General features: G+C 38.4%; 4 protein-coding genes across 8 annotated transcripts in view; 3 read left to right on the top strand and 1 right to left on the bottom strand.

Moving 5' to 3' along the window:
• LOC139124884 (carbohydrate sulfotransferase 11-like) overlaps window positions 1–10,567 on the bottom strand; it is an 11,703-nt gene extending 1,136 nt beyond the window's left edge. Inside the window, exons 1-5 of one of the 4 annotated variants that reach the window (XM_070690988.1) lie at window positions 10,415–10,565; window positions 6,605–6,716; window positions 5,983–6,143; window positions 1,665–1,840; window positions 1–381 (exon numbers count right to left, since the gene is read on the bottom strand). The exon at window positions 1–381 is cut by the window's left edge and continues 1,136 nt beyond it. In XM_070690988.1, the coding sequence (XP_070547089.1) occupies window positions 1–381; window positions 1,665–1,840; window positions 5,983–6,082 (657 nt within the window). In that variant the 5' untranslated portion in view covers window positions 6,083–6,143; window positions 6,605–6,716; window positions 10,415–10,565. Of the gene's footprint in view, window positions 382–1,664; window positions 1,841–5,982; window positions 6,144–6,604; window positions 6,717–8,917; window positions 9,083–10,414 lie in introns of those variants that run through there. The other 3 variants (XM_070690986.1, XM_070690987.1, XM_070690989.1) reach the window with 3 other exon arrangements.
• A 2,977-nt stretch (window positions 10,568–13,544) lies between these two features.
• LOC139125022 (peptide methionine sulfoxide reductase MsrB-like) lies at window positions 13,545–28,494 on the top strand. The gene is made up of 5 exons (XM_070691135.1): window positions 13,545–13,726; window positions 20,873–20,973; window positions 24,786–24,862; window positions 25,244–25,391; window positions 27,269–28,494. The coding sequence occupies exons 1-5, from the start codon at window positions 13,585–13,587 to the stop codon at window positions 27,374–27,376; spliced, it is 576 nt and encodes a 191-aa protein (XP_070547236.1). The 5' UTR covers window positions 13,545–13,584; the 3' UTR covers window positions 27,377–28,494.
• A 16,357-nt stretch (window positions 28,495–44,851) lies between these two features.
• On the top strand, window positions 44,852–47,305 carry LOC139124387 (tripartite motif-containing protein 2-like). The gene has a single exon (XM_070690519.1). It carries the CDS (start codon window positions 44,852–44,854, stop codon window positions 47,303–47,305), a length of 2,454 nt encoding a protein of 817 aa, XP_070546620.1.
• A 15,807-nt stretch (window positions 47,306–63,112) lies between these two features.
• LOC139124553 (tripartite motif-containing protein 3-like) lies at window positions 63,113–118,285 on the top strand. Of its 2 annotated transcripts, none has more exons than XM_070690688.1 (4): window positions 63,113–63,256; window positions 104,326–104,648; window positions 105,516–105,608; window positions 112,976–118,285. In XM_070690688.1, exons 2-4 carry the CDS (start codon window positions 104,342–104,344, stop codon window positions 113,830–113,832), a joined length of 1,257 nt encoding a protein of 418 aa, XP_070546789.1. In that variant the 5' UTR covers window positions 63,113–63,256; window positions 104,326–104,341; the 3' UTR covers window positions 113,833–118,285. The 2 variants fall into 2 exon arrangements, with proteins under 2 accessions (XP_070546789.1, XP_070546788.1); XM_070690687.1 differs by lacking the exon at window positions 63,113–63,256 and adding an exon at window positions 94,505–94,595.
• The last annotated feature ends 1,118 nt before the right edge of the window (window positions 118,286–119,403 follow it).

Genomic DNA, 119,403 nt, shown 5'->3' with positions numbered 1-119,403 from the left:
GGGGTCGTGATCTACTTTGTCGGCGAAACATGACACAAGGCGGGAGAACGGATGGCGTACAAACATGAATCGCGTTGTGTAATCTCTCACCATGGCAGCCCTTTCTCCTGGTTTGCTCCACATGCTCGAGCTCAAATGTTTGTAATAGCTATCGATGCGTTTCCTAAAGTTAGGTGTTACATCAGCGACAAATCCAAGAAACGTTCTCATCCAATTTGAACTGCCAACTTTAAAAATTTCGCAGAATAAAGTTTTGTGGGCTTCATCAACTATTGTACGTCCATAGGCATGCCAAAAACATCGCTGGCTGGTTGTGTATAGCTTGCACTGCTCTGACAACAAGTCGGTCCGCTTCTTAAATATTTTCTCTCTCGGCACATTCTGAAAAGACATTGAGATTGGAAAACACAAGAATCAAATCAGCCTACTGAACAACAAACAATTGATATTTAAACCAATTTTACAACTTGGTATATCGAAGTTGCGGAAAAAAGAAAGTCGACTGTTTTCAAATCATGGGTGGACTTACCTCTTCTTGAGAAAGAGCACTTGTTCTCAAATTCACCCTAAGTTCTCATTGCAATGCAGAAAAGCCCCCAATCCGCATTGGAATATCTCTGCAAATTTCTGTACACACGGGGGTTGGGGCGACTGAAAGATCCGTCGCTTGAGGGCGCTCTAAAGAGCGCCCCCGAGCGACTGATCATTCAGTAAGGGTTGGCGGAATAGTTAATGTTAATTAACCTTTGAGCGAAAGCGTGAGTTGTACTCGATCAAACGCAGTAGTCTACGTACACTTTTGCCGAGAAGGGACTGTGATGTAGTGGACTAGCTTGGACGATGGGGTGAATGCTCTGACCAACGTAGTCTCGAGAAAACAAACAAACAAATAAACAAACAAAAACAAGCGAGCGGAAAGCCAGTCTGTATGCAGCCCGCGTTTGTTAAGGGACAACAGCATACTTAAGAAAAACATAGACTGGTGAAGTCTGTTTCCTTGAGTATGCGGGCATATTATTGTCAAGACAGTCCATTACCTATTATATTTGTCATTTTTGATAGTGATATAAGCCATTGTCAAGATGACTATCAGTTGTCCTCAACGACGTTCGTAGGTTACACACATACAGGTTGGGATAAAAATTGTTTTACAGCCAGTAAAAAAAAACACCGGTAGAAACACTAAACGCCATCACCAATTAAAAACGTACAGAAGCAAGTGCTAGGTGCTACTAACAATGCCATGTACGGACAGCTGTATCATACCAGTGTATTGATGGCTCAAATGCATCGATCTGATTGGTCGGGACGTGAAAATAACCGTGCTATATTGGCGATATTGGCACGATTGGAACATGTACAAGCTCCCAGCTTGAGAAACTTTCGTTTTCTTGTTTCACTCCAGAATTTCAAGATACTCATATGTTTTAATCGCAATAAATCAACTTCAGCACGCGATATACCACTCGGTTTTGACGAGTTCACTTCGCATATGCACTCGCCTTCGCTTGTGCATTTTTGTGTGAACTGGTCAAAATCTTATCATTACGTGACTAGGTGTAGCTTATTGCTAGATACATAATAATAATAATAATAATAATCAAAGACTAGAAGTGAAAATAAAATGGTAATATATTAATAAATATGCATAAGATTCAGCTTACGTGACTTTCATGGTGTTTCGTTACTTGATCATTCTTTTCATGGTTCGTGTTTTTGCTTCGTATATGAGCGATTGTAACTGACAATCTGTGTCTTGAATCATCTTGAACACCCGGGATATTTTCTATTGACAGTCGTTTGTTCTTGAGATCGGCAATTTGTTGTGGAAAAGGTGCATCTGAAATGTATAGAATAAGCCATGTGTTTGTAATGCCTGCTATAACTTAATGTGGTTCCTACGTTAAGGTAATATGCCCCTCGAACGTGAAAGTTTTTTCATCAAGTAATCTTAAAGTTTCAACCATACTCGTTCAAGATCAAAAATAAAATTGGGGGTCACAGTGCAAATGTTGGTACTACAGAAACAAATTACTCACGATTTACCAATATTTGAAATCCACAATGGCCGCCATTCCTGTGTTAGCTCTATGGAGAACTGTGAAATTTTCGATTTTCGAAAAACTGAGGCGGTGAAAATTTTTCTTAAACCAAGAGCTTCAAAATGAACCCCAACAAGTGGTAGATCCGAAAAAAATTGTAAAAGTTTGAGCATCCAAATATCTGTCCCCGAGGCGTACCCCACCTTAAACTTTATCAACCTGATTGTTCGATCAGATCAGTGTGTGACACCGGTAATATAGTGACCAATTTTTTTTCTTGAATTGGTATGAAACAGCATTCATCCATCGATATTATCACAGACGGTTTATGACTTAATGAGTGTTGTTTTTACGAGAAATGAGCAAAACGCTTATATTCAAACCAATTACAACAAAACTTGTACTTACTAATCGTTAATCAGTTATTCGTGTCATGAGTGTTGTGCGTATAACACCAAACGGAAGATAGCTGTCACGATGTGCTATTAAGGTAGCACGCTGCTAAAATTTTGTAAACGGTAAACTTTTGCTCAAACTTTCCTCGGAGAATTTTTCGACCATTGTCTTTCGAAATCAAGAATACAGATCGAGGACTCAGCGTGCCACCTTACCGATATCTCAAAAACATTGCGAAACGTTGATAGTGGGAATATCTGTCCCCGGGCACTTCTACTTTTATTCTATCCCTCCTAACAAAGCTGTTATGCTATTCTGCTTGCACAAACGACCATCCAATGCTCGCAGCACTGTTTTTTTGTTCCCACTGGAAATCAATAATGCATTTACAAAATGTTTTTGTTTCAAACCTTGACGATGGATTCTTCTATTATTCACAGGTTTTATGGACTAACAAAGCGATAGCTAATTGTACGTTGTTTGCCATGTTGAACCATTTAAGCACTGTAAACCCCCCCCCCCCGAAAAAAATACCAGGGCAACATTTTATCAATTTTTCTTAATTTTTCTGTATTTTTTTCCCATGATTTTGGACCGAATATACATAAATTTTTATGGGCTGCACTTTTTGACAAAATTTTTGGAAAAATCTGAAAAAAATGTTTAGATCTGAAAGAAATTGTTGGCATTGTATAGCATAAACGCAACAAAAATCGACTTTGACACTTAGAGGATTAAATAGCAAGGTCGGGCGCACAATAGGCAACGTCGTAGTGACGTTGGTTGTTGACAAACACTGGGCGGGATGGTTAAACACTTGCTTAGTCGTAAGCTATAAACTACTGTATCTGTTACATTAGGAGCTTCCGATTATCACCTTTTCCTGAATATTACGGAAGATTGCAGGGTTCACACGATTCTAGCCAAGCTCATAACCCAGGGGATACTTGTCAGAGAAGTGGTAGGGCTGTGCGGCCGCAGGTATAAAACCCAGGGCCCGTTTTAGACCTAAAATCTCGTTATTTTACAGATGCAGCCAACGGACAATGCACTTTAAAAGGGGTCCTTACAATGATAAGATATATTGTACATGAAAGTAATGTGAACTGACTAATTTTAAGTCAAGCGGGTAATTAATTAGCTGTTCATAATTTGCCCTCACACTGAAAATTTTTCGACTTACCCTGCCGCACTCAAACTTCATTTTTACCGCTCCCCACATATTTTTGCCTGTTTCTCCTCCCCACTGTGAATGTCTGAAGCTCCACTGCCCTGTGACGAAAAAAACTTGCCGATTTCCCCTGCCGTGGAAAAAATTTCCCTCAAAATTTTGTCATTCCATTTTCCCTGCAGACATGAAGCTACCCTACCCTGTGATGAAAAAACTGCAAGTTTCCCCTGCCCCGAGAAAACATTTCCCCTGAAATTAACATTCCCATGCAAACACATACTGCAGTGACCTTGTATTTGGTTTCCATCTCGCAGTACATAGAGTGAGATGTGAGGTCAATCGATAGGCTAAGTAGTCTGGGTAACCTTTAAAAGGTATAAGTACTTGCACTGTGTCCCCATCCCCGGAAACACCATGGCTGAAATTCCCCTGTCCCCGTTTTAAAAATAGCTTCTCCTCTCCTCGTTTTTCGCCAAGCCCTGTCCCCAGGACAATCAATCAATGTCTGCCCTGCCCGACAAAAAACCCTAAAATTTGCTCCCCTGCCACCTAAAAATATGTCCCCTGCCCTAGCAAAATTAAAATTTCCCCTGCCCTCAAAAATTGCTTCTGGAATAGCTTTTTCGATGAATAGCTCCGTTAGCTGCACCTGATTTTAGGACCCCACTTTAGACCTTTATGACCTTTGACCGAGGTCAAAAGTCATACCGTCAAAATGTTTAAAACGGAAAAAGCAAGCATTTGCCCAGGCAAAGCCTACCACTGTACTGTGTTTGTTGTTGCTGGCCAAGCTATGAATCCGAAAAAACATGATCAGGAAATACTAAAAAAAATTGGTGAAAGAAAATATCTTTCACCCTCACCAATTTTTGGTCCAACTTCTGCAAATTATTAGTTATCTGCAGTTACAGTCTGACTGGTTTTTTTTTTGTTTTTTTTGTTTTTTTAAATTCCAATTCACAACCACTGACCTCGCTGTTCGTCTGTAAAGCAATACTACTTCATATGGCAATGGTCGACCTGTCTGTCATGAATAATACTAGGAGCAGTAGAGCCACTTTGTTTGGGTATTTTCTATTGGGCAAAAATCTGCAATATATAGAGTTCTGACAAACCAATGACAATGTTTTAAAAAAAGATATCAATGCTTATAGAGTGCAACTGTAGCTCATAACCCTGCTAACGAGATTTGTTCTCTTGTGCGGCAATCAAGAATCAACCCCATTTTAGACCTTGGTTTACAGTGGAATTGATACCCCCATTTTAGACCAAGTTGCTGAAATATCACCCCCACCCCCATTGGGCGGCACATATACATATTGGCAAGTAATGGAAGTGATCCTCCCCCGGGGGGGCTCATAACCAGGGTTTGTTGACTGGCCGGCAGGTTGTGGTCTGGCCGACAGATTTTCTCGACTGTGATGTCTTCGCTAGGTGACTGGGTGCCGTACGTTTCGTTGTGAGTTCGAATCCCATCGAAAATTTACTGAATTCAAACCACAGTCGTTTGTGGTTCGATAGCACTACTAGGCCAGGTTTTCCAAGCGATTGAAAGCGTTTCATTTTAGTAATTTGAGTTACTGACGGGTGATTCAGGGAGAAACTCCCCTGTATAGCGTTTACTGCATGCCCTCATCACGTTAACCCCACTCAAACATTTACAAATCACAGACTTGAAACACGTCTATTGAACTGGTTGCGTCATGGTCAAACTGGGTGTGAACAAATACTGCTTTTCAGTTGAGGGGTATGCCGGGGATGGTGGTAGCGAAGGCGTGATTTCATAGCGATGTAATTCCCGATTGCAGGTATGCTGACACAAAATGCGGCTTGCTTGGATGTTCGCACTTTCAAACTTTCGATTAGAAGATGGGGGGGGGGGGTTGAGGCCAAATGCGATTAGTTGCGTTTACCGTACGCATGTTTTAATTGACGGTCCCTTAAAACATGCATCTCATTTAAAGGGCCAGTAATGCCAACTTTTGATGACTTTTCCTTTATTTTTATTTTGTATGCCAAATGCAAGTTCGCATTCTTCCCAAAAGAATGTTGAAATGTCCAATATTAAGCTTGTCAACATAGCGTCTATATGTTTAAAATGCATTGTTATTCTTCAAACTTTACATTCGAATTAACTAGTCCAGACATGAATTCACTTGCCAACAATAACAATGCAGTTTACACATGTACAGGCTGAGTTTACAAGCTGGATACTCTGTATATCAACATACTTTGGTGAGTTAAACAAGAATTTATGGTTGACATTCAAAACAAAAATAGCGAGAAAAAAATTAAAAGCTAGCGTTACTGAAATGGGGCTTCAAGAAAGCGGCGACTTTGAACGTCACTGTTTGTTTCAATGCTGAATCTTACCTTGAGCAGAGTCCTTGATTATGAACAGGGCTATCAAGACAGATTGTACAGACACGATGAATATAAGAAATGTGATGCGTTTCTGCGTTCGACATCGCATGACGTCATCGACTGGCCTCTATACTAGAAGTAGAAAATCAGCTGCTGGATATACTGTACACCTAAAAAGTGGGAAAATGGATTTTACAATTACGTAAATTTCGATTTTCATCAAGATCAGAAACATACAATACGGTACCACTGCGCCATATTATCAGCTAATTATGGCCACTTGTCTTCAGTTCCTGGTTTTCGTATTATTGACCATTTATGCGATTTCAGTCTTTTTCTTGCCCCGGGCCCCGTGTACAGTTAGGCCGCGTTCAAAAAAAATGGTGAGGGGGGGGGGCTGGAGGAATCGCGATTGAAATCTTATTTTTTTTCAGATCTCCCCCCTCAATACCCTCAAAAATTTTCAAGTCCCCCCCTCAATACCCTCAAAAATTTTCAAGTCCCCCCCCCCATTACCATATAGCCGCATATTTATTAGGAATTCACGCAGAGTAAAAAAAACATGTAATGTGTCGTTCTGCACGCAAATGTTCAACACTACCTCTTATCAGCAGGTTGTAGAGCCATATACCTAGGGCAAGTTCTTAAATTGATTCATTTTTAAATGCATCAGTACACTTTTTGGATTTCTCAGTGTAAGCCGACTTGAGTTTATCCACCTCTGGCCAGTTCAATGGCACCAGCTGAAAAGCACACAAAATGACAATCATGAGAGAGTATGAAAATTGTGTATTCCTAGCTACATTTAACCAAATTGTGAAAAAATGAGCACAGTGATCTACCAATTTTTTTTTTTCAAAAGTACAAGACATATACAACTTAGATGCCACTTATAAAATGTTTTACAAAATTGACAATACTGGAAGGTTAAAATATTCCATGAAATTAATGTTTTAATCTCAGAAATTTTGGGTGTAATAATGGCAAATTTGATAAAAAAATAAAAGATTCCATTTAGTCACACATTTTTCCATTTAAATTAGAGTCTTTACTATTCAAAGTTTTACTTTTGTGTTATTGGTACAATGAGATATGAAAATTTCATTCACTGCATGAACTTGAAATGAATGGTTTTATATATTGATTTTAAGTGATTTTAGAAAAACTGACTTTTCATCGTATATTTGTATAAGATCAATTATGGTGACCCCATCTTTTTTCTCTAATATTTGATTGTTCTCATATGCCAGAATTCAAAAATCCATGGTAACTGTTAGTCCCCTAGTCTTCTATGTGTACAAGTAGATGTATGTTTCACTGTCAATTGAGTGTCCTATGACCGAAACTCTTCTTAAACTACATCAGAGTCAGAGCCACATGTATCACTGTCACTGCCAGTATGTAGTAGCAGGGCAGTAGTTGTATTAACTTTTTATTTTGGCAATATTTTTGTTCAGTTTATACAATTGTGTTCTTGTTCTATTCCCTACAGAATGTTGAGCTATCCAGTATTCATCTTGCCAACACAGCCTACGTGTACCGTGCATTTGCATCATTCAATTATCACCAATATTTAGACAAACGGGCTTTGTTGACAAACTGAATATTGTGTTTTTCAGCATGCTGTAGAGAGACACCGAGAAACTGTGTTTGATACATTGCATAGAAATATTGAAAAAATATCAACAGTTGAAGCTCCTGCCCCATTTTAAGGCCAACTTGTTCTACGAAAATTTAATGGCATTCATATATTTTTAGGCTTGACATAAAACATAACAAACGATCCTAGATTTTGTTTAATTATTACTAACATTAGAACCATTGGACGACATCAAAATGTTGGGAGTCAAATATTTCAGGTCCCCCCCATAGGCAGAGCAAAACTTTCAAGTCTCCCCCCTCGACTACCCCAAAAATTTTCGAATCCCCCCTGAATTCCTCCAGCCCCCCTCACCACTTTTTTGAACGCGGCCTTAGACAGTTTTCTCAGAGACAATTGAAGGCCTCAAAATCTGCCTCTTTGTGCCTATTGTCCACAGCAGATCATTACATAATAATGCATGTCCGTAGTAATTCCACGACAACTCGCCTTGAGTAAGTAAGTTAAATAACACGCCACTTCAACTTTTGATCAAAGTTTCTTCAATGGAGCATGGAGCAAGAAATGGATCCGTTTCCAGCTCCATGAATGTAGAGATTGTGTTTACACCATTTGATTCACCGTCTTTTGAAATCAAGAATAAATGTCAGGGGTGATTAATTTTGGTACTGGCAACTTATCGGTGGTACTAGAGAGAAAAAAATGACGATACTAATGCGTATACCGACACTTGAAATTCAAAATGGCCGCCATCCTCAGTCAACTCTTTTGGAATACGATTTTCACAAAAGTAAACCGGTGGAGAATCGAAAACTATTCCGTTAGCTTTAGAATGAGCCCTCACAAGCAAAAGTTTGGGAGCAGAAATATCTGTCCCCCAGACGCTATAGTTCCATATAATATATTGTACTGTCAAAGAAGGCAACTGAGCGGACATAATTATCATGACCTAGCTTGTACGTCTGTTTTTGACTTAATGAGTTTGTATTTCCTGTTTTCGGTTGAAATAAAGTCCCTCCAGCACCGGTATTTCTTGTGACAGTACTTGGTATGGGTACCTAAAATTTGACACGTGAATGCTTTACATCTTCAATTACAACATGTTCATGTTGTACATGCTGTCGGTATGAAATATGGCAAAAACTGTGGGCCGTTTTACCACCGACAGACTTCAAACTGTGAAAGGTTCTCAAATGTTGTGTACAATACATACTCGTCTGCAATGCACTAACTGTTTGGATTACACGTAACCAGAATAATGGGTAACAAATAACTGCATGTTAATAGAAAGGCAATGCGAGTGTTCACAGCTATCTCCTATTCAAAGCTGACATTTGTACTCACTACGTTAAAGAAGACTTCATATTAGAGATTTTCAAAACTATGAATCGCCAATTTATCCCAGGTTAGCACTTTTTCGACGTCAAGTATTCGAGACCTTGTCCTAGCGGAAGGGGAGGGATTCACACATGGACTGTCCATGGGTGTGTCCTGGGACTGTGGTTGAAACAATAACAGTGTATTCCAGTCCATTTTCCATGGTTGAAACCAAGGGACCGAGCACAATTAACGGCAGGGGGCGGAAGAAAAAATAGGGGCAGGGGGGGGGCACGAAAAAAATGAGTGTTCTTGGAGTGGGCCATGAAAATTCCAGGGAAGAAGGTAAGGGGTGGGCCACCAAAATTTTTTACACCATGACAGACAGATAATTTTTTCAGCATTTTTGTTCCTTGTTGAAGCTGGAGTTCCTTGTTCCTTGTAGCATGATGAAATATCAAGTCTTAAACCTCACAATGCAGTTGTTATATGTAAAATGAGCAATATTATTATTGAAAATTGACTTGACCTTTTTAGACTAACTTGGAGATGTGCAGTGAACACTGTCATCATTAAAAATAATTCATGTCTAAATCAATGCTTCAACTATATATATACATATATATATATATATATATATATATATATATATATATATATATATATATATATTTGTTTATTATTTATTTCAAGAATGCAAGAATGTTGTTTTCACTAAAGCATATATTTCAAGTTATAAGGATTATATATGTGTGTACAACTTTGTACCTATGTAATCTTCTTTTTTGGCGAGGGGGGCCTCAAAAATTTTGTTGCAGGTGATGGGGGGCACTAAAATTTTTGCTGGTATTAAGGAGGGCTGTAAAAAATATATGCACCAAATATTTTCTCTTCCAGCCCCCCCCCCCCCCCCCCGCCGTTAATTGTGCTCGTTCCCTAATCTTTTCCCTTTAGCATTGCGGCCACTTCTTTTGTATTAGCTCAATATCGTCACAGCCTGGTCTTTTAAAACGACAAGTCGTGTACCAGTTAACGTAGAATGAGTCTTGACAGATAGTATTACGTCACTGTTACGTCATAGTATCGAGTAAATTTCCAGCTTTTTCTACTTTTCACGAAACTTGATGATGAACGAAAAGTCCCCTTTTCCGTGATTCTTTTCATAGGAACCTCTGGGCACAGCTCTGTTTGGAACACTATTCAAACTTTCTTGTCTGAATTGACAAGACGGAAATACTGCGACTCACACACAAGGAGAAAAGAGCAAGCACGATTGCTTGTGGTCCGATACACGGATCTTGACAAGTATACGGCCACGGAAGTATCCGGCCCAGTGGAGTAATCCCGGGCAGCATACTTGACAATTAAGATCCCAATACACAGCGATGGCCGCTGTGTGGTAAGTACCAGAAAAGTTGGTCTTTGTAATGCGTACCACAGCGGCTATTGACGTTTTATCGAACCGCAAGCGAATGTGGTTTTGAGGAGCTGAGATGGAACGGAATCTTTGAGTCCCACACATACCTGATCTCTCGTAGGCCCACAAATGTTGTTTTGATACCGTAGCGAAACTTGTATACGCCAAGCCAAAGACTCGCGCTGAATGCCCCAGACATGTACTGTTTAGCATCACTGTTGGTCTCAGTTTTAATAGTTTGAATTGTCGAGTTACATAACGTGGACAATACAAAACACAATGTAACGCAAATACAGGGGACACGTCCTCCCACGGTCACTCAAAACCGAGTGACCGTGGTTTTACATTGTGCCGAAATCGTGAATTAGCATAACAATGTCTTGTTTGCTATCAAATGAGTGATAAATCATATATTTTCAAAAAGCAACAGTGAGAACCTTTTTTCACTGCTTTCTGATATTGCCCTCGAGTAAATTCCTATCATTCAGCCAGAAACGGATGGTCCTATTTTAGCTTGAAACGGATGGTCCTATACATACACAGCGACCAAGTCGTCAAAAACCATGACGTTATGGTAGAGTCACATTTTCAGGTCGACACATGCCCTAATTAATTAAAGTGAGCTGTAGAGGGCCTTTGTGTTTGGTCCATGGCGCGGCAGTACTTATGACGTCAGCAGTGCCCTTACCACTTTAGTCAATCGATATTGTATTCGACACATACTACAGACGGTTTATGGTAAGATATATCAAGATACGTTATAGATATTTAAGTGAACAATACAGATGGAGAAAAACAATAATAAACAATATCTCACGTGATACAAAGGAAAAATGCTAAGGCCAGTATTGATTGGTTGAAGCACAGCCTGATTGTGTGGAGGAACTGTGGTTGAAGCTAGTAGAAGTCTCAGGCCGGCATAAACCCTGAAAATGAGAGAGAGTTTTCGATAATGCCACTTCCTAAGGTAGAACACGCCTCGGGGATAGACAGCCGTACTCTCAAATTTCTATCCCTTTTTTATCTACGACCACTTGTGTGGGCTCATTTCAAAGCTCTTGGAGAAAGAAAAACTTTCACCGTCTTAGTTTTTTTTCTAAAATCCAAAATTTAATGTTCCCTTCTAGAGTTAACACAGGATTGGCGGTCATTTTGAATTTTAAGTATCGCAAAATGTTGGGTAATTTGTTTTGCTAGTTCCAAACTTTGAACGGTGACCCCTGACTTTCATTGTTGACTTGGTATGATAATAGTTGAAAGTTTCATTTAGGAAAGTTTGAGTAAAAAGATTTCAGTCTTTTACATTAGAGGCGCATACTACCTTAAGTTAATATACTTCTTTCAGAATTATATTCTTACAATATAAGAAAATAATAAAACGTAGCTCATCATACATAAAAGTTGTAACCGTGGCAATTTCAACACTAAGCTTTTCACCCGGTGAAAGATTTCTAGCAATGTTCTTCCTAAAATATTGAGTTAAAATAAACATTGGTCGATGTCATGGAACTCATTGGCAAAATTGGGGCGACGCACAAAGGTCCCCGGATGTTATCAACAGTTTGACGCACAGATGTAAGCACAAAGAATTTACCATCCCAAGTCTATAAATGTCGACATAAGTGCCCCGGATGTGATCAATCAACGTTGTGAACATTTGGTTCACAGAATTCCTGCTGCAATTACTGAATCTTTTCCAAGAGTGCTTAGGTGACATAGCTTCCCACTATTTATCGTTAAAGAATTGAAACTGTCAAATGTTTCTATCGAAATAACACATTGTCCCATATGATACACACACACACACACACACACACACACACACACACACACACACACACATATATATATATATATATATATATATATATATATATAATATATATATATATATATATATATATATATATATATATATATATACAAAAGTATACAGATGTCCTGGTAGGAAATTATATATATATATATATATATATATATATATTATATAGGTACAGTAGTTTTGACACAGCAACCTTTTGATAATCAGCGCGCTGTCCTTTATGCATCGTCGATAAATTATGTAACTTCTACACATAAGACTAAAACGACATCTACTCTGTTGATCTGTCCCGGCGACCACTCGCATGGTGCTTCCCCGAACACACAGAGCTGTAATAGTAAACGCATGCGTAATAGTTCGCACCAAAAAAATGCAGCGAGTGCAGAATTTACAATCAGAAAAAAATGGCAGTCATGCATTTGTTGTTGATGACCGTGACGTCGACTGTTTTTGTGGTTTTAATCCTTTGTTCTCCTATGCAAAATTGTGCACAGTCAGTCAATTTGTTAAGAACCAGATATTATATAAATCAAGCTGATAAGAAACCTTCCCCTTTAAAAATCAACACTTCACATAGAAATAAGAAAATCATTAACCCCTCCACCCCCCAAAAAAACAAACAAACAAACCAAAAAAAACAAAAAAAAACCCAGAAAACAAAAATCAACAACACTACTACCACTCGGGAAAAAAACTATGGCAGAAAACATGAAAAGTGAATTTGAATTTTGCCGAACGGATTTGACTGTGCAATAAAAGTTAACAGTGACGACACCAGATATAAGTTGGCATCAACTGGAACACTGAATGTGTCCAAATGTAACTGAGGCAATTCTATTGCAATTCCTCTCTGGCTCTCACAACCAACTAAAGTCGACGTCTTGCACAGGGCATATCGACGTCTGTCGGGCCAATTAACACTTTTTTTAGTTCTGTAATTTTTCGCACGAAAATTTCAGCGCAACATTTTACCAATATTTATTAATTGTTCTACAATTTTTTTGATAATTTTTGATCAAATGGACATCACATTTCATTAGCTTCAGTCTTTTTAGCAAAATTTGGCAGAAATCTGAAAAATTGATTGGGCACATTTTATAAAGAAGACAAAAATTGACTTTGGCGCTCAAAGGGTTAAATGAATAATATTTCAACGTTCCCTCTCACCTTACAGTACAGCCCACAACTTTCCCGCCAAATTTGTCGGAAGAGCAAGTACATTTAACTTCTACGGAGTACACGCAAAGCTAAGGGTAACTATATATCTATGTTAGGTCTTTCCTTGTGTTAGATTATTTTTTTTTTCGATTATAATCGTCTGGTACCTATAGCCCCTTTTTCTCGAGCATCTGTGGACGAACGTCCTCATTCAGCTGATTGATAACATTAAAGTAGCTAGGGAGTTTCGAATTTTATTCCGGACTTAAAGGGCCTTCACAGGTCACAACATCAACAATGCTTCGTCTTGCATCAAGAGCTGGTCGAATATTGCTGCAAATAACGCGGCCGCTGACGAACCCATCACAGAAAATTCATTCCAGAAGGCTTCCAGCATGTTGCTGTAGGCAGGGATGGCGGTCTTTGTACACACCAACGGGTAAGTTGAAGAAAAACTTTGCGAGCCCGATGGTCGCCGGTCCGGCGCGGCGGCGGTCGGACGCTGAGACAAACCATGGAGGTAGTACCTCCATGCTGAGACAAACCATGGATGTAAAAAATATGAATATCCTTGGAGAAACTAACAACTTTGCCTAAATGCGCAGCGTGAGGACGTCAAAAGTGACAGGCATGCTGCACTCACTACCTCGCCGACAGTTGCTGGGACATTTGTGGATACGATAAAGTAAGGACAGGTTATACCGTGGACCACCGATAATACAAACCGAAAAAGAAATTGCGGTCATTCACACCTCAAGTGTAGTGGGAGGTGTACCGTGTACATCCATGCCACACAGGGCGTATTAATAGCCGCCGACATGGAAGTTTCTCAGAGAAGGCACACCCAATTCACCTTACAGGGGTTTAAAGTTCTGGTAATGTAATTAGTTTTTAGGGTAAAGCTTTACTCAAAAACATCATAATATATCCTAGGTCAAAGGTTGCCGGCGGGGGTGGGGGGTGGGGGGGGGTGTTCTGTGAAAACCTTTCAACAATGAAATATTGATTTTCTAACCGTTGTCAGATACTCTTCTTACTAGCAGTAAGTCTTTCGAAATGTTTGTTTTCGTCGGATATCTGTCAATGCTTCCTTCATTGGGGCGTTATTGTGTTGTATGCTAATGAGAATAACTATAGCCTGCAGTCTTGTGAAGGGATTTGAATTTTGATACCGGTATCATACAATTGTGTTTCTGAAACATGAAATATAAACTAGTTCAAATATTTTATTTGTCCTCTACAGCTATACATGATTGGAAACTTCACATGATACATGTATAGCTCATAATAGGTATTTCAGCTGTGTTTAGACACGGTCCCTCCACAAAAGATGCGTGTATATACAAAAATTGTGTACATCCATGATAGATGTAAAAAAAGAGATCTTTTCTTACATCAACTGTATTAACAACACAGACCTACATATGCATGACATCTAAAACTCTACATTCAGGGTTAGCGGTAGGATTTTCAAGTTAGTAGCCACACTTACTCAGTGTGGCTAATTTGGTCCTAATTTTATTAGCCACACGCAACTTTCATTAGCCACACATACTAAATGCTGGTAGAAACATGCTTCAGTCTTCAAGTTTTTGATGTGATACATTCATAAATGCATACACATATACATATACATATATATATACATATATCTATATATATATATTTTATATATATATATATATATATATATATATATATATATATATATAAATGTATACAAATATATATATATATATATATATATATATATATATATATATATATATATATATATATATATATATATATATATGAGATACATGAGATTATACATTTATTTTTTCACTGCAAAGGCTACACAGACAGCAGACATGATGTTTAACCCTTTCACCACCATGGTTTGTCCAAAATCCATTGTTTTCTATGGTAAAGTTGGACCTGTATACAGGGAACTGGGGGTGAAAGGGTTAAGTAAACTAAACATTTGTAAAAACACATTCAGAGACACACAAGACCTTATAAACATTTTTCAAGAACAGACAAATCATCATTATGTGATTTGGGAAAATTGTTTGAACTCAGACCAAAATAAAAATGAAAAAGAGTAAAATATTGATGAACATGTTACATCCTCATCTAGATATATTCTTTTGTTGTTGATTTTGCAAAACCTGTATTGCACTTTATGATCAAGATCCCCAATTGGGATAGGATTTCAATAAAGGCTTACTTCACTTTACTTTACATGCCTACCCTAGTTAAACCCAGATACAGAAAGGTGATGTTAGTAAAATTACTTTTCCGATCAGAAAAACTATTAAAAAGGTGTTACAACAATGGGACATTGAAGTTCCCGCGACAGCATCGTTAGGAAAATGGCACGTTTGCCAGTACCTTCATGAATCTGTGTCCCTCCGTACCCCTGTTACCTAAATAGAATAGTCCCACTCCGCACATCCGCCATTGTTATTCTCACTCAAGGCCACGATGTGACGTTGGTTTTCCTTCTCTAAATATGCAATTTCATTTGTGTGACGCTATTATCCTTTCATCAGTGAAGAGTTTTTACCGGTGACTATTACAACTTTCACTGCTATGTCGTTGTTTTCACAAGATGTAGACCGTTTGATATTGCAATGTCGACTTGCTTTTATGTGCAGTCAATGCACATGCCAGTTAGTTTACGGTCACAGGCGCTCCTTAGCTGGGTAGTATGCTAAGTAGATTGATTTTCGGATCGATCTATTGATCCCGTAGTCGATATTTAGGTTGCAGTGGCGGGCATATCGACTACGGGATCAATAGATCGATCCAAAAATTGATCTACTTAGCAGACTACCCAGCTAAGGAGCACCTGTGTTTACGGTTCACACTATGCTGTTGATCGACAGCATACACACGTCTTTGTTCACGTTTACTTTTTTCAAGTTATGATTATGTGGAAATTTCACTAAAATGTCACTGATCCAGGGATTGTGTAATCAGTTTGATTTGATACTGCGATATGAAATACTGTGTCAAAAAGCTCGGAATCGTCGCTGAGTTTTAATGCTTTTGGCTATGTTGTCTATCTCAGTATCAACGTGATCGGAATGCCAGTTCATGATCGAGATCGCGAGAATGTAATTGTAACTGTTTTCTGTATTTTGTCTTCCTTTACAATTTCAAGTAAGTGCTTTAAATAAAGAGTTTTTTATGTTGTCTTTAGCATATCAGTGGAAAAGCATTAAGATTTGGACTGTTTAGTTTATCAATTTCACTATAGAAATCAGCTGTCGCCACGCTTTTGGATCGTGGCGATTTCCGATGGGTTTTTGTTCGCCACAAACAAGTTTTAGTCGCATTTTGCGACTGTGGCGACCTCTACCGCGAACCCTGACATTGAGGAAGCACTCAAAGTGTTGTTTCTTCCATGCTACATAGAAATTGTGAACGAATTTTGAGCTGTGTAAGACGTCTCTTAGGTCTGTAGAGAAACAAGAATTATGTGCGAGGAAAGGCCATGATTGTGTTTCTCTGTCCTAGGTGTTTGGGATCTGTGAGATCCCTTGTCTGCTATCTACTATTGGACTGTTTTCAGTTTATTTACAGAGGTTGTGGTGACTTGTGATATTGTGTCAATGCTTTATACTTCACCCACTACACTGCAAAATATATGCTGATTATATATATATATATATATATATATATATATATATATATATATAAAGAGAGAGAGAGAGAGAGAGAGAGAGAGAGAGAGAGAGAGAAAATATTTTCTCTTTTGTCATGCAGGGAGTGGACCCAATGAAGAAGAAGGGCACAGTCCCTTCGAAATATCTGGGATTTACAAGCTCAGAGTGGAACATAGATTTAATATATATATATATATATATATATATATATATATATATATATATATATATATATATATATATATATATATATATATATATATATATATATTATATATACACAGATTTTCCATATGGTATATAGTTCTGGTTAATAGATAATAGATAACTACTGCATCTCACTATATATATATATATATATATATTATATATATATATATATATATATATATATATATATATATATATATATATATATATATATATATACAGATTTTCCAGATTTTCCATATGGTATATAGTTCTGGTTAATAGATAATAGATAACTACTGCATCTCACCTCAGAAACAATTTGTTTTGGTCTTGGAAGATAAGTATGGTACAAAGCGTACTAGGGCAATTGAAAGCATACAGTGGCCATTACTCTTTAATTTTGGTAAAACAAAAGAAATTCCTTAACGTAACAGTTGTATATCTATGCAAATGAGATGCATTGCTATCAGAAATTGCTAGGGAGAAGATTGGTGCAAAACATCGGTGACATTTATCGTGTCTCATTTTGATTTTGGTATCTTAAAAGGTGGAGTAACTTTAACTTTCAATGAATTTTTTCACATTTTATGTTTTAAGGTAATATGCACCTCGAAAGTGAAAGACTTAAACTTTTGCTCTAACTTTCCTCAAATAATCTTTCAATCATTCTCTTTCAAATTCAAGAATAAAAATAGGGGGTCACCGTGCAAATTTTGGTAGTTGAGAAACAAATAACCCAAGATTTACTGATATTAGAAATTCGAAATGGCCGCCATCCCTGTGTTAACTCTATGGCGAAAAATAAAAATTTTCGAATTTCAAAAAACTAAGCCGGTAAAAAGTTTTCTTTCACCAAGAGCTTTAAAATGAACCCCCACATGTGGTATATCAGAAGAGAACTGTAAAAGTTTGAGAGTCCGAATGTCTGTCCCCGAGGTGCGTTCTACCTTAAATGCCAACATTGTCCCACTCCCCAAAAACATGGTGAGATAAACAGTATTCAGCCTGTCAACTCAATCTGTACATTGTAGACTGCATTGTTATTGTGGATGAGTAAATTCCTGCTAGGACTCTAATTCAAATGTGAACGATAACTTGCATTTTACCTGTATCGATGCTGTATTGAAATCAAATAACGGATGTTTCAATATGCTGTTAGCAGTAGAGTAATATCTCATAAATGAAATTTAAAAATGAAAAAAATCTTTGAACTTTTGGAGGATTGCAAGGCATGTTTCCATGTTACAGCAGGGTACTGCATTGGTTGAAAATATACACAGTTGAACAATTTTACTAGAAATTCAAATCTGTTTGAATTACCCATTACAGTAACACTGGAAATTTTAACAATTTTGCATCGGTTATGGTTGTGAAAGGATGACACTGAACATATTTCATCTCGTGGACAACAATTTTTACAAGCTCCCAAAAATGTGCTGATTGCACCCCAGAACTTTTGTTCTGTGGTTTCCCTACACTTTCTGCATTGAATCCCTAAACTGTAATTTAATGCCAAGTATTTAGCATATCAACACAACCTATTTGAGTATAATATCCATTGTTATTGTTGAAAATTGTATTCAAGTCCAGACTAGAATTCATTTGTAAACTATAAACGGTGATCACTACACACATACAAGCTGTGTTGACAAAAAGAATACTCAAAATTTCAGCATGACAAACGGATTAGGGTCAGACACGGTAGTCGATATACGGAAACTGAATATTGAAAAACTTGCCACAAGTTAGGGACCGTCTCAGATTGTCGCAGAAGTTCAGGAAACGAAATTCCTTCGTTTAGATCAAAACCCCCTCCCCCTAAACGAAACTTCAAAAGTGCGAAATGTTCATGTCTGCCAGAGAGTACAATGTTGCATTTTGCTATGGCTACTTAGCTACTAAAGACGTATTCTCCTTGCCACATTTCAAAAAAAGTAATCGATCATATTTGAGTACTAACAGGGCATTTTACCGCATAAAGTTTCATTTCATTTTACTTTCCCTTTTTGCATCTCTTGTGCTGTTCTTTGTCTTTGTGAACGCGCAATTTGTACTTGGTAGGGGCGGTAAATAAGCAAGAAACTTTGACAAGGGGGGCCAAGGCATGTTCAATCATATTACTGTAAAACGACTATGACCAGGTGCATAACAAGTGAGAATAAAGACATCTAGTGGTTAGAGCAGACGCTTACAAATAGCACATTTAAAAATGATACTATTTGTCTTTGTATAATCTGATGAATGAAAGGTTTTATATATTATTGCCTGAATACATGGGTTTAGGTGCCCGAGAGCAGGTGACAATTTGCCTGACGCCAGGAGGGCAAATTGTCTCCTGCTGCGAGGGCACGTAAACCCATGTATTCAGGCAATAATAATTTTTTATTACATGCCTCTTCACAGTTGAGCTATAAATATGACATTTAGGGTAGGGCATTCTCAAGCAATTTTACCATTACCGACCAGCATCAAATGGATTTTAACGAAAGTCAAAATAGCGGTGCGCGCATGGATATTTTACATCTAGCGTAAAGCGTGTACCTTGACGTCGAAAACGTCAAAGAGCTTCACTGGACCAGGTAACCATGGAAACCGGTCAATACATCGTTCACCGGCTCGCTAACTCCCTGGATGTTCCTATTCAAATCAATGCACAATTTTGCACTCACATCGAGGCATGTAATAAAGGATACAATGTTACTATCGGTAAATTGTGTTTAGGGCACGAACGAGATGGAAACAGTTACAAATTTGTGCAGTTTTTCTTTAATTTAAAATAAACCCACGAAGCTTGTGATCACAAAATAAAAGTGCGAAAGTGAAGTTCACTAATTGAATGAAGGTCAAACCCCCTCCCCCCCTAAACGAATGAATTTCGCTTTTTGAACTTCTGCGACAATCTGAGACGGTCCCTTACAGCTTTATGTCCCTTTAAAGGCCAGGGACTTGATCCCCAGGATCAAGTTTGTTTGAGTCTATAATAAGATTATGGAGTGTCATAGCTTTTGTTTTCCATTGAAATTGTAATCTAATAAGTAGAATCACCTGGTGGACAATCTGACGCTGACACAGGCCTTTAATTGAAATGACACTGATTGCAAATGGCTTTGTTATGTCTGCTCCTAGTACATGTATGTTACAGTACATGTAAATGATCTTACTTTTAGAAACACGTTACATCAACGTTCTGATCAGTAATTAGTCTCAAATATCCTTAAAACTGGTGCATTTGACCCATTTACAACCCCAGACTTAGGGTAGTAAGCAGCCTATAAGTGAAATTCTTAAACATTTGCTCAAACATTCCTCAATGAAAATTTCAACCATAATCTGACCAAATCAAGAATAAAAAATCAGGGGTCACCATACAAAGTTCAGTACTAAAGAAACAAGATATTTACGGGTATTGAAGTTAAAAATGGCCACCATCACTGTGTTAACTGAATATTAAAAAAACTTAAAAGACTGTTAAAATCCTTCTTACACCAAGAGTTTTAAAATGAACCCTCATAAGTGGTATGCCAGAAAAGTACTGAAATAGATAGAGAGCCTAGCTGTCCCCAAGGCACATAATGAGAGATGATAACTAGTGAATCGTTTCTTCTGTGTGTCTTTGGGATCCTAAAAGTGCAAGTCTGAGCTGACTCGCGTCTTTGTCAGCTTTCTCTCAACTTGTAATCTGGAAATGAAACTATTTTCACAGACAGATCTAAAATTTTCATTAATTTATTTTTTAGGGGTTTTAAGTAGTCCATACAATGATGTGCCCAATTCTGAATGGGAAAAGAAGCTTACCCCAGAGCAATACTACGTATGCCGGGAAAAGGGTACAGAAGAGGTGAGTGTATGTCTTCATTTGTGGAAAATTCTATGGTTTGTTTGGTGGTTGATACAGCTGCCATGCTGCACCCTCTTTTGCAAGGCAAAAAAGTTGTTTTGTGAGTCAAAAAGAAATTTGAACTTTTTTCTAGTCACATCCTTGCATGGCGGAAAGCACCATGCGGCACTTTAAAATTTGGGGGTTCAGAAGAAAATTTTTCATCGCGAGATCGCTTGAGATCCAGTTTGATAATGTTTGGATTGGAAAAGAATTCCCATGACGCAAAGAACCAACATGTAGAATAACTGTGTACTGTATTTGTTACACAGTCAAGAAGACTGCAGTATACACAGAGAATGAATGATGGTGAACTAGCTCTGAAAAATATTATTTCACATTGATATAATGTACTTCATGTACATGTTATCTGATGCACTGTACTGGTACAATGGCAGTTCAGCCCGCTATAAACTTATATGCAGTTCTGTAAGTCTGTCGTCAGTGCTCAATGTTGTCAAGTCATTACTTCATTATAACAGGCCAGGCAGCCATATTGCCTGTTGTAGGTATAGCACCATCTATCATTGCATGCCTTTCTTTTCAATGTGCACGTAGGATATGCCAGCGGTGCTGTAGCATACCGATAGAGCTGGGGTCAGGGTCATCTGTGAGGGGTGCAAGGATATAATCAAAACAACGGATGCTATGTACTGACAGATAAATTGAACAACGAGACAAGCTTGTCGTCAGCGTGAACACTTTGCCTGTAATGCTGACTTTTGACAATTTTTTCTAAATTTTTGTTTTGAATGTCAACTGTAATTCCCTGTCCTACTGCCCAAAACATGTCAATACACACAGTGTTCAGCTTGTCAACTCAGCCCATAGGTGTGCAAACGGCATTGTTATCAATGACTTCTGGTCCGAAATAGAATTCAAATACAAACAATAACAGTGCATTTTACACATATAGACCCTAAATTAACAAACTAAATAGTGTTTCAACATTCTTTGAGGAGTAAAATTAGAAGCTGCAATCGATGTACAAAGAAAATAATGAAAAACCATCAAAAGTTAGCATTACTGGCCCTTTAACAATGGCATATTCATTTATTTTTTTGATCAGAAACTCATTGAAAATATTTTCAATGTTGATTATGAATCCACAGAACATTTGTTCGTTTTCAGATGTTTTACCGCTGCGTCTGCTGTAATTTTCATGCAGCATTGCCTTGCTGCACGCTGCATCACTGGTCTACAGGCACACTGCTGAATTTTTTTTTAAAAGACTGATTAAGTTTGAGTTTTGATGATCATTTTGATATTTTTGTTCTTGAAAACCAATACATTTTGTTTCTTCCAAGTCTGTATTGTAAGTCAAATTGTTATCATACATCTACCATCAAGAACGATAGAACTTCCATACGGAAGCACCCTGTGTGCAATACATTCTGCAGCAGTCTCACAACATTCATTGTTGAGCAGTTTAAGGGACTCTACTCTAATGTTAAGTTACTCTCTGAGGAAATATTAAATTTTCGATTTTCAAAAAAGTAAGATTATGAACAGATTTTGCACTCAAAACCTCCCATATGGTGTAGACAAGATAAGAATAAGTAAAAATTTGAAAGTCTGAATACCTGTGCCTAAGGTATATTCTACCTGAAGTCTTTCATGTTGCCAATCATAATTTTTCCACTGTCAAGTTTGACCTCCTGTAAGAGTTGAGATGGACGGATGAAATATTAATTTTCCCTAATCTTGAATACCGCTATACATGTGTTCTCCAGCCTTTATGAAAAAGTAAATCACATGTCAGTGCCTTTCATTTGTGCAACCAGCATTGAATGAGATTGAGAGTTATAGTATCTTTAATCTTCCACTTCTGGTGCTATGTGGCCCCTTAAGACGTACATGTACCGGTACGTAAGCTGTCGAGTTTGACTGAGAGAGAGTTCTGATCATCGCCCTACCTGCATGTCCCCAAAGGCAAATCATTATAGCTATCAAAGTACTGGCATAAATTTTGCACAGATTTTCGGGCAAATCTTGGAAAACAACCCTGAATTTTGTAAACTTCATCTCTCTCCATGTTTTTTGAGGTTGGTGTTGTACAAAATTCACGGTGAGGGAGTCAAACTTAATTCAGATTTCAAACCCAGTGGATAAAATACCAAGTCAGACATCAAAAGTTAAGACTTTAGGAATGCTGCATGAATAGAAATCTATTTGCAGCGGTATGCCTAGAATGTGGCTGCCACAGTAGTGGGTTCATGTACCGTACAAAGACAGTGATGTGGCCCTTGATAAACAGTGCAAATACATATGTACTACAGTTTACTTGCACTGTACATGAGTTACAGGATAGACTAAAGATGTTCACACCACAGTGCAAATACGGAAAACCCTTATGCCATAATCTTATATTAAGGTGGCTGGAAAGGCTATTTTTGCACCAATTCTTTTCTCAGAGTTAATGTCAAGTTTCAAGTGTTAGAATCAAGATATTTAGTTCAAATTTTCAGTATAACTCCCTTAGTTAATATTTTCTCCAAAGAATATAAAAATTGTATATTTGCAGCCATGATTTTGAAATATGACACCAGTAAATATTAAAATTTAATTTTTCATATTTTTTTTACATATTTGAATTTAATAATAATTGGATAGTATTAATATTACCAAATTAGTTATAAATATGTTGACACTATTTATTGTAAGATTTGTACGGCAGGATTTGTAAATAAATTTGTTTTTATGATTTTACATGGGTTATATATCAAAAAATTATAAAAAATTCATTCAAATTTCAAAATGTGATTTTTCAAAAAGTACTTCAAATACAGGAAAATTGTGTCGTACAAATCTTATCTGTAACCTTGTTAATAGGCTGTAAAAATTCCATGTCCATATCTCATTTCAAAGTTGGATTAAATTGGTATACAATTATGTAGGAAAACTGTTATTCTGTCAAAAATGTTGAAAACAAGCCATATTTGCACCCCTCTTTTGAAGTCGTAGAGCAGTTTTTTTGGTTAATCTCACTTTTGACACCTGACACTCAAAGAATCTAAAAATGCATTTACAATAGCAGTCACTCACTCTGAATGCCAGCACCGCCTTGTCAAACTTTCCTGAAAAACAGCAAATAATGACTTTCCCTTTTCAAACATTTTATTAAAAGCTAGGGGACCTCTACCATAGTTAATACACTAAGGACTCCCCAACTTCTTATTTGGTCAGTTTTTCAGAAGTTTTAACAGGCTATAACTCTGCAATGCCTTTGTGCCCAAATGTCTAGTTTTTTTTATTCCACAGAGAATGTTGACTTCTTTTATATTTTAATAGTTTTGTTGAAATTTATAACTGAAACTCTAGCCTTTCCAACCACCGTAATGTGCACAGGTAACCAGGACTATTTTCGTTTGTTAGCAAAATTTGTCCCGTGAATAATAACTTTTTTGGCATGGAAGGTAACACAGATGACAGCTATGACAAAGTGTACTATTTCATGAGATTTTCATGAAAGCATAAGTTGTTTTGTGGTATTCGTTCCCATGGTGATTTCTGTGAAAGGCTAGAATGAGACTGTTTTGCCTGTATGCTAGCCTTGACCGGTAAACAAGTAAACAGCACATACATTGTACACTGCCAATTCAGAACAGTGTACGACTCACTTGTACTGTCTTGGCCATGGGCTTCTGTCATAATTACTTTCAGATGCAAGACATACATGATAAATCAACATGTATAGGAAAATACAGTTGTGTGCATTCTTCAAATTCATGAATACCTGACTGTACACTGCTGACCTTTGACCTTTCTTTCAGCCTTTCAGTGGAGAATACTACAGCAATGATGAAGAAGGTATTTACAAGTGTGTTTGCTGTGGCACTGAGTTATTCAGGTGAGAGTTTAGTAGGGACAAAGTTGCTTTTTGGAGCTTTTTCAGGCATGTTATTTGATTTGAAAAGTGGTTAGTGTTGTTTGACTTTTTGAAACATGCTGAAATACTTGTCAACTGCGTTCATCCTCATCTCTGCTTGCAGCCAGACAAGATTAAACATTCTGTAGCATTTACTGTTAATAACTGAACAAAAGAATATTTAAAACAAAGGCGTATGCATATTAGATATTGTTATGTAAATTTTATACCCCTGCAAGGCTGTGCGGAACACTGGACAACTGGTATGTGTTGTGTATAAAAGTGTACTTATTGTTATCGTATGAAATGTGCCCTATAGAAAAGTGTGAGAATTTAATGTATGAATATTTCAACTCTTTGCAGCTCAGAGACCAAGTATGATTCCGGATGCGGTTGGCCTTCCTTCTATTCAGCCATTGGTTCCAAAGGCTTAGATGAATCAGACTCTAACATCATGAGGCGATCGGACAACTCACACGGAATGAGGAGAACAGAAGTCCTCTGTAAACATGTAAATATCCATTTATGTCAATAGAGGGCAGTCTTTCAACTCCCTCACCTCAACTGTTTGGCCCAAAGGCCATTCTTATCAATTGTGTTTGTGGACCTGCACATAAACACCCTCACATAATATGTACAGCTTGTATCCTCAAACCATAGTCCCTCCACAAAACTGATCTGATAAAAATGTACGCACACCCATAATAACACACACTGTATTGAAAAGAGTATCAAAAGAAGATGCCAAAGGCCAGTGGCTGTAACTTTTGACAATTTTATCGTCTTGGTTCATGAGTCAATTGCAGTTTCTTGCTGTTTCTGCTAAGCTTGTCAACACAGTGTCTTTTTGTTTACCATGCACTGTTATTCACAGTACCGGTACATTTGAATTCTAGTCCAGACCAGAATTCAATTGTCAACAGTAAACATGCAGTCTGTACATGGTACAGGCTGAGTTGACAAAGAGAATTGTGTGTATATCAACATGTATGGGGAACAGAACAGAAAGCAAGTATGGGTGACATTAAAAACAAGTGTAGCAAAAATAGATCTTCAAAAGTTAAAGCTATTGGTCCTTGAATGTTACATCAAGCACTAGTATTCATGATTGTACAGGGAATTTCTTTCTGTGCTGTCAATCACCTAGTTAGAATTGTGACTTAGTTTCTTGTTTAATTACTTTCATTTGGAATAGTCCACTCCTTAGTTCAATTCGGTGCAACTTGACGCAGGAAAAACCTACATGATGCACTGAAATTACAAGTAATCTGACGTGTCACTGACGCAGCTGTATAAAGTCTGCCAATGACTAAAAATGCTCAGCAGATCCATAATATACACAGATAACATGTTTCCCTGTAGATTTTTGGCAAAAAAATATCTGAATATGTCATTCTATAAGTCTCTGCATTGATACTGTGTGCCGATAGTACACATATCTTGCCGATCAATCGATGGGGAAGGAGGCAGCCATAGTCGCTTTCATTGTCTTCGCACTGACTCACACAAGAGTACTAGAAACCAAGAAAGACACACTACCATAGAGGGCGCTATACTTACAACTGCTGACTTTAAGGTATAACCATTTTCGTGCATGCGGTGACGCACAGCAAGTCAAGTGTTCTTCAGTTTGACTCGAAAATTTTTTTTTCACCTTCGCTTAGAGGGCACACTGGTTCAGCATATTATTGTACGCATGATATCACTGGATCAGCTTTTGATGAATGCTGTATATATTGTGTGAAAGTGTTACATACAGCATTTTTGTGTTTGTTAAACTGTTCATTCCTATTTCCACTGGTCTGTCCCAAATCACCACTGGTAACAGTGGCTTTTGGCCAAACCATTTGGTGAATTCAAAGATTGCTCTTTATCTTTAGGAATATACAGGCCGACAAGGGTTTGAATCTACAACCCAAGCAGGAAGCAGTTATCAAATACCATCAATTGCATAGTCAAGCGTGAGGACATTGAGTTAGCGGGGTTCTATTTGTGGAGTCGTGGATTTTGGACATTAAGTTAGGGGATCTATTTTGTGGAGTCATGCATTAGGGACATTAAGTGAGGGGGTCTATTTGTGGAAACATGGATTTTGGACATTAAGTTAGGGGATGTATTTGTGGAGTCATGGATTAGGGACATTAATAGTTAGGGGGTTCTATTTGTGAAGTTATGGATTAGGGACGTTAAGTTAAGGGGTCTATTTGTGGAGTCGTGGATTAGGATGATTTAGCCATAAGAAAAAATCTTAAGAATTTTTATATTTTCCTTGTGCATCTGTCATTCTGAAGGAGTATGAGAATGCGAGCATTTGATTCTGAAGGCAAAAGTAATTAATTTTTTTCATGTTTGTTACCAATAATGGTCTATTTTACATTCCACTTTCAGTGTGACTCTCATCTCGGTCACGTTTTTAATGACGGCCCGCCGCCAACTGGTCTCCGTTTCTGCATAAACAGTGTGAGTTTGACCTTTGACGCCAAAGAACCTGAATGACAAGTTCTCCCCACTGCTTCGACAGCTTCTGCACCAGGAGGTCAAGCACACCAGGAGGTTATCAGAGCTAGTGACTGATATCATGTTATGATCTTTTTCCTGTCATGCAGTCTGACGATCAGCATTGCCTTTTACGGCGCACAGGTTTTACTTGTTATCTCAAGTTCAATATGAAAACATCTTACAAGAATTGTAAATATCTGTTGTTCAATAATATCCATTGTAAATATGCGTTGTTCAACAATCAATTGTTCAAAGTTTATCTTAGAGTTATCTTCAATGAATACCACTTCAAAATGTCCAATAATGACATACCGGGTGTGACAGAGAGCAACCAGCATTGCGTCTCACACCATGGCAAGGTGGAGGATGCCCCCCCTGCATGATCGTTCATTCCTTCATTCATATGTATTTTGTGTCACTCCCCCACAGTGCATTTGAAAAAACTATACAGTTCTTCCAAAGTTACAGGAGAAACTGTTTATATAGAGAAGGATTCCATGTTTTGATATCAAGTACAGATTGAAATGCTTTCATAAGTCTGACAAACAATGAATTCAGATATGATGTGAGATAAATTAGATATCAGGTATTACAGAAGTTGCAGCAAATTGCTGTTAGATCGGCAAAAGATTCTAAAATGAACTTTACATTTCTGCCATTTCACCTGGGACTGCTACAATCATCAGAGAGCTTTAGTTTGGCCCCAAACTGAACTTGAGTAAAAGATCAAAATGTTTTCTCATTCTTTCCTCAATGAAACTTTCACCCATCAAAAACATGGGTCACTGTGCAAATTTTGATACTAGAGAAATAAATTACCCAAGATTATCCAATATTTGTAATCCAAAATGGCAATAATCCCTGTGTAATATGTGTCTCCGAGATGCATTCTACATTTATTGACAAAATAATGTGCACAAAATTTGTTTTTCCTGCACCACTATCAGAATTAAAGTTTTCTTAAACTGGTGCTATCTATCAAGTTTATTATCTGATACCAATAATGGATTAATGTTGCTGCAATGTTTACATATTTTTGAAAAAGAAAATATTGCCTTGTTGTTTTTCTCGAGATGTTTGTATTTTTGAATTAAAGAGGGAGAGCTCTTTTTGAATTATTGGTGTTGTCTACATTGTGTGAAGTAAACATGTGAGTGTGTGCGTGTACATGGATTATTGATTATAGAAATAAAGGGCGACGCGCTGACCATGAACGTTTATTTATGGGCAAGGGCGAGAGGAAAGCCAAAAATTAACGGGCGAGGCTTGCCGAGCCTGTTAATTTGGCTTTCCTCTCACCCACGCCCATAAATAAACATGAATGGTCAGCGCGGAGTCTGTTATTTCAATTATATTATCAAAGAACCCCCCCAGAAACGTCAAAATTTACGAAAATTTCCTGTTTGAATGACAACGGGGCCCCAGAACCTGTCAGTGAGTAGTGCGTGTGCTGCAAAAATTTTGCAAATCCGGAGATTTTTTTGAAAAAAGCGTCTAAACTTGGCCAACAAACGCTCCATTTTATTTTGTGGTTGATTATTATCTTTGTACAAATCACAATATTCGTTTTAACCGTAAAGTTACAATGTTTATGATATTATTCATATTCACAGGCATGAAAACAAATCATAACTGTGTATCTGTGGGTTGTCGCGTGGTTCAGCTCGACCAATTAAAACGATATGGACAGGGCATGGTAATATAATGTCGATTAAAGCCCCATTAGGCCAAATAAAACATTTATTACATGCCTCAATGTGAATGCAAATCAGTGCATTGATTTGAATAGGAACATCCGGGGAGTTAGTGGGCTGGTGAATGATGTACTGACTGGTTTCCATGGTCCAGTGAAGCCCTTAGACGTTTTCGATGTCAAAGTAGACGCTTAATGCTTGATGTAAAATATCTATGCGCACACTGCTATTTTGACTTTCGTTAAAGTCTGTTTGATGCTGGTCAATAATGGTAAAATTGTTTGAAAATGCCCTGCATGTAACTAAATGTTATATAGCATTAACTGTGAAGAGGCATGTAGTAAAGATATTATTGCCTGAATACATGGGTTTATGTGCCCTCGCAGCAGGAGACAATTTGCCCTCCTTGCATCGGGCAAATTATCACCTGCTCTTGGGCACATTAACCCATGTATTCAGGCAATAATATATAGTATGTCTTTCCTGTATCCCGATAACCCAACTTTTTGGCAGCATTTTCTAAAATCACGCTTGACTTTCGAAATGATGCTCATTTTTGATTGGTCTCACAGAAAAATAAAAAGTTATCAGACCTACCGGAATCACAGTATTTTTCTAGGCCTTGCTGTATCTTCTTGCATTTCTAGATAACATAGTTTTAAAAATAAATGCAACTTACATTATATGTGTGACCACAGAATGTTTTTAAAACATTGGCCATGTACACACAACGTAGATTTGAACAACTAAATGTTTGAGTTGCAACTCGGATATGGCAACTCCAATATGGCCGTTGCAAATAAACATGAAAGTTACAGCATTCTATCACTGAATCCATCACCAAGGATTGACGTAGTGACATAAAGGCAATATGGTTTAATAACAGAAATCCAAAACATCTGTCCAAAGATTTGATGGAATTTTTCCGGTGAGAACAATGCAGAATTGTACATGTAGAATTGTACATGGTTCAACATCATTTCTCAGGCAAAGTGTTCCGGCAGAGATGTACTCATCCAGCAGTCACAGCCGCCATCGATGTATGGAAATCATCGCCGTTATAACTTATCCATTCCACCCCCCCCCCCCCCAATCAAAATAATGTGCAGCAAATTCACAAAAGCTACTGATAGTCTAACATATAGAATTCCCTTTATTGACAAAACAGCCCACACCTATTAGCTTAATTGTCTTAACTTTCACAATGGAGCTACATTGGCTGGTAAGTTGCTCATTTTGTCTAATTTCACATTCCACAATTTGGCATTTGTTTAGATATTTACACACTTGTAATTTGGCCACCTTTCCAGTGATATTTTTTTTCAAAATTAGTACAGCTGCCATCTATAAGACTGACGATTTTAAGCATCCGACCAAATGTTATCGACAGGTTAATGTGTTGATTTCAGACGTCGCAGACAGAACATATATTAGTACATGAATTACATTTGGACAGTTCACAGCTATTGAAATGATATACTATCACGTGTCAGTAAATACTGGGTGGAACTTGTATTTCAAATTGGTTATCACAAAAAGGCACTCATGTCATTCTTTTTACAATTCACTCTCTCCGAAAAATGATATTCTTGACAATCATGACCTGTTTTACAAAGTCTCAACACAAAATATTGTCCTTCTCCTGAACCAAACTGTTGTAAAATAGTTAACGTGTATATGTTAGATAGCAATGAATCTGCATTCCAGTGAGATTAGGCAAATATGATGGCGTACATCAAGGTGAGCATTGTTCAACCAGATATGAACTGAAAATGCTCACACACGTGTTTCATTATATATTGCATTTATGTGCAAGTTTGAACCTTTGCTACATGCTTTGCTACATTTAAAGTGTTATGATCAACACAATGAATTTCACCACAGATCAATTCTAAAGGTCATTAAGTATTCAAATATGTAATTAGCTGAAATAAAAAAATAATTTCTTTGAGTACTGTCATTGTATCACAATATAGCATGTGTAATTACCTTTGGTCAAGTCCTTCAAGCTCTATATGCCAACCGTGAAAGCTTGTTAGCTATTTATGCAAATTATGAATTAGCTGACATGAAAATGCAAAATGACTTTCAATACTGTTATAACCTGGTATAATGATCAATGTACACAGCATGTTTCGCCAAATTTTATCAAGTAAATGCCAGTATATATCCCTAATTTGGAAGGTTCATTAAATATGCGTATTGGGAATTGGCTGAAAAAAATGTCAAATGACTTTCAATAATCTTGTATCATAGTATCTTTAATGTACATAGCAAGTTTTGCCAACTTTGGTCAAGTCAAAACAGATAAATATCGCTAATAAATGCGGGATATCGGACCGCAGGCGGGCGAAGATTGCATTATAAGCGCGCCAACCCAAACTCACTGCATGGACATCACATTTACGAAATCGAAGTCCAAAGTCAACTACGTCATTGTTAGAATAAGAGAGGTTTTCCATCACACGGGAGCATACCACCACAAATTTGCACAGATGGCGTTGCACTGGCATTGAAAAAGGGTGCATGGGAGCATGGGAACGCGGGCAGTTTCCCTCGCTATGGGTAGGAAATGCATTGAGCAAGACACACTTCCGGGTTCGCAAAAAAACGAGGATCCCATTTACGGGGCGCTCAATATAACTATTTGCTGTGATACATAGCAGAGGCGTATATGTTTGTGATGCTGAGAATAACATCAGTAAATAATTGACGGGTTTTAAAAGTTGACGTTTTTTGCGATGAAACAGACTTCTGAAGGTAGCTCGCTTGGGGAACACGTCATCCCGGCCGCTGTCCGCTTTGACCCCAGTAATTCACACTGGTTTTGGTCGGCCCAGGTACAGTGGAATTTGATTGAGTGTCCGGTTTGTACGGTGGCCCCTACACGCCACGGAACTCTATTACTTTTGAATATAAACTCTAATTTTTCTTGACAATATCTTTAATATTTGTAAGAGATTTTATTTCTCCAACGCAAACTTTTAATTTTGTATGGACAACTTTATCTTAACATTATCTTAACTTTAACTTCTCGAAAGTAGTTTTAGTTTTAACAATAAAGAAAATATGTTTCTCAAAAGTATTTTTTATTTTGTAAAACAAAAGTAAAAATTTTTCAAGATAAACTCCCCTACACGTCATGGAAATTTATTACTTTGAACATAAACTCATATTTCTTGACAATATATTTAATATTTGTAAGAAATTTTATTTCTCCACAGCAAACTTTTATTTCTGAACGGGGAAACTTTATTTTTGGGGTAAACTGTTTTTTAAAACTTTTAACAAAAAAAACTTTAACTTTTAAAAAATAACTAACTTTCAACAAAAATTTGTTTCTCAAAAACGTTTTTTATTCGAAAAGAAGTAAAAATTGTTCACAGCAAGTTAAGATTTTTGCTAAGCGCGAACTGAGTTACTTAAATGACATAACCTTATGTTTTTAGAGCAGAAAACTTAAATTCTTAAAGAAAAGTTTTATTTTTCCAAGAGTAAAATTAATTTCTTTATGGAAAAAAGATTTTCTCAGAGCAGCAAATTGAAATACAGCGAATAAAACTTTTTTCTCAATGGCGAGAAATTATTTTCTGAAGACAACAAAACTAATTATTTCAAGATATATTTTCTACATATGAGTGTGGTTTAAGAATCTGGTAAAACTGAACTGAGAAAGAATGAAAAAGGAAGGATGAAAAAGTCAAACTTACTTTTCTTCAGAGCGAAATTTGTTTCTGAGAGGAGAAATATTTCATGTGAGGGCGCAATTACCTAAAGTGCATAGCAAACTCTTTCTAGCGAGAGTAAACATATCTTGGGGAAGAGTAAAACATTTTTCCGACGAGCAAAACTTTATTTTAACGGCGGCGGAAGTTAAAGTATCCCACCATGCAACACCCAAGTTTGATGACCCAGAGTCTCCGAGACAACCATTAACCATGACTGACTTCATCGGCGATACAGGCACGCTAGCCCGGCCCTAGCTGCAGTACAGTACCTCGAGGTTTTACCTGGGTATTTGGGTCGGACGGTTTGCCGTACTGTACTGCAGCTAGCCCGGCCCTACCCTGCCTGCGTACGATGCTGTGTGTTGGGGCCATATAACGCCGAGAACACACAGCATCGTACGCAGGGCTATGGGCACGGCACGCAAACGAGTCAGTTTAACAGTTGCCACTTGTCTGAGTCCCTTAAGAAAGGTTTTGTGTTTGAGTGATTCGTCCTGACTGCAGACGTTGTGCGACGGGATGGACCGCATTGGGTTCCTTCATTAGCTCTGCATGGGCTGTGTGTTACCTCCTCCCACCACATAACGCCGGTAACACACAGCCCTGCCATGCAGAGCTATTCCTTCATCAGTTGCTGTGTTGTTAATGTTATGTTGTGTGATAGTCATCTTTTTCTATCAGCCTGATTCGTAATTGATAGAGTCTTCGACTGAAACTGAACCTGGCCCGCCAGATTTGACCACAGTCGAGTGTGGTTCAATACAGTAGTTGTGGGTCCACAGCTGTGGTGTTTTCGGACGGGATATGCCTTTTACGGGCTGGTTGACTTTCACGTTTTTGACCCCGCAAACCACACGTGAAAGTCAAAACCAGTCCGCGACTGTGGTCAAATCTGGCGGGCTCGGTTCAGTTTCAGTTTCTATAAATTACGAATCTGGCTTCTCCTCTTAGAAAAGATGAATATCACTCACATTGGCTGTGTGTTACCGGTGTTACGTGGTGGGAGACTGTATAACGCCGGTAACACAGCCCTGCCATGCATAGCCCTGCGTACAGGTCTGTGTGTTCCCGGCGTATTAAACGCCGGGACGAACACACAGACCTGTACGCAGGGCTATGCCATGCAGAGCTAAATGAAGAACCCCAATGCGGTCCCGTCGCATACCGTCTGCCGTCAGGATGAATTACTCAAACATAAAACCGTTCTTCGGGGACTCAGACAAGTGGCAACTGACCCGCGTGCCCGTAGCCCTGTGTACGATATGTTGTGAGTTCCCGGCGTTATACGGCCCCAACACACAGCATCGTACGCAGGCTGGGTAGGGCCGGGCTGGCGTGCCCGTGTCGCCGATGAAGTCAGTCATGGTTGTCTCGGAGAGCAGATCGTCCATGTAGCCGACACGATACCGGCTACCAACTCGGAGACTCTTGGTCATCAAACTTGGGTGTTGCATGGTGGGATACTTTAACTTCCGCCGCCGTTAAAATAGTTTTGCTCGTCGGAAAAATGTTTTACTCTTCCCAAAATATGTTTACTCTCGCTAGAAAGAGTTTGCTATGCATTATAGGTAATTGCGCCCTCACATGAAATATTTCTCCTCTCAGAAATAAATTTCGCTCTGAAGAAAAGTAAGTTTTACTTTTTCATCCTTCCTTTTTCATTCTTTCTCAGTTCAGTTTTACCAAATTCTTAAACCACACTCATATGTAGAAAATATATCTTGAAGGAATTAGTTTTGTTGTCTTCAGAAAATAATTTCTCTCCATTGAGAAAAAAGTTTTATTCTCTGTATTTCAATTTGCTGCTCTGAGAAAATCTTTTTTTCCATAAAGAAATTAATTTTACTCTTGAAAAATAAAACTTTTCTTTAAGAATTTAAGTTTTCTGCTCTAAAAACATAAGGTTATGTCATTTAAGTAACTCAGTTCGCGCTCAGCAAAAATCTTAAACTCTTGCTGTGAACAATTTTTACTTCTTTTCGAAATAAAAACGTTTTTGAGAAACAAATATTTTGTTCAAAGTTAAAGTTATTTTTTAAAAGGTAAAGTGTTTTTGTTAAAAGTTTTTAAAAATAGTTTACCCCAAAAATAAAGTTTCACCGTTAAGAAATAAAGTTTGCTGTGGAGAAATAAAATTTCTTACAAATATTAAATATATTGCCAAGAAATATGAGTTAATGTTCAAAAGTAATAAATTTCCATGACGTGTAGGGGAGTTTGTTATCTTGAAAAAATTTTACGTTTGTTTTACAAATAAAAAAATACTTTTGAGAAACATATTTTCTTTATTGTTAAAACTAAAACTACTTTCGAGAAGTTAAAGTTAAGATAATGTTAAGATAAAGTTGTCCGTACAAAATTAAAGTTTGCGGTGGAGAAGTAAAATCTCTGACAAATATTATAGATATTGTCAAGAAAAATTAGAGTTTATATTCAAAAGTAATAGAGTTCCGTGACGTGTAGGGGCCACCGTAGGTTTTCCTTGCAGAGCTCGACGAGTCTACATGTTGCTTATCATTAGAAAAGTAAACATTTGCAACAAATTGAGTCTTCGTCTTTGGTTGGTGTTAGATTACAGCGCGCGGCAAACGTTTCCCATACACTGTCTCGTCACGATCACTGCAGTCATTTCAGCATGTCACTCAGAACAAGCATAGCACTGCACTACATGCACATCACCAGTTTTCTTTTAGGTGTTTACTTTTAAATTGGGAACTTTATGAAGAAACAAGTAAATTCTTTTTTTTTTAAAAAAAAAACTTTTCATCTCCTCTCGATGTCAGCAATCACGGCAACAGTTCCTTCAGCATGTAGTCTGTAGCATTGCCAGTGCAGTCTACTCTATCGACAAGTTTGACACGATACAACACTGAATATTGTCAACCAGAAAATGCTAAACACTCCTAAATGAAACTTAAATCCCGCTTTCTCTTTTGTCTCAGCTAAATGAAACTTTCTCAATTGACACTTCTCTGAGCTACAAAATAGACTTGAAGAAAAGTGTTGATTTTGCACATGCAAGTGCAATTCAATCAACACGGTGCATTTTGTGCCCTTGAATAACACACCCAGTGTTTCTGAAATAATTCACCGTATTTTGGCACTTAATTTCCCGGATGGCATCATACACGGCAACGGGTTAGTCCCGGGGGTTAGTATGGAGGGGACGATGATATCTCTCTGCCTTCAAAATATTCTTTACCTTGCTGAAAAAATACAATGTTTCACTGTAATAAAACGCTTAGAGTCAGTCCGGTTGATGTTGAGAACTTTCCTCGAGATATAGATCCGACACTCGAAAAATAGGCCAGTGAGTTTTGTCTGAGTTGTATTTCCCAAATCAAAGTACACAAATAGCTGAAAGAAAACTTTGATGATGTGCTATAGCTATAGTGCGGTGTCAAGCTTGTTGTGCATGAGTGGCATGCTGAAACGACTGTCATGATTGTAGACGAGACAGTGTCTGGGAAACGTTCGCCGCGTGCGCTGTAATCTAACACCAAATACTCAACTTGTTGCAAATGTTTACTTTTTTAATGATAAGGAACATGTAGACTTGTCGAGCTCTGCAAGGCAAAACGGACACTCGATCAAATTCCACTGTACCCAAGTCACTTCGACCCCGTCACACTTTTGCCTACATGTCCACGGAGACGATTCAACATGTTCCACAACAAAGCCAAGACAAAAATTGAAAATATCAATAAAATGGCTTCACAAAGGCTGAAATACACGATACTCTATGGCGCGTAATGCATGCCAAAATTAACATCCGTTTTCTTACACCACTGACCGAATTTTTCCACTAGTCATCCACATTCGGCTTGCCGATTTCTGAACCCACTCACTGAATTATTCAAGTGGTTAGCGATTTCTGAACCCACTTACTGCATCCTTCACGTGGTCAGCGATTTCTGAACCCACTCACTTACATTCAAGTGGTTAGCGATTTCTGAACCCACTCGCTGAATTCTTCATGTGGTCAGCGATTTCTGAACCCACTCACTGAATTCTTCATGTGGTCAGCGTTTTCTGAACCCACTCACTGAATTCTTCATGTGGTCAGCGTTTTCTGAACCCACTCACTGAATCCTTCAACTGGTTAGCGATTTCTGAACCCACTCACTGACATTCAAGTGGTTAGCGATTTCTGAACCCACTCGCTGAATTCTTCATGTGGTCAGCGATTTCTGAACCCACTCACTGAATCCTTCAACTAGTTAGCGATTTCTGAACCCACTCACTGAATCCTTCAACTAGTCAGCGATTTCTGAACCCACTCACTGAATCCTTCAACTAGTCAGCGATTTCTTAACCCACTCACTGAATCCTCCAAGTGGTTAGCGATTTCTGAACCCACTCGCTGAATTCTTCATGTGGTCAGCGATTTCTGAACCCACTCACTGAATCCTTCAAGTGGTTAGCGATTTCTGAACCAAGTCACTGAATTCTTCAAGTACTGAACTCCCTAAGCTCAACTTCATTAGTTTCTACTTATGACACGAAACAAGACCCCTACGTCACACAGCGTCATGCCTACGTCAAATGTCGTCACAAAAATTGTGGTGTCAATTTTTATTAGAATGCTAAGGGGTCGAAATTTACTTTGACCTCTGAGTTTTACGTCGACAACAAGTGCGTTTACGTCAACTAACACACTCTGTCAGTGGATTATTTTTATTTTATTTTTCTTCCAGGCCTTAAGCCCCTTTATTTTTTAACCTTTAACCTTTTTTGTTCGAAATTACATGTTATTCCCTTTCATCCATCTTGAAATGTTGTTCAGTGAAGAAATAAGCCAAATTTGTGCTTCTGTATATAGTGACATACAAACGCTAAATACTGCCCGATCGAGTTAGATTGCCGCGCGGGTTTGTTGACAACGCACATGTATACGTCTTGCAGCATGCCTTGCACGAGTGATCGCTCGCATGGAAGTACAGCTCTCGTCATCGTACGACTTCAGAAAAACGACAATATGGTAATTGAATATCGTAATTTAACTGCCTGTAGCTAGATTTAACTTTACCAAAGGCGATTGAAACCTCTACATTCAGTGTTGATAACTGACTTTGAAATCTTAAATTTCAGCTTCGAATGATCGTGATGACAATAACCTTAACACAGAAGTGATATTTGCAATCAATACCGTTATTTCACGGTGACCTGTAATTGATTTTGAGACGTACAGTCGTGCAAAATTAATTCAGTCCGGTGATTCTTTTAAAGTGTTTTTACTCTGTACTTGATGGTGAAATAAATTTCTTCTGGTATAATGTCTCGCATTTGTTTTTTTTAACTCGTCGCCACGTGACTTTCTTTTGTTGAAAAAGTGTCCATTTCACAAGTTCTTTTGTTTAAAAGTGTCCGATTTACTAGTAAACCGGACAGTTTTTAACAAAAGAACTGTCCGATTTACTAGTAAATCGGACACTTTTTAAACAAAAGAAAGCCAGGTGGTATACAGTAAAATATTCGGTTATGGAAATAAGAGAGCATGGTTAGAACAATGGGCACGAGGCGGAGAGTGGTATAACTAAGTTAAAACAAGGAACATTCCTAGGAAACGATAAAAGGAAATGTTCTTAACGTATTTTAAGACCTTAGAATAGTTAAGTGTCGTATAATAAGAGGCTCTCATCAGCCAACAGTCCCAAAAAATTCCTGGGGCCATGCCGCGCCCTGCCCGGGCAAATGTCCACGGTCGCTGGCTGAATGACCTGCGAATGATTTTATTTTGTTCTCCTCTGTTTAAAAACGTACTGTTACTGTGTTTCAGAGGATACAGAACTTTGGGCAAGTAAATTTACTTTAATGTGTATCCGCGCACTTGTCTTCCTTATAGCTAAAGGCATGATACTTTGTAAATTTAAAGTTCTGAATCTCCATCAAAGATCAGCGGACATTGTCAATATGCAATGATTGTAACGAGAAAAGAGAACAAATCGGAAAAAGAGGGTGAGAGAAGAGAAAAATTACAAAATAACGGAAAGAATGAAAGAGAAAAAAGAAAAAAATTGTTCATCCTGAGTGGGATTCGAACACACTTGCTGGGGGGGGGGAAGCATTAATCCACACACCTCATGTTGTTGTATGTTTGAAGCTGCAATTTTGTTTGTATATGTTCTCGAATTCATTTTAGGGGGGCAGTTTGAGTCTCGAAAACGTGAAAATTGAGATCGCGAACACGATTTCATTGGTTGTTTATTATGAAACAGCGATAGGATTTTAGCAAGCGATGTCAGCAATTCAATTGTCAATTGAACACGTGGGTCTAAGGCTAATTATTGAGAACACACTTTTTGTCACACGAGGAAACTCTTTCAACACGAAAGCCATACATTTGAGACCATCTGATACAGCAAAATGGTGACATGAGTGTACATTTTGCATTTAATGGCAAGTTATCATGATTGTGTCGATAAGGTGCTTTTTCTTGCTTACCAACACGATCATCGTGTCGATAGCCAGAACGTTATTTGGGGCCTGCCTTACGCATGGACCGAATATTAGGCTACGTCCATGCTTAGCGGTACGCCATAGCTCACTCCGAACGTCTCTAGACTACAGCCTAAGCAAATTGTGCAGATATATGTGTCATGAATTCTTTAAAAAATAAGTAAACAACAGAATCAAACCAAGAGGTTAGTTTTCTGTTGGGCCGGGTGTGCACGGGACGACTTTGCAGTGAGGCCGGCCGGGATCTCTCTTGTGTTCGAACTTCTAACATGCCTGGGGCGCCATTAATGTTGTGCTCGCATCTAGCCGGTTATTGTACTACGGTAGTCCTTATGAGGATTAGATACCCGTTACGTTTGATATTATTTGGAAATACTTTTAAATTTACTAAGTAAGACTTTTATACTGTATTCAAGATATAATTTGTTCCTTTCTATGCATTTTCAATTACGGCAACGATATGCGAAGTTGATGGGCTGTACATGTATTGCCTATCCTGTACATACAGCGTAGCCCGCCGGCCGTACACCAAACTTCGTTTGAGTAGACAGAGCAGAAGCAGTCCCGTCATTTATTTTCAACGACATTTTCATAATACTGCATAATGGAAGAAACGACTAGTTCAATGATTACGATGGTGAAATATTGAATTTTTATTTATATATGTTTTTCTCTCTCAATTCATTCAGCAAACTTGATCTCCGTACCGTCGGGTCACAACGTGCAATGCCTTGCATGAAGCTTACAATCGACTGCCTCCATCCATCGTTACTTTAGCTGTTCAAGACGTTTGTTTGCACGGCTCATTATAGTCGGAAAATCTGTAAACACCTACATATTTATATCTTTCCAGTATTTCGCCGAACTTTTGCGCGTCTTTGGCTGAGTCTCCAGTTTCGATTGACCAGACCTTTTCGAAGAGCATAGGTTTCTATGGACGCCACAGTAAAACAAAACTTGCGTCACAGTCCCTCTATCCATAGAGGGACTGTGCTTGCGTAGATTGACGGTGGTGTCATTACGTTTCGTCTTGTGTGTCAGAAAGCCTGACTTCTGGTCCGGACAAGAAGTCATTTTTCACTCCTTTTACTGTTCATTGTACACGTTTTGTGAGGCGGGCTGGGCATGCGAACCATGCGATTCAGTATCTATTAGATTCATTTCCGGGTCACATCTTACAAGCTTTGATAAAGACCCCCTAGCGTAATGGTCAGCCACCTAAGAATCCGTGAGTGAATTTGACGGGTCTCTTTTTGAGTGACCGGATTATGATAGAAAAAAAAATCAAGTCTGCTGAGGTGCCTAGCGGAATGTAGGCAAGTAGTCAACGGATTCGGTGAGTTGGTTCAGCAATCGCTGACCACTTGAAGGATTCGGTCAGTGGGTTCAGAAATCGCTAACTAGTTAAAGGATTCAGCGAGTGGGTTCAGAAATCGCTAACCACTTGAATGTCAGTGAGTGGGTTCAGAAATCGCTAACCAGTTGAAGGATTCAGTGAGTGGGTTCAGAAAACGCTGACCACATGAAGAATTCAGTGAGTGGGTTCAGAAAACGCTGACCACATGAAGAATTCAGTGAGTGGGTTCAGAAAACGCTGACCACATGAAGAATTCAGCGAGTGGGTTCAGAAATCGCTAACCACTTGAATGTAAGTGAGTGGGTTCAGAAAACGCTGACCACATGAAGAATTCAGTGAGTGGGTTCAGAAATCGCTGACCACATGAAGAATTCAGCGAGTGGGTTCAGAAATCGCTAACCACTTGAATGTCAGTGAGTGGGTTCAGAAATCGCTAACCAGTTGAAGGATTCAGTGAGTGGGTTCAGAAAACGCTGACCACATGAAGAATTCAGTGAGTGGGTTCAGAAAACGCTGACCACATGAAGAATTCAGTGAGTGGGTTCAGAAATCGCTGACCACATGAAGAATTCAGCGAGTGGGTTCAGAATCGCTAACCACTTGAATGTAAGTGAGTGGGTTCAGAAATCGCTGACCACGTGAAGGATGCAGTAAGTGGGTTCAGAAATCGCTAACCACTTGAATAATTCAGTGAGTGGGTTCAGAAATCGGCAAGCCGAATGTGGATGACTAGTGGAAAAATTCGGTCAGTGGTGTAAGAAAACGGATGTTAATTTTGGCATGCATTACGCGCCATAGGATACTCGATGAAGTATGAAGTTTATGAAATGAAATCAAAATTGACAACACAAGTGTTTGTCTCGGGTAATACCACTTGAAGTTGAACTATTCTACAGACTGTATTCCATACAGTGCAGTATTTGTCAGTGACAAATTAATCTTTGCAATACATTTTTTTGCGATGAGCTGGAAATTTGATTAATATCGAGTTAATGTACATAAATATTCCGTTATTTACTGGGACACGTTTATTTTCTCGATCCGCTATCTGCGGACTACGTGCTGAAGTACATTGACTGTTCATGTCAACGATCGTTTCTCCCTCTGCAGAGTTTCTGTATCCCGTTCAACAACGCTAGTACCTCGATCACACGATAGTGACGCTATGTAGCTGTGCAGTATTGAAACTTATCATAAAATGGCCACCTCGTCTAACAGTAACACGTATTGTCGGGATTATCGTACGGAAAAAAGACTGCAAAAGTAAGACTTATGAATCTTCATCAGAATTGAACACATCATGATTGTACACGAGTATCAACCGTGAATGCACGTTGAGCTCGGCAGTTACACAAGCATGGTACGCTACATGCATAGCCCTACGAGTATGGCGACAGTGTCCGGCTTTGGCTACGCCGGGGGCTACGCCGCCTACCGGAGGTGGGAGGCGGCGTAGCCAAAGCCGGACACTCTCGCCATACTCGTAGGGCTAGCTACATGCACTGCCGCGATGCCGATCGTATGCATTCCAAGGCCTATCCCGGAATTTGTTTCACAAACAACCTCAAAGGAGAGCAAACATACTTCTATGGACAATGACGAATACGTTTCTTGGCGAAGCAAAATCAAAACAGTGCAGAAGTACATGAAGTAGGTCATGGCCTTGGACTCTGTGCACGAACCTGATTGGACACTTCAATACCTTTGACCCAAAGTTATTATTCATCAGCACTTCCATGCCATGAGGCTAGGTAGAGAACGTATTAGCCCTGCGTACGATGCTGTGTGTTCCGCTACAGCTAATAGCCCCGCTCACTGTGGTGAGCGGGGCTATTAGCTGTAGCGGAACACACAGCATCGTACGCAGGGCTAAGAATGTATGTACTCATTTCTGGCGATCGAGCAGCGAGGGAAACAATCAATTACCAAGGATAAAGCTAATTTGCTAAACGATATTTTATCTTGAATAGTGAGTTGAATGAGTAATAAAATATCATATTTTTAATGTTCAATACGAGGTTGAAACACGGAGGGACCGTGGTTGAAACCAGAGCTATCCAGCTGTAGCATGTAGCCAACCTGGACAAGCACTTTTCACAGCGCCCTCAAACAGTCGATTGTTTTCACTTGTCATACGCGGCGTAACAGAAAAATTAAAACTTTCATAACTTCATTAATATCCAAGCCACGCCCACCAAAACCTTTTCAGTTCTAGCCATTTGAATTCTGAAGATGTCTACCAAATTTGACTGAAATACGTTCAGCCGTTTTTGAGAAAATGGACCAACAGACAGACAGACAGACAGACAGACAGACAGACAGACACACAGACAGACAGACATCGCTGCGACATATGCTCACGTGTTCACACGTGAGCAAAAAATTGCATACAAAACAAATCAGCTCTCGGGCGATTATTGTAAAACATTCTATGTTCGGACTCACTTATGTCTTCAGTTTAATGAGGTGACCGTCGTTGACCTAAACTGAACTCAAAATATGGCCGATATATACCGATGACTAACGCAATTTATATTTGTCAAATTTGCAATTTTTTTCTTTGCAAAAGTATTTTCCAATGAATTAATATTTTAAAAAGTCTAGTTGGAGCTCTTTTTTGAGCTAGTTTTCAGTCATAAATTTCACATTTGATAAATTGCTAATTAGCATTATGTCATGATAATTGTGTTGCTGTAACCCAGATATAGAACGAAATTTGAGCGACTTATGTCGAAGACAACATAATTTTTCTCGGAGCGCTGTTGAGTTAATTCTGAGTCGCGGGAAAAGAGCACAAACATAAATTATCATACCAAAACTATGCAAATCAAGAAATACCTCTGAGAAGTATAAATTTCAAATTTGACCAGTATAAATTGCCGTAGTCATGAGTATAAAACGCATTTTGAGTTCAGCTTGAGTTCAACAAAAGCCACCTTCCAGAACTAAAGACAAAATGGAGTCTACTATATCTAACACGATTGTCTTATAATCGATTGTCCGCGTGCTTATTGATGAGAGAGTAATTTTCATGTTTTACGATGCAGTTCTTTCAACAAAATCCTCTCCTCGTTATGTACGGGTATATTTGTCTAAAGACAACCGTGTTGCAGCTGTTTTATTGCTAACGAACGTGCACATTAATTATTTTACAGCAATTTTATTAGGAGAGTGACTGTGTTTTACATCGAGCCTTTGTGAGGATCGTCAAGTTTTGACATCGCAATCTTCTTTCGAAGTCAGCAGCCAAACACTACCACATCTCTCGCATTTCGGACATTTTGACCCTACCACATCTAATCAAATGTGAGCATTGTATCCTTGACGCTATTTTCATCTTTCACATTCAGACACTCAGTGGCTATTTCATTTATTTTCTTCAAACAATCCTCTGTACTTTTTATTTGTTTTAAACATTTATAATGATATCGACTTGATATTCCATATTAATCGGTGAAGTAAAGTATACTTTCTAAAACATGCATTATTAAAGCGACGTTTAGACACGATCACCTAGATTCATATATATTTTTTACTCCCTATCGTAATCTTAGCCTTGTCCAGTAAACATTGCACCATGGACACCGCTTTAGACGTTTATTCCCTGACGTTTAAAGGTTTTCAGCCCAAATCTGCAACGAAATCTAGAATACAATATGTCCAATATTGCCTGTGAATGTCTCTGTGTTGTGGGGAGTTCCTGTGACCTCAATTTTGAAAAAAAACCTTTAGTATTGACCACAAGGTATTTTATTTCACAATAAAATGGCACGGCGTTGAATTCACTCGGAAGTGTTCTTTTCGACACTTATATCGCCCACGCCTTGTCCAAACAGAGCATGGCGTCATTAATAATAGATCAAGTCGAAATGTTTTCACAAGTGACCGAAAGAACGCTGAATGAAAGATATCGTCTGTCCGGTCAAAATGTTATCAAACCTGACCATTTTGTGAAAGAAAAATAATTTACGATTGCAATGAATAAGCTGAGCAGCGTACTTTGAACACAGTCCCTCTATAAACATTTTCGTGCTGACGAGCGTCACACGATATATCAGAGACGAATTCGACTCAAATGAGTGCGGTAAATATAGCAGCTGTCAGATGCATCAACAAGTTTTTGTGTCTGGTTGCTCAACAGTTTCCCCTTTGACCATAGACAGAGACGTCCATGCTTCGACCAACCAGTTATAGTAAAAGAGAACAGTCCCGGTGTATCTGTATACCAACGGAGATGGCTGGATTCGGCATATTTGATCTTTCAAAGGAGTTTGAGATAACGCCAGAAAGTATGAACTACACAAGACTCTGTCGACTTCTAATCGACGGCGGTACAAAGACTTTGCGAGAGGTCTTTAACTGCTTAGTTTCACCAAGTAACCTGGCGGCCATGTTGTCGAAACAGCGACGCAACCTGAAAGGATTGCTGAAACAGAAGATAATTAATCAAAAACAACTCGATATACTGTATCCTAACCCGCAAACGTCTGTAACATCAGATAATTTTGATATCACTCTGTTGATGGTTTTGTTGAGAAATCAGCCTCTGTGTAACTTAACAAGGCCATCCACTGGTTGGGGCACTCTCCCTGCGGCGTCTGACTTTTCTAAAGAGGCAGATATAGTCCGTATAAAAATGTACCGCAACAAACTTTGCCACTGTCAGTCGACCAGTGTGAGCGATACCGAGTTTGAAAGTACTTGGACTGAGATAAGCGCCGCCTTGATCCGCCTAGGTGCCAAACAGGATGACGTAGACAATCTTAAAACTGACAGCATTGACTGTGCAGTTAAAGAATACAAACTTCAACTTGAGGAATGGGCTGCCAGAGACTCCGAGCTCAGAGACGAGGTCAGTGAACTTAAGAAACAAGTTGATCAAGTCGTTCAAAGTCTTAAAGAATCGACGCCTGAGAAAGAATTTTACTGTCTTAGCCACGATAAGGAGCTTGTGAAGTTTTACTGTGTAAATTGTGACGTGCCAATCTGCACCACGTGCACACACTTCAAACACCATAGCAACGAGCACGCATACAGAGACCTAGTGGACGCGGCGTATGAATTTCGTCAATTGATGGTGCCTGTCTTAGAATCCCTAAACGAGTGCCACGGCGAAATCTCGATGAATATCAAGAAAGCAAAATTTGTGTCGAACAGCTTGAAGAGGCAGTTAGTTGAGCAGAAACGTGCAATCTTTAAACATGCATCATTACTCATCGGCAGCGAAACCGTCGCAGACCAACGAGATAATCTTATAAGAGAGCTTGAAGAATTATACAAAAATATGACGATCGACATAAACGAAGAACTGGAAAGATTGACAAGAAATAGTGACCAGCTTGAGGCAATACTGGAGTCCTTGAAAAATATCTTACAGCACCACAACGACACACAGTTAATGTGGAATTGCTATGAAATTAAAAATACAGTTGAAAAGGCGATGGAAATCCCTACTTATTTCACAAAGGCTCACGACACACTGGCTGTGTTTGCACCTCTCTTCGTCGGTGGCAAGCTAGGAGTGCTTCTCAAACCCGCCCTTCCATCGACCACGTACATGAACGTTGCCAATATGGCGGATACAATGAGACTGGGAGAACAACTTTTCGTCGAAATCCAGGCAGAGAATTTTTACGGAGAAGAAATAGTAGAGGTCAACGACCTGGAAATAAAGCTGCGTAATGGCGACGGAGAGGAATGTCTCATTGACAGACTTCTTGATCTTGAATCTGAAAATTATGTAAAAGAGTTTCAATACGTACCCAGGACGCAAGGTAGACATGAGCTTTCTATTAAACTTCGCGGTTACCATATACGAAATTCTCCCAAAATATTTCAAGTTATTCCCTCCTGGGAGATGAAGAAAATTCCTTGCAGGCAGGACATGGCTTTGGAGAAACTGAAGATTCCCTGCTCCATGAAAATAAACGAGGATGGAAACATTCTGGTGTGCGACTACGACAAAAACAGGGTTTTAATCGTGGATATGGATGGACAGGTAGTCAATCAGATCACCATGATAGGGCACTTGTTTCTGCCTGCCGATGTTGCGATACTTGGCGGATTTTATTTCGTGTCGAACAAGAACTATCAATACCCAGTGATTGTCTGCGACAAGACCGGCAAGTTGATTGGATTTTTCGGCCAGAATCGACTCAAGCAGGCGTGTGGGATCGCCATCAACGCGGATGCTGGCATTGTGTACGTTTCCGACGCCGACCACCATGCCATTTTCCTCTTCAAGTGCAACGACGGTGAATTCATCAGACGGTTCGGTGGGAGGGGAGCGGCACCAGGAGAGTTCATCCTCCCCTACTACCTCACGATAAACAGCCAGGGGCATCTCATCGTCTCAGACTTCGGCAACAATCGGATCCAGGTCTTCACCGCCGAAGGCGAGTTTCTCTTCCACTTCGGGAGAAGAGGAAGCGGCAACGGAGAGTTCAGCTCCATCCGGGAAGCCAAAGTGGACGCAGACGACAATATCTATGTCTGCGATTCCTACAACAAGAGAATTCAGAAGTTTGATAAGAATGGGAAATTTATGTACTCAATCATTACAGCTGAAGACCAGGTAAACATGCCGGTCAACATAGAACTTGTCAATTGCAAAGCAAACGAAATTCTAATATTCGACTGGGCAGATCTGAATGTCATTAAGTTTTACAAAATGGTAACTTCAATTTAGAATACAAATACATGTACTTACTCTATAAAATGTCTCTCTTTGTTGTATTGTGATAAAAAGGCCCTCTGTAAGCGATGTAAATATCATTCCTGAATTACTTTAGTTCTTGATGCAGCCATTTGTGAATTGTTGACATTACAGCAGTAAAGGAAAGTTAGAATAGATTACGACTGTTTATGACCTCTACAGTGCGTTTCACTTCTCTCTCAAAAGTAATTTGCCTTTTTATGAGATTGTCCTTCAATATTATTTTAATCAAAGTAATGAATCAGATTGTCATTCAGGCAATGTGTCATTCTGATTTAGGCGAAAAATCATTGGGCTGACAAAAGGGTCTACTCGAAAGGTTTGAGAAAGGGAAATAGCGGATAGCAAATTAATCCTTTCAACGATTAAAATTATTTAAAAATGGGTTATATGCTTATATTCGCATTCTTTTTATAGTTAATATTTATATTACCATGCGATTCGCCACACCAGAGTTACTTCTTCGTTCCTTGGTTGACGTCCACTTTCATGATAGCCAGGCACTGATGGAACATAGTTTCATTGTTTACGATACCAACTAATTTTTTCTTAAGTGCCACTTTTGTTTGTTCTCACGATCACTAATCACCCAAAAATGGTTGTTTTCTGTTCTATAAGTTAAAGGAGCAGCAACAAGAGAATTCATTCTCCCATAGACCTCATAATAAAAAGCCAAAGCCATGTCATCGTCTCAGACTTCGGTAACAATCGGATCCAAGTCTTCACCACTGAGGGCGAGTTTCAGTGGATAAACTTTGAGGAATAATTGATAGATTGTCTGTATTCCTATGTTGTCTCACTTGAAGTTTGTTCCTTCACTGGGGATGCTAGGGTGTTTAATTATGTTCTACTGTGTACAAGGTAGTGTTCGTATTGTGTTTATGAGATTGAAATATAAAGGTATATGTTCTCGTCAACATGTTTTGTGACGCACGTTTCTAGTTATAAGGTTGCATGTTTCCCAGAGTTTTTTATTTGTTCTGAGTCATCTGTTGCAAAGTTTGTGTGGTATCACTGGTTGACGAACAGCTATTTTTACACTTCTCTATTATGTCATCATCAGTGTCTGGTACTGTTGTTCCACTTCCTTTCACGGTTTGATCGGTATCTCGCCGTTTTCTGTTAGTGTTCTCATTGTATTTTGTTCTGTGCTTCGGAAAGGAAAGCTAGTTTCAGGAAAGTATGCAATAACATTACACTAGTCTTATTAAAGTTATTTTTTACTCAGGGCATTGATAAACAAATGATCACATATGCAAGTTCAAGTTTATTACATTTATAGTTGAGTTTTATTACATTTATGGTCAATTTGTTTATAACATTTGTGGTTGCGGGTTGTTACATCAATGTGATTATTCTAGTACATTAGTGGTTGATTTTATTACAATTGTGGTTGATATTACATTTATGGAGATTATTACATTTATGGAGGTTACAAATGCAACCATTTGTACTTTGTTGACACTTCAACAGGAAAGAATAGCTAGAACAGATCAGGACTGTTTATAACCTCTACAGTGCGTTTACCTTCTCTCTCACAAGTAATTTGCCTTTTTTGAGATTGTACTTAGATATTATTTTAATTGAAGTCATACATCAGACTGTCATTCATGCAAATATGTCATTCTGATTTAGACGAGAAATGGAGCTGATAAATGGATCTACTTAAAAGGTTTAAGAAGTGAAAATTAAGGATTACAAAGTAATCAATTCAATTATTATATTATTGAAAAGGAGTTCTATGTTGTATTTGCATTCTTTTTATAATTTATGTTGAATTTACCATTTGAAGTGACTGTCAAACAGCAGAGTCACTGAAATAAGTCGAGTCATTCTTTGGTTGGCGTCCATTCCGGGAACGCATGAAATGTTTTCCATTTTCTACAACGCAAGCAACTTTTAAAATGCGCCGCTTCTGTTTTTCTTACGATGATTAAATTATTCCATAAGTTGAGGGGATCGGCACCGAGAGAATTCATGGGCTTCCGTACTATTTCACCATACACATTCAGGGGCATCTCAGTGTCTCAGACTTTGGCAACAATCGTATCCAGGTCTGAGGGCGATTTCCTCTTCTTCTTCTTCTTCGGTAGAAGAGGAAGCGGCAACTAGAGAGTTCAGTTCCATCCGGTAAGTAAAAGTGGACACAGACGACAATATCTATATCTGCGATTCCTACAACAAGAGAATTCAGAAGTTTGATAAGAATGGGAAATTTATGTACGCAATCATCACAGCTGAAGACCATGAAAACGTGCCGGGGAATGTAGAACTTGTCAATGGTAAAGCAAACGAAATTCTTATATATGACTGGGCAGATCTGAATGTCATTAAGCTTTACAAAATGATACCTTGAATTTAGAATACAAATACACGTACTTACAGAAGTCTGCGAGGTGCCATTCTTCGTTGTATATAAAAGCGTTCTGTAAGCGATGACAATATGTTTCGAGAATTGTTTTTACTTTCTGATGCAGCTATTATGGTTAACATTTCAACTGGAAAGAAAAGTTCGATCACTACTTTTTCTATTTACTACAATGCATTTCATTTCCCTTTCATAACTAATTTGCCTTTTTATGAGATTGTCCTTGGATATCATTTTAATTGAAGTAATAGACTGGTCAGTTTCTTCGGCCTGGGGGGGGGGGGCGGTGGATTATTTTTTGCCGACGTCAAAAAGTGGCTGACCCCCCTATTCCAAATTTTGAAAACAGGGTGACCCCCCCTTCCAAATTTCTAAAACAGGGTGACCCCCCCGGGCGCGACAAAGGTAAAACAAAAGATGGACATAAATAATTATATATATATATATATATATATATATATATATATATATATATATATATATATATATATATATATATATTTTACATTTTACATATATTTATATTTTAAATAGTCATTCTATGTTTAGTGAAATTGTTGACATGTCAGTTGTAAGATAGGAATTTCAAAGTGTCAATCTTAAAGTTTAAATACAGTACATTTTGAATGAGCTGTATTTTGAATGAGCTGTGAATGTATTTCACACTTTCTCTGCTTAACCAGATGTCCTGAACTGTTGTACAGAAATAGATGTCAATCATTAATATCAAAGAGGAAAAAGCAGTGAATCAAAAACTTTGATGGGTGTTAAGACTTGCCAACCATCCAATTAAATCTACTGAGGAGACATAGAGAGCTTTTTTAGCCAAATCTGATGTGTACAGTGTCTGAGAGGACCTTTTCTTGTGTAACATTGAAACCATAAAAGCACAGCTAATAATGACAAAAACTGCCTTTTTTAACTGTTATTTTGTTCATAAAAAAGCATCTTTCTACAGAAAACCTATGAAACAAAGGAAAATAATTGCAAAAATGAGAAGGAAAGATATCTTGTCATTTTTCTATCTCTAAAATAAGTCACTGTATCAAATATATATTGTGAAATATTTGTGCATGTTGCTTTCTCATACTGAATTCTCACAGAGAGAACAGAAAAGTATCAGGAATTTGTCATCCTTTTCATATGAAATGCAGATTTCATAATGGTACACTTTCACTTAGCAAACATCAAGATATCTCTGAAAGTATGGCGCCCGAAGGGCGCGCCAAAAAATATGAAACATCCTGATATCTCTGATATATATGCCTTGTATATTAAAGTCATGCACCTGAAGGGCATGCTGAAAGATGTATGATATATTAAAGTAATGAGCTTGAAGAGCACGCTGAAAAATATTGAACATACAGATATCTCTGATGTATGTATGCTTGATATGTTAAAGTTGGGCGTGCTGAAAAATATGACTGATTATTAAGTTACGCGCCCGAAGGGCGCGCCGAAAAATACAACTGAATGATGAATTTTGTGGCTTACACTAGCATTTTAGGCAATGATGAGCCTGTGTCAAAATTCAAAAAACACACTGACCCCCCCTATTGGGCATTTCAAAAACATGGTGACCCCCCCTATCACCAAAGTCAAAAACAGGGTGACCCCCCCCCCCATGAATCCACCGGCCCCCCAGGCTGAAGAAACTGACCAGTCATCAGATTGTTATTCAGGCAATATGTCAATCTCATTAGACGAGAAATGGAGCTGGCAATAGGTTGTACTCGAAATTTCTCAAGATATAGCCTTTATCTTATTACACTTGTGTGTCATTCCGGTAATATTTCAATCTGATTAGATGTTAGATTGAAAAATACCTCGCTCCCCGCAAGTGGGAGTGTAGAGGTCGCCCTCATGCGACGGATGTTTCAGTCGAATTCTAGGTACGGAAGCTCAAGCCGGCATTTACTTGAAAAACTTAACAGGATGGGGACTTCGAGATTAAAGTTAATATAGTCAATGATTTAATTGTTGTCAAAATTTAACTATTTCATCATTATTTCAGTTTTTCTGAAAATCTGTATAACTTCTTTGTTGCCTGCTTTGCCTCCACTTTCCAAGTGCAATGTAAACTTATTCCCAGTTGGTGGGTGACCATTTGCTCGACGTCAGGAGTACACAGTTCCTTGTGTGTGCTATATTGTTTTATTACATGCCTTTATTATATAGTTTTCACTCCAATGGATTTTTCTCCAAATATGTCATATGTTTTATTTCCATGTCAGATTGATATCCGTTAAAATAGAAAAATAATCGGATTTTTCTCATCAAAGGTATTGATATATCAAAATACTGTTATCATATGCCTCACATATAATACGTCACGTACTCCATGGGATTCAATGGAAACTTGTTTGTATTATTTTGTATTTGTATTATTTTCTATTTTTTATTTCTACCTGTAATTTTCTGCAATGTACAGACCGCTGAGACAAGGTGTGTAGTGGTCTTTGAACAATAAATTATATATTATTATTATTATTATTATTATTGTTATTATTATTATTACAAGTTTAGGGGCTATAAGTATTATATAGAAATCTAATAACAGTTCATTGAAGCTGTGGAAATTCTGAAAAAGAGGTGTTGTTTAACGTTATTTTAATTTTATTTTGTCAATGGGGTGACTTCCAATTGTCGTACGTGCAGCGCAGAATTATGCATCATACAGTTCGGAGAGAGGGGGATATCATTAACCAAAGGGGTAATGCTTGTCGGAAAAGTGACATTAAGCAGTTTAAGCGATACCAGCAGGCCTAGACTTTTTTACTTTTGTGCGAACTTCATGGATACACGTTCAATTAGTTCAATTTAATTTTGTTTTTAGTTTTCTTCCATCAAAACTCACAACTATGAAAAAGATTTCGAACATAAATTAACAATCTCTCTCTCTCCATCTCTCTCTGTGCAGTGAAATTTCTTTTTCTGCGACCACCGAACCTCGTAAGCGTCATATTGGCATTGCAGAATAAACATTTTTTTGCATCTCGCATGTTTCGCCCTGCCAGAGTAGTCTGGCAGAGCATGCGATTTGCGTTCTTCACTGTTGGAACACGCGCAATTCACGCGCACGCCCTTCAGAGAGCATGCGCAATTGAGCCTATGTGCGCGTGTCTGTAATGCTCGTGCTATCGTGTCGTTGAATAGTTGAATGTTGACAGAAACTGGAATTACTGCAGAGAATACTTTTCAGGATATCACATGTGAGTGTTAAGGTACCAAGTAGGACGTTTAGGAAATTCTTTCAGAAAGTTCAAGCCGCCTGTGGCCATTTTGTGGAGTATAAGCTTGTAAGCTTACGTAACTGCAGCGTATTTATACTGTAGGCCCTACATATTGCCGGAATATAAGCTTATGCGATGGAAGTTTGTGTTTCACGTCGTTCAATCATTCAGATGGAAATGCCGCCCTTCTCCAAACTTCGAAAAAACAGGGTGACAGACTTTGGAATGCTTACTCTTGTATAAAATGACGTAATTTAATGAGCAGACATTTGTATTCGAGCACGGCTTCAGTTTTGGATTCGAGAACTCTCATCATGGCGGATTCACTGAAACAGTCAGTTATATTCTCAACAATCCAGAGGGTGAGTCGAACTTTTTCCTATGTCCATGTAGCACTTGTGCAAAATTAACCGAATCCACAGGCCTTTGGCGAATCAATAAATGCGTTTTTCACCAAGCTGAAAGGTGGACAGATTAATATTTTTGTCGCATGTCAATAGTTTGATATGACTATCGCCTTTTACAATAATACTGGCTATTCCATTGAGCATTGCTACAGCCTACAGGTCAAAATCTTATTCCCCAGGTTGACGTTACATATGTAGAGATTTTTATAGAAACTATTCCATAGCTATTTACATTTCTTTATCACTTTTTGCGGTTTTGCGGTTTCCTGTTTTTTGTTAGCCGATTAGCCGGCACACGCCAAAACGACTAATCTTTGCGGTTTTCTATAATTGTGAGTTGCACACGCCAAAACGATTAGTCTATTGCGTTCGTATTTCTGGGGGCACGTTCAGTCTCACTGTTTACCTCCGGTTCGTTCCAGCCGGTTCTTTATATTTAGGGTAAATTGTTGCAATAAGTGTTTCCTACGACGTTCGCACAAGTGCGGGCCCGATACTATGTCAAGTAGGGCAGTATTAAACGTGAAACATTTATCTTGTAATATTTCCCCCTTGCTTGGCTTGCTGGATTTAAAAAAAGTGTTTAAAGGTATACAGGCATCATGTTCAAATTTAGCCGTTGCTACCATGGAAAGGGATCTAGCTAATCATAGAGTTTATGGGGTCACGCCAGGTCACACTAAAATAATGCACTACTACATGGTCATAATTTTACTATAGTTTAACAATAAGAAATAATTTGTCTTCATTATTCTTCCTGGAATGAGGCAAAGAAATCATTAATTGTAAATCCATAAAATAAATAATTACCAGTGAATCATGTGTTAAATAAAAAAACTGTGCGCTACTGTTACTGCTTGTGATAAATAATGGTATATTGGGTGCTAAGGGGAATTGGGTTCATAAAATTAATTTGAGATACTAGTAGAATTAATTTTATCACAAAATTAATTTGAAGGCATAAACTTGATTCGATGAATGCATAATAAGTTAGTAATATACTATATAACACTTATTTGAGATGACTGCATGAAACAAAATTAAAAATGCTTGAAAAATTATTTCTGGTCCATATAAAATTAATTCTAACACACTAAAATCAACGGAAAACATAATTTTGACCGGAATGGCCCCAATATACATTATCTTTATTATACACCTGCGTCTGCAATCTATGGAGTTTTCTTCGTACAGTAAATTTCGGTATCAGAGGACGCAGAGTCCAATAACTTTGACGCGGAGTACAATAACTTTTGGTGTTATTGGACGGTATTTGACCTTTGACCTCAAAACACCATTACGTCAATGCGGGGAAATACTTCTAAACATTCGGTACTCACAAAGTTAGTAGTGGTGAATCAAAAGCCTGTGAATTCGGGTGAAATTATGCTGCCGACCTACAATTTCTAACACGTAAGCTTACACTGCGCTGCGCGGGTTTGAAATTTCGTTTTGTGCGCTTAGCGGACGCTCTTAACGCGTTCTCAGTTTGCTCGCGATCGCTCAGTGCAGTGCGGGACGGGCATCCCCAAAAAAGCTTTAATTTTGATTTTTTCGAGGTAAAATTGAATTAAAAAATGTGCACAATAATGAGATTATTCCCAAAATATCGGGATTTATGTCCGAGTACATTTTTAATAGGAATTAGGAAAAAGTAACATTTTCGATGCCAAAATAGTTTCCATGGCAACTTGAAACATTAAAATAAGTCTGGTTTTTGTGTTCTGTGACCCGAACTACCCCACTAGACAATTTTCATATCAATCAAAGTAACTTTTCATGGGATATTAGAAAAATTGAAATTTTCAACCCCTAAAAAGGTTACCATGGAAACATGGGGCAGTGAAATCGATATCATATTTGGTCTTTTCGACCAAAAATACCCTATTGGTGAAATTTTCATGGAAATTGAACCTATTATTATTCGCGTTATTATTTCTATATAATACTTATATTAATTACAAGTTTAGGGGCTATAAGTATTATATAGAAATCTAATAACAATTCATTGAAGCTGTGGGAATTCTGATAAAAAAGGAAAAAGGTGTTGTTATTTTAATTTTGTCAATAGGGGTGACTTCTAATTGTCGTACGTATATTCTCTCCGCCCAGTTAGATAGGTGTTTCTTTTGACATCACTACCCTTATGAATATTCATATACTTGCAAAAACCAACAGTCGTTGTCTCTAGCAGCGCGTGCTCACAGCTGCTGAGCTGCACAGCGTAGCCTTTCGGATCGCAGGCCCATCGTGGCAGTCGTGGGCGCCCACAAACAAGGCACAGCGACTGTGGAGAGTCTATGCCAGTGGAATGTTAAATGTATCTTCAGCGTGGCATTTGTAGTTGTGGCGAAAACCATAAACCCTCTCCCTGTGCTGACGTTGTTGGGTTTCATTTTGTTCATGTGCATTTACTGTAAGCGATCCGAGGAAGTTTTGGGATGGAAATAGAGCAAAAGCATGAGTTTTTCCGCGAAATCTGTGCTGCAAATATAACTTCACGCATGCGCACTCTGCGCGTGAATGTGTCGTCTGTATACACTACGTCTCGTGCTATAATCTTGTCGTTGAGCTTAGCATGTTGACAGAAACTGGAATTACTGCAGAGAATACTTTTCAGGAGATCACAAGTGAGTCCCTAAGGTAACAAGTAGGACGTTTAGGAAATCCTTTCAGAAAGTTCACGCCGCCTGTGGCCATTTTGTGGAGTATAACTTAAGCTTATACGAACCTGGACTGGAGCGACGGTATACGGTATTTCTACTGTAAATATTGCCAGATAATATGCGATGGAATTTTGCGTTTCACGTCGTTCAATCATTCAGATGGAAATGCCGGCCTTCTCCAAACTTTGAAAAAATCAGGGTGACAGACTTTGGCTAACTCTTGTATAACAATGACGTAATTTAATGAGAAGACCTTTGTATTCGAGCTCGGCAACATTTTTTGATTTGAGAACTCTGATCATGACGGATTCACTGAAACAGTGAGTATTCAACAACTTTTTCCTATGTCCATGTAGCACTTGTGCAAAAAATAAGCGAGTCCACAGGCCTTTGGCGAATCAATAAATGCGTTTTTCACCAAGCTGAAAGGTTGAAAGATGCGTCCGTCACTTTGGGACGAGCTAGATAAATGCAGTCAAACCCAGCTGGGCGTAGAAATTTGCCATAGTATGACTTTGTTCTAGAGACGACCGGCCGTGCGGTGGAACTTTGCAACAAAGTTTCCATATCTGAACTGACGTATTTGAATGACAGGCACAGGAAACGATGGCCAATAAAAATGCATTCTCGTTGCATTTTGATAATAATGTATCAATCACAATGACACGGACATTATGCCTCCTCCCAACAGAAGGGCCAAGGTCTATTTTTAGCCCTGCTACAGTATATCTCAGTGCTGAAAATGCCATATTGTTGTCATGTTGTCATGGCGACTTTTAAAATTTGCATACAACTGTGAGAGTGAAACGGGTTGTTTATAGGTCACAAAACTTTTGAGTCCCACTGTCGTCCATTACACCTGTTTCCTTGGGCATTAAAGGTGTGCAAGTATACACATCAAAAGACTAGAAAATTCACTTCATGGGCAGAACCTTGTAAAATAGCCCTTTCTTGTCTGGTTAACGAAAAAAGATACCCCTGATCTAAAATATGCATGGGCTACCAGCCAGTGTCACCGGCCTACCACATTCAGAACATGGTTGCCCAAGTGGACTACCAGGGAAAAAATTTCGAGCCCTGGGCAATATTAAACATGAAACATTTAACTTGTAATATTTCCCCTTGTCTTGGCCTGCTGGGTTTAAAAAAATGTTTAAAGGTATACAGGGACCATGTTCAAATTTAGCCATTGCTACCATGGAAAGGGGAGATCTAGCTAATCATCAGAATCATAGAGTTTATGGGGTCACGCCAGGTCACACAAAAAATAATGCACCACTACATGGCCATAATTTTACTTTAGTTAAAGAATCAGAAATGATTTGTCTTCATTATTCTTCCTAGAATGAGGCAAAGAAATCAAAATAAATTATTATAAAATGAACATTATTATACGTCGTTAATCATAAATCCATAAATTGAATAAGTACCAGTGAATTATGTTTGAAATAAAACAAAAAAAAACTGTTACTGCTTCTGATAAATAATGGTACATTGGGGGATAAGGGGAATTGGGTTCATAAAATTAATTAGAATTAATTTTAGCACATAAAATTAATTTGAAGGCATAAATTAATTCGATGAATGCATAATAAGTTGGTACTATACTCTATAACACTTATTTGGGATGACTGCATGAAACAAAATTAAAATGCTTGAAAAATTTTTTCTGGTCTATATAAAATTAATTCAAACACCTAAAATAAACGGAAAACAATTTTGACAAGAATGGCCTCAATGTACATTATCTTTATTATTCTTCCTAGAATGAAGGCAAAGAAAACTACAATTATTATTATTATTATAGAACAAACGTAAAAGTTGTTACTTAGAAATCCATAAAATAAATAAAAAATACCGCAATTATTCGGTGTCGCTGAAATTTGATCAGAATTGGTATATACCAGTATGGGTTCCAAAGATCAACAATACATATTGTTTCTATCTGTTCAGTGCAGGAAAATTCTACGCTGATGTTATGACAATGGTTTCTGCACAGTACAACCAGAAAAACAACAAGAAATATTTAAACCAGCAAAAAAAGAATGACAAAAGTAAATAAGGTCTGAAACTTTAGGTACTGGAGTTCAACTTTAGCAACATGCATAGCAGAAACAGTTAGTCCCTCTTAGTTGGACCATAGACAGTCTTCCCCCTCTACTGTCTATGGATTGATCTGGTCTGTTAATATGTAACAGTTCATAAACAATGACAGGAAATGACTCAAGCCTGTTTCAGACACTGGCCATCACTCCTGTACATTTGCAGGATTTCGCTTTTTCTTACCTCATATGCACATTTTTGACACTGACAAGTTCATTTGAACAAATTCACATCTCAACCCCTGCATCTACCTGTACACCAAATACTGAGATGGTAGCTTTGGCGGTATGGGAGCCTTTGTGTGTGACGGACATACATCCACACATACCCACAAATATACAGACATACAGACGCCACTCAGACTCATCATATAAGCTCTTTTTGGTATTTATATACAAAACCAAATATGAGCTAAAAACAGTGAATTATGTTTTAGCATAGACACACTCAAGGGTCTATTGTTTTAAATAAAAAAAAAGTCGTGGTTCCAAATAGGTTACCATGGCAAAAAAAACAAAAATGAACATTGAGTTCATGCTGTGATAAATACACTTAGGAGAGCATTTGCATAGTTACTAGGATTACTTTTAATGGAATTAAAATGAAATTTTAAAATGCAAATAGGTTACTATGGAAACACAGGAGAGGTAAAAATGGATATCAGATTTTGTCTTTCTAACCTAAAATAATCCTTTGGTATAATATTTCTGTTGATTTAATGGATTTTTACACTGGATATTTGGTCTTTCTAACCCAAAATATCACTTTGATATAACACATTCTGTTGATTACTGGATTTTAGGTGGAATCTTTGAAACACCGGTAATTTTTACTCCTGAATGGTTGCCATGGAAACTTCTCACATGAAAATGAGTGTGATTTTTTTGGTGTGCTAACCAGAAAAACCCTTATTATCAATTTTTTACATCAATCAATAGTTCTTTAATAGGAATTAGGGAAAAAGTAACATTTTCAATCCCAAATTGGTTACCATGGCAACTCGAAACATTAAAATAAGTCTGTTTTTGTGTTGTCTGACTCGAACTCCCCCACTCGATAATTTTCATAACAATCAAAGTAACTTTTCATGGGATATTAGAAAAACTGGAATTTTCAACCTCTAAAATGGTTACCATGGAAACATGGGGCAGTGAAATAGATATCATATTTGGTCTTTTCGACCCAAAATACCCCTATGGTGAAGTTTTCATGGAAATTGAACCTATTATTATTCCCATTATTATTTCTATATAATACTTATATTAATTATTATTAATTATTATTATTATTATTATTGACAAGGAAAAGTTATCAGTTCTTAGTTCGTTGCATAATGATTTACCTCAATAGGTGTGAGTGCCTTCGATAGCTCCCATGGTGTTCTTACAGGGAGACCCTATGGGGGCGTTGGTATTCTTTGGCGTAAAAATCTCAACGGTATCTCACCTATCGTTTTTGACGGTGAAAGTCGTGTTATCGGTATGGCATTAAAATGTTGTATAAGCCCGATGTCGTAATTTTTTATGTGCATCTACCAACTGAAAATTCTGATTGTGATAAATATCAGCGGATTTTAGGCTTGTAACAAGTTACATTTAATGAATTAAGTACTTGCTACTGTCTTATTTCAGGTTATTTTAATGCAGATCCGAAAAAAAATCTGCATGAATTTGTACTTTTAGATAATTTTGTGCAAGATAATAATTTCATCTTTTCAGACATTGAACGCCTGCATCCTGATACTTTTACATATTTAGGTGATTCATGTTTTGCTCGGAGTTGGCTTGATCATATCATTTGCTCATCTTCATCTGATAACATTGTTGATTCTGTAAAGGTAAACTATGATATCATTTCTTCTGATCACTTTCCTGTAATGTTCACTTTGAAGACTGATTTGCTACCTATAGGCTCAGTAGTTCGTCACAAACTGAAGCACATACGCCTTGTTGGAACAAAGCGTCATCTTGTCAACTTGAGAACTTTGGAGTTTTGAGATCGACTTTTATCTGAAGTTCATATTCCTATTGAGGCTTTGGCTTGTACTGACACAGACTGTAGTATTCATTCTCATTTGATTGATACATTTATAGTGACATATTTCAGCGTTGTTGACTGCCGCAAATAGGACTCTTCCCAAAGCCACAAAGTCAAATAGGCATACAATACCAGGTTGGAATACAGTTGTGAAAGAACACTATGACAAAGCACGTACTGATTTTTTGATCTGGAAGGACAACGGTTCTCCTAAATTTGGCCCTTTCTTTGATCTTATGCGAAGGTCTAGGGCACAGTTTAAAAGGCAGTTTGCACAGTGTAAGAGGGCAGAAAAAGAAATGCGTGCGAATGCCATGGCTAAAAAATTAAAGAGTACTCTAAGGAGTATGGAAAGAGGTCAATAAACGTAAAGGTAGAGCAATAGCTCCGTCATCTGTTGATGGTCATGCTGGTGACGCTGAAGTAGTAAATATGTGGAAATGTCATTATGAAACTATTTTGACCAAAACTGGTACCGAATCGACACCTGTCTTTTCGAACATTAATTACTGTAATGACATGACTGTGCACCACGAAGAAATTTGTGAATTAGTTAAAAACCTCAAGACAGGTGCATCATCGGGTATTGACGATATATCACCTGAGCATTTGAAGTATGCTCCATATAGAGTCAATGTTCTTTTGTCCCTTTGTTTCTCGGCCATTTTGATTCATGGAACCGTTCCTAGATAATTAATGACCACTGTTTTAGTTCCTATTCCAAAAAATCCAGGTGGCAACATTTGTGACAAATCTAACTATCGTCCTGTTGCTGTTGCAACAACAATATCCAAACTGTTCGAAAGGGTCTGGTTAAATCGCTGTATGGAATGTTTAACAACCACTGATCACCAATTTGGGTTTAAACCAGACCATGGTACTGATATGTCAATTTTTGTTTTGAAAGAAATTTTGAATTACTATAAACGTTGCAATACTCCTGTTTTCATCACCTTTATGGATGCATCCAAAGCATTTGACTATGTTCGTCATGATATTCTGTATGTTAAACTATTGCAAAGGGGTGTTAAGCCTTATCTCATTAAGATTTTGTCATATATGTATAAGTATCAAGACTTTGTTGTGAGATGGAATGGGTTACTATCTGAATCTTTTCATTCAAAGAATGGGGTAAAACAGGGCGGCATTACGTCACCTTTCTTTTTCACCGTCTATTTGGATGATATCAGTAAGAATCTCTCCACACTTCCCTATGGATGCCTTATTGGTGACTATAAGGTGAATCATTTGATTTATGCTGACGATTTAGTTATTATTTCTACTGGAGCCTATGGTCAGCACAGCAGATGCTTGTTGATATATGCGGTCATTATGGTGACAATCATTCAATATTTTTAATGAGCAAAAGACAGTTTGTATGATAATTCGTAAGCTTAGACAAGTTCCGATTTATCTTAAATGTTTAATTATGTTAGTGTCTGTGAATACCTTGGTCACTTAATCACTTGTGTCCTTAGGGATAATGAAGACATCCAGGCTCAGGCTCGGCGATTTTATGTTCGTGGCAAGGCTATATTTCGTGATTTAAATTCGCGTCTCTTTCTGTAAAATGTCACTTACTTTCTGTCTTTTGTGATATTCTTTATTGTTCTTACTTGTGGAGTACGTTTTCTTTATGTACGTTTAATGCAGTAAGACGAGCTTACTCCAATATTTTTCGTAAGATGTCTGGTTTTAAACATTCTTTTATTCAGAGTAACAGTGCAATGTTTGTCAGTCTTTCGATTTAAACTTTTGGTGAAATCCTTCGGAGAAAAATTGTTTATTTTTCTGAGTAGACTCCATCTCTCAAGTAACCCGCTTGTGGTGAGTGTTTATCTTTATCAGTGTTATCACACAGTGAACTGTGGAGGATTTGGAGGAAGCGTATATTTTAAAATGTATTGTTGTTGTGCTATGGATTTTTATAATCTGAAATAAAGATATAATAATAATAAATTATTATTAATGACGTAGCGGGCCGCATCGTATCATTACACTGAAAGTGTTCCGGAACTATTTTCAACTTGAAAACTTTGGGATTCAAAAATGATCAAGTTACATGTTTTACACAGGAAATCTGGTTTTTATAAATGTTTGCGTACAAAGACTCTGTAGATAAAACGCGTTACAGTGATTTTTATACATAAATGAGCCGCTAGCCGTTCGATGATGAAAATCGTATTAAGGTAGAACGCGCCTCGGGGGACAGATAGTCGGACGCTCAAATTTCTACAATTCTTTTCTGATCTACCACTTGTTCGGGTTCATTTTAAAGCTCTTGGAGAAAGAAAAACTTCCATCGTCTTAGTCTTTCGAAAATCCAAAATTTAATCTCCTCTGTAGTGTTAACAAAGGAATGGTGGCCATTTTGAATTTCAAATATCGCGAAAATGTTTGGTAATTAATTTTTTTCATTAGTTCCAAACTTTGCACGGTGACCCCCCTATTATTATTGTTGATTATGTAAGAGAATGGTTGAAAGTTTCATTTTGGAGTCATTCACTTTGGAGGCGCATACTACCTTAACTAACGTGTATTATTAACTGAATACCAAACGGTTCGTTAAGTACTTTAATTACGTAGCATTTTCAATGGGCATAAAAATAATCTTCATGATTTTTAAAAAAACTTTACATTGGTAGACATACTTTAGTTGAGAACGTCTAAAATATAACTTTAAAATCACACGTGCCTTGATATCTTTTGCATTCATACCCATCAGGCACCATCTCCTACCATGACAACGTGGCATTAACATGGTTAAATTAACGTTTGCAATGAGAAAATATGCTGTTATTACAGGGGTATTATCGAGCCGTAGGTTCTTTGTGCCAACAAAATATCTCCAGGAATAAAGGGGCCAAGCAGTCAAACTCGCCGTCGTTTATGCTAAAATTTGGCTCTATGCGTCATTGTGGCTATTTATCCCTTTCGGGCCTCTAGAGGACGCGACAAGGATCTGTGCCAAGAAAATTACTGTTTGCCATGATTTGTTAATAAGTGTACAAAGTTTCATACTTTTCGCCAAGAGTGCACCACCTTGTTTTATCTATTGTACTAGAAGTCGAAGACTAAACATAGTCGCCTCAGCGATAACGCCTGGAAAGGTAAGTCGTGTCAATATGTTGACAAATACTTTGTGAACAATGCTTTCAAAGGGAAACTGTAAGCGAACGCTTCCTGCTAGAATGACGTATTCGTTACTTATCGCTTTGTTTGTGTTTGCGTTTGGTGTGTTCTTTTTACAGGGCAATTCACCGACAGCTGACCTCTACAGGCGCATTTATGCTACGCATTGGTATTTTAGGCGAGAGATGCACGTTCTAAAGATAAGACACTCATATAGAAAAACATTTCACTGAAAAAAGCAAGAATTGATTAAGACGAAGGTGAAGGAACTCTGCACTACTGTCTCGAAACTAAAACTGAACCCTGAACAAAGACAGATATGCCAAGCAATTCAGAGGAACATAAGATGGCGGTGTTAGCCTAGATCAACGCACAATACGTTAACATAAAGAAACCTTATCTCTCCCTTTCTCTGTCTCTTTGCCCCACTTCAATTTTTTAAGTTGGGGAAATTGACGAACGTATTGAATTAATACATATTTGCACAAGGATCAATCTCAAAAACCATTGAAGTAGGGGATAGGGTAACAAAGATTTGTGTCGTCTCAGTTCAGAAGTTGTTGTGCTGTTTGACAAGGTCATGGAAGGTCACTTACATATATGCCATACTCTATTGAAGAGTTTGTCGAATGTTGACAATATACTTAGAGCCTAGGAGATGTAGTTGATATCGTAGACATGACTAGTCTTACAGGTTTCCATGGGAACATTTACATTTTGCAAAAAACTTTTATGTCATACTGTATTTTCAACTGGTGGATGAGTGTTTGCAATATAGTTGATCATTACATGTTGTCTGATCCTGTCCCCCTGATGACGTCAACTCAGGAGGGTGAGGCTATGCGGCTCCTCGGTGTTATTGCAAAGTACAAGCTCTTCTTGTCCATAGGGATAACTTCTATCGGTTGGATAGTTTTTCAAACGGTAAATACATTAAGAAAATCCTTGTTCTCAAATTGTGTAGCTACTGTGTGCTCCGTTTGCTGTCCATGGCTGTTGGCTTCGATCCAACTGAGGTCGAAAGATCAAAATAACTATGCCTCAGTGTAATGTTTGTTTGCATTTTTTGCAGCCATTAGTATTGTGGCGTTTGTGCGCAACGCGTAGAACAAATAAATTGCGAATCGGTTCACTGTTGCAATGCAAGAAAATGTTTCAAAGTCAGCTAAATAGGTATAAATGTGGTGTTAAACAACTGACAACGTCACATAATCACCGGTATCTTTAAATTTGCATCATTAGCGTTACCGGTTACTATGGAAAAACTTGCCGATTAAAATATTTGTCGTGAACTGGCTGATAAACGTATTTTTAATTTCGGAAGTTAGTACATATTTTCTGCACCGTTGTGGAACTTGTGTTGACTGAGTTTGTGCGAAATCGCCAGCGTTGTCGCTGTCACTGCATTTAGCTGTTTCGAATTTTCATACAAATTTTAACAGAAGGCATCTTTCCCAATTTCACCAACCCACCCTTCCACTTATGAAATATTTACAAGCTTAGTTCGTTGACATGTTATCTGTTGGTCCGCACAATGAGCTGACTGAGCTCAAAGGGCAACAGCTAAGGGACGGACCATAATAACTTAGGAGGTGGGGTCACAATCAGATTGTAAATATTTTTTTTTTTTGCGATAGTAAATTTTTTTCCAAGTTAGTCATGATGTGCTAATTTTTTTTCCAAGTAAACTGTCAGATTTATCTCTTGGTTTTGCCTATTGCTTTTATTTTTTATATTTCGAAAACTAGTCTGAAGACTTTTTTCCAAAATTGTTTGCTTTGATTTTTTTTGACCACACCTCCAAAGATCTAATATAACCAGGCATTCCAGTAATTATGATTGGCCAACCTGATTGTAAAGCCATGCAACAGGAAATGCTAACTTTTATTTTTGTTTTCTTGTATTTAGAAAATAATGTTTATAGGTAGGGTAGATTGGATTATTCATTTACTTAGTTCATGTATTCATTCATTTATTTTCGATGTAAAGCAAATATCAAATACACATTAAATAATAAACGGAGTCTGTAACGACATGGTCTCGTTCGAGGTAATATATAGCAAACACAAGACAATACTTTGTATATTAATATTGCAGTAAATCAAAGTTGGTCGGGAAAATTATTATTTACGTAAATGTTATGTAGGTCATTTCCCCCACACTCATCATGACCTGAGTTCAATTAGTCTAGAACATTCCCAAGGTCACTGCCCTTAATGACCTCGCAACCTTGAATTCAATTAGTCATGTTTGGAATGTTCTGGAAAGTTGATTAGTTGTGTAAGGGAGATAATTTTAGAACAGTAATTAGCATGTCAATAAAAGTTCTAGATTGTTCTTATATGCCTTTATAAAAGGGACGCGCCCAGCATCCAGTCAGACTTTTGGGATCGTGTCTCTTGTGTGTTACTAAACTCCAGCAGTAGTCATTCTCAAGACTTTTCAAGACCTTCACTGTCAACGCTGGATTTATACTGTGGACTTTGTGCAACTACAAGCCTGCAAGCCGAAGGACTGTTCATTCATCCGACTGACTGTTTCAACTCTGAGACTGGAGCTTTGCCGTCCCAGCTGAGATAAGTAGTCTGTACACTTTTAAAGCTTGTACTCTATCCCTGACTTAGCAATTAGTTTTTTTTTTGTAATAAATTTTGTTTAAACGTTAACTGCTGAGTTCACCCTTTTGTTCGTTTTCTCTGCACGTAACAAAATTGGGGGCTTGTCCGGGAGCGAACATTTTGAGCCGTTTGACAACATTTTGCCAGCCTTTTTAAAACTACTGTATACTGTGAACTCAGCGAAATTTAATCATGGCGGAATTTAAACCAGAGGAAATGGATGACCTTGATCAGGACACATTTGATTCCCTCAGAAAAGACTACCTCATAACACTGGCCAATTTCCTTAAGGTAGAAGTTAAACGATCTATGCGCAAGCGAGAAATACAGTTCAAGATTGCAAAACATTTAGTTAAATCAGGCCATTTTGAGGAGGCTGCCTTAAAAGATTATGAGCCCGAGTCTACCTCTGAACTCAGAAAATTAGAATTAGAAATGCAGACAAAATTGGAGATCAAGAAACTAGAATTACAAATGAGAGAGAAAGAATTAGAAATGGAAGAAAGACAAAGAGAGAAAGAAAGAGAGGAAAAAGAAAAGGAAAGAGAATTAGCAGAACACCGACTGCAATTAGGAATGAGACGTTTAGAGCTTGGAAAGTCAGGAAAATTCTTCCCTTCAGACGGTTTTGACATCACTAAGCATTTCAGGCTAGTTCCCCCTTTCCAAGAAAAGGATGTTGATAAATATTTCCTTCATTTTGAGAAAATTGCTCATAGTCTGAATTGGCCTAAGGAGTCCTGGTCTATGCTTTTGCAGAGTGCTTTGGTGGGTAAAGCCAGAGAAATTTATATTCAGTTGTCAGTAGAGCAGGCTTCAAATTATGATTCTGTGAAGGAATTAATTCTCAAGGGCTATGAGTTGGTGCCTGAAGCTTATCGTCAGAAATTTAGGGATTGTGAGAAGGTGAAGGATCAAACTTATGTTGAATTTGCTCGAACAAAAGAACAACTGTTTGATCGTTGGTGTTCTTCTGAAAAGTCAGTCAGAATTATGACAAATTACGACAGCTCGTTTTGATTGAGGAATTTAAAAGGTGCATCCGGAGTGACATCAAGACGTTTATCAATGAACAAAAGGCAGATACATTAGAGGTTGCTGCACGTTTGGCCGATGATTATTCATTGACCCACAAATCTTCATTTCTCAGCAAACCATCCCAGTCCTTTTCCTACAAAAACAATGCAGGTAAATTTAACTCCTCCTTTTCATCCAAGAATTTTTCAAAGGAGAGTAGAAAATCAAATGACAGCAGTTCACAGAGTTCAAGTAACACTCCCACATCATCAGATCCCAAGTCTCAATCTCCTTCTGACAAACTGACAACAGTTCGGTACACTTTCTTGTAATTATTGTAAGAAAGACGGCCATTTAATGTCAGAGTGTTTCAAATTGAAAAGAAAACGTGAAGGTCAAAGTGGTCAAAGTGGATCTAAGCCCACCGGCTTTATTTCTTCATCAACTCAATTAGAGTCTAATAATGTGTGCAACACATTTTCTGAGGTTAAACCCCTCTTATCCCCAATTAATGAGGTCAAGGTCAATTCTTCTCAAGATAGCATTATGGGTATTTTCGAACCATTTATTCATGATGGTTTATATCACTTTCTAGTGATTTCTCTTCCGCTACCCCTGTCAAAATTTTAAGAGATACCGGGGCTTCCCAGTCTCTTTTGTTGGCAGATACCCTGCCGTTTTCTGAAAAGTCATTTTCAGGTTCTAAAGTTCTTATTAAGGGGGTAGATTGTAATGACTACATTCCTGTTCCTCTCCATAATGTCTATTTGTCTTCGGACTTTGTTTCTGGACCTGTGACTTTAGGTATTAGGCCTTTTTTGCCTTTTGAAGGGATTCACCTTCTTCTTGGAAACGACCTTGCTGGGGACAAGGTCATTACTAATCCACTTGTGACTGATAATCCTAGTTTAGATCAGGATCCAGAGCCAATTGAACAAGAAATACCCGATTTATTTCCTTCTTGTGCTATTACTCGAGCCATGTCCAAGAAAACTTCTGAGAATCAAAATACTCTCAAAAATAATGTCACAGATGTTGACTTAATGACACCTTTCTCAGTCAGGTGTTTGACACGGATCATTCCGTTATCCCCCGTGGATTTGAAACTTCCAGTAAAACTTTTGCTGACCAAAGTCAGACATTTTCTAGATCAAATCTCATTGCAGAACAACACAAAGACCCAGATATTTTGTCTTTGTTTGACAGGTAGATGATGAAGATAAAACTTCAGATAGCTCTGTTTCCTATTATACAAAATCTGGTATTCTCATGCGTAAATGGAGACCTCCAGATGTCTTGGTTGATGATGATTGGGCTATAAAACATGAATTGTGGTTCCAAAGCCCTACCGTGCTGAAATATTGCGCCTGGCCCATGAAACGCCCTGGGCTGGTCACTTAGGAGTCAGGAAAACTTATCATAAAATTCCCAGTCACTTTTATTGGCCTAATCTCAGGCAGGATGTAGCACATTTCTGTAAAACTTGTCACACATGTCAAATGGTAGGAAAACCAAATCAGACCATTCCAAAGGCCCCTTTACAGCCAATTCCTGCATTTCAAGAACCATTTAGTAGGATACTAATAGACTGTGTTGGGCCCCTACCAAAAACAAGATCAGGAAATGAGTACATGCTGACAATAATGTGTACATCAACTCGGTTCCCCGAAGCCATACCACTGAGAAATATAAAGACAAAGACTATAGTGAGAGCTTTAGTCAAATTTTTCACTTTATTTGGCCTCCCTAAATGTGTCCAGTCCGATCAAGGCTCCAACTTTATGTCTGGTATTTTTCAACAAGTAATGGATCAGCTAGGCATTAAACAGTATAGGTCATCCGCCTATCATCCAGAAAGTCAGGGTGCTCTTGAGCGATTTCATCAAACTTTGAAAAACATGATTAGGACCTACTGTTTTGACACAGAGAAGCAGTGGGATGAAGAATTCATTTTCTGCTCTTTGCTGTTAGAGAGTCAATTCAGGAGTCTCTTGGTTTTAGCCCATTTGAGCTTGTATTTGGACATACAGTCCGTGGCCCACTTAAGCTCGTTAAAGAGAAATTCCTATCAGACGATGATGATTGTCTGAATATTTTGCAATATGTGTCAGATTTTCGTACAAAACTCTCTAAAGCATGTGAATTAGCCAGAGAAAATCTTGAGTCATCTCAGCAGTCAATGAAAACCAAATATGATAAAAGCACCTCAAAACGGAAGTTTGAACCAGGTCAAAAGGTTCTTGTTCTACTTCCAATTCCTGGCAAACCACTCCATGCTCGTTACTTTGGGCCATATCTAATTGATAAGAAATTGAGTGATTTAAATTACATCATAATAACACCTGACAGGCGAAAAACAAAAACAGCTATGTCACATAAATATGCTTAAGCCATATTTGGATAGGGATAATCCTACTATAACTCAGCCTGTCAGTGCAGTCAGTTCAAACCATTATGAAGATAGTGATACTGAAACTGACTTGAGTGAAAATACTCTAAACTCAAAGCTGGGCTCGGTCAAGCTTCAGAACTCAGAAATCCTGGAGAAGCTGGAGTCTACAAAGTTGGCACACCTCCAGCCAGAACAACAACAACAGTGAAAGAACTGCTCCACGAATATAAACACCTGTTTCAAGATGTTCCAACGAGGACAAACGTCATCTATCACGACGTTGATGTTGGGGACAGTAAGCCTGTAAAACAACATCCATACAGATTGAATCCAACGAAAGCAAAATATCTCCAGGAAGAAGTCAAATACCTGCTGGACAATGACTTTATTGAACCCAGTAAAAGTAACTGGAGTTTGCCGTGCATACTTGTTCCCAAATCAGATCACAGTTATCGTATGTGCACGGACTTTAGGAAGGTCAACACTTTAACAAAGACAGACACTTTCCCAATCCCGAGGATTGATGACTGCATCGACCGAGTGGGAAAAGCCAAGTATGTGACGAAATTTGACCTACTGAAGGGATTTTGGCAAGTCCCTCTGACGGATCGTGCTCGTGAAATATCCGCCTTTGTTACACCAGACGGATTGTTCCAGTACAAGGTGATGCCATTCGGAATGAAGAACTCTCCGGCAACGTTCCAACGGATGATCAACGACATCATACCGGGCTAGACGGATGTGCAGCTTACGTTGACGACGTCGTCCTGTATAGTGACACCTGGGAGGAACACATCAAGCTCATGCGGAAGTTCTTTGAGAGACTGAGCAAAGCAATGTTGACTGTCAACCTTGCCAAATCTGAGTTTGGTTGGGCTAGGGTAACTTACCTCGGACATTCTGTAGGACAGGGTGAGGTAAAACCTGTTGATGCCAAAATCAGTGCCATTTCAAGTTTTCCCATACCAAACTGCAAACGACAACTGATGCGCTTTCTCGGTATGGCTGGTTACTACAGAAAATTTGTCCAAATTTCTCTACAATTACTGAGCCTTTGACTAACTTACTTAAAAAGAAAGTAAAGTTTGTTTGGTCAGAGCAATGCCAACATGCATTTGATACACTAAAAGCCTTGCTGCAAAGTGCTCCAGTGTTGTCTGCACCAGATTTCACTTTGACATTCAAGTTAGCTGTAGATGCTAGTGATACAGCTGCTGGTGCTGTTTTATAGCAAGAGGATAGTCATGGGATACATTATCCTGTTTGCTACTTTTCATGTAAATTTAACAAATCCAAGACAAACTACTCTAAATTTGAGAAAGAGTGTTTAGCTTTGATATTAGCTTTACAGCATTTTTAACTTTATGTTACTTCTTCAAATCTTGATCGCAACCCTCTTGTTTTTCTGCAGAAATTAAAAGGCAAAAATCAGAGATTGTTAAGATGGAGTTTAATGTTACATGAGTTTAATCTTGACATTAGACATATCAAAGGCAGAGACAATTTAATTGCAGACTGTCTCTCTCGTATTTAGAGTTTATTGTTGTTCACTTTCAAGAAATTTTATTGTTGTTCACTTTCAAGAAATTTTACTTTAGAGTAAAACAAAATTTGAGTACTTAAATCCTTTTCAAGATTACATTTGTAAAAGAAAGATTTTTCTTTGAAAAATTTTCTTTTTTTGAAGAGGGGGTGTGTTATGTAGGTCATTTCCCCCACACTCATCATGACCTGAGTTCAATTAGTCTAGAACATTCCCAAGGTCACTGCCCTTAATGACCTCACAACCTTGAATTCAATTAGTCATGTTTGGAATGTTCTGGAAAGTTGATTAGTTGTGTAAGGGAGATAATTTTAGAACAGTAATTAGCATGTCAATAAAAGTTCTAGATTGTTCTTATATGCCTTTATAAAAGGGACGCGCTCAGCTTCCAGTCAGACTTTTGGGATCGTGTCTCTTGTGTGTTACTAAACTCCAGCAGTAGTCATTCTCAAGACTTTTCAAGACCTTCACTGTCAACGCTGGATATATACTGTGGACTTTGTGCAACTACAAGCCTGCAAGCCGAAGGACTGTTCATTCATCCGACTGACTGTTTCAACTCTGAGACTGGAGCTTTGCCGTCCAGCTGAGATAAGTAGTCTGTACACTTTTAAAGCTTGTACTCCATCCCTGACTTAGCAATTAGGTTTTTTTTTGTAATAAATTTTGTTTAAACGTTAACTGCTGAGTTCACCCTTTTGTTCGTTTTCTCTGCACGTAACATAAAAAAATAGATGTCCTAGTAGTTCTTATATTGCTATGCAACGCTATTATGATATTTTTGCAAAGGCTACACCCAAAGGTCAAAGGTAACCTGTTTCAAGTCTGCGTTAATTGTAGTAGATGCCAAAGAAAGGGTACAAAACCAATTTCCTCGGTTCTGGCCCTTCATACTCAGCTGGTAACATTATCTCCTTAAATCGAAATTTGGGTTTTCCGTTCTGCACTCCTAAGAAATTGCACTATGCTTGAGATTAAACACGTACTTACGTATTGCTTTCAAGGGTTAGGTCATGATTTCGTGTTTTCACAATTCTGCTACCCTACCATAGGCATATAGCAGTTCCTACAATCTTCACTTACATAGCACCTGTGTGTCTGTAAATCTCCTATGTATGTATGTATGTATGTATGTATGTATGTATGTATGTATGTATGTATGTATGTATGTATGTATGTATGTATGTATGTATGTATGTATGTATGTATGCATGCATGCATGCATGCATGCATGCATGCTTGCATGCACGCACGCACGCACGCACGCACGCACGCACGCACGCACGCACGCACGCACGTATGTATGTATGTATGTATGTATGTATGTATGTATGTATGTAACAAAGGGAAAGACGACCAGACATACAGATAAACATACAGACAGACACTGTATTAACTTGCAAACCTTCACTAGGGCTACAAGGGGTCAAATAACAACTGCTTAGAATCAATCAAACGAGCAGTCTGCCCTTAGTCTTCTTATATGGTATCTGTTTATAATTTCTTATTGGGTAATGGGCTATTGGTATCAAAATACTAGACATATCTGAGTATGATTTTAGCTTCTAGAGGACTTCTCCAGCTTTGACATAGGTCGTGTGACGTGTCGTTTTTGTCTGTAATTTAGATTTCTCTTTGTCATTTTCAGCAGATACAAACATACTATCATGGTTGATCCGTTCCGAGTTTTGTTAAAAGATATCTCTGAACGAATAACATTAGATAAGGAGAGGACTCTGCGCGGGATTTTGAAGAATGAAAGCCCCGGGATTCCAGCTCGTACTCTTGAAGAATTAAAGAACCCATTTGAAATTTTTATTAATCTCCAGGAATCGGGTGAAATATCCTCAGAAAATCTAAACTTTCTTAAAGAGCTTCTAAATGTTGTTAAGCTGACGTCATTGGTTCATGAGTTTGTGGAAAATTTTGAAAAACAGCATGGATCTCAGAACATTCGCCAACAGCACTGCCCAAGTACAGGTAAACTCCTGTTCTACCTAATCATGGAGAAGTACATAGTACTAGGTTAATCTCTCCTGTACTCAATAGTCCATTTTAATTTAGGAAAAGCTAAGTGAATTAAAACATTATCCTTCGTTCATGTGTAACTATAAGCAAGTATGTAGGGAATAGTCGATTTTTGAGATATTATGTTTGGATCTAAAATGGTGAACATGTATCATATAGTGTATGACCAAGATCCTTGTGTGAATGCCAACAAACTGAAAAATGATATCAGATCTATGAACAAGCTCAAACAATATTAAACTTTTCGTCAATGTCAGTTTAATATAATTGATGCATTGATGAAAGACAACAAAGCTATTTCTGAGAACATATCTATGCCCTCCATCTTTGTATAAATCACTAAGGGAAAATAAATGTTTCAAATTTCATAGCAACAAAGTATGACGGCCTTTCTTTGTTGCCACTTAGAAATCAGAGGACTCGCCGAAGAAAGTTGTGAAGACGGTAAGGAAATTAAACAATCAGTTGGAGATATCAAAGAGGGCGTAACTCAGCGAGATAGCTGTGATGATGAACAGGAACCTTATGGCAGTCACAAGCAAACACATACAGCACAACAACACAAAGATAATGGTCAGGCTGATGTGTCTGTTCGAAATTTACTGAAACCAATTAAGAAAATGCTACAAAAACGAATCGACGAGGCAACAGAGAGCCAAAAGCAATCTAATAATATCTTAAAGGTGTTGGAGAAGCAGGTTTACAAACAAGAAGATAACATAGACGAACAAGTCCGGAAGAAGATAAATAGAGCGCCCTCAACGATGGAGGTGAAAGAAAAACTTACCAGACAACTTCGAGAAACCTATGATAGCATGAGAGATAGTGTTGATAAAGAGAGGCAGAGATTGCAGAATGCAGAGTGGGAACTGAAAACAGCTCTCTCTAAAGTCGATGTCCAAATGCGAAATACAGACTTAAATGCCTTGCTGTGGGACCGTAGTCGCATTCAAAGTGAAGTTCAAACAGCAATGGAATTGGACACTAGCTTCAATATGTACTTCGATGTGGTTGCTGAATTTCGTCCCGGGCTGCCTTTTCTTGAACCATCATTAGGAGTTCTCCGTTTCCCAGCAATGCCTGCAGTTTCCCTATTGTTCTCCGAGATGCCGCTTGAGGGCCTAAGAATAGGCCAGGAGCTATTTTGGCGTTTTGAAATGAAGAATTACCATGGAGAACCAATATCAGATCTCACACACGTGAAAGCTACAATCATAGATGGGGATAGTCAACTTCATGAACTCGACATTCAAATATGCAATGATGGAGAAAGTGTAGCGGCAGTGACGCAAATTAACAACAGCTCGGCTGAAGATGTTTCTACTGATATGGTGCAAATGGACGAGAGTGAGGTTGGTGACAGTATAACCGATATGACGCAAAATGATGGGCATGCAGCTGTGTTCAGGGTAAACTACAAGACACGAATAGAAGGAAGACACGAGCTGTCGGTGACAATACGTAATTACAACATTAATGGCTCTCCCTGTATTTTCAACGTTATTCCATCCTGGAATCTAACACCTATCCCCTGTCGGATTGACATGTGTCTGGAAGACCTGAAGTATTCTTGCGCCATGAAAGTAGATAAATCTGGTTATATTGTGTTAGCCGATTCAGACAAGAATAGGCTTATTGTACTTCACCACGACAGAATTAAGAAGCGTGACGTTATTCTGAGAAAGATAAACTTTCTACCGGTTGATCTGGCTCCATTTGGTGATCATGAATGGTTTGTTACAAACAGGGATGCTGCAAAACCACTTATTCGTGTTAACCTAACACAGCGAAGGCAGATGCGTTTAATAACGAGAAATTTTCCGAGGTATGCGGCATCGCTGTCAACGAAAGGAAGGGTTACTTATACATTAGTGATGCGCAGAAGCATACAGTATTCTTGTATCAATGTTCTCCAGTGAGGTATCGTGATTATTTTGGAGTAAAAGGAACAGAACCAGGGCTCTTCAAATCTCCTCGCTACTTGACAACAAACAGCCGTGATCAAGTTATTGTATCTGACTGCGGGAACGACCGAATCCAAGTCTTCACTGCTGATGGAGAATTCCTCTTTCTATTTGGTGGCTCAGGCACTGAAGAGGGTGATTCAAAGGTGTTGGAGATGTTCGCGTTGACATATATGACAACATCTACACCTGCGACACAAACAACAGTCGAGTGCAGAAATTCAACAGTGAAGGGAAGTTCATCTGTTGCATCTTGACAGGGGTTGACGACATCAAGCTACCTTTGCACATTGAAATACCTCAAGGCTCAACGGGAGAACTACTTATTTATGACAAAGGAGATCTAAGACTTATCAAGCGATATACTCGTGCTTAACATTGATAATTCATGCAGGCCACCACACAGTGCTTCGCCTTATCACTTGCTACATGAACCGCAGATATAACCAACCTATACTAGCTGTGATATCGCAGCGATGCTAGTGGTGTTTATCGAACATGCTTGAGTCAAGGGTCACCGCCACAGTACCGCTGCGAGCCAACTCATATAGGCTTTTTGGTAGTTTACTACGACACTGATCGGTGTCGCTGATTTAGCTCACAAAATAATGAAATATATTAGTCTTTATCATTGGCTATCTCAGACTCATTCTTTACTCCTGCTAACTACCTTTCTCATGAGCCATCGACGATTTCTGCGACGTTTTCCCGCTCGTGGATACAACGCACTGAATACGTTTTAGGTCAAAAGTTCAAATTCGAGCAGAAATCGTCGACGCGTCGACAGCTCATGGGAAAGCAGTTGAAAATACATGTTCTTATTGTCTAGGTAGTAACCAGGTGAAGAGAACAGGTGGTTGATAGTCATTTATAAATAAGATGCAAGTTAATTATTCAAGGACTGATATATGTCATTATTTTGCGAGCTAAATCAGCTACACCGATCGGTGTCGTATTAAAGTACTAACAAAGCCTATGGGTTGGCTCGCAGTGGTACTGTGGCTGTGACCCTTGACCCGAGCGCGTCCGAGACACGCCACTAGCACAGCTGCGACATCACAGCTGAATTTCTACTTGATTCTTCTGCCATTTATTGCTATCTAATGTACCTGTGTTATCTGCTATGACTCGTCACCTTTTATATATCTGTACCATCACATCACAATCCTGCAACTTCAGCTTTTACCACGCTAAAGTCCACATCGTTAAACTACAGCCATCGTCAAGACAAGGAGAGAAAAAGGAGCCACATGCACATTGTCGCCAGCTCATCGACGAGGCAAAGTGACGCCCAGTGCTCCTCAACAAGCAACTTTTCCAGCCAGTGCAAACAGAGGGCTCAACAGCCAACCATGCTATTGATGCATAAACCGCCAACAATTTACCAGCAGATTGCAGGATGACACCCCATATTGCAAAACTAATAGAAACAGGTATCTCAACTGCTGTCGACTCCATTCACCGTGAACTGCATTCCACACTCGCCCAAGACACCCCCAACTCAACATCTCTTGGTGCTTGACCTGCTCACCGGTACAGCTGCTTAGATGCTATAACCCTCTCCAATCATTGTCAAGGGTACCACGACACTCGCCTCTGCTTCGAACTATGCTCTCACTCAGATTCAACCACTGGACGACACGGACAGCCCTCCTGTACAAAGTTAACCTAACGGACATGGCCGATGATGGTGGCACTCAGCATATCAGGATCCAACATCCGTTGGTGGCGCCCCTAATAACAACAAAGCAGCAAATATGGCTACTATCATCTTCCAGGCGACCCAGCCAATTTTCTCCAACACAACGGCATGCAACCCAGCCAAAGGGTACGGCCGACAAGCAAAACACCTGTGGCCACGCCCCCAGCTGACCTGCTTCTCACATACGTCAATCAGTCAACACTCAGTATGCCTTGGCTAACCTTGGTAAATTAATCTAATTCAGCGACTGATGTCCTAGCTCCTAATACATCTCAGCTATGCCATGAAGACATAAATAGCTTTTGACCCAAACAATCCTGGTATAGCTATATTCACAATCCCAGTTAAAGCACAAAACAATCGACGACTTTTAGACCGTTCAGGTATGCTGATGCCCAAACCGTAGCTTGTACAAGACTCCATGCTGAAGTGGTAAAACTATTCCCTTTGTGTAATACAACTGACCACAATGTACAGCACACATACGAACCATAGATATATAATATAGGAATATAGACTTACACTGCTTGCATCCACATTCCATGCAAGATATCACCCAGTGGCACATGGTAATCTTACCAGCTCTAGGAGGGAGCCTCATGTGGCACTGTAGCTCAACAGCCACTTGAGCCTGCAGTTTGGTCATAATTAGGCAGGGGGGGGGGTAATAGCTTTCATGGGTCTGCAGGATGCCCGGTAGCATGCTGCCCAATGTGCGGTTGGATCCTGTGGTGGACCTTGAACAGCCTTCCAGACTGCTAGACGCCCTTGCTGTGGCAGTACGTGCATCCCCGGGTAACATAATGCTCTCGCCTCAGGTCACACAATTTTGCAAGGGGCCTCAGAGGAAGGTGATGACGACAATTTGATGTGCCATCGCCTCTCGATTTTGACCAAGCCTTTGTCTCCGTGTTGTTTCTGTATGTTCATGGGTGATTGTGCTTTGCTATAATCATTACCAACATTTGAATGAGATACAAAGACCAAGGCCTTATCACTTGCTCCATGTACCTTAGACGTAACCCAATCTGTAGCTGTTTCCTTCCACCATTCATTATAATCTAATGTACTTGCATCATCTCCTTTGACGCATCAACCATTTGCATATCTGTACCATCACGTAACAATCCTGCCACTTCAGCTTTTACCACGCTCACGTTTACATCTTAGAACTCCCACCCACCATCTACATGTTGGGGGCTATAACCTGCTTCGATCACAACTGCCAGACAACATGGACAACTCTCCTGTACAAAACTAACCCAACGTATACGGACGTCGATGGTGGAGCATAGCATATCTTTGATCCCTCATTTGTTGGACGTTCCCCTCATAACTACAAAGAAGCATTTATGGCTATGTTTATGTTCTAGGCGACCTAGCAAACCAGCCTGAATGAAATTACATGCCACCCTTCCCCTCGAGAGCAGGGCCAACAAGCAAACACCCTTGGCCACTCTCCAAGCTGACATACTTCTCCCATACATCAAGCAGTCAACACTAAACGCCTTGGCTATAGCCTCAGTGAGGTCATTGAATTCGGTGACTGATGCCCTAACTCCTAGTACACCACAGCTATGCTTCAAAGACACAAATCACCTTCGACCTAGACAATCCTGGCATGGCTACATTCACCACCCAGTTAAAACGTAAAACCATCGATGACTTTGAGACCGTTTAGGTATGCTGATCCTTAAATCGTTGCTTGTGCAAGACTCATGCTGAAATAGGAAACTAAACAAAATTCCCTGTGTGTAATGCAACTGACCACAATGCCCAGCAACACCACTACCTCTCTACACAAGAGCCCCTACAGCCCTTTCCCCGGAGGAGTAACCATCAACCTACTGACCATCAATCAACGACACTCGCAACTCTACAACCAACAACACCAATCAACCTAGGTAAACTATTCACCACCCTGAAAGGCCATCAATCTGCATAACGCACAGCTCGGCCTGGTTCATCGACAGGCCGAATTTAGTGAAAGGAGAAGTACCATATACTAATTTCTAAAAAGACCTGGACCTATGCCCATGCTCCAGACCTAATACCAACCCTAGATATGTAGTGTGGGAACTATGAACGGACACTGCTTTACATCCACACGGCCAGTGGCATGTGGTAGTCTCACCAGCCCCTGGAGGGAGCCCCATGGGGCAGTGCAGCACCACAGCCACTTGTGCCTGCAGTTTGGTCATAATTTTTTTTTTCGGGGGGGGGGGGGGGAGTAATGGCTGTCATTGGTCTGCATGGTGCCCGGTAGCATGCTGCCTTGTGTGCATGGACCCTGTGATGGACCCTAAACCGCCTTAAAGGCTGCTACGACGCCCAAACACTCTTGCTGTGGCAGTACATGCATCACCAGGTAACATGATGCTCTCGCCTGGGGTCATACAATTTTGCAAGTGGCCTCAGAGGACAGGTGATGACAACACTTGGATGTGCGATCCCCATGGATTAAAGCTTAAACCTTTGCCTCCATGACGTTTCTTTAAATTAATGCGTGATTATGGCTTTGCTATAACCATGTTCAACATTTGGATGAGACGCAAAGACCAAAGCCAAGGCACAGATGTGCTGTGGGCTGGTTAACTTTAATAGTAGAGTTTATGCTGTGAGTTTATGCTGCGTTCCGATGTCCTCATACGTAGACAATCCCCAATGGTTTGAAAAAGACTTATCCAGCCTGCAAAGAAAAACTGCATGGTCTAGTAAAAATATATACAACTCCTACATTCCGTAACCTCGTTCGATGCGGAAGACTCTCGTGATTTGTCAAAGTCGGCGTTGTTATAACACAACTCATTATCACAATTGACGCCGTCAACACATAGAGAGCGGTGAATATCCGTTTGATGCCGTTGATAGCGTTACTCACGGACCAATCGGCGATGCGGACGGCGTTCTACTATGATAATCAGTTACGTTATTACAACGATCGGTGGAGTTGGGCAGAGTTTGTCAAAACGCGGCAGATTACTCCTAAAGTTTACATTTTATCGCGACATGAATGTGTTTTTGGACAGTAGAGAGCCTTCCACATCGAACAATGTTACTGAATGTAGGATTTGTGTTTATTTGTCGACTAGAACGGGCAGTTTTCTTTGCAGGGCGAATAAGTCCGTTTCAAAACCTTTGAGGATAGTCTACATATGAGAACGTCAGAAATTAGCATAAGCTCACAGCTACCCAGCCACAACACGCCTATGGCCAAGACCACTCATCCTGGCAGGCCACCACATAGTGCTTCCCCTTATCACTTGCTACATGTACCCTAGACGTAATGCTATCTGTACCAGCTTCCTTCCACCATTCATTGCTATCTAATGTACTTGTGTTATCTCCTATGACTCGTCACCATATGCATATGTGTACCATAAAGTCACAATTCTGCCACTTCAGCTTTTGCCACGCTCACGTTCACATGTAAAAATCCCATCCACCCCTCACTGTAAAAAAATATTAACTTCGCTGCAGGGTAGCAGCTCACAAATATTGAGAGGGGTAACTTATTTCATATTCACTGACAACTAAAAAGCTCAATAAAGTCCCCTGGGGTTACTGTCATGGGTCTGCAGGGTGCCCGGCAGCATCCTGCCTGATGTGCAGTTTAATCCCTTAAGAGAACTAAATCGCCCTCCAGGCTGCTACAATGGCCCAACATCCCCGCTGTAGCAGTACGTGCATGTCCTTGTAACTTGCTGCCCTCCCCCGTTGCCACTCAAATTTGCGAATGGCCTCGGGGGAAGGTAGTGACGACGCCGGGATATGCCGTCGCCCTCTGGATTTCGGCCAAACGCTTGTCTCCGTGTCGTTTCTTTGCATTAACCTCTGAAGAAAATTGTTAAATATTGGTGCAAAGACAAGGGCAAACTGTAGTTCCCTATCCAAAACACCCTTCGAATTATCGTACGGTCAATTCCTGGTACTCCTTTACTTAAACTGACCTCTTATAGGTACAATGCTTTTACATATTGTCGAGGGGGAGAACAACACATCCAAGAACTATCTGCATTCGCTTCACCTAAATAAAACCTGATGTTCAAAAGTTCAAGAAATATCGTAGACTTGTTCAAGCGAGACTGCCACCTTCAGTCCTCTAAATGCTCACAGTTGCAAATTTATTTTACACATGTTGAATTTCAATTATTGTCGTTATGTATATAAAAATGTACGCAAACTATATCTTCAATATATTCATTATCTTTAATATGGTAATAACTGAGGGCAAAATTTTTCTCTGGTTGTTTTCTGCTATGTTTTAATTGCAGCAATGTAACGGTTTTATACATTTTTATGCATCAAAATAGCACATTTCCTACACATAAACAGTGTTCAAATGTACTTTGGCTATCATTTTCAGGGTGCCTTAGGCAAAGGGAACAAAGGGTTTAGATAAGCCTCACAGGTCCGAGGATAACGGACTATGGCAATCAACGAGTTTGGCAGACATGCTTTGTAACATTGAAAATCGATAAATTTATCAGCTTTCATATTTGATTGCAAACGACAACCCTTTTTATTTTTTGTTGACAGTTACCAGGTCGGGTAACAATGTCAAAAGTTTAACATCTAACATTTTCTGTCTGTCAAACTGTTGAAACGGCATATACTACTTAGTCGTTAGTTGACAAATCAAGAATGATTTTGGATGAGGAGTGATACAATATTCACATTCTACCGTATTTCTAATTCACAGGATGAAATTCGAGGTTGAGTCAGAGAGAGAGAGAGAGAGAGAGAGAGAGAGAGAGAGAGAGGGAGAGAGAGAGAATGAAGAGCAAAAACTACTTTAAAATGCACGCTCTATACTTTTAGAAAATAACCTTTACATAACTGGAAAATAATGGAAACAAATTAAACATTGGAACATTTTTCATTATTTGTCAATGCTTAAAATGAATCAATGTAATTTTTCGGAAGGCGTACATATATTCACAGATACAATGTCAACTGTACAAGTAAAGCTTCATTAGCTGCAGATACGCACAGAATCTACGGTTTTTGTTTTTCCACATGGAGCTGCGATTTAATATTTAGGCAAAGATTTAATCTCAGTGTAATTTTTATCTTGTTCAAAATGGCACATACAGTCCCGGCGGGCAGTTGATAATAAGTGTACACCTAAATAGTACATTCTCACACACTTGTTTTTGCTTAAAGTAAAATAATAAAAATAATGCTAAAAGAAAAGCTTGTGGGGCTTTAAGTTTTCGAGAAAAAATACAAATGTGTTTGTCACTGTTTAATTTATTTTGTGCGGAATCAATTTAAGTATTTGAAACTTTGAGTACAACAATCATTTTGACTAATTTTGTAAATGATATAGGTGAACATTTCGCATCGATTTGATATATTTTATGTGTCTTTAAATAAAAAAGCTATGCGGTGATGTGATTGCCTATTGCATGACCCACTTTATTTGCTATTATTAACAGCAACTAGGGCCTATGATCGAAAACCATGTCGGGGTCGGAGTATTTTATAAAACATGATTAAATTGTCTCGCGCTGTACCGTTGCCAGGCAAGTCGGCCATCGGATCGGAGGACTTAGCTTTCACCGTGCTAGCGACGGATAGCCATAGTATTCGGAGTTATTAGAATATTTCTAAATAGATTTATGCAGTTAATGCAACGACACGATCGAAACAGTAATTCTTATTCTCAGAGATGCCGTGGCTTTCAAAATATCACACAAGTTTACGACCTTTGCGAGGGCGAAAGATTCCGTTCGATGACACACTCATTGCATGTTAAACGTTTGTGCCCACAACGCTGCCGTCACCGGTCTCTACCGGTGTCAACTCGTCAATCCCGATTCTCGGTCGTCAATGTTTTCATCCTACGGACTTAGATGTTTGCTGTGACACATATCTCGCCCGTCCTATTTTTCTTACTTTACGGAAAATCTGTTTTGAGTGTTGTCTGAGTCAACTTTCGAAGTACATTGGATTCCACAGAGCTGCACACAGCTCGACAGCTTATGTCTTCGCTACAGCCTTACGCCGCGCTGCAAAGTGCAACTTTGATTCCAAGCGAGAATTTACGGAATTTTTGTGCGATGAAGGAAATTTATCGTTGTTAGTCGAATGACTTAATGCGTGTGCCTCCTATGCCAACCGCAGGGCTCGAAATTAACTTTTTACCCTGGTAGTCCCTTGGGCTACCACTTTCTGAAGTTGGTAGCCCAGTGACAGTGGCTGGTAGTTCATGAATATTTTAGTTAGGATTACTGTACTCGTCCGAGTATAAGCGCCGGTTCAGCAACACAAAACAGCAGTAAAACTAGGGGCTTCAACTCGAGAAACCCCATGTAATGTGTCACGAATGCTTAATTTAAGCTAATTTATGTACATTTTAACACTTTCTATCACTTTCAAAATCGGCTTACACATCCAAAGAAATTGTAACTTGAGTAAAGAAAAACAGAAAAAAATTCTCATGATCTTTATGAACTGGCATGCCTTGTTACACCCGAGTCTCTCTATACAGAACGTAATACATTTTACTGATCGACAACCATAGATAAAAGACAAAGAAACTCAGCCAAGCCTAACTGACACAGTGTTTTTATTATTTCAAATCAAACTGATTACACAATCTCTTGATATAGAAGCGAAAGTTTTGTGAGATTTTAGCATCAAAACTCCAAAAGTTGACCCAAGTACGTCTTGTATGCTGCCGATCAACAGCATAGTGTGAGCTGGCATGCAGAGACTGCACACGGAAAAGCAACCCAGCATTCTAGTATCAAACGCCAGATGCGTCTTGTGAAAATAACACATAGCTGTGAAAATTGTAATAGTCACCAGAAAAAAAACTCTTAAAGCTTCACAGATGAAAGGATAATTGCTTCAAACAAATGAAACTGCATGTTGACTGTATTAAGTTCTTCCGAAAGTGACGGACATTGCACGCCAAGTATTTCATGTCCAAAGCTTTGGTAGTCCGAGTTGGCTACTATGTCGTGGACTTTGGTAGCCCCTGGGAAAAGTTGGTAGTTTGTGGACGCGGGACTACGCTAATGTCGAGCTCTGCAACCGGGATGGCCAGGTACAAGGTACGACGTCCACATTGAGCCTATACACGACTCGACAGGAGCTTTACGTTTAGCCATAAAAATAAAACGATGGACGGTATCTCCATTCGATTCTCGGGAAAAGCGATAGTTTTAGTGACTCGAAATTTCGTTGGACAAATATGCCTTTTATGCTCCCATGTCTGGATTTATCGAGTCACGTTTTAGCAAAAATAACGTGAGAGCTAGCACAGCATAGATCACAACATATCTGCCTGCATGTATGAACGCTACCATGCTCGAAAAAAGTTCCGGTTGATGACGTACAACAGGGGTAATTCGGGTTTCTTATCTGTCCTGTTCTACGTCACACAGGTGGAGATTATATATATATATATATATATATATATATATATATATATATATATATATATATATATATATATATAATATATATATATAAATCACAAATAAGCAGTAAGCAGTGTGCTTATTTGTGATTTAAATTCAACCAATAATAGCACAGGTAAAAATATGCACAGAAATGTGGGAAAAAGTTCATTTTGTTGTGCGCCCTCATATATCTTAAAAAAGGGGTCGGGGAATTCTACAATGTGCGCCCTAGCCTGGCCAAGTAATATGTTACTCATGAAGAGTTACATTTCCGTCAGTTCAACCTTTGTTGATCTCGACGAGTAAAAGGTACATTGAACCTCTGCAGAGGTTACAGGGTCACCGTACCAAGCCTGTGAAGCCTGATGAACCACAGAGAGACTCCGGCTACAATGAAAAAAGCCCAAACGCAAACACTGATTGTGCAGTCCAGTCGTAGCCAAGCAACGATCACTTTGTATGTTGTATATATTAACCTCTAACCTTAAAAACGTGTACTTTTCTTGACAGTGTGCTTGTGATTATCAAAAATTAACTTGTTGTTCTTCCTTATAGCTCACATTTGCTTGCTCATAAATAAGATTTTCAACCATTTTATTATCCCTACTAAATTCACTTCTTCAGTTTCTAACTAATGTGGACCAGCTTCGAAATCTTTTGCTTGTGTCTAGGACAGAAATCAACCTTGCTACCTCTTTATTTTTGGCAGTATATTTTGTAATATTTAGGGCAGGCAAATATGTACAGTAGCCCATGCTTTTTAAGGCTATCGTATGATTTAACTTATTTAACTTATTTCTTCACAACTTGACAAGCACTGGTTTCTATCATGAGAAACTTGAAGATAAGCTTATGGCACGGTGTCCTTCGGGTTCGATTTTAGGGGATTGAGATCACTTGACACACTTGCTACACTGTGGGTATAAATATATCAACACTGATCTTAGCGCTTTTAAGATGATTGCTGTATTTTTACAACTCCCATTGAAGACCTTATCAATCGATGATACGTTTCTCTCTGTAATATTTGTCACTATATAGCTGTCAGGTGAACACCTAATTTAAAGCCGTTAACAAACACATACCATTCAGTCACTCTGAAACGTCCCATGATTATAACTCGGTGTAGAAAATTAGCACCCTTGAATTGAACGAATTGCAGCTGTTGAGATATATACCAAATGGTTGACCCCTACCGAAACTCATACCAAGCAATCTAGTTTTCAACAATGTCTCTCCTCGCTGACAGAGATTCGCCACCACAACTCCTCATTAATACAAATTATATCATATTTCAGAGCCGGCGTTAACAGTTTTTTGAAATTTGGCAGTAAAGGTTTGCCATTATTATATAATCTTAGAGGTATGTCTGGCTGACTGCCTTTCTCCCTATCGAATGACTAACTTTGAATGTCATGATTAGTACATCTGAATAATGTGACAGACAGATGTTAACGTGTTTCAGAATTCAACATCTTTTCCAATGCTGTTAGAATGTCTTTTGGTCGTCACAACACTATAATGACATGCCTGAAATGTGTAAGGGTGAACATAATTTTTCACGTTGAATTCTAAATGAGTGGCAGCCTCATGTGACAACCCTTTCAAATAAGGTGTATTCCTGGGAAAAGTTTGTCAGGGGAGCGATGACTTCTTGCAAGATGGTAGTTCTGAAGAAGATATCATGCGTGACGACTTATTCTGTTTACAGGTGATAGAAGTTTTATGGATACAGTTCGTACAACTTGGTGTATGTTCCATCGGAAACTAGGACAAAGTTCACAGAAAGCTGTTATCAAGCTATTATCGAACAGACTTATCAGCAGCCACTAAATTTTCTTATTACCTCAATAAATGTCACGAACATGGACTTAATTTTGACAAATTAGGCAAAGTTCAGAGAGAAATGTGTCTGTTGTTAAAGGTCAAAGTTGAAAGGTTGGCAATGACTACCAGACCCATCTGATCAACGAATAGAGGGCGATCTCACGCACGTCAAGTATACAGATATTCAGTAACAGCAAAACAACTGCTTTTCATGACAATTCGCAAACTAAATATTAGTGTTGATACTAAGGTGTTAACTTTTCAAAATCAAAATGTGCGAGACGTCAGTGAGTTGATGTTAGTTAACAAAATTGCGATGTTCAAAATCAATGAAAACTGCAAAATATCAAAACATCAATGGGATGTCTATAAAGTATCAACGCAAGTGCCAAAGTCAACTTTTGTCATCTTTATAAAATATATCCAAGTCATTTGTTTCAGGATTTCTGCCAAAATTTGATGAAAAAGTGTGGTCAACGAAATGTGATGTCCGTTTATTCAAAAAGTATCAAAACAATCTCAGAAATATTCAAAAAAAATTAGTAAATGTTGCACTTATATATTGGCGGGAAAAATTACATCATTCAAAGGGTTAAACATACATGTGGTACAGCTAGTAGTGCTCTTAATTCTTACTTTCATAGATTCTATGGTTTTCGGAGCTCTGTAAGCGATGTCAGTATGATTCATGAATTGTTTTTACTTATTGATGCAGTTATTAATGGTATGTTAACATTTCAACGGGAAACAAAAGTTAGAATAGATTATGACTTTTTTTATATTTACTACACTGCGTTCACTTTTTCTCAAAAGTAATTTGCCTTTATGATATCGTCCGTGGATATTATTTTAATTGAAGTAATACATCAGATTGTTATTCAGGCAAATGTCAGCCTGATTTGGACGAGAAATGGAGCTGACTAGAGGATCTACTTGAAGGTTTAAGAATGGAAAATGAAGGATTCAAAATTAATTAATTTAACGATTAACTTGTTAAAAGGGGTTCTATGTTTGTATTTGCACTCTTTTATAATTAATGTTAAAGTTACCGTTTGGAAGTTAAACAGGTGCTGAGTTACTGAAATACTTCTCGTTCTTTGGTTGGCGTCCACTTACATGGTCAGGCATGCATGAAATGTATTACCATTTTCTACGACGCAAGCAAATTTTAAATGTGCCACTTCTGTTTTTTTCTTACAATGATTAAACCAGATATGAACTGAAAATGCTCACGTGTTTCATTATATATTGCATTTATGTGCAAGTTTGAACCTTTGCTACATGCTTTGCTACATTTAAAGTGTTATGATCAACACAATGAATTTCACCACAGATCAATTCTAAAGGTCATTAAGTATTCAATATGTAATTAGCTGAAATAAAATAATTAATTTCTTTGAGTACTGTCATTGTATCACAATATAGCATGTGTAATTTACCTTTGGTCAAGTCCTTCAAGCTCTATATGCCAAACCGTGAAAGCTTGTTAGCTATTTATGCAAATTATGAATTAGCTGACATGAAAATGCAAAATGACTTTCAATACTTTATAACCTGGTATAATGATCAATGTACACAGCATGTTTCGCCAAATTTTATCAAGTAAATGCCAGTATATATCCCTAATTTGGAAGGTTCATTAAATATGCATATTGGGAATTGGCTGAAAAAAATGTCAAATGACTTTCAATAATCTTGTATCATAGTATCTTTAATGTACATAGCAAGTTTTGCCAACTTTGGTCAAGTCAAAACAGATAAATATCGCTAATAAATGCGGGATATCGGACCGCAGGCGGGCGAAGATTGCATTATAAGCGCGCCAACCCAAACTCACTGCATGGACATCACATTTACGAAATCGAAGTCCAAAGTCAACTACGTCATTGTTAGAATAAGAGAGGTTTTCCATGAACGGGGCATACCACCACAAATTTTGCACAGATGGCGTTGCACTGGCATTGAAAAAGGGTGCATGGGAGCATGGGAACGCGGGCAGTTTCCCTCGCTATGGGTAGGAAATGCATTGAGCAAGACACACTTCCGGGTTCGCAAAAAAAACGAGGATCCCATTTACGGGGCGCTCAAATATAACTATTTGCTGTGATACATAGCAGAGGCGTATATGTTTGTGATGCTGAGAATAACATCAGTAAATAAATGACGGGTTTTAAAAGTTGACGTTTTTTGCGATGAAACAGACTTCTGAAGGTAGCTCGCTTGGGAACACGTCATCCGGCCGCTGTCCGCTTTGACCCCAGTAATTCACACTGGTTTTGGTCGGCCCCAGGTACCCAAGTCACTTCGACCCCGTCACACTTTGCCTACATGTCCACGGAGACGATTCAACATGTTCCACAACAAAGCCAAGACAAAAATTGAAAATATCAATAAAATGGCTTCACAAAGGCTGAAATACACGATACTCGATGAAGTATGAAGTTTATGAAATGAAATCAAAATTGACAACACAAGTGTTTGTCTCGGGTAATACCACTTGAACTATTCTACAGACTGTTTTTTCCATACAGTGCAGTATTTGTCAGTGACAAATTAATCTTTGCAATACATTTTTTTGCGATGAGCTGGAAATTTGATTAATATCGAGTTAATGTACATAAATATTCCGTTATTTACTGGGACACGTTTATTTTCTCGATCCGCTATCTGCGGACTACGTGCTGAAGTACATTGACTGTTCATGTCAACGATCGTTTCTCTCCCTCTGCAGAGTTTCTGTATCCCGTTCAACAACGCTGTACCTCGATCACACGATAGTGACGCTATGTAGCTGTGCAGTATTGAAACTTATCATAAATGGCCACCTCGTCTAACAGTAACACGTATTGTCGGGATTATCGTACGGAAAAAGACTGCAAAAGTAAAACTTATGAATCTTCATCAGAATTGAACACATCATGATTGTACACGAGTATCAACCGTGAATGCACGTTGAGCTCGGCAGTTACACAAGCATGGTACGCTACATGCATAGCCCTACGAGTATGGCGACAGTGTCCGGCTTTGGCTACGCCGGGGGCTACGCCGCCTACCGGAGGTGGGAGGCGGCGTAGCCAAAGCCGGACACTCTCGCCATACTCGTAGGGCTAGCTACATGCACTGCCGCGATGCCGATCGTATGCATTCCAGGCCTATCCCGGAATTTGTTTCACAAACAACCTCAAAGGAGAGCAAACATACTTCTATGGACAATGACGAATACGTTTCTTGGCGAAGCAAAATCAAAACAGTGCAGAAGTACCTGAAGTAGGTCATGGCCTTGGACTCTGTGCACGAACCTGATTGGACACTTCAATACCTTTGACCCAAAGTTATTATTCATCAGCACTTCCATGCCATGAGGCTAGGTAGAGAACGTATTAGCCCTGCGTACGATGCTGTGTGTTCCGCTACAGCTAATAGCCCCGCTCACCACAGCCCTGCAAAGACCCGTACGTAGAGTTGGTGACTTCAAATCCATTTTTGGACTTGACGTAAAAAGCCAAATTACTGCCGAAATTCAGCGTTCTTGGGCCCAAGTCGTATCCCTGCCTACCTCAGCTACTCGATCGCTTCCAAAAATGCCAGTCTTTTATTTTTTTTTCGTAAATAACCGTCGATGTCGGCAACTCTCTCGCTAGCCCTGCGTACGTACGCAGTGTACGCTGTGTGTTAGGAACGCACACAGGGAATGCACAGCGTACACTGCGTACGTACGCAGGGCTAGCGAGAGAGTTGCCGACATCGACGGTTATTTACGAAAAAAGAATAAAAGACTGGCATTTTTGGAAGCGATCGAGTAGCTGAGGTAGGCAGGGATACGACTTGGGCCCAAGAACGCTGAATTTCGGCAGTAATTTGGCTTTTTACGTCAAGTCCAAAAATGGATTTGAAGTCACCAACTCTACGTACGGGTCTTTGCAGGGCTGTGGTGAGCGGGCTATTAGCTGTAGCGGAACACACAGCATCGTACGCAGGGCTAAGAACGTATGTACTCATTTCTGGCGATCGAGCAGCGAGGGAAACAATCAATTACCAAGGATAAGGCTAATTTGCTAAACGATATTTTATCTTTAATAGTGAGTTGAATGAGTAATAAAATATCATATTTTTAATGTTCAATACGAGGTTGAAACACGGAGGACCGTGGTTGAAACCAGAGCTATCCAGCTGTAGCCAACCTGGACAAGCACTTTTCACAGCGCCCTCAAACAGTCGATTGTTTTCACTTGTCATACGCGGCGTAACAGAAAAATTAAAACTTTCATAACTTCATTAATATCCAAGCCACGCCCACCAAAACCTTTTCAGTTCTAGCCATTTGAATTCTGAAGATGTCTACCAAATTTGACTGAAATACGTTCGGCCGTTTTTGAGAAAATGGACCAACAGACAGACAGACACACAGACAGACAGACGGACAGACAGACAGACATCGCTGCGACATATGCTCACGTGTTCACACGTGAGCAAAAAACCCCAAAAAATTACTGGTTGCCTGTTCTTTAAGTAAAGGGGAGCGGCATCGAGAGAATTAATTCTCCCCTAAGACCTCACATAATAGCCAAGGGCATATTCATCGTGTCAGACTTCGGCAACAATCGGATCTAGGTCTTCACCGCTTAGGGCGAGCGTCTCTTCCACTTGAGGAGACCAGGAAGCAGCCATGAGGGGGGGGGGGATCTGATAAAAAAGCTCCAATCGCAATTCCTCCAACCCCACCTCCACCAGCACCTATATGTACCGTTCGTTTTCATCATGTTACATTACTTAGTGTGTCATTCCAGTTATATTTCGTTCTGATTAGACGTTAGACTGAAAGATTGGTCGCTCGAAGGCGCTGTCTACACTCCCTCTTACGGGGGCGTACACAGCGCCCTTGATCGACGGCTCTTTCAGTGTAATTACACATAAAAAAGCCCAAGCCGGCACACTGCATTTACTTCAGAAGCTTAATCATTACTTCATGTTTTTGAAAATTTGTATAATTTCTAGTTGCCTGCTTATACTTTCTGAGTGCAACGTATTCCTTTTTTCTACCATGCAAGCTCAATATAAGCATCAACTCTCTCTTTTTCGAACGTTCAATCAGGCTAAAACCACACTTTTATTGCCAAAACATGGGGCTGTGTACTCGAGGGTAGGCGACCATTTGCTCGACGTCAGGAGTTCGCAGTTCCTTGTGTGTGCTATGATTGTTTTTATTTCATGCCACTATTAAATAGTTTTCACTCCAATTTTCCCCCGAACGATAGTCATATGCTTTATTTCCATATCAGACGAATATTGGTTAAAAATGGAACGATTTTCGGATTATTCTGATCGAATGCATTTATATATCAAAAATCTTTTTTACATGCCTCATATTTTGAACATCGTGCACTCCATAGGATTTAATGGTAACTTGTTGATGACATAGCGGGCCGCATCGCCATCATTATACTGGAAGTGAACCGGAACTATTTTCAACTTGAAAACTATGAGATTCAAAATGATGAAACTGTATGTTTTACTTAGGAAATCCGATTTTTAAGCGGCTAACACTGATTTGATATATCAATAGCGGTTTGATGATGAAAATAATGATGATAAACCAACGTATATTGGTCTTCCAGATAGTTGTTGCCTGGATACCGAATAATCACTTGAGTACTTTAATTATGTAGCATTTTCAATTGGCATAGATATTATTTCCAAAAATTACATTGACAGTCATCCTTTTCGGTACACCCAAGATATCACCTTAAATTCAACTGTACTGTATATCTTTTGTATTAGTATCCATCAGAAACCATCTCCTTAGTTACATTAACGTGGCAAAACTTGAGCTTAAAATGACAAAAGATGCAGTTTAAAGGAGTATAATCGAGCCGGATTAAACGCTTATTTTAGACGAAAAAATGTCACACTACTTTGGGTACGATCTTTATATGTATGCTAGACTCTTTAAATGAACAAAGTATCTCCAGGAATATAGGCAGCCAAGCAGTCCAACTCTCATCGTTTATGCTAAAAATTGGCTTTATATGTCTGGGTGGCTATCCCTTCTCGGTCTGTAGAGGACGCGACGTGGATCTGCACTAAGACCAAATACGAACTGAAAATGCTTACGTCTTTCATCATATATTGCGATTGTCTGTGAATTTAAACTTTTGCCACATTTTTGCAGCTTCATTGAAGTGTTATGATCAATATCATGAACAACATTCAATTTGTAGGTTTGTCTGGCGTATTTCATGCTCTGTTGCATAATTAATGACTTTAGAAATAAAAGACATACAATGAGAATGCCATTAGCTACAAAAGTTAATCACACAAGGATTTATCCGCCAAGAAATTTGCATATTTGATGAACTTTCCTAATTCGGGATATATCCCTGAATTAACTTGATCAAAATCGACCAAACTTGGTATCTATATATTGAAAATACTATGATTTAACATAACTGAAAGTCATTAAGCATTTTGACATCATCCAATTCCTCATTGGCATTTTAATGAACTTTCCTTAGTAGGGTTATATATCTTCATTGATTGAAAAATTTGACAAAACTTGCTATGCACATGGAAGATACTACGATACAACATGATTGAAATTCATTATGCGATTTTACTTCGAGTTCATCCGATTCTTAATTTGCGTATTTAATGAAATTTCCTAAAGAGGGATATATCTTGATTGGCAGCATCAAAGTCGATGAAACCTGCTATGTAGATTGAAGAAATATGATAAAATATCGATGAAAGTTACTAAGGATTTTTACATCAGGGATATATGACTTGAAAGACTCTAGAGAAGTCTATAGAACCTGCAAGATGTATTGACGGGACAATAAGGTTATATATGTGACAGATATTTTGCATTTTCATGTCAGCTAATTCATACTTTCTATATCTATATGAGCTTTCACAGTTTGGCATATATTACTTGAAGGACTTGACCAAAGGCAATTGCATTTGCTATGTAAAGTGGTGATACAATGACAGCACTTAAAGCAACTTAGTATTTTTTATTTCAGCTATTTACATATTCACATACTTATTGTCCTTTGGCAAATATGGCTATGTTTAGCTCACATGTATGTATGTATGTATGTATGTATGTATGTATGTATGTATGTATGTATGTATTATGTATGCATGCATGTATGTATATATGTATGTATGTATGTATGTATGTATGTATGTATGTATTATGTATGTATGTATGTATGTATGTATGTATGTATGTATGTATGTATGTATGTATGTATGTATGTATGTATGTATGTATGTATGTATGTATGTATGTATGTATGTATGTATGTATGTATGTATGTATGTATGTATGTATGTATGTATGTATGTATGTATGTATGTATGTATGTATGTATGTATGTATGTATGTATGTATGTATTGTGTGTTTATGTGAGTATGCATGTCATACATATATGACAAATTGGAGGTTATATGGTGTAAACATGTGTGTATGTCTGTAATTTTTTACGTTCACAACCTACTGTAGGTCATAGGTGTGTAAATTTTACCAGTCCATGGTTCCGACAGTCATGCTTTGCTTCCACTTTCTGAGTGCAACGTATTCCTTTTTTCTACCATGCAAGCTCAATATAAGCATCAACTCTCTCTTTTTCGAACTTTTATCAGGCTGAAACTAAATTTGTATTGATAAACATACGACTGTGTGCTCGAGGGTAGGTGACCATTTGCTCGACACAAGGAAAACACAGATCCTTGTGTGTGCTATAATGTTTTATTACATGCCTTTATTATACAGTTTTCACTCATTCCCCCCCCCCCAAATGATAGTCATATGCTTTATTTCCAGATCAGGTTTCCGTAAAAAAAAGAACGACCGTCGGATTTTTCTCATCGAACGCATTGATATAATATAAAAATACTGCTATTACATGACTCATATATCATACGTTACGTACTCCATAGGATTCAATGGTAAATTGTTGATGACGTTACTGGCCACATCTTAATCATTATATCCATTGAACCTGATCTATTTTCAACTTGACAACTTGGGATTCAATCAAGATCAAACTACATATTTATATAGGAAAGTTCGGTTTTTAGAAACATGTGCATACAATGACTCTACTGATAAAGCGCCCAACAGTGATATAAATAACGATGATGACCTAACGTATATTCATTCGTTCACCAGTTAGTCCTTGACTGGCTACCAAATGGTCAGTTTAGTATTTTAATTATGTAGTATTTTCAATGGACACAAAACCATCTTCATATATGTTTAAACAAATTACCATTGTAGCCATATTTTGGGTACATCCCAGATATAACTTGTAACATTGTACCGTATATCTTTTGTATTAGTATCTATCAGGCACCATCTCCTGTGATTAAATTGACATGGCAACGTGGCGTTAACGTGATTACTTTAAAGTATGCAAAGAGAATAGATGCAGTCAATGATGTATTATTTAGCGTTATTAGACACTTTTATTTTAAATGATAAAATGTTACACTGGGTTGCGCACGATCTTTACATCAACCTTAGGCTCTTAGTATCAACAAAGTATCTTCAGGAATAAAGGGACCAAGCAGTCAAACTTCCCGTTATTCATGCTAAAATTTAGCTCTATATGCGTCAGGGTGGCTATTTATCCCTCTCTGGCCTCTAGAGGACGCGACAAGGATCTGTGCCAAGAAAGTTAATATTTACCATGCTTTGTTAATAAGTGTACAAAGTTTCACACTTTTCGCCAAGAGTGCACTACCTCGTTTTATCTGTTGTACTAGAAGTCGAAGAGTAAACTTCGCCACCTCAGCGATAACGATAGGTAAGTCGTCTAAATATGTTCAAAAATACTGTGTGAACAATGCTTACAATGGGAAACTACAAGCCAACGTTTCCTGCATGAGTGGCGTATTCGTTACTTATCGCTTTTATTGTGTTTGGGTGTGGTGTGTGCTGACGTGTTTTACAGGGCAATTCACCAACAGCTGACCTCCACGGGCGCATTTTTACTACGCACTAGTATTTTAGGCAAGAAATAAATGTTCTGAAAATAAGACATTTATAGAAAAGCATTTGACCGAAAATAGGTAAGAATGATTAAGACGAAAGTGCAGGAACTCTACACTCTTGTATATACTTTATCGAAACTAAAACTAAACTTTGAACAAAGACAACTGTGCCAAGCAACTCAGAGGAACATAAGATGGCGGTGTTAGCCTAGATCGACGTACCATAAAGAAACTCTCTCTCTCTCTCTCTCTCTCTCTCTCTCTCTCTCTCTCTCTCTCTCTCTCTCTCTCTCTCTCTCTCTCTTCCGCTCTTAATTTTTTAAGTGAAGGATATTGACGAATGCGTTAAATTAGTACATATTTGCACAAAGACCAATCTCGAAAACTGTTTAAGTAGGGGTCAGGGTAACAAAGATTTACGTCGTCTCAGTTCAGAAGTTGTAGTGCTGTTTCACAAGGTCGTTGAATGTCACTTGCATATTCAATACTCTATTGAAGAGTGTGTCGTATGTTGACAATATACTTAGAGCCTAGGGGATTTATTTGATATCGTAGACATGACTAGTCTTACAGGTTTCCATGGGAACATTTACATTTTGCCAAAAAAACTTTTATGTCATACTGTATTTTCAACTGGTGGATGAGTGTTTGCAATTTAGTTTAGCAGGACATGTTGTCTGAAGCTGTCGCCTAATGACGTCAACTTAGGAGAATGAGCCTATGTGGCTCCTCGGTGTCATTGCAAAGTACAAGCTCTTCTCCTTAGGGACAACTTCTAGCCGTTGGATCATTTTTCAAACGCTAAATGCATTTAATTTAAAAAAATATTTGTTCTCGAATTGTGTGGGTACGGTGTACTCTGCTGTCCATGGCTGTTGGATTAGATCCATCTGATCCCCACTTATCAGCCGTCCAGGCCCAAAGAGCAAAATTAGATTATTATAACTGTTAGCATAATGTCTGCTTTAGATAACATTGCAGTCATCACTATTGTGGCGTTTTGGTATCGAACACATACAGTATATAACGAATCGGTTCACTGTTGTAAGGAAATGTTTCAAAGTCCGCTAAATAGGGAGCTCAACCGTAGTTGATTTACGACTTCGTATAAATGTGGTGTCAAATAACTAACGTCTCATGGATAATCGCAGTATCTTTAAATTTGGAAGTGTTGAGGTTGCTCATCGCATTTTAGCGTTACCGATTGCCATGGAAAAACTCGATGATTAAAATATTTATTGTGAACTGGCAGGTAAACGTACTTTAAGTGTAGGTAGTTTGTAAATATTTTCTGCGTCGTTGTGGAAATTGTGTTGGCTGAGTTGTGCAAAATTATCAGGCTTGGATCTGTCGACATGTTGCTGTTGTCCTATTCGCCTGCACCAATCACCTGACTTACCTAACGTAACAAGGCATGGCCCAGTCAGCGAAAGCGGCAGATGAATTTTCAATAAAAATTGAAGCAGCCTCCTGTTGATTATACTTGTCTCATGAAGTAATGGAAATTGTTTTCTGAAGATATGCCCGACCTAGCTCCTGTAATGCTTGCTGTGCTACATAGTCGTATTTTACATTGACAACTTAATGTAGATCATAGATGTGTAAATTTACCAATCCGTGGTTAAAAGAGTCACTCTAATAATGTTTGTAACGGAGCAACTAGATTTGTGGTGCATTCCGTCTGCTTGGCCAGTGATTTGTAGATTTGTAGTGATTTGTAGATTTGTAGAAAAAGATACTGCGAAGAAGGTAGGATACACATGGACGTTTTGGCTCGAATGACTTGGCACGGTGGCAAATAATGGACCTGGTATGAAAAGGGTCAAAACTCTGCTCCAATCAGGCATTTTAATCGTCGATGACTTAGTCAAGGAATCCAGGTCTCAAGACACCGACAGGAAACTTTATGTTTTCAGTCAGTTTATCGCAACAGCATAAAGTAACATGGCAAATCCTGAACAGATTTTAATCGTTTCCCCGATACGTCAGTCGTGTGTATTTACATTTCACTATTCAGCTGAAACTAAAATAATTTGTCCCAAATCTTCTCATTACCAAACACTAAGGGAAATGGACCGTTCATCAGTCGAACATTAGTACAAACTTCACTTGTTGTGCATATGTAGTACATGATCTATTCAATTTGATCGTCAGTGGCGAACGGATGTTTGTTAAACATGGACCTACATCAAACTGTTACTATTCATCCCAGGCAAGGTGAAGACTTGAAGTAAATCTGCTGATAGTCATGAACGCGACTGAAACTAATTTGGGACAATTGGATTTTCATATTTTTTAAAGCTCTCATGTGAGGTGCCCTATAGTTGAATGTCGCAATATTACAAATTACTCATAAAAACAAGTGTGTAACGTCAAAAGAAAAGTAGATGAGATTACATTTGTATGTGAAATCGACCTTACTTTACCATCCAATTATCCCAAATTAGTTCCAATAGTGTTCATGGTAGTTGATTGCACTTGGAGTTTAGTTCAACAACCAGATTACGTACGAAGCACCTAAATGCGCCTCTGGCTGACAATTTACATTAATTCCATACATTGGCAACTTCAAGATTGTCATATATCACAGGTTCTAATCTGAGAATGATATTGCACTGATTCGATCTTAGAAGAAGACGATCGATCGGTATACTGTCAAGAATTTTTTTCCTGAAAGAAGAAAAAGCAATCTGCTTGGTCAATATGCATTCTCCGGCACGTGTCTTGACAGAATATCCTTCTATATACATACTGTAACTTTATGGACAGCAAACAAGGTTTGGATATCTTGACAGCTTGGATGGACTATTATCATATTTTTCTCGAAACGACTCACGTGTATATACACGTTTCTAGGCGTTCTGTGATTCTGTACATTCAGGCTGAGGCAGGTTTGCAAATTACCAAAAAGAACCTTAGCCAAATTGTTCACAGTTCTGAGCATATTCAATAAAATAGACAGTTTACAGCCCATTGGAAGATTGGGTGCCTGTTGAATGGGTCATCAAGTTACTAGTGGATCATTTAAGGTATGTGACACTAGTTGATGCTGTTTAACGGGAAAGGCTTTCACAGACAGACAAAAGTTTGGATGGCCTGTAACGCCACGACAACACAGCAGAGTTAAAGTAATCGATTGGGCGTCAATGAGATGAGTGGGAATGACAGATCTCATAGATTTGGTGAAATTCTCGACAACAATGTTGTTGTCAGCTGATATCATTGCTTTAAAACACAAACCAGAAAGCCTTAATTTTCGCTGTTATTTGAAAAAAAACAAATATATACAAATTCAACGTAAGTGAATTTGATTTTCGTCTTTAAAAACGAACGAGCGTAAACACCATCTTGTCAATACTGCGATAGCTTGAACTGTGCATTTAGTTGCATGCATTCGTATGTAGGGAAATAAAGCAAATTATTGATCCGGAACTCCGAAGAAAAGTGAAATCAGATTGGCATGCCTGCCTACGCATTTGTGTAACCGCAGAGCGGACATTTACAGCCCTCCTGTGACAATGGCAAAGTCATCCATCATTTGACAGGCGTACTTCTACTGAAGGTGTTATGGCATCACCAGGGCACAGACCGTTGGCAGAATCCATGCTTCTAATCCTTTTTGGCTGATGCCCCACCAAGACGTGCCTTCAAACAAGACCAAATGGTATTTGAATCATTCTAAGCTATGGCACAATTCAACATTGACCAAGGGGTTCTCTATATACTTAAGTATCATTAAGGGGTATCCTTTGGCAAGAACTGATTATAACCAAGAGGAAAAAGACGCCGTTTTCTTGAGGTGTATCTGTAATGCTCTGTAATTGAACACTTGTTCAGCAATTGGTCTGAGCTCACAGTCGGGTTTTCGAAAAGGTTTCTCATGTGAGACAGTTTTATGTAAAATGGTTCAAACCTGGTCTAAGGCTATGGATAATGGTGATCTAAATGGTGTCATTTTTATAGATTTACGCGAAGTCTTTGACCTGGTGAACAATGATGTACTTCTTGAAACGCTTGAAATCTATAATTGTGATATAACATCCATAAACTGGTTTCATTCATATCTCTCAAACAGGAAACAAGTTGTCTGTTTTCAAGGTCGAATTTCTGATGCTTTACCGATATCTACTGGGGTTCCTCAAGGTAGCATACTTGGGCCTCTTTTGTCATATTGTTTATTAATGATTTACCTTTAGCTGTCAACAACACCATTGATATGTATGCTGATGTTTCTACAATCATGGCAAAAGGAAAGAACCTGGCAGAAATTGAAAACAAGGGAATGATGATCTTGAATCAGTAAGACATTGGTGTATGCAAAATACAATGGATATAAATTCATCAGAGATTTTCACGTCTACCAAGAAATGTTCTTCATTGTATACTTTGTCAGAATATTTTAGATTCTGTAAATGAAGAAAGACTTCTGGGAATAGTTGTAGATCAATACTTGAACTGGAAGTCAAATACTGATTCAATTTATAAAAAAAGTCAATTCACGTATAGCTCTACTCAGACGTATAATACGGTATTTACAATTAAGTACTAGACGAACATATAATGTGCATATATATTTCCCCGTTTGGACTATTGGTGTAGTGAATGGGGAACTAGTGCAACTATAAACAAGTTATTCACATTACAGAAACGCGCTGTGCGTGTAATGATGGGCACTAAGTATAATTATCCAACCAATGGCCTTTTTAGATGATTACATATTATGCCTTTACCTGATAGAATTTTATACAAAAATATGTGTTTAGTTTTTAAGTCCTTGAAAAGTATAGCCCCATTGTATATGACAGAATGTTCCAATATGTCAATCAATGTAATAGCCGTGTGACCAGAGCTAGCTCCCAAAATAAGCTTGATATCCATAGAGCCAAATTAAAAACACATGGTCAGTACAGAGAGGTATGGAATGGAATAAGTTGAAAACAGAAGTCAAAGTTTTTGAGACACTTGTCTCTGTTAACAGCAATTATTTAAAACAATATTGGGCAGAATTTTAATTTTTTCTTGTTTTTCCTGTCAAATGTGGCAGTTGTTATTGTGGTTATTTATATTTTCACTTTTGATAATTTTTTTTGTGGTTTTGTATATATTTGTTGTAATTTCGAGGGGCTTGGGGGAGATAAACTCTCTCTAGAGTTTACCAGGCTACCCTCATTAAATAAAGCCAAATGAAAATAAAATAAAAAAACTGAGCTGATAAACTGCGACAAATATGGCTATGTTTAGCTAACATGTACGTATGTACGTATGTACGTATGTATGTATGTATGTATGTATGTATGTATGTATGTATGTATGTATGTGTGTGGTTTTGAGACGTGTCATGACGTGACTATATCCTGCTATATTTAAATGATGATCAAATTTTAATTAAACTATGCGTTTGATATTTCTATCATTCTGATAAAACATGTCTTTCTGTTGACACTCTTGATTTGTAAAATAAGGACACACTTAGGTCTAACTATTGTAACATTATACAAAATTTGGCTTTTTTCTTAAAAAAATACTGTCTCTGAAACTGTTCATCATAAATCAAACTTAGCTGGTATGTTCACGGAGATGACTGTATTTTGCTTTGTTTAAGTGATGATCAAATTTTCTTATTCATTGGTAAAAGATCAAATTTATTTTGTGTGTATTTTTGTCACTTTTATTCATGAATCACCTTGTTTATTTCTGCTCAACCTCAAGCGATTGTGTTCATTGGTGGCAAATTTCGACCCCTATCATTGATTCCCAGATACAAATTGTACAAAGTATTGATGATTGTTCAACAAATGAAGTGTTTTATGTCTAAAGAAGGTGCTTTACAGCACATTTTCTTTAATTATCAAATGTCAAAACTTATGCTAGCACTGTGATAACAGTTCAAGATTTAAAATCTTATTTGTTAAACTTCAAAACAAAGAAACAGACAAACAAACAAACAGAAGAAGAGTCGATCAGACTGACAGACAAACAGATAAAAACACCGTATAAAGTTGCACATCTTTCATTGAGTTATAAGGGGTTAAATAACACTGGCTTAGAAATAATCAGCTCTATAACGACCAGTCTGCTCTGAGGTGAGTCTTCTGATATGGTATCAAGTTCATAATTGCCTTATAGATAAAAGCCTATTGGTATCAAAATTATATATATATATATATATATATATATATATATATATATATATATATATATATATATATATATATATATATATATATATATATATATATATACAGATGTTCTCGCGGGAAATTACAGTGCTCGATGATAAAGTAGAGCGTTATAAATAATAACACAAAATTACTTCAAGTACAATTTTCATGCATCCTGCAATCATCAGACAAGAGAAGTGAAAGGGATTCTTAGCTCAACACTCTCATATACATAAATATAAGAGAGTGTTGAGCTAGGAATTCCTTTCACTTCTTCTGTCAGATGATTGGAATTTATTATAAATTATAACTCAATAAATCGCACCAATGTGACTTATGTCCAAAAATAATTGACCTACGGGAGGTTCAACCCATTTTAATCAATACAGACCTGTTGCCAAAAGGTTAATACGGACATACAGCGAGTGTTTTCAAGCAAGCGAAAATTCCTATGAGAATTTCAATGGCGGCGTTCTCATTTACATATCATTTGCATCTAATTAACTTTGGCGCCAAATTCCATTTGGTAAAATCTCTTCTATTCATGTTCAAATATAGACCAATCACGGTTTTTTAAATATAATTCTGATTAAATTTTTGGGCAGGAAAATCTGCCAGACTTGCTTATGAATATTGTGAGCCTGGTGCAGTTCAGCAGGGTACTCGAGGTCCACTTCCAGAATATAGCCTTCAGGCCCGCTCTCTGGGTGGGTGGAAATGGCCATCTCAAGCTTTCAGCAGTCATCCATCCATTGGAAGTCCCCTGTGGGCAGTGACTGGCTCACCACCCAGCCGTAGATGTTGTTTGCATCCTGATAGAGGATGTAGCTGTTTGGCTTGGCTGGGTCATAGCCATCCACTGCATATGTACAGTTTTTGGCCTTTGCACATCGTTTCATCACCATTGAGATCCCTCCTTGCAGCCCTTTTCCGATGAAGAAGTGGTAGCCATAGTCGGTTAGCAGATCTAGCATGACCTGTCTTTTTCAGCAGCACATTCCAGGAGAGACAGGGGCTGGTGTAGTTGTGGGCTGTGTCCACGCCATAATGGTGCAGGCTTCTCTTCCAATAGCTCTTGAACGCGTCTGCAAGGAGAAGGATGTCTGTACAGATGTACCAGTCATGGTAGTCCCTTAGGGTTTGGCAGCGGAAAGTCTCCTAGACATCTTTTGCTTGGGAGTAGTTGCTCTCTATGATGCCTGAGGTGGAGAGCTTGCTGTGGAAGGCCTACTTTGGTGGGAGCTGGATTTAGCGAAGCACTCCCAGTCGTCCATGTACTCATAGGGTAGATGCCTTTGTGGTGCAAGAGGGTGCGTTTCTCTTTGCAGCGCTCTTACTTTATTGTTATGCAGAAGGCTTTGGACGGGTTGGCTGCCACAAGCTTGTTTAGGGAGGTCCACAGAAACTGGGCGCCATTGATGAACCAGAGCTGTCTAAGGGAGAAGGAGTTATATTTTTTCTGTATTATTATTAATGCAGGCGATCTTGTCCTTTACTTTGGAGAAGGCCTGCATCAGGAGAGGGGAGTCATAGCCCCACAGGATTTGGAAGATGACTGGTATGGTCTTGGTTTTTGGGCTCAACTTCAGACTGAGCTTGCAAACATTGTGGGCCACCCCCGTGATGCAACGGTGGTCCAAGACAAAGTCACCATCGAGTGGCTTTGGGCATATGTGGCAGATTATGGTTTAGCCGTGGGCCTCCCAGTCCGTCGGGACCATCTGCAAGGCTTATGGGCAAGCAGGAATGCTTTGATCCAGCACTCCTCTTCTTGGACAGCTGTGAGGAAATGCTCTGTTGGTTTGGGCGCTCTTTACTCCGGGGGGGGGGGGGTTGTTGTTGCACTCTCGCAGTGCTCAACCACATAACAAATACTGCAGGGCTCACGATGCTGGGTCATCCGGACGGGGTTGAGTTGGGGCCCTTTACCTTGGTGATTAGGGCCTTGAAGACAGCATAGATCACAATGGGTCCGAGGAGCTGCTTGTGGTGGTTCTGGCAGGTGAGCTTTTTATTGTCTTTTATGGCATCTCGACCCTCATGGCCGTCTTCCTCAATCCCCTGGCGCTTAGGCTGAGGCCTCCACCAGGTCCTACATGCTGTAGCCATGGAGGCTGCGTACGCAGTGTTGTTTGAGGTGGTAATTCTTTGACTGGTCGTTTAAGAGTTGGTTGAGGTCTTTAACCCTGGTGTAGTGGAATTTCTTAGCCACCTTGATCAACATAACATTGACCTGGGCCATTCCCCTGGTAAATGCCTTGTCCAACTGGTCCTTGATGGGTACATTGGTGGCCTACCACATTATGCTTTGCAGGAATCAAACCTGAGCGGATGCAGTCGTCATATTTGTTTTTCACATCAACAATTGACTTCTTGTTTGTGAGGGCTGCTGTAAGTAGATGTAAGAGTCGCCTCTCAGGGGCTGGTAATAAGTGATGTCCAGGTGGTAACTCTATCAACTGCCCAGCCTTGTCTAGCACCTCATCAATCTCAATGGCCTATAGGAGTACCCTTGCCTGTTGTAGAACACAGGCTCAGAGTGATCTGGATTGCCATCTGGTTTGTCAAGCTTAAGGTGGACCCTCACTGCCAACCGGAACTGCAGGCCTCAGGTCCTAAACCTCTTCAGTGAGTATCTGGGATCAGCTCCCGATGATATCTTTTAGCAAAATCCATCTGTAAGTTCAGCAGACAGTTCTTAATTGCATGACGTGTGCGATGGAAGTTGAGATCGTGACCCGCGAGTACATGCTTGGCCATATCTATATCTTTGCACGAACTAATTGTCCGTCACCTAATTAAACATCTTTTTATACCCTTCCTGATGTTTCCTCACAAAGTCCCTCTGCTCTCGGTGCAGCAGCATCATCAGTAATTTTTTGTATCTGCACCTCCCGCAAAGGGAAACCTTATTTGCCACCCACTTCCTGTAGACTTAGCACAGCTTTGCGCACGACCCCCTCTTGACTTTGATGTTGTGAATATCACGATACTCCCCATACCCTTGTGACTGCTGAGCTCCGTCGAGCTCAGCTTAAACCATTGGCATGTATTGTATGGTATTTTCATGTTTGCTTTATATCACTGTACGCATTATCACCTATGTCTGAAAGGATTCTTTCAGAAGGGCTGCTATGCTTCAAAGGCTTTGAGAGTTTAGGCTGGGGTCTCAACCCGTCCATCAATTCCCAAAAGGTGTTGATTGGTTTATCGTTTTAAAATTAGGATAAGTTTTAAAAATAGGATAAGTGAGCCAGAACTGACAGTGTATGCCTACTTACATCAGTATGAACTGAGGTTCCAGGGTGCTTCTCCATCTCTGATAGAGTTCTTTTGATGTGTTATTTTTCTAACGTAGAATTCTCTTTATCATTCTCATCAGATACAGACATACAAACATGGCTGATGGGTTGCGAGGTTTGTTGTATAAAGTGTCTAAGGGAATAATTTCACACGAAGAGAAGGATCTGCGCGGGCTTTTGAAGAATAATAAGATTCCAGCTAGTACTCTTGAAAAATGTGATTCCTCATTTCAAATTTTTATCAATCTCGAGGAGTCAGGCCAAATATCCCCAGATAATCTCGACTTGCTGAAACGCCTTCTGACTGATATTGGGCAAAAGAAATTGGCTGAATTGGTAGAAGAGTTTGAGACACAACATCGTAGATGTCAAAGTACAAGTCAACAGCACTGTCAAAGTACAGGTAGGTTTACGGTGGCTTTCACGTAGAATACTGCTGTCGTCGAAATACTATGTTAGACAAAGTGGCATTGGAAACGGGCATCTATTTCAAAGTTAAAATTTACCGGTGAAACTGAGTATGCCTATCAAGTTGTTTAAACCCTGCAATTGATTAAACAATTTGTCACACAAGAACAGCTGTACTTGTCTGGCCAAGCAACATGTGGTGTGTTGTTTTTTTAATTTTTGCCTTTTTAGCTTTCAGCTTTCGTTTCCCTTGTTAAAATTCAATCCTGGAATTGCGTGACACCAATAATCGATTTTCCACCACAGGCAAATATTAATCAATATTGCAATTTGTCCTGGTGTTTCCTTACAATTAACGAATGTTAGACAAAGTGGCATTGGAAACAGTCTTCTATTTCAAAGTTAAAATTTTACTTGTGAAACAGAGTATTCTTATCAAGTTGTTTAAAACCTGCAATTGATTATACAATAAGTCACTGTAGAACAACCTTACTTTTCAGGCAAAACAACATGTGGTTTGTTTTTTTGTGAATTTTTCCTTTTTTTAGCTTTCAACTTCTGTTACCCTTGTTGAAATTCCATCCTAGAACTGTTGGACACCAATAATCGATTTTCCACCACAGGCAAACATTAGTTAATAACAAATTGCAATTTGTCCTGGCGTTTCCTTAAATTAACGAATACTAATTTCCCACGCTTCACAGCATCATTATACTCCAGTCAGTCTATACACCGAGCAGGAATCTGTCCTCATATATATGTTGAAGAGTGGAATAGGAAGATAACATCCATGTCATAAAAATATTTTCGAAATATTCCATGTCAGAATAAACATTTGTTTTCATTTGATATTTTTTTACAGCTAGTAGTCCTGTACATGCTGTAACAGCTGAGATAGTGGATAAACAAGCAGCGAAGGCCTTCAGTGCACAAGGAAAAGGACATCCAGAAACAAGTACGTTGGAACTGTTGTAGATTTGTGTAGTGTACTTATATCACAGGGAGCACGTCCTCCTTGTTTATGTGTATCTGCGTTTGTTTGCACTGGGCAAAATGCTTGATATACAACATTATATTACCATGCCCTGCCCGTCGCATTTTGATTGGTCGAGCTGAACCACGTTACTGACCACAAATACACACTACGGTTTGTTTACATGCCCGTGAATATGAATAATAAGATACACAACTCACAGTATCGTAACTTTACAGCTAAAACGTAAATCATAATCAATCACAAAATAAAATGGAGCACTTGTAGGTCAAGTTGAGATACTTTTTTCTGTAAACATCTCCGGATTTGCCAATTGTTTACAGCGCGCGTGACAGTACGTCGCGTATTGCTCAGCTTCTGGGGCCCAGTTGCCGTTCGCTCCTGAAATTTCGGAAATTTTGACGGTTTTCTTGGGTTCGCTGTCAATATAATGGAAATAACAGACTCCACTCTGACCATTAACGTTTATTTGTGGGCGTGGGCTCGAGGAAAGCCAAATTAACGGGCTCGGCAAGCCTTGCCCGTTAATATTTGGCTTTTAATTCCTCTCGCCCTTGAACACAAATAAACGTTAATGGTCAGCGCGTCGCCCGTTATTTCTATAATATATACACGTATACTGATTCTGTACATGTGTCAAATACGTTAAGTATACACTACGTATACTAAAAATGCAATACTACAGTGTATACTTGGTGTACAAAGATCTGTATTACGTATACTCATGATCTGCATAGATATACATTACGCATATCAACGTATTGGAATGTTCCATATATAAAGATATACGTTGCGTATGCAATTAATATTGTGTTCCATATAAGTCAATTTACGTAATTATATTACCATGCCCTGCCCGTCGCATTTTGATTGGTCGAACTGAACCACGTGACTGACCACAAATACACAGAAATGGTTTATTTACATGCCCGTGATATGAATAATAAGATTAACAACTCAAAGTATCGTAACTTTACAGCTGCAACGTAAATCAAAATCAATCACAAATTAAAATGGAGCACTTGTCGGCCAAGTTGAGATATTTTTTCTGAAAACATCCCCGGATTTGCCAAATTTTTCGCTTGACAGTGTGTCGCGTGTTGCTTTGTTCTGGGGCCAAGTTGTCGTTCGCTTGGGAAATTTTCCCAAATTTGACGGTTTTCTTGGGTGCGTTGATAATATAATGGAAATAACAGACTCCGCCCTGACCATTAACGTTTATTTATGAGCGCAGGCTCGAGGAAAGCCAAAATTAACGCGCTCGGCAAGCCTCGTCCGTCGCCCACGCCCATAAATAAACAGTAATGGTCAGCATGTGGCCCAATATTTCTGTAAACGCATATCAAGCATTTTGTCCAGTGTTGTGTGTAAGTGTTTGTGGACAAGGAGGAAGATCTCCCTGTGCTTATATTCTAAAACCTCTTGTTCTACCTGGTCAACGAGAATTACGTAATAATACTGGGTTCATTTCTCCTTTTTAAAATGGTGCATGTTAATACAGGAAAAGCGACTGATTGAATTAAACTTTGTCCTTCTGTCCATGTGTAATTGTATGAATATTGTATGAATAGTTGATATTTTGTGTTACTCTATAAGGCTGAACTTGCATCATAAAGTGTGTTATGTAGGTCATTCCCCCCACACTCATCATGACCTGAGTTCAATTAGTCTAGAACATTCTCAAGGCCACTGCCCTTGATGACCTCACAACCTTGAATTCAATTAGTCATGTTTGGAATGTTCTGGAAAGTTGATTAGTTGTGTAAGGAGATAATTTTAGAACAGTAATTAGCATGTCAATAAAAGTTCTAGATTGTTCTTATATGCCTTTATAAAAGGGACGTGCTCAGCTTCCAGTCAGACTTTTGGGATCGTGTCTCTTGTGTGTTACTAAACTCCAGCAGTAGTCATTCTCAAGACCTTTCAAGACCTTCACTGCCAACGCTGGATTTATACTGTGGACTTTGTGCAGTTTCAAGCCTGCAAGCCAAAGGACTGTTCATTCATCCGACTGACTGTTACAACTCTGAGACTGGAGCTCTGCCGTCCCAGCTGAGATAAGTAGTCTGTACACTTTAAAGCTTGTATCCTATCCTTAACTTAGCAATTAGTTTTATTTTCGTAATAAATTTTGTTTAAACGTTAACTGCTGAGTTCACCCTTTTGTTCGTTTTCTCTGCACGTAACAAATTGGGGGCTTGTCCGGGATACGAATATTTTGAGCCGTTTGAAACATTTTGACAGCCTTTTCAAAACTACTGTATACTGTGAACTCAGCGAAATTCAATCATGGCGGAATTCAAGCCAGACGAATTTATGGATGACCTTGATCAGGACACATTTAATTCCCTCAGAAAAGACAACCTCATAGCACTGGCAAATTTCCTTAAAGTAGATGTCAAAAGATCTATGCGCAAGCGAGAAATTCAGTTCAAGATTGCAAAACATTTAGTTAATTCTGGCCATTTTGAGGAGTCTGCCTTAAAAGATTATGAGCCTGAGTCTTCCTTCGAACTCAAAAAATTAGAATTAGAAATACAGGCAGATTTGGAGCTTAAGAAATTGGAATTAGAAAAGGAAAAATTGCAAATGGAAGAAAGGGAAAGGCAGGAAAAATTACAAATGAAAGACAAAGAATTACAAATGAAAGACAAAGAATTACAAATGGAAGAAAGACAGAGAGAAAAGGAGAGAGAATTGGAAGAACATCGACTACAGTTAGAAATGAGACGTTTAGAGCTTGGACAATCAGGAAAATTCTTCCCTTCAGACAAGTTTGACATCACTAAGCATTTCAGGTTAGTTCCCCCTTTCCAAGAAAAGGATGTTGATAAATATTTCCTTCATTTTGAGAAAATTGCTCAGAGTCTGAATTGGCCTAAGGAGTCCTGGTCTATGCTTTTGCAGAGTGCTTTGGTGGGTAAAGCCAGAGAAATTTACATTCAGTTGTCAGTAGAGCAGGCTTCAAATTATGATTCTGTGAAGGAATTAATTCTCAAGGGCTATGAGTTGGTGCCTGAAGCTTACCGTCAGAAATTTAGGGATTGTGAGAAGGTGAAGGATCAAACTTATGTTGAATTTGCTCGAACAAAAGAACAACTGTTTGATCGCTGGTGTTCTTCTGAAAAGGTCAGTCAGAATTATGACAAATTACGACAGCTTGTTTTGATTGAAGAATTTAAGAGGTGCATTCGGAGTGACATCAAGACGTTTATCAATGAACAAAAGGCAGATACATTGGAGGTTGCTGCACGTTTGGCCGATGATTATTCATTGACCCACAAATCTTCATTTCTCAGCAAACCATCCCAGTCCTTTTCATACAGAAACAATGCAGGTAAATTTAACTCCTCCTTTTCATCCAAGAATTTTTCAAAGGAGAGTAGAAAATCAAATGACAACAGTTCACAGAGTTCAAGTAACACTCCCACATCATCAGATCCCAAGTCTCAATCTCCTTCTGACAAACAGTTTGGTACACTTTCTTGTAATTATTGTAAGAAAGACGGCCATTTAATGTCAGAGTGTTTCAAATTGAAAAGAAAACGTGAAGGTCAAAGTGGTCAAAGTGGATCTAAGCCAACCGGCTTTATTTCTTCATCAACTCGATTAGAGTCTAATAATGTGTGCAACACATTTTCTGAGGTTAAACCCCTCTTATCCCCAATTAATGAGGTCAAGGTCAATTCTTCTCAAGATAGCATTATGGGTATTTTTGAACCATTTATTCATGATGTTTTATATCACTTTCTAGTGATTTCTCTTCCGCTACCCCTGTCAAATTTTAAGAGATACCGGGGCGTCCCAGTCTCTTTTGTTGGCAGATACCCTGCCGTTTTCTGAAAAGTCATTTTCAGGTTCTAAAGTTCTTATTAAGGGGGTAGATTGTAATGACTACATTCCTGTTCCTCTCCATAATGTCTATTTGTCTTCGGACTTTGTTTCTGGACCTGTGGCTTTAGGTATTAGGCCTTTTTTGCCTTTTGAAGGGATTCACCTTCTTCTTGGAAACGACCTTGCTGGGGACAAGGTCATTACTAATCCACTTGTGACTGATAATCCTACTTTAGATCAGGATCCAGAGCCAATTGAACAAGAGATACCCGATTTATTTCCTTCATGTGCTATTACTCGAGCCATGTCAAAGAAAACTTCTGAGAATCAAAATACTCTCAAAAATAATGTCACAGATGTTGACTTAAATGACACCTTTCTCAGTCAGGTGTTTGACACGGAGCATTCCGTTATCCCTCGTGGATTTGCAACTTCCAGTAAAACTGCTGACCAAAGTCAGACATTTTCTAGATCAAATCTCATTGCAGAACAACACAAAGACCCAGATATTTGTCTTTGTTTGACAGGGTAGATGATGAAGGTAAAACTTCGGATAGCTCTGTTTCCTATTATACAAAATCTGGTATTCTCATGCGTAAATGGAGACCTCCAGATGTTTTGGTTGATGACGATTGGGCTATAAAACATCAAATTGTGGTTCCAAAGCCCTACCATGCTGAAATATTGCGCCTAGCCCATGAAACCCCCTGGGCTGGTCACTTAGGAGTCAGGAAAACTTATCATAAAATTCTCAGTCACTTTTATTGGCCTAATCTCAGGCAGGATGTAGCACATTTCTGTAAAACTTGTCACACATGTCAAATGGTAGGAAAGCCAAATCAGACTATTCCAAAGGCCCCTTTACAGCCAATTCCTGCATTTCAAGAACCATTTAGTAGGATACTAATAGACTGTGTTGGGCCCCTACCAAAAACAAGATCAGGAAATGAGTACATGTTGACAATTATGTGTACATCAACTCGGTTCCCAGAAGCCATACCACTGAGAAACATAAAGACAAAGACTATAGTGAGAGCTTTAGTCAAATTTTTCACTTTATTTGGCCTCCCTAAATGTGTCCAGTCCGATCAAGGCTCCAACTTTATGTCTGGATTTTTCAACAAGTAATGGATCAGCTAGGCATTAAACAGTATAGGTCATCCGCCTATCATCCAGAAAGTCAGGGTGCTCTTGAGCGATTTCATCAAACTTTGAAAAACATGATAGGACCTACTGTTTTGACACAGAGAAGCAGTGGGATGAAGGAATTCATTTTTTGCTCTTTGCTGTTAGAGAGTCAATTCAAGAGTCTCTTGGTTTTAGCCCATTTGAGCTTGTATTTGGACATACAGTCCGTGGCCCACTTAAGCTCGTTAAAGAGAAATTCCTATCAGACGATGATGATTGTCTGAATATTTTGCAATATGTGTCAGATTTTCGTACAAAACTCTCTAAAGCATGTGAATTAGCCAGAGAAAATCTTGAGTCATCTCAGCAGTCAATGAAAACCAAATATGATAAAAGCACCTCAAAACGGAAGTTTGAACCAGGTCAAAAAGTTCTTGTTCTACTTCCAATTCCTGGCAAACCACTCCATGCTCGTTACTTTGGGCCATACCTAATTGATAAGAAATTGAGTGATTTAAATTACATCATAATAACACCTGACAGGCGAAAACAAAAACAGCTATGTCACATAAATATGCTTAAGCCATATTTGGATAGGGATAATCCTACTATAACTCAGCCTGTCAGTGCAGTCAGTTCAAACCATTATGAAGATAGTGATACTGAAACTGACTTGAGTGAAAATACTCTAAACTCAAAGCTGGGCTCGGTCAAGCTTCAGAACTCAGGAATCCTGGAGAAGCTGGAGTCTACAAAGTTGGCACACCTCCAGCCAGAACACCAACAACAGCTGAAAGAACCAATCCATGAACATTTGTTCCAAGATGTTCCAACGAGGACAAACATCATCTACCACAACGAAGATGTCTGCGACAGTAATCCAGTGGAACAACATCCAGACGGACTGAATCCTGCGAAAGCGGAATATCTCCAGGAGGAAGCCAAGTATTTCCGAACAATGACTTTATCGAACTCAATAAAAATAACTGGACTTTGCCATGCATACTTTATGCCAAGTTCAGTGCCATTTCAAGTTTTCCAATACCAAATTGCAAGAGGATAGTCATGGTGTAGATCATCCTGTTTGCTATTTTTCACGCAATTTAACAAATCCCAGAGAAACTACTCTACAATTGAAAAAGAGTGTTTATCTTTGATATTAGCTTTACAGCATTTTGAAGTTATGTTACTTCTTCAAATCAGCCAATAGTGGTTTATATTGATCACAACCCTCTTGTTTTTCTGCAGAAATTTAAAGGCAAAAATCAGAGATTGCTAAGATGGAGTTTAATGTTACAGGAGTTTAATCTTGACATTAGACATATCAAAGGCAGAGACAATTTAATTGCAGACTGTCTCTCTCGTATTTAGAGTTTATTGTTGTTCACTTTCAAGAAATTTTATTGTTGTTCACTTTCAAGAAACTTTACTTTAGAGTAAAACAAAATTTGAGTACTTAAATCCTTTTCAAGATTACATTTGCAAAAGAAAGATTTTTCTTTGAAAAATTTTCTTTTTTTGAAGAGGGGGTGTGTTATGTAGGTCATTCCCCCCACACTCATCATGACCTGAGTTCAATTAGTCTAGAACATTCTCAAGGCCACTGCCCTTGATGACCTCACAACCTTGAATTCAATTAGTCATGTTTGGAATGTTCTGGAAAGTTGATTAGTTGTGTAAGGGAGATAATTTTAGAACAGTAATTAGCATGTCAATAAAAGTTCTAGATTGTTCTTATATGCCTTTATAAAAGGGACGTGCTCAGCTTCAGTCAGACTTTTGGGATCGTGTCTCTTGTGTGTTACTAAACTCCAGCAGTAGTCATTCTCAAGACCTTTCAAGACCTTCACTGCCAACGCTGGATTTATACTGTGGACTTTGTGCAGTTTCAAGCCTGCAAGCCAAAGGACTGTTCATTCATCCGACTGACTGTTACAACTCTGAGACTGGAGCTCTGCCGTCCCAGCTGAGATAAGTAGTCTGTACACTTTAAAGCTTGTATCCTATCCTTAACTTAGCAATTAGTTTTATTTTCGTAATAAATTTTGTTTAAACGTTAACTGCTGAGTTCACCCTTTTGTTCGTTTCTCTGCACGTAACATAAAGTGGCATGAACAAGATCCTTGAATGAATGCCAACAAAATGAAAAAAAAATTATCACAAAATCTATAAACAAGTTCAAAAAGTAGTTAATATTTCAGTCAATATCATTTTGATATAATGGATACATTAATAAAACAACACAGCTTTGTCTGCATAACATATCCATGCTTAAAATCTTTGTATCCATCTCCAAGGCAAACATTAGCTGTCGGTGACAATAGGAGATAATAACATTAATGACTCCCCTTCTAATTTCAATGTAGTTCCATCTTGGAATCTGAGACGCATTCCCTATCGGAGTGACATGCTTTTGGAAGACCTGAAGTATTCTTGCCCAATGAAGGTAAATGAATCCGATTGTATTGTGTTAGCTGATTCAGAACGGAAGAGGCTTGTTCATGTTGAGCAACGTCAAGGAAGATTCAGGATGCGCGATATCATTATGAAAACTATAACTATTCTACCAGTTGATATTGCGCTTTACGGTGATGACTGCTTCGTGACAAACAGAGATTCTCAAAGGCCACTTATCAAGTGCAACCCAAACACAGGTGCTGTGTATTCACTAGGGAAAGACAAACTGTCTGAGGCATGTGGCGTTGCCATCAATGCAAGGAAGCACCTTGTCTATGTTTCTGACACACAGAAACATGCTGTCTTCATCTTCAAACATTCTCCATTTAGCTATATCAAACATTTCGGAGCAAAGGGCACAGAGCCGGGGCAATTCAATGCCCCTCGCTACTTAACGACCAACAGTCGTCATCAAGTTATCGTCTCTGATTGTGAAAATAATAGAATTCAAGTATTCACGTTCGATGGAGAATTCATATTTCTGTTTGGTGGTCCGGGTACTGAAGTGGGAAAGTTCGATGGTGTCGGAGATATTCGCGTCGACATGTATGACAACATCTATGCCTGTGACACGAACAATCATCGAGTGCAGAAATTCACCGGTGAAGGGAAGTTCATCTGTTGCATTTTGACAGAAACCGATGACATCTGGTTACCCGTTCACATCGAAATACCAAAAGGCTCACCGGATATAGTTATTATCTACGACAAGGAAGATCTGCAGGAAATCAAATACTACACACGTGATTGTAATGTTGAAGATTAGAATGTTTCATAAGGCCAGACAGTTTATTAGCCTGAGATGATCCATCATTCAAGAGGTTGATCAGAAATGAACGCTTTACCAATGAAATAGCAACTTTGCTCCAGAAAACATATATTCTAAATCTGTACAACTCAGAAGAAAGATGTCTGTCAATAATTGTAACCTAGACAGACTACTTAACCCTTATATCAAAGTCAAATACTTGTATATCTACAAATCTAGTTATATCAAAGCCAAATATTATCTCTATTCTCCGAACATATACGGTGCATTTGCATGCTCAAAGGAAGTCGCTCATTTTTCGTCTAGGTCTTCGTGGCCTCCGACTGATACACTAACTGGTAGCTTACGCGATAAAGCTTGAAGAAATACTGGAAGCCTTTGTAGCCATCACTTAAACTCTGAAGAACAATTATCACAAACAATTTTCACTCAATATATTTTGTTCCGAGACTAAGATGAGTTCAAACAAGAAAGGAAAGCTATAGTCATCCAAGGCGGGGGTTGGGGATGGGGTGGTTACAGCAATCACATCAAAGAGAGTACCCAACCTCGAGCTCATTAGATCATAAGAGATCGCCACAGTGTATTGACGACTGTACTCATAATGCAAGTGTTGCAATGGCTATATTGCGCCTTGTAAACACCACCGACAAACTACTACTACCCAAATTATACAAGCATTAGAGGAAGTAATGTAAAATAAAAGGAAGCCACAATTTAGACAGTACCTAAGTGATCATTTCCATTATCAACGATAAGAATATCGATTGCAAGTGTACCAACCGCCGGGGATACTACAATAAGGTTATAGGAAATGTCCACAATAGACTCAATTAAAGAACAGAAGAAGAAATCTAGCAAAGCAATCTAACTATAAATACAGCAAGCTTGCAAGAAACTTCAATTTAAGCAATGTGGATCACCAGCCAACTAACAGATATCAATAAGTGACTAGAATGTCTTCCAGCTATCCGATCCACGGTTCAAGTAATCATAGCAGCGCAGCTCACAATGTATAAGTCTCTTGAATTCTTCAACACACTTATTGAGGAATTAAGAGCGAAGATAGCTTTATTGAGTCAGATGATTAACAACTATGAGCACGAAACGACGACCTGCTGGAGAAAAGAGTTACAGAGGTGGAGAAAAAAGTTGACGAACAAAAACAATACCATAGTAGGCAAAACTTAGAGATTTACGGAGTAGCCCGAACTAAAAGCGAAAATACTAGCCTCGTTGCACTGAAGGATTTGAAAAGAATTCACAAAGATATTTCAGTGAAAGATATAGAAGTAACTCTTGGGATTGGAAGACGAGAAGTAAAAACAGAAAACATCTCAGCCGATGGCACAGACCATATAAGAACAAGACAAAGACAAAAGATCATTATTCGTTTAACCATCCGGACAAAAGAACCATCAAGAAAACTACAAAAGGCATGCTTGGCCACAAAGATGAGAATAATATTTTCGTAAATGAAAAGTATACAATATTATAAAAATAACCTTCTACGACATGTCAATGGAAAACGAAAGTTACGTGGATACAATTTTTTATGGTTCACAATAGAAATATTTATGTAAAAAATACCAGGGGATGAGATCCATTGTAATTTTAATAAAAAGGGGCCCCATGAAATTGTTTAAACGGTAGTTTCCTATAAATACATTCTGAAGTTATTCAATTTTTTTTGAATTTGATTCTGTGTACGGGTTTGTTTAGAACTGTTTATGACTTAAGTGACGTAACTTGTAAAAGTATCCCTTTCACGTCATATAATTTTGATGACACGTTCAATTAATTCTTCCGGTACTCGTTTGCAGTAACGAATTTTAAAGAGCTCTGGTTATTTTATGAAGATATATTCACAAAAAATTTAAAGTTATAGGGATGTCTGAAACTTGGGCCATGCATTATAGTCATTTTTTAAATCTTGATTCGTGCCATTTGGAAAATAATTGGCGAGAAATCAGAAGGAGGTGTTGCAGCTTACATTCACAGTTCTATCAAAGATAAAATACGTGCTTTTCAAGTAACACATTCAGACACACTTTTGTTAGAAATAATTGATGAATAGCAGACCATCATTATAGGCATTTACAGAAAACTAAATACCAATATATCATATTTTGAAACCAGTCTCTTACATGTACTTACTAGAACAAAACTTGACAAAATGCTTTTTATGTTAATTGGCAATTTAAATATGGATTTCTCGAAACAAGATAGTAGCATAACTTTCTTACGAATATGGCATGTTGAAATTTTAACAACCTGTGAATCACTGATACGTCTGACACTATCATTGATTATATATTCCACTATAAATAATTGTCAATTTTATACAAGTACTATTGGTGCAGGTATTTCATACCCTCTACCGGTCTTTGCGATATTTCCAAAAATGTTTACTAATGTTTATATGAAGGGTACAGTATTTTATATATGTTACAGGGATTTTTCGTTTAATAACTTTCGACAGGATATTTCACAGGAAAATAGAATGAAGTCTACCTGTGCACAGATGAATAAAATGAAGCTGACAATACGTTTTTCTCAATTTTAATCAATATTAGAAGAGAAATTCTCAAATAGATTCACGTTATCCATAATCAGTGTTGAAACGTAAATAAGTGTTGCAATCTAAATTAAAGAGGCACTCCCACTTGGTAACAATTTTAAAACACATTTTTTTAATGCCAACGGTCGATATTTGACGTGGCGACTGCGCGCGGATCGCGAGATATCGATAAAAAACATGTCCTCAAAAAAGTTAAAGTTTGAATTCCGGTGGCCCACCTGAATTCAGCTTCCGGACATAAAACGTTCGGCCTGGGGCCATCGTCAACTAAGCTAGAGAGTACGAGTCTACGCTGACGCTGCTGTACGCCACAGCAGTACCACTCGCGTCGGTGAGCGCGGATTCACTTTTCTGTTAGCAGTTCATAGCCGTAATAGAATTTAATAATGTTAAATTTACACCGAGAAACGTATTTTTTGGTCCAATTTATTATGTAGGTTTGTAGCATTAACTATTTTAACAACCAGTGTTTCAATTTATTTGCATATCTGCACATAGGTAAGATGCAGTATATTTGCTGTAAGTATATACATTTAGGATGTTTAATTAGAGACTTGCCAATTTGAAAAGGGGAAACGATCATAATTCTCTGTGGTTATTGAAAACATAATTCAGTAAAAAATATAGTCGATCTGGACAACTTTCAAATAACACAGATGATGTACAAAATGTTGGTGACGCCAATATTAACGGCAGAAAATACAAAATCACAAAAGTTATTAATCAAAGTATTTGTATGTATTCTAAGACGACTTATTGTATGCTTACGAACTACATCGCATGTTATATTTTTTCATTGTTTGGCTTCGTTTTATGTAACATGGTCCTATGTAACATGCAAAATAATGTTTATATTTTAGCTGTTAATTTTGAAATTAAATTTTGTAGGAGAAAAATTTCGTGTGTTATGGCTCCATTAATGTGATGAACACGATTGGAACTGATTTCGTATAATAATTGAATCTTAATATTTGTCAAATTTCTCAAAAGTGTTAGGTGCCCTATAGCTGAGTGTTGCGATATTACAAATTATCAATAAAAACAAGTGTGCAACTTAAAAAGAAAAGCAGAGGTTACATTTGCAGATTAAATTGACATTACTTCATCATCCAATTGTCCAAATTTGTCCCAATCGTGTTAATGATGCACTCAGCTATGCCTACACCGAGTGAGGTTGCTGCTTTCGAAGTTAAAGCTGAACACAAAATCTGGCAATGCCGATTACTATAAATAGAGCTTTTTGAAAAGGTATAGTTTGAAGTTATTGTAGTGGTAGTGTACATTAAATAGTCAGCAATAGCTAATATGATGACAACCCTCAGTTTGAACCAAAATTGAGCGTGCTGTTGCCGAAATTTTAAGAGAAGAGTTTGGACTTTTTGTGAAAAATTTGGAATATTAAAGCATATTTTGTAAATAATAAAGCGGATAGTAAAGGCACTGAAAGTCGATTTTATCATAAATTGTATAGGTTTTACCCTATTTAATATTAACTTCGACGACGGTGATTGCTAGAAATGTGATAATTAACAGTGGTGTAAACAGACTTCAAGTTTTGCAGAAAAACAAAACATGCGAAAATTCTTGTCAATATCAGAAACGATATTTTAAAGATTTGAAAAGTTGTTTATCAGTGCGACTTTTAGGCCTGTCAGATATTGTTTAAGATAACTGTGATCACGTGACTGTGTAAGATATAGCTGTTGTGCTGTAAAAATAGGCCAATGTATCTCGATATCCACTCTGAATTACACTGTCGACATTAGGGCGCTGTGGACTGACAGGTGTATGTGTTCGAAAGTCAATAAAACTTACATCTTTTCTCTAGCATAAAAAAAGCAAATTTAGGAAAGTTTAATAAAAATGAACCCCTACTACTGACAATTCTGACATATGTTCTCATCCGTAGCAACTATCTTGTGTTTTGTTTGTTTGTTGTTTGCATTGCTGAAATAGAAGTGGCTCCTACGATAGAGGGCGCAAGACCAGGTTCTTCATTGCGATACTATTTGGACGACATGCAGATAGGAATGTAAATAATCCTTTAAATAGTTCGCACTCTGTCTTCATCAATGCCTATACAGCTATACTTTACTCGACAGCAACTTTATAGCAATGCCCTTCTATCTATCTGTCTATCTATCTATCTATCTATCTATCTGTCTGTCTGTCTCTCTCTCTCTCTCTCTCTCTCTCTCTCTCTCTCTCTCTCTCTATCTCTCTCTCTCCTCTCTCTCTCTCTCTCTCTCTCTCTCTCTCTATATATATATATATATTTAAGTATATATATATCTATGCAGTCCGGCAGAGCAATTTAGAGTTCAGTTGCAGTCCGGTAATAATGATGAACTGTCCCTCTCTATCTCCCTCTCTCTCTTTATGTACACACACTCACACATATATTATGAATGTATATATATATATATATATATAATATATATATATATATATATATATATATATATATATATATATATATATATATATATATATATATATATATATATATATATATATATATATATATATTATATATATATATATATATATATATATATATATATATATATATATATATATATATATATATATATATATATACGTGTGTCTCTCTGTCTGTCTGCCCGTCTCTGCTTCTGAGAGAGAGAAAGAGACAGACAGACAGACAGACAGACAGACAGACAGACAGACAGACAGACAGACAGACACAATTTCACTTATGAAAGCATGGTTTTGAACTATCAACATTCCTGATTATTCTTTTATTTGGTGACATTTCATACCTTTTGTCTTCATTTATTCATTTATTTTTTATTACACAGTTCACACTCCAGAGACGGACAATGAGAGGTAGGTAAAGAGAGACGGAGATTGAATAAATTTTAGCGATGGCTTACTCGACTGCAATAATGCTAGCGATGAAACATCTTTAAATATATAGAACGGCAAACCCTTTGTAAAGTTAGTATTGGTTAGTTGAAAATGTG

Source organism: Ptychodera flava (genome assembly GCF_041260155.1).
Source record: "Ptychodera flava strain L36383 chromosome 23 unlocalized genomic scaffold, AS_Pfla_20210202 Scaffold_24__1_contigs__length_23054250_pilon, whole genome shotgun sequence".
Taxonomy (NCBI): domain Eukaryota; kingdom Metazoa; phylum Hemichordata; class Enteropneusta; family Ptychoderidae; genus Ptychodera; species Ptychodera flava.
This window is presented reverse-complemented; position numbering and strand designations above follow the sequence as displayed.

Coding starts and splice junctions, on each gene's coding strand:
- LOC139125022 (XM_070691135.1), top strand. CDS start 13,585: ATGCTTCGTCTTGCATCAAGAGCTGGTCGAATATTGCTGCAAATAACG. Junction 20,974..24,785: donor GGGAAAAGGGTACAGAAGAG/GTGAGTGTATGT, acceptor CCTTTCTTTCAG/CCTTTCAGTGGAGAATACTA. Junction 24,863..25,243: donor TGTGGCACTGAGTTATTCAG/GTGAGAGTTTAG, acceptor AACTCTTTGCAG/CTCAGAGACCAAGTATGATT.
- LOC139124387 (XM_070690519.1), top strand. CDS start 44,852: ATGGCTGGATTCGGCATATTTGATCTTTCAAAGGAGTTTGAGATAACG.
- LOC139124553 (XM_070690688.1), top strand. CDS start 104,342: ATGGCTGATGGGTTGCGAGGTTTGTTGTATAAAGTGTCTAAGGGAATA. Junction 104,649..105,515: donor ACAGCACTGTCAAAGTACAG/GTAGGTTTACGG, acceptor ATTTTTTTACAG/CTAGTAGTCCTGTACATGCT. Junction 105,609..112,975: donor AAAAGGACATCCAGAAACAA/GTACGTTGGAAC, acceptor ATTTCAATGTAG/TTCCATCTTGGAATCTGAGA.